Below are 140,214 nucleotides of genomic sequence, written 5' to 3'. Positions count from 1 at the left end.
CTGTTTTATACTAAAAGAATCTTAATTTGCCTTTCTTATGTAAACAAATTAATCTCAGGAGTAGCCAATACATGTAGCTCAAGACTGAACTGTTTGCTGGATTATTGGTATTCTTGAGAACTTGGCTATTTTTCTGAAGATGTTTTGTTACCAAGTTAGGTAACATGACAAAGTGAACTTCCAGGTATTGTTGATGATGGTTCCCAACCTGGTAACTAAACATATGTAGGAAAATAACCAAGGCCAGAGAATAATACCAAGAATATAATAGTAAATCAATTTCCTTAGCCTGGGCTTACAAACAATAAAATTTATTTAAGGTAAAGGTTCCCCTCACACCAGAGGTGGGTTCCTACCAGTTCGCACCTATTCGGTAGAACCGGTTCATCAAATCTACCGAACCGGTTAGAAGAAGTTCCACCAGTGGACCCGGAAAGCAGGCCACACCTACAGAAGAGGTTCCAAAAATTTTTGAAACCCACCACTGGTCCTTGGATATGATTATTCTACACTATCATGCTCATATTTATAAAACTCAGTGCCTCTGTGAAAGGTAAGGATGACTACTGTGTTTGTGGTGCAATCAGAACATTGCGTGTGTTGAAGTTGTTTTAACGCAAACCAAAGATGCCTTTTAAAAAACAAGTTTACATCCTATTCTTATGCATGCCAGTGCTGTGTGTGAGGTAATTTAAGGTGGTTCTGACAAGTGTCGTCGGCATCTTCATATCTGGTCACATGAGCGGCAAGCCACTCCCATCCGGTCACATGGGCAGCAAGCCACTCCCACAAAGGAGGCCACACCTACAGAGTAGGTTCGAACAATTTTTGAAACCCACCACTGCCTCACAGATACTGTATGTGCTAGTTGTTCCTGACTCTAGGAAGTGGTGCTAATTTCCGTTTCAAAGCCAAAGAGCCAGCGTTGTCCAAAAACGTCTCTGTGGTCATGTAGCCGGCATGATTAAATGTCGAAGGCATATGGAACACTGTTACCTTCCTACCAAAGGTGGTCCTTCTTTTTCTACTTGCATTTTTACATGCTTTTGAACTGCTACGTTGGCAGAAGCTGGGACAAATAATGGGAGCTTACTCCATTACGCAGCGCTAGGGACTCAAACCGCCAAACTGCCAACCTTTCTGATCAAGAAGTTCAGCGTCTTAGCCACTGAGCCACCGCATCCCTCTAAAATTTATTTAGGACTGCACAAATCTCAGGAAAGATGTGGGTTAAGTGATCTATTAAATGAGATCTAAATATAAATAGGAACTCGGGGAACTGTATGAAAGATGTGTTATCCTATTGTTTGCACTGAAGCGCAATTCAAGTACTCATCCAACTTCTATATAAGGATCGAAAAAGCATCATTTCCTCTTGGATTACTGAAGTATTATGTTTCTAGCCTCCTCTTCCTCATGTCTCAACCTTACTTCTTTTGTAAGCAAGTGAAAGGAGTGGGGGAAATGCCTCTACTCTTCCATCAAGTGAATGTATGGCTCTAGCCAATGTGATTGCCATGCAGAATTGGTTCTCCTTGCCTTGTACTCCTCTAACAGAACCTTAAGGACAAGTTACTGATTAAGTTACAGTTTGGCACAAAAGCATTGAACAGATGGACACAGGTAGCTCGGGGCTGCATAGAGGGGTTGAATCAGGAATATGCATGAATGTTGCATTGGGTTTGGAGGATTCATTTCCCATATGAAAATGCCAGTGCATCTGTCTGGCTGTTGTGGGCTCGAAAAAGAAATGTCACCTGTAATCTAACTCTGATTTGCTTTCAGGAAAACAACAAAAATAAAATGGCATCTGCTATAACACAGGAAAGGCTATTCATCCTCCTCCCCAAGCCAAGGACAGTGAATGGGAAGAATAGAGAGGACCAAAGTTCCTAGCAAGATTCGCAGATGGAGCTTGATTGATTATGTGTAGAATGGAACCTGGGGAGTATTTTGCAGCTATGGGGAAAGAGGCAAAAACACTAAAAAGGAAGGCGAAGGCCAAGGCTGATTATTTGCAATTATTACAATCCAGGAGTTACTTCAATATTTGGTCTTCATCACACCTTTATCTTTATTTTTATCATTCTTTGATCTATAGTCATGATGATGATGAACCGATAGCACATGTGCTGGAAGTGGCACGCAAAGCCATCTCTCCGGGCATGCAAGCCATCGCCCGTTGCTCTTCCAGTTTCTGGCTCAACTCCAGCTGGTCTTCACATGCATGGGAGCACCAGAAATCGGAAGAGCAGCCACCCGGTGCGCTGAGAAGATGATCTTCTGGTTTCCGGTGCATGCATTCATACAGGCCAGCTGGTATGTGCATGCATGCCAGAAACTGGAAAACCAGGTGGCCGGAGCACATGCACACCCCGGAAACTGGAACATCATCTTCCCAACATACACATGTGCGCCAGATGGCTGATCTTCCGGCAGAGAACCCCTTGCAAAAAATTTTGAAGCCCACCCCTGCCAGAAATCCTTGATCTTCAAGCTAAAACATGTTCTTAAAGTTCATTCAAAATTTAACCTTTGATCCCCAAGGACATTTGATCTGCAGACTTGAACTGGACATCACACATAGTTCTTGTCCCCTGTTAAAATTGTGCAACCTATTATAGTCGTATTCCCTCAGGATTTATTTATTGGCTCTAAAAGTTGCAGAAGCTGCGTATTTGGTTCTATAAATATCATGAAAGTCATACACATACTTGGTAATCTCGAGAGGGATGGTAGGCATTCTAAAAATATAAATATAAGGTTATGTCTCAAAGTACTCTAATCACTGTGGAGAAAGTATTATTTGTATATGAATTTAATGCTCAGTCATCTGCAAATGATGGTTGGATTAGAATCATCCTGCATGCAATTGGCCTACGAGCTTCTTGATCTGCTTAGTTTGTTAATATATTAATTACTATATCTAAGGTAAAAAGGAGTTGCCTTTTTAAGTCTGGTGGTCAAGTTTGCAAGTATTATGCATTTGTACCCCAGGCAATCTGAAAAAATTGTCAGTAATTTTGAAACTTATGAAAGGACATGCACAAAATGTTTTTACTTCCGGTAAGCTGACTTGCAAATCAATAAGTAGTGGGGTATAACTAAATGGTTCTCTGTAACCTGTAATCATTACTAAAGGGGTATTCTGTCATTAAGAAATTGTCAGAGAACTTTTTTTCTGAAGAAAATGTCAATTTCTCTGCCCACAAATGTGAGAACCAATATGAGATGTAATTTTGTGTCCTCTTCTGATTTGTTAGTAATCATAATTGTCCCAGGAGAGAGGTAGGTGTGCCCTTTGATTCTAAATTACATTTTCATCAATGAGGTCAAAAGTTCTAATCAAGGATGATACCTTGGCACTATTGAATTCTCTGTATTCTTTTCAAATACAGCTACAGATGAAAATTCCTTGCTGTTATTCCTTAACATGACCACACGATAGCAGCCCAGGAAAACCAATGACTTTTATCCTAAGCTGGAATGGCAGTGAATGTTTTAACTTTTTTTTTTCAGTTATACAGTAGAGGGCACCAAATGAATGGACTGGAAATAGGTACTATGCTCTCACACAGGTAGTCTTGGGCTTATGACCACAATTGAACGCAACATTTCTGTTGCTAAGTGAGACATGTGTTAAGTCCTCCGTGAGCTGCGCTGGCTACCTGTTGATCTCCGGGTGCGCTTCAAGGTGCTACTCACCATTCATAAAGCCCTCCATGGTAGTGGATCTGACTATCTGAGAGACCGCCTTCTGCCAATTACCTCCCTTCGTCCCATCAGATCGCATAGAGTAGGCCTCCTCCGAATTCCATCCGCCAGTCAGTGCCGACTGGTGACTACGCGGAGGAGAGCCTTCTCAGTTGCAGCTCCGACGCTTTGGAATGATCTCCCCGTGGAGATTCGTACCCTCACCACCGTCCAGACCTTCCGCACAGCCCTCAAGATCTGGCTATCCCGTCAGGCCTGGGGATAAGACCCGAACCTCGCCCCACCCGAATGCTGAATGAATGTTGTGTTTTACTGGGTTTTTTTTTATTCACATTTTTCTTTTTTTTTTCTTATGTTCTGTCTTGCACTCCCTCCCTATTAATTGTAAGCCGCCCTGAGTCCCCTCAGGGAAAAGGGCGGCCTATAAATGTCAAATAAATGACTAAAAAAAAAAAGTGAACTTTGTCCCCATTTTACTATCTTTCTTGCCCCAGTTGTTAAGTGAATCACTGCAGTTGTTAACTTAGCAACATAGTTATCATTCCCATTGACTTGGCTTGTCAGAAGGTTGCAAAAAGTGGTCACATGACCACAGGACATTTATGCAACCGTCATAAATATATGCCAGTTGCCAAGCCTTTGAATTTTGATCACGTGACCATGGGGATGCTGCAACAGTCATTAAGTTTGAAAACGGTCATAAGTCACTATTTTAGTGCCAGTGACTTTGAACTTTGAACGATCATATGCTTAGATATTGCTGTTTTACCTTAGCCAGCAAAGCGAAATATACAAAACTTTAGTATATAAGGATACAGATTTTATGACAGGGACATATGCAAGTTTATAGAAAAATCCGGAAGGAACAAATGCTGTTTCCTTGGATCCTTATTTTAGATGATTGTTCCACTCAATATACCTATTAATTCATTTATGAATCTCTTACAATGAGTTGCAAAAAAATTCACTCCTGTTTCAAAATCTAAGCAAGGTCTTCTCACATTATCAGCAATTTAGATGGAATTCCCTAAGAATATTAATAATTGAATCAAATTATTCCTCCAGAGAATACAACTTTACAACTGAGGTTAGGAACACTAAGCTGGCAGTCATCTATGGTCCCTCAGTGAATGGTGGACAGGGTCATAAGTAAGAAGGCATGACCATTATATTAATTTAATTTAATTACTCCCTGAAGTCTCCTATAGAATTTTCAAAAAGCTTTCTTCCTCTCTAAAGGTAAAGGTAATGGTTCTCCTTCCACATACTGTATGTGCTAGTCGTTCCCAACTCTAGGAGGCAGTGCTCACCTCCGGTTCAAAGCCGAAGAGCCAGCGCTGTCCGAAGACGTCTCCATGGTCATGTAGCTGGCATGACTAAACACCGAAGGCGCTTGAAACACTATTTCCTTCCCACCAAAGGTGGTCCCTATTTTTCTACTTGCATTGTTACATGCTTTTGAACTGCTAGTTTGGCAGAAGCTGGGACAAGTAATGGGAGTTCACTCCATTATTTATTCAGCCATTATACCAATGATATGAAAATGTCATGATTGAGGAACAGATCATTCCTGGAAACTCCAGAACGTTCTGCTTCATTCTTTGGCCTGTGCCATTTTAAGACGATCTGCAAATTCTGCAAGTAAATCAATCTGAACATGTCAAACTACTTTCAGAATAGGATGTTTCTCTCATAAACCAATCACTCCCAATGTGGCATTGGCCAGATTTGGGACACAATGTTCTATTCCTGAATTGCCAGATATTGCAAATATCCCTCCTATATCCAATAATATTAAACCACCGAACTGCTGACCTTTCTGATCAACAAGCTCAGCGTCTTAGCCACTGAGCCACCGTGTCCTCTCTACCTTTTCCTCTACCTTTTTCTCAGAGTCTTTGAAAAGTTCCTTAGTTGCCATTATTTGGCTGTTAAAGGTGATAAACAGCATTATTGGCAACTATTTTTTGTTAAATATTTTCACATCAGTCCAAAACTGTCTAGCTGCCCTCACCGAAAAATGCCGAAAGGAACTCTTTCCTAAAGTCTTTCTGTGGGATTTTAAACATGGAAAACCAAGGAGGATGGAGTCAGCTGAAAAACAGGAATACAGTGAAATGTACTTCTGCATAAGCCTGTTGAAAGTCACCACGTGAAAGAAAGAAGGAAAGAAAGAAAGAAAATAAAGTTCTCTTATCATATAAAATAATTTTCAAAATTAAATTCTCTTTTGTTAAATCAAATGAAAACCTATAGAAAAAACATGTAGGATCATTTTTCTGCGGAGCATTGATATTGGACATTGGCTTTAAAAAAAAATAAAAAGTTGCACCACTCAAAAAATACTGCTATTCTTGACCCTAAAGCTGGTGAATTAATGTGAAAAATTAAGCCATGATACTGCAGTTGATTAAGCCTCAATCTTCCTCCTCTTCCATTAAAGATGACTGAAGAGCAGTGAGCAAAGCAAGCCTTACACAGTGCTTGAAGTTCAGAAGGTAGCGGCTAAATTGTTGTTTCTAAAGCTATATACTTGGAAGCAGGAGACTTTGCCTGTCAAAGTGGATTAATGCAGGCTTGGTAGTAAAATCTTTCAAAAGAAAGAAAGAAAGAAAGAAAGAAAGAAAGAAAGAAAGAAAGAAAGAAAGAAAGAAAGAAAGAAAGAAAGAAAGAAAGAAAGAAAGAAAGAAAGAAAGAAAGAAAGAAAGAAAGAAAGAAAGAAAGAGGGGGGAATAAGAAAGAGAAAGAAAGAGAGAGAAAGAAAGAAAGAGAGAGAAAGAGAGAGAGAGAAAGAAAGAAAGAAAGAAAAGAAAGTGGTGGGAATAAGAAGGAGAAAGAAAGAGAGAGAAAGAGAGAAAGAAAAAGAGAGAAAGAAAGAAAGAAAGAAAGAAAAAGAGGGGGAATAAGAAAGAGAAAGAAAGAGAGAGAAAGAAAAAGAAAAAGAGAGAAAGAAAGAAAAAAGAAAGAAAAAGAAAGGGGGAATAAGAAGGAGAAATAAAGAGAGAGAGAGAAAGAGAGAGAAAGAAAGAAAGAAAGAAAGAAAGAAAGAAAGAAAGAAAGAAAGAAAGAAAGAAAGAAAGAAAGAAAGAAAGAAAGAAAGATGTCTCCGGAAGGAACAAGGCAAAGGAAATAAAGAGAGGAACCAAAAAAGAGAGCTCCACTATCTATTTAAAACATTTTCAGTGGAAAAATCTGGTTCTTAGGCTCAAGCGCATGGGATCATGAAAAATACTCTACTCAAGGGAAGTTGATGCCTTTGCAAGTGTATCTTGTGGGGTAAAATAGAGTGTTTGAAAAGGCTGGCACGATTCCAATCAACATTTGGTTCAGGAAATTTCAAGACAAAAAAAATCAAGAAAAGACATGTATGAAAACCAGCCTCAAGAATAACAAACTTCTTCAGCTACTCTCCAACCAAGTCAAGAAATGAGAAACGGTTACCATCTCAAAATCAGGGAAAGCAGGGTAATTAAATAATTCCCGGAGAAGGAAAATATGGGATGTTATCAAAGAGATAAGAACCTGGAATCTTAATTCTATCTTAAAAAAAAAATAGATTCATTTTAATGAGCCAAGGGTTTTGTACACAGCATTTCTATGGAGGATTGGATGTTGAGAGTTCGCAATCTTCCTTTCCTTTCCTTCTTTCCTTTCCTTTTCCCTCCTCTCACTCATCTTTTGGTTTTCCTTTTAACTTCTTTTCACCATCAGGACCATAGTCTCTTTCTTGGGCAGGTGGATGCTCAGAGAAAGAGGCAACTTGGAATAGTGATTTCAAGAAGAACTTTAATTCCTGTGGATGCCCTGTCTTTCTCTCTAACATTCATCCAAGCTCCATTTCTATTCTGCTAGTCCAAATCCTCCACTGGAGACTGGAAGAAAGAGGCCTTTATGGGCAGATCATCTCCATCAATGGCAGACTCTCTGTCTGCTGGGCTTGCAAGCTGTAGTTGACTGCCGAAGAGAAAAACAGGAAAGAAGGTGACCAAGGAATCACCATAGGAAGTGAATTCTAAACTGATCAGGACAGAACAAAGGAAGTATTTTTACACAACACATAATTAAATCTTGGAATTCATAACCACAAGATATGGAGCTAGCTACCAGTCTAGCGGGCTTTGGGGGAAGGGTTGGTCCAATTCATGAAAGCCATGGGAACCTGTGATATCGGCCTTGAGAGCATTGTGATGGCCTCTGCAATGGTCAGCTGTTCAGAGATTAATAGGCTTCTTGTAAAGGTGGTTGGCTACTGCGAAAAAGAAATGATAGACTAGATGAAAACAGGGTCAGACAGTGAGGAGGTTAGGGAGGAACAGTCCTGGAGGCTGGGGAAGGCTCAGATGAGGACTCTGTGTCAGAGGCAGAGATGGGGCCAAGGCTGCCTGGCAATTCTCAGTTGCCTTCAGAACTAGGCAGCAGTGAGGCAGAGGAACAGCTGGAGCCTATTCCCAGTGTGTGCATGCTCAGAGCTGCCAGAAGAAAAGAATGGCTAAGAAATCAGGGTTGACTTGGGAGTAAAGCCATAGGTGGATGGTGAATGGCCCCTCCCATAGGAAATAAAAGAGGAGTGAAAGGGGAGTGGGCTTTTGCAAGAAACAATTTGTTCGTTCGTTTCAGGAGTGTGAAGATCTGTCCGTGAATCTCAGAGACTCTGTTCCAAGTCTTTCCTTGCGCAGCACCTCATTTGGACAATATTTACATGGCAGCTTTCCAAGCTAGATAAGGTCTGTGGTCATACGTTCACCTTTGAAAGACTGTTTACCAGGCCTTTGCTGAATGTGAATGAGAGGAATTCACATTTGTTTAATAAAAGGGGTTTTGTCAGCACCAGGAATCTGCTTCGTGCTTTTTGGGGAAGCCTAGGGCAGAACAGAACCAGGAGTCCAATCCAGCAGAACACCACTTACGTTCTTATGACTGAGGTCTCACCCCTTCTGTTTGTCTGCCAATGCTAGATAATACTTTAGATTACAATGCTGTGACCTTGCTTGTTTTCTCACATACACAAAGAAATCTGCTGCTGCTTTTAAGGGGACTTAAGGTTTGTCTTACAAATTTCTGCCACCAGAAATGAAATGTATATTAGGCTTACATTAATATTCTATCCTCTGAATCATTTCAGGCTGGTTTATAGGATTTATTCAAAGAAGTAGATGAATAGATTGATTGGATTCACTGAACTGAATCAATTCAATCACCTTCTATATATCTGTGCATACATTTAATTATTGGAATGGGTGGAACTGGAATAGAGGTGGAGTTCTGTCCAAATCAATTCATACTTCTGGAGTCAGTTAATTGTATGAATCACCCTGAGCAGTCAAACTAGATAGAGCTTTCGTATTGATTTGAATCTTCAAACTGAATTATACTTCTGGAGATTTTCATACCTCTAGTTTCTAAAATTATATTCTTTCTCCTTCATGAAGGACAATTTAAAATTTGTTGTTGTTAGTTGCGAAGTCATGTCCAACCCATCGTGAGTCCATGGACAATGTTCCTCCAGGCCTTCCTGTCCTCTACCATCTTCTGGAGTCCATTTAAACCCATGCCGACTGCTTCAATGACTCCATCCAGCCACCTCATTCTCTGTCATCCCCTTCTTCTTTGGCCCTCCATGTTTCCCAGCATTAGGCTCTTCTCCAGTGAGTCCTCCCTTCTCATTAGGTGGCCAAAGTATTTGAGTTGCATCTACAGGATCTGGTCTTCTAAAGAGCAATCAGGGTGTCAGCGTTCCAAGTATCATGCAGGATTAAATTAGATTCCAAGGCAAAACAATCCTTAAAGTTCCAATTTAATAAGTCAGACATCTTGGCACATCTGTGGAATCCCAATTCTCGAAGTTACATCATATTCCCACCCAGTTGAAAGTTCATGATCTTGTCCCCACACCCACAAATCCATCACATGGTCCAATCTTCTTCCATGTTGGCATCTCCACCCAGCTGGTTCCGGTCAGGTGCAGAGTTGTGGAGACAAAAGATGACCTTTGGCTTCTAGAAAAGAATGACAACAACACATTCCACAATTCTACTCCTTTCTATTCCCTCCTCCCAACTACTACACTAATGAAACAGCATAATGAAATAAGAGAGAGTGTGGCCGGCCAAAGATCCTAAAAGGGGTATAATTGCAGGCCTGACACAGGGATAATCTCCTCTAGGACTGACCGGTTGGATCGCCTTGCAGTCAAAGGGACTTACAGGAGTCTTCTCCAGCACCATAGTTCAAAGGCCTCAATTCTTTGGCGCTCAGCCTTTCTTATGGTCCAAACTTTACAGCCATACATTGCAACTGGAAAAACCAGTTAAAAGTCTGTCAAATTATTATCAATATTCTGGAAGTGGAGGTATATATCAAGAGGAGTTTTTGATAATCAAGGAGATATCCAACCTAGAACTAAGGAGAAATTTCCTGACAATGAGAACAATTAACTGGTGGAACAGCTTGCCTCAAGAAGTTATGGGTACTCCATCATCATTAGTCTTGAAGAAGAGACTGGACAGTCATTTGTCTGGAACAGTATAGGGTCTCCTGTTTGAGCAGTGGGTTGGACTAGAAATCCTTCAAGGTCCCTTCCAAGTCTGCTATTCTGCATCTAGAAAAAAATGGCTGAAGAGAAATATAGATGACAAATTAAGAGAGTGACTTGGGTAGTTTTATTTACTGCATTTGTCAAAGAGGCTTGTTAAAACCTTAAAGAACTCTATGTGATGAGAGAAAAAAGACATGAAAATAAATAAATCCTACAACAATTTTGAATGAAAGATGAAACAGTTGAAGAAAAAGTAATCTAATCAAAAACATAGACCTCTGCAAATGTTAAATATAACATACCACATTGATAGATGTGTAATTTTATATATTTTTTCAGGGGAAAAAAACCTCTAGTATTTTAGGAATTGACAGGGGGGAAAGCCAGTTATAATAAAATGGGAAGAAGAACACTTTATGCACGACTATATTTAAGAAACCTGAGCTTCTAGGTGTGGTTTTGTGTATACCAGTTACACTTCCACTAAACATTGTTGGTTTTGATAATAATGGCTGTGTTTTATTTTTAAGAATAAACTTGCAGGGTTATTTGTTCTTTAAAGGACTGGTGACACTCCCTTCCATGTCTACACAGCATCAGCTGCAGAAAACAGGGCCACAAAGTAAGGTTTCACAATTTAAGGCAAGGCAGGATCCCTACTTGTGGGATATATAATTACAGTGGTGTTCTTTGAATGGTTGCCTTGAAAGTTAAATGCCAATTAATGAATGCCAAATTGGAAGGGTGTGGCAGAGATGATAGAGGGGATTGGGGTTTTGTTGTTCAAGAAGCCAGAGACACAAATGAACACATCTTGATTTAGATTTAGATAGAATTAAGAAGAAAAATTAAGCTCCCCCTCAGTACAGAATGGAAAACAGCCTATATATAGGAACAGAAGATAGGATGGAGTTAAGAGAGTTATCAGTCTGGAGTCAATATGCTCTCACAAACAATCTAAGCCCAGCCCCCCTTGAATTCCATTGACTCTTAGGTAGCATCAATTTAGTACAGGGTGTTATCTGTCTGTCTGTCTGTCTGTCTGTCTATCTATGTATCTATCTATGTATCTATCTATCTATCTATCTATCTATCTATCTATCTATCTATCTATCTATCTATCTATCTATCATCTATCTATCTATCTATCTATCATCCATCTATCTTCACAGCCACACAAAATCATTTTATCAATACTGAACAATTAACATTTTTAGTGAAAGAGACAACTATTGTCTGTCTTTAATTTCAATCTCATTTGTTGTTGTTGTTTTTAAGTTGCATCTCAGCAGCTTTGCCCTGGAGCTTTGAGAGTCCTTTGTTCTGAGAGGTTTCTTCTACCATGGTGGAAAAGGTAGGGCACTTTGGTGATTACACCGTGTCTACATAGAAGATTCAGTGGGTTTTCAGCCATGTACCAGAAAAATCAGGCAGTTACAGAGAAGGTTCATATACTTCACAAAGCTGTTATGTGGTTTCTTTGGTTTTGCCTTTCTAAAAGAAAGCAAAATGTATAAGGCAGGGCCACATGTTGTCCTCCATTTGTAGCCTTATTATTGCCATGCTCTTTTCACTCTGTGTGATCTTGTGGCTAGACTGCTCATTTCTCTGCCTAAGTTTGTGTCTTTAGGTCCACGTTGTCCCTTCACAGGATGTGGTTCTCCCCAAAAATGTTGCATTGCTTTTCTTTGGGTTTAAGGTGAAACCCCATGTTTTCCATGGGAAAAATGTAATGTCTGCATAGAATAGAATTCTTTATTGGCAAAGTGTCATTTGACACACAAGGAATTTGTCTTTGGTGCATATGTTGTAAGTGTACATAAAGAAAAATAAAATACATTCATCAAGAATCATAAGATACAACACTTAGTGATAGTCATGACATAGGTTACTAATAAGCAATCAAATGATACTAGGAAACAAATAAAACAATATACATTTTAAAGATACAAGCTACATGGTTATAGTCATAAGTGGGAAGAGGTAGCTACTAGGAAGGAAGAGAAGAAGAATAGTAATACATTCTTAGTAAATTATTGACAGTGTTGTGGTAATTAGTTGTTTACCAAACTGATGGCATTCAGGGAAAAACTGTCCTTGTGTCTAGTTGTTTCTGGTGTGCAGTGCCCTATGGTGTCGTTTTGAGGGTAGAAGTTGAAACAATTTATGTCCAGGATGTGAGGGGTCTATGGATATTTTCACAGCCCTCTTTTTGACTCATGGAGTATACATGGAGTATCCTTGATGGAAGGCAGGTTGGTAGCAATTGTTTTTTCTGCAGTTCTAATTATCCCCTGAAGTCTGTGACTGTCTTGTTGGGTTGCAGAGCCAAACCAGACAGTTATGGAGGTGCAGATGACAGACTCAATAATTCCTCTGTAGAACAGAATTAGCAGCTCTTTGGCCATATATCTGCCTTCAAAGAACAAAACTATTATCATCCAAAAGAAGACATGGTAAGCAAAAATGTATAACCACCCATTTGAGAGAAACCTCTGTTATTAGTTCCCTCGTGTTAATACAATTTATTTAGTTGAAGTTATGGATTACAGCTTCTTCAAAAACTTCAGAAGTTTCATTTATTAAGCCTGGAGCCAATGTTCTTGCTTCATCTATTATTTAAAAGGTTTGTTTAAATGTTTTGAAAATGCATGTAGATTCATTGCTTCAAAGCAGTGTGCCAGTTTCCAATCTTATCTTCCTCCCCAGTTACGCTATGGGCAGTTATCATCTAGTTCTTCCTTCAAAAGTACCATCAACTTTCCCACCCACCAAAAAGAGATAATGAGAGATAATCTGATAATGCTGGGGAGCAGTCTCAACAGTCTCATAGTAAATTTGACTGGCTACACCCAGCATTGCAGCTCTTGGGTGAAAACACCTTTGTGTCCTCTGCAGCAAATAACAATCGCACTTAGACTTATATATCACTTCACAGTGCTTTGCAGCCCTCTCTAAGCGGTTTACAGAGTCAGCATATTTTCCCCAGCAATCAGGGTCCGCATTTTACTGACCGTGGAAGGATGGAAGGCTGTCAACTTTGAGCCGCTCAGAATCGAACTCCTGGAGTGAGCAGTGAGTTAGCCTGAAGCATTGCATTCAAAACACTGTGCCATCACGACTCATACAAAACAGACCATTGGCTAATGCAGGTTTAATGCAATAGAATATGTTTCTATCAAAAATTTGTGACCTAGAGTACTTATTTGTACAATTTCATTATCTACTTTCATGAGCCATCTACTCATCCACATTTAGCTTCTGTTAATGGAACAGAGGTGCTCTTTGTGGGTCATTTAAACAAGATAAAAGTAATGTTCCTCAGTTTTGTAGTTAACACTCTCCTTTTCCACTAATTGGTAGCCTGAAGTAGGTAATTCAGAGATCAAACAGGGATACTCTCTAAACAGGATGTTTAAACCATCCCTTTTTAATGAGTTTCTTACACTGAATGTATTTATTAAAGGCATAGGTTTCCAACAAAAAATATGGCAAAGACACTCCAAAAGAACTGACTCACTGGCAGTTTGATTTATCACTAGCTTTCAAAATGATGGAGTAAGGGGCATAATCTTGAATATGCTTTCCTCACTTCCTGAGAGGTTTGATGAAGTTAATGAGTTGTTGTTGTTTTTTTAAATGAGCTGGCTTTCCTAATTGGGTAGAAAATATAGGAACATGGCTGAAACTTAAAAATGAATCGAAGAGAACATAAAATGGTGGTTTGCTATGCTTATTGGAAGTGGTATTTTTGAGTCCAGCAGTCGTCTGAAAGGAAGGTAACCCTGAATTTTCTCTCCAAAAGAAGAATAGAAAAAAAGGAAAATAAGAAACACATTTTTTTAAAGAAATCCAAAGACATATCTATTACCTATGATTTATATTCCTTGCAGAATATCCTTGCAGTTGTTGAAGTACTTGGAGGATTATCTGTGTCCTCAGGGTCACCTGAGTACTGCAGAAACCAGGAGCGTCACTCAGGTGACTCTGATGACACAGGTAAACCTCCAAATGTTTCAATGATCCTCTAAAAGGATGCAAATGACCAGCTGCCTGCAAGGAATATAAATCCTTCCATTCCCCGCCGTCCTATCAGAGCTGAAGAAGCTTCTTGGATGAGAAGCAAAACGTCTTCAAGAAATAACAAGAAAGTCGAGTTGCCTCTTGAAAACACGCCTTTGGGTTATCAGTATGTTGATACCCACAATGCATTTACTCTTAGCTTCCTTCCAGGCAAAGCAGCTAAAAATAAGAGAGGCAAATCAGGGGACAAATGGGGTAAGGTAAAGGATACCTGCCTAGAGAAGAAAGTGGGGAGATTTTAAAAGGGGGATAGAAATAAGACAAGAAAAGCAAAGAGTTAAATTTATAAGATGCATCTTATTCTATGAAAAGGCTAATCTTGAGACTCATATTCAAAGAAAGTCAGGTTTTTCAGCAGCCGTGATGTTTGCAGTCAGTTGCACTTCTAGCCAATTACTTTGTTTTTAACAAGTTATTTATTTATTCATTTTATTTTAATCATTGAGCTTGTCAAACATGTACAAGATAACAGGTATAAGTATAAACATGGACATGAACAAAGGAAATGAATGGAAGGCACGCTGGTGTGCCTATGCAGGGCCCCTTACGGACCTCTTAGGAATGGGGTGAGGTCCATGGTAGACACTTTAGGGTTGAAGCTGTGGGGATTTGAGGATGTAAGAATGGAGTCCGGTAGAGCATTCCAGGCGTTGACCACTCTGTTGCTGAAGTCGTATTTTCTGCAGTCGAGTTTGGAGTTGTTTACCTTGAGTTTGTATCTATTGTTTGCCTGTGTATTATTGAGGTTGAAGCTGAAGTAGTCATTGACAGGTAGGACGTCGTAGCAGACAAGTTTGTTTACTATGCTTAGATCAGACCATAGGCAGTGTAATTCCAGGTTGTCCAAGTCCAAAATTTTGAGCCTGGTGGCATAGGAAATTCTATTGTGAGCAGAGGAGTGGAGGATTCTTCTCGTGAAATATCTCTGGACCCACTCAATTGTATTACTGTCCGATAAACAGTGTGGATTCCAGGCAGAAGAGCTGTATTCAAGAACTGTCTGGCAAAGGTTTTGTATGCCCTAGTTTGCAGTACAATGTTACCAGAGAAGAAGCTTCATAAAATTAGGTTAACAACTCTTAATGCCTTTTTGGCAATGCTGTTATAGTGAGCTCTGGGGCTTAAATCATTTGAGATGAGTACTCCTATGTCCTTGACAGAGTGAGGGTCATCTACGAGTTCATATTTCTAAGGTAAAGGTTCCCCTCGAACATATATGCTAGTTGTTTCTGACTCTAGGGGGCAGTGCTCATCTCCGTTTCAAAGCCGAGGAGCCAGCACTGTCAGAAGATGTCTCCCTGGTCATCTGGCCAGCATGACTAAATGCCAAAGGCGCACGGAAAGCTGTTACCTTCCCACCAAAGTGGTTCCTATTTTTCTACTTGCATTTTTACATGCTTTCAAACTGCTAGGTTGGCAGAAGCTGAGACAAGTAACGGGAGCTCAGTCCAAACATGGCGCTAGGAATTTGAACTGCCAAACTGCTGACCTTTCTGATCTACAAGCTCAGCGTCTTAGCCACTGAGCCACCGCTCAGTATTTCTAAGAAGATTTAAAATTGACCCTCTCCCCAACTCCCCAATTTAAAGATAATTATTTGGGGAAACAACTCATTTATGCCCAATGATGTCTTTTTAAAGAGCTGTTTACTTGAATCTACATTGGCTAAAGATTAAACTAAACAAGACATTAACTGTGTGTATGCAATTACAACGTACTTTTTTTGTGCATGAAGCAATAGAGCCACATACTGTACAAGTCTCCCGGCCAGAGAAATAAGTTAAGGGGAATTTAATGTTTCTTTTCTTTTTCTTCATTTTAACACTCAACAAAAAGTTTCTGAAATTGCTATTTGTATTTTAAACAAAGCTTCCTTGACTCCTTTGGGAGTTTTCTGTGAAATGCCAACAGCAGTTTCAAATGAAAATTTTAATCAGGACAGTGAATGAGAAAAAAGGATGAACTTTCCATCTCCAGAGGTCTGCTAAGGTTCCACTCACAGAATAGCAGTTAACCTCCCACTGTGTTTGGCTTCAAAAATTGTAACGTCAACCCAATGTGGAATTTCATCATTACCCCCTTAAACTTTAGATAGGATCTAAGAAATCAAGAGAGTTTTGATTTGCTCTGTGTGGTGATAATTGATTAACTGCACATGGTAAGGTTGATGGCTGAAAGGAGTAGTAAGTAACTCTGATTAGTGAAACTGGTTAAGTTTGTTTAGCACACTTTTTTTTCTTAAGCTAAATTATAACCTTTTTGGTGGCAAGTAATAAATAGCTTTGTCGATAAACCAATATGGTTGGAGGCTAAATAAAGAAGGAAGGAAGGGCATGGCTTCCCCAGGGTTGTGGTTTCCTGACCATGTTCTGAGGCCAAAACAAAAATGCAACTCATGATGAATACTGGAACAACGATATCAGCAGAGAACTAAAGAAAAAACATCAATGTGTGGAAATGAACTACTCTTTGGCTAGAGATCGATGGGGAAACTATTAAAAATCTCATCAAATTTTAAAAATGTGCTCACAACAGAGCAGGCTTTAATAGAAATAGTCCTCGTCTTATATCCACAATTGAGACCAAAAATTATGTTGTTAGGTGAAACATTTGTTCAGTGAGCTTTACCCCATTTTACAAACTTTCTTGCCATGGTTGTTAAGTGAATCACTGTAGTAGTTAAGTTAGTAACACGGTTGTTAAGTGAAGCTGGCTTCCCCATCAACTTTGCTTGTCAGAAGGTCGCAAAAGGTGGATCACATTACCCCGGGACACTGCAACCGTCATAAATATGAGTCAGATGCCAGGCGTTCTGAATTCTGATCATGTGACCATGGGGATGGCTACAATGGTCATCAGTGTGAAAACTGGTCATAAGTTCCTTTTTTCGGTGCCGTTCTAAATTCGAATGGTCACTAAACAAATTGTTCTAAATCAAGGACTAGCTGCACTGAAGTAGTGGCCCCAAAATTGGTCAAAACCTGACACAGAATAGGCTGGGCAGAGTTCCAATTAGTAAAGTTGTTATTTTTTCACTGACTCACATTTTTCAACTAGACTGATGATTCGGGTTGAATTATTAAACTGGGTGCCTTCATATCCTTTGATAATTTGGTAAGGCTTTTGACCTGAGAAAAATTGAAGCAAGTTAGAATGATCAAAGCAGTGGTGAAATTCAAAAATTTTCCCTACCGGTTCTGTGGGCGTGGCTTGGTGGGTGTAGCAGTCATGTGACTAGGTGGGTGTGGCTTGGTGCAACAAGCAGGAAGCTCACAGAGTCACAGAGAGCTCAAAAGCAAACTATCACACTTTGCACAAAAATAACACAAAAGCTACACAACTGACCCGCGCACAATCTCACGCACATCAGCTGTGACAATCAGTGTGCTGCGCGATCGTGGGAACCTTTTTAAAAAAATTTAAAGCAATTTTTACTACCAGTCCAGGCGAATCGGTAGCACTTTTACTACCAGTTTGGCCGAACCGACCCAAACCGGGTAGCATTTCACTCCTGGATCAAACCAAGTGATGATCTGAATCAAACCGTTGGTCTCATCTGAAAAGGTCAGAAACCAGTTTGCAAAGACTTTAAGAGGAGCGGGTGGGAAATAAGACATGTACCTTAACTGATGGAATCGTGAAGGAATAAGATATACTACAAGGAGTTAAATCAGGGTCTGTTTAACAGAAATCTGATCCCCAGAGAACTTTGGTTGTCATTACAATAGTGAAGATGCTTGAACAAGCCATGCATTCTTCACTCACATTCATAATACATAAATGTGTTCTTGTTAACAGATTGAAATACAAAAAAAGTAGGAAAAAAGCACAATTACGGTAAAAAAAAATGACTACATTTAGATTTAGAAAAATACTAAAAAAAAATAGCTTTCTAATGATACTTCCAATTGCTCCCTTCCATTTATATCGCCAACCTCTAACCATTGTTCAAATATTTAAGCTTTGCATTAAACATTAAGTAACGATTGCTAGTTTCTATTCATGTCTTAGAAACCATATTGCAGGTGTCTAAATCTGCCTTGCTCTGTGATATATTTTACCCAAGAGAGTCAATCCTGCTTCAATTTGGTTTAAAAAAGTAATCTATTGTGGACATATACTATCAATTTTGCCATTGTAGCTTAGTCTCCAGTCTGATATAGTAGGTAAAGTATTTCTTTGACAACTGGTTTAAAATATGGGCCATTAATGGTGTGACGGGGGACTGAAAGATGAAAAAGTGCCATAATTTGATACTCCATGAAACAACCAGTAAGTCTGAAAAAAACACAAGATCACAGATATGCAAATAACATCGAGTACAGCTTCCATAGTTTATTCAAAACTTGTACAGGTACCAAAAACATAATGGAATAGAGTATTTTTATTACAACTTATAAAACAATTAAATAGTACAAATTATGCTTTAAGTTTGTTCATTTTTTTCCTTTTACATTACAATCTATACTTCTATGCAACATTTCTTTGCATTGCCATCACTTACTTGGGAAGCCTGTGATAAAATTAAAAAGAAGGGAGAGCTATGCATTAATAAATTAATATTTTTACATCAAATAATAAAATATGACAGTTGTAGAACAAAAAACATCTTGTTGTAGAGAAAGATCTATCTCATTTTAAAATGTTCAAGGAAAGTCTACTTAGAACTCAAGGTTTTTGGAATAATCATTTCTTAATGCATCACATTTCATGTTGTTCCTTGCAAAAAAGGAACTGCTAATTTTGACTGACCACTTTCTGACATTAATGTTGACGTGTCTAATTTTAGATCAGAAATGATAGTTTGGAGAGCCATAAATCTGAACTACATTCACCCAGGGATGATGTGGGATTGGCTGGAAAGAGGACAAAAATGTCCACTATAGCCATGCCCCAGAAAATTACATGAAAATATAAGCTTCTTCAGATGTATTGGTTTGAGCAAAGAGATCTCTTTGTACTCCGGTTTACCGTTTGAGCATTCAAAATCTATTCTTTCCATATGGGATTCGAGTTGTTTCTACTTATTCCACGAATGATGAATCCACTAATATCAGTTGTACTGCAAACAAGGGCTCTGACTGAATTGATGTGCCAATTGTCCTAGATCAAATGGGGAAAAATATTTTCCAGCAGAGAAACACAAGTGTACAGGACCATAATTTTGACTAACCAATACAGAGCTCTTCTTCTGACTTATCATGGTACACTTAATAGCTGTATTTGCACAACACTTAACCGGATGACTGTATGGTATGGTTAAGTTTATGGTTTAACATGTTCCATGAAGTGGTTGGGTTTGTATTATATGGCAAATCATAAAAATAACACAAGACAAGGATAAAAGTAATCAGACGTACCATGTTACTGTATCTAAATGCAGTTGGTACATCTTTAAGTAACCTGTTCAAAATGTTATACAAAAATAGCCAGTGCATTTAATCCTTGAGCCTATAAATCTGTAACCGTGTTTGCATTTAGGGCACAACTGATTATATCTGGAACATAGAAAAATGCAGGTTTGTTTTCTGGCCCTGCTCATATAAATGTATCCATAAAGAAAGAAATTTCTTTCAAGTGGTTTGCAGATGGAACGGATGAAGAAAAAATAACTATTGTCTGCATAAAAGTTCAAGTAATCGCATTTTACATTTGTGTTTGAATTTAGCAAGATCAGTCTGAAATGGTTAATGAATTTCATGCAATTCCTACTATTTCAGCCATAGTTGCAATTTTCTTCTCATTTCTTTTAATGTTTGAATAGAAAAAAAATGTCTGGTTTTTACAAGGGACACCCAAGTCCTGGAACAGTCAGCAAAAATCAACTTCAATATTTAATGTAAACAAGATGATGGTGGAATTTTCAACATGAGTGAATAATAAGGCAAAGCCCGTATGTAAGGTGTGAAATTCTCACAGAATGAAATTCTACTTTGCTCATACAACACAGAAATGCTATGTTTAAAAAAAATTCAATGGGGTTTTGTTGGATGAGTATCCCAAGGCATGCCAGCCCATTCAAGTGGCTAGTAAACAATGACTGATTTATTGCTAAACATGGAAAGAGTAACACAACAAAGCAAGGAGTTCCATTTTGATATAGCCCTTAGTTTCCCAGAAGCACCTGAAATAGAAAAGCACCTTTAGTCTTGATTGTGCAGCATAGCATTTGTCTAGATACCACACCTCTGTTGTGTATAGCTATTCACAGTCTCAGCAGCCACTGTTGTAATAAGCCTAAGGGACAGTCTCCTCCTTACGAAGGACTCTGCTGACAAACACCACATTAGCTAACATGTCTCCATAAAATGTCCTGTTTCCCTATTTTAGGCTCTCTGTATTGACTCTGTAGAGGACCACCATGCCAAATATGCCAATCCAGTGGGTTCGGGATCAAGTTTGGCCATGAAGTGGGAAGATTTCTTAGTCTTATTCCACCCTATATTCAAAATCCAGTCCATGAAGATTCATCATAAGGTTTACCACTGCGATGTTACAAAGTTGCCATTTTCCTTGACAATTCAGGTGACGTTTGGTTCTGGAAAACCCAGTCTTGACAAAATAGAATCAACCTGATGAAGCCTCAGCCCGACATGTTCAAGTCAGCTCTTCCACGTGCATGATTTGCAGCACTGTTTGCCATAAAATTTGTGATTGCAGACACCGTGTTGAGGAACCAGGTGGCACCAAGCGAAGAAGTCCACGCAAGAAGGATCGTCTGTTTTGACGAAATCACAGACAGCATATTTAGTTTACAATTGATATGAAACATAATTAACATTTCACTCCGTGTGTTGCATAGCCTTCACATCCAGTCAGATTTTTTTAAAAAAAAATGATGAGAACTGTTTGAGAATGTTTCAGAGACTTTGGATATACAACAAAGCTGCTTTCTGTGGATTTACTTGCTAGAAAGAAGGTATCAGCTAACAGTTTGTGAAATTAGTATTTTGCATTATATAGTATTTAGCAGAGTAGTGCTGAGCTAGTTGAGGAATGGAAAGAAAAGGACTTCCATATACAGTACACAAAAAGAATGCCCATAGATGGTATTTATTTTATGAATTATCCTTTCAGCTCAAATCAGTTGTTTTAAGATACTTCACGGGCAAACAATTGATTTGTGGTTCGTGTTCTCTTCTTAAAGCATGTAATCTTGTACTGTAAGTCCTATATGCATTAAAAAACAAACTACATGATCATTAATGTACTGAAATGGGTTAGGAAAAACTGCAGCAAACGTCAGCTATTTCTGAAATGAAAAAAACGTGGCACGAGAAAACCGCGCTGGTCAAAATCGTGGCGATAAAATCATGGCGCTAAAGCCACGATGTCATCACCGCACGTCATCACCGCCGTGACAACAGCACGGCAACAGAAGGGCGCTTTAAAACGGCGCCGCAGCAGAAAGCTGACTTCAATTAAGGTAAGCGTTAGGATTAGGTTTAGGGGTTTGTTTTAGGGTTTGTTTTAGGGTTTGTTTTAGGGTTAGGTTTAGGGTTAGGTTTAGGGTTAGGTTTAGGGTTAGGTTTAGGGTACTGAGTGCTTGGGAATGCGCGATTTTGCCCTCCGCGATTATGTCATCGCGGTAGGGTCGTGTTTTTCCTTAGCGCTTAGAATGGCGCGAATTAGTCTTCATGCTTATGTCTCCGCGCAGAAGGGCTTCACGGATTTGTGGTGGAACCGAAAAAAACACCTTTCATTTTACTCTTAATCGCTCAAAGCAAAAAGGCAGAGGAAAGTGCCAATATAATATCAGAACATCTAGTTTAGTATTTTCTTCTGACTGAGAAATACCCTACAGCAGGGCTGCCCAAACTGGGCAACTTTAAGACTTGTGGACTTCAACTCCCAGAATTCTCCAGTCTTAAAGTTGCCAAGTTTGGGCACCCCTACCCTACAGTTATGGGAATAAAAGAGCCTCAGAATGATGATGGGTGATGACGATGATGATGATAGTACCCTGTTTCCCCCCAAATAAGACCTCCCTGGATAATAAGCCCAATCAGGCTTTTGAGTGCATGTGCTAAAATAAGCCCTCCCCTGAAAATAAGCCCTCCCCAAAAATATTGCAACACAGCAGCAGCCATGAGGTGACCACGCTCGCCACCTCCTGCATCTCAAAAATAATAAGACCTCCCCAAAAATAAGGCCATATGCTTATTTCAGGGGGGGTCAAAAGAAAATAAGACCCTGTCTTATTATTTGGTGAAACATGGTAGTAGTAGTAGTTAGTTTACTTCTCTCCTATCCTACACAGCCTCTTTTCCTGGGCATTTAGAATAGGTTTGACCATTTTCCTTCATAACTCTGATTTCATTAACTTCCAATTCTCCAAATGGTATTGATTTTTAGCCAAATGTACCCAAAAGTGGTATGGCTCCAAAAGAAAGACTGGTGGTGTGCTTTCCTGGGGCTGCATTATGTCAATTTCTGCTCTCCAGTAACCAATTGCAGCTTCCCAGAGATGTAGATTTTTTTTTAAAAACAACCTTATCAAGACTGCCATTGACCCTGGGGATTTTTGCAGGCAAAGCAGAGGTAACATAGTTGTATAACTTTCGACAGTCTTTTGTTTAGAGAAAGAGAAGAAAAACCCCTTGGCTGATGCAGCTTCTCCAGGGGAAAAAAATAAGCCTGACGTTCTGAATTCATTGCAACTCATCTTCCAGATACGAGCATCCAGTAGGACTGGAGAATGGAACCATTTTCTCACCCAAAACTGTTTGCTAATTTGTTCAATTTTGGAGAAGCAGCGATGAAACGTGAAGCTTGGTCACCTTCGTAAATAGCTCAGCCAGCCAACAGCATGCACGGTTTTCTTCCAAGAAAACTAAATTGACTTATAGTTTTGCAGTTTACAGGACATAACAAGATATTCAAGACGACCAATGGAGCAGATCAGCTTGTCTAGGAAAGCATGTTCATTCTCTCTTAAAAACCTCTTTTTCCCCCTTCTTCTTTTTTGCCCCCATCCTCTCTCAATGTTTCTCTGAGCAATGTGTTGGGTGAATGGAAGTGTTTGGCTTCAGTGCCGTTCAAGCACAGCTGGCCGTGTTCGCTGGTGGAGAATGATTAAAACCACAGTGAAGAAATAATTGATCTCTAGAGTCCAGAGATCTAGTTGTGAGAAAGCAAAAAAAAAAAAAAAGAGGTTTCTGCAGCTGGGAAAGGAGAAAGCTAAACCAAAAATGAGTAATAGGATCCATTTAGAGGAGTTTCGTTTTCCTACTTTGCTTCCTTATATGAGATAGAAATTGTTTCTGTGTGCATAGAGCAACGCTAAAAATGGGTAAAAGGAACCACATGAATTTATTGGAATAATACTTTTTCAAAGGTCCAGGCTTCCGTGCATATTCCAGAAAAGCTATGTTCTGGAAGGAATCAGGCAGAAGCTCTAGAAAGAAATATGTTCTGGAAGGAATAAGAAAGCCATGATTTTAGATAGAGAATCTTTCCTTCTTTCCTACCTATGATGCAGAAAATATTGATAGCTCAGGACTGTGATGGAGAACCTATGGGATGAGTACCAGAGGTGGCACACAGAGCCCTCTCTGTGGGCATATGTGCCATTGCTAGCTGCTCTTCTGGTTTCCTATGCATACATACGTGCCGGCCAGCTGGTCTTTGCGGGCACCAGAGCACCAGAAAACAGCCCAAAAAACATCTTATATACCGAATACAGCCGCTTTTGGCCTCCTGAAGCCCCACCCCTGCATCCCATTTTGGCAAAAATGGGTGAAAATGGGCCATTTTTTGCAAAAAAAGGAGGGAGGTGTTTTTCCCTTCCTCCAGCCCCCAGGAGCATTCTGCAGGCTTCAGAAGGGCTAGGGAAGGGAAAAATGCCCCTGTTTTTGCGAAAAACTGTCCATTTATTGCCCATTTTTTTCCAAAACGGGGCATTTTCCCCTTCCCCCAGCTCCGCCGAAGCCTGCAGAGTACTCCTGGGGGCCAGGGAGGACAAAAACATTTATTTTTTCTTACCTATCTCTTCAAAATCTGTTGAAAAACTCTCCCAGTGTTTTTGATTTTGTAAAACCGTTTTTACCTTTCTTCTCAGGAGCAAGGCAGAAATTAGTATTGCAGGCTCGTGACATTGCAGGCTTCTGGTGAAGCAGACACCCAGTGGCTGGCTGGCCTTGAAGGAGACACTGCACACTCCGTGTTTGTACTCCCCCACCGCATGTCACTGTGCACTGTAGGTGAGATGCAGGAATAAGAAATTAAATCTTCACCCATTCCCCATTTTTTATACACAGACAGTCCTCACTTATGAGTACAAGGGAGTCCAAATTTCCATTGACAAGCAAAGAAGTTGTTAAGTGATTTGTGCTCCATTTTTACAACATTTGTTTTGTCACAGTTGTTGAACGAATCTCTGCAATTGTTAAATTAATCATGCATTTGTTAAAGCAAATCTGGCTCCCCCCCACCCAGTCATTGACTCTGCTGGTCAAAAGCCATCTGGGAAAATTACAAATGGTAATCACATGAACTCTATGGTAGTGTCATAAATGCACATTCGCCAAGTGCCTGAATATTGATCATGTGGCCACGGGGATGCTGCAACTGTCGTAACTGTGAAAAGTGGTCATAAATCACATATTTAATAGTGCTATTGAAACTTTGAATGGTCACGAAGCAAAGGCTTGCAAATTGAGGACTGCCTGTAATCGTTATGCATGAAGTTGCAGGTTTTACCTGGATCTAATCAAATACAATTTAAAGTTCCCTATACAGTAGTTGAATTCATAGGATGAATTTGTGTCATTTAGTTTCTCCATGCTCCTAAACTCCATGGATTGGCTGTTATGAAAATAAAGTGAAAGGAAGACACACTTATGTCATTTTGACCTTCTCCAAGGAAAGGTACAATTGATATATAATTAATACTTTCATGAACTCTTCTCTTTTTAATGATCTCTTTATAAAGATTATGACCATCTCCAAAACTATCAAAAAGTACAGGATCATTTCAATATTTATTTTTTAAAAACAAATAATTGCCATAAAAGTTACTCTCCATTTCTATATCTATTTGTAGTCGGTGATTTCAGTTTACATTAAAGTTAATTCCAGTTCATTAATAGTTTGTTTTAGGTTGAAGATGTTGTGCTCTATAATTGATATTTTTCAATGAACATATGTAGTTATTTAGTAAGATATGCCTACTTTGGCATTAGTACCCAATTTTTCCCCCTTTAAGGGCTTAATCATTATAACTGAGATTAACTCAATTTTTCCCTAGTTAGCATAGTTTCTAGTTAAGTAGAAATTTCAATCTAGATTTTAGTAATCCATGTCCAACACTATACTACACTTGCTCTCATTGGAACATGACTCCATCTAGAACATTCAACATAGAATAGGGTTAATAATAGGATTGCAAGAGACCTTGGAGGTCATCTATTCCAACCACCTGCTCAAGCAGGAGACTCTATATTATTCCAGACAAACAGCTGTCCAGTCTCTTCTTTAAAACTTCCAGAGATAGAGCAGCACAACTTTCGGAGTTAAGCTGTTTCATTGATTAATTGTTCTCATTGATTTCTCCTTAGTTCTAGGTTAAAGTTCTTTTTCATGATCTTCCACCCTGTTACTTCTTGCCTGCCCCTCGGGTGCTTTGTAGAATAGATTGAGCTCTTCTTCTGTGTTAAAGCCCCTCGAGCACTAGAGTTGTGTTCAGTCTGGTTCAATATGATCTTCTCTCTTGACATCAGAACTCCAAATACACAGAAGTAACTATAAGTGGCCTTTTAAAATATTTTTTTTTTACCTCTTTCATCTAGTCACTTGATAGCAGAGAATGGGCAAGCTGTCGGCTGTCCCAAAACTTCTCATCTGCTTTTGCTCACTGCCAAATCTGAAAACCCATCAACTAGGCTGAACTTGCAGAGAAGTGCTGAGAGATAAGCACACTTTAAATTATTTCTTCTTTGCTTCTTTGTTGGAATTTATATTGCCATGGGCAGTTAGGAAATTTGAGGAACTTGCTCTGCTATTCTATGCAGGAACAAATAATGAGTTATTACAAGTCTACCTAGAAGAAATTCCCTGAAGCGCTGGTGATGTATGTGAATGTGTCTACCAACGCTGTGTCCACAAGACAAATACAATCATTTCCATCAGATTATTAAACCTGAGCATCCTCTTTTGGCCTGTCAAATGAATCTTAGAGCCAGGTGACCCATGCAATGGAATAAGTTCCAAAACACAGAAATGTGTTTGCAAGGCAACACGCTACTCCAGACATCATAGTATTTAGGGAAATGCAGACAGCCTTTTGTTGGTCCTTGAAAACATGGATTGTGCCTGAAAAACTAAACGGTTCAAGTACCGTACAAGTCTTTGAAGAATGAGTTGGGGAAAAAAGCACAACATGCACAGGATCACAACTGCAGGGATTTGTTGAACTAAGGGACAAACTTCAACTGCAACAATTGACTTAGCTCCACTAGTTTAATTACAGCTATTCCACAAATTACAATTGTAATGGAGCATGCCCACCATGGTCGTAAGTTGCGATGGTCATAAAGCAGGACATTGTGAGACTGGCCTGGTTTTATTACCATTAGATGGAAGTTAAAAATGGTGGGAAAAAGTGTTGTCTCCAGATCTTATATGTTTTAATTATTACTCTCTTTCTGGGTAGGGAAGCACTCACAGGTCCTTTTCTGAAGATTTACACACAACCCAAAATTTGCAATGAAGAAGCTGGCATAATTGTAGGCGTCTATATATGTTGGCCCTTGCACAATGGTGATACATTTAGCTCTTTATTCCCCAGTGAGTTCGAGGACTTGCATATTCATAGCCTCTTAGTTAGTCTGCACTTGAACATCCTTACCTGCTGCCAAGGTGAAGAATACCACCCTGATATCCTATTGTACAGAGGATGCATAGGACATGGTCCTTGGTGGCATACTTCTTCCAAATCAATGCTTGGCTTTTTAAGATTTCGACAGCGGCGCAATGGGAAAGTGATCAATTTGCCACCAATACTTTTCTCAATGCACTGCATTTCTCGCCTCCTAATACCCGGCCCACAGGTAGAAGAACACTGCGGACAATAAGAGATGTACAGAGGTTCAAAACATACAGCCCACCACCAGACACATTGCAAGCTATAGATCCTTTCAAAATTGGGATTTTTGTGGAGCTAAGTAGTAACATGAATTCTTTCAGAAGCTGGGAGAACCAATTTTATCCTTACAATCCCTACCCATCCCTAATGAGGCTCCATTTGGGTTCTGGCCAGAGGTGGGATTCAGCAAGTTCTGACTGGTTCTGGTAGTGGAACTGGTAGCAGAAATTTTGAGTAGTTCAGAGAACCAGCAAATACCACCTCTGGCTGGCCCCGCCCCCATCTATTCTCTGCCTCCTGAGTCCCAGCTGATTGTGGGTGCGCTTCTTCTGGGGAAGCACAGGAAAATGGAGCTGGAAAGCAAGTTAGTGTGGTGGGGAGGGAATGGGGAGTTTACAGTATCCTTGCCCTGGAGTGGGGTGGAAATGGGGATTTTGCAGTATCCTTCCCCTGCCACACCCATGGTCTCATTAATTTTTGGAATGTGGCTCTTGACATGTTAAATAAAGCCCACAATGGCTCTTCAACTGCCCAATGGTGCATGTGTCTGATTCTAAAGGTTTGTCCATCTCTGATGATTAATCAATCGGGTCATACCAAGAGTGAAATCCAGCAGGTTCTGGAGAACCAGTAGCCGAAATTTTGAGTAGTTCAGAGAACCGGCAAATACCACCTCTGGCTTGCCCCAGAATGGGGTGGGAATGGAGATTTTGCAATATCCTTCCCCTGCCACGCCCACCAAGCCACAGAACCGGTAGGGAAAATTTTTGAATTTCACCACTGGGTCATACTATTGATCCAATCAGACCCATTTGGTCTACACAAACTCCATTCAAATGGCAATTTATTAAGTCAACCAGTAACACACCTCTTAACAGTTTTGCAGATACATGCAGTAATCATAGCTTCTTTGGCCAATACTTGGGTTTTTATCTTTCTCTTTCCCTAAAAAACAATGCTATGTTTGGATACTTCTGTTGCTTAGCCTTAAAAGCTTGGACAAGATGCTCATGTGTGTCAATCTTGTCTTCTGGCAATTGACTGGGCAAGTCCCTGCAAGGCATTTTGGTGACATTTTCAGAAGTGGTTTGTCATTGCCTTCCTTGTAGGACTGAGACAGTAAGAGCCGAGGTGGCGCAATGGTTAAATGCAGCACTGCAGGCTACTTCAGCTGACTGCAGTTCTGCAGTTCGGCTGTTCAAATCTCACCGGCTCAGAGTTGACTCAGCCTTCCATCCTTCCGAGGTGGGTAAAATGGGGACCTGGATTGTTGTTGGGGGCAATATGCTGACTCTGTAAACCGCTTAGAGAGGGCTGAAAGCCCTATGAAGCGGTATATAAGTCTAACTGCTATTGCTATTGCTATCACTGGTCCAAAACTATCCAGGTGACTTTGGTACCCAGGGCAGGACTAGGACTCACCAACCCAGTATTTTTAATCACTATCCCAAGTGACTCAATAACACATTCTACTTGATGTCTTTACTGATGATAATAGCAAGTTGCATTTTCCATCTTTTGCATTCATTAGCTTCAGCTCTTTATTCCCCTAAATTTAATGTCCCAAGTCTTTGTTAAATAGAGTGCTGCTTCCCTCTGCCCTTTATCTATTAGGTTGTGAGAAGCTTCTTAGTGAAAGAACAAAGAGAAATAGGAAAATAAACCCTGAGGCGTTTCTCAATAACTCCTAATATTGACAATGGACCAAGTCTTAATCCAGCAAAGTTCCAAGATTCTTAAATCTATAGAAGGGTGGGTGGGACATTTGTAACAACAGAGTATGTATCCTTGTAGATTTTTCATGTTGTGTTTTATAGACAAGCCTCATTACATGACTCAAAAGAAGCGTCGTTGCTTTACCTCACTCCATGCGGAAATCACCCATTGAAGACGCTCATTTTTAGGGCATCGTCCCAACACGCAGGTCTGTTGCGTTTCTGGCTTGGTTTGGCTGTTGCACAAACTCTCTGGCACGATTTTTAAGATAGATGTGCCTACAGTTCTGCAGGAAACCTCACGTTTCATTATGCCTCGTCCACAAGTTTTGGAACACTTTATGGGAGAAAGTCTGATGTTAGTGACCTTAAAACTGAGCCTGTTCTCCTGTCTTAGGACAATAAACCAAATAAATTTCATCCCATTCTGAGTTATATGCTACATATATAATCCCCCATCTTTCCTCCAAGAGAAAATCCAAACATATTACATTCCTAGAAATATTTCCAGTGCAGCTAGCTAGCTAGCTAGCTAGCTAGCTAGCTAGCTATTTATTTATTTATTTATTTATTTATTTATTTATTTATTTATTTATTTATTTATTTATTTATTTATTTATTTATTTATTTATTTATTTATTTATTTATTTTCCATCCTACTTTTCTGTTTCTTCAACAACTATAGTAGTTTAAAGCAAAGGCAAAGGTTCCCCTCTGACATATGTGTAAGTCATTCCTGACTCTAGGGGATGGTGCTCATCTCCATTTCAAAGCTGAACAGCCAGAGCTGTCCGAAGACATCTGACTGGTATGTCTCAATGCCAAAGGTGCATGGAGCACTGTTACCTTCCCGCCAAAGGTGGTCCCTATTTTTCTACTTGCATTTTTACATGCTTTCAGACTGCTAGGTTGGCAGAAGCTGGGATAAGTAACGGGCGCTCACTCTGTTATGCAGCACATGGGGCTTTTGAACTGAACTACAATGCCTTAAACCAGGATCCCTTAACTTCATTGTGGATCTTAAAGCTATGCTCAAATTATATATTGAGTTATCTATCAGGCCAGAACAAATTATATATTCTTATTCTTAGTCATCATTTTCTGGGCTTTTATGAAACAAGGCGAGTGTTCACCATTTCCACCCCACTCAATATACTCCAGCACTTAGACAGCTTTTGCGAGTATTTGTCAGGAATTAGCTACCAGTTAGATTCACCAACAGCCCTCTGATTCATCCACAAGCCCTCCGAAAGCTGCCTGCATTTTGCAAAAGAAAAGCCACTTCATCCTCGTCCCGCAAACTCTACTGTATCCCAAACACCAAACATTTTTTTTGCTAGCCACTTCTAGCTGTAACTCGGGCTAATGATAGATGAAGCGATGTGTTTCAGAAAAGTAAGATAATACTCTGCTGTCTTAAAGAATGTTCATTAAGAGAAAGAATTTGACAGGGGGTGCTTTCATAGCTGGGGCTCCCCCCACCTCTTTTTTTTTCCAGAAGAGGCTGAAAGATTTTTGTGCAACAGCATATTCGCTTAAATGAAATCTGGGATACGTCTGTCTTGGCAAGTGTACAAAACAGCAAGACTTTGTTTCACTCCAGTGAAAAGGCTGCTAGACATTTCATATCTTTCAGAAAAGGGGTGTGTGTGTGTGTACATATTGGAATTTGCCTGAGGCCCTATGCTCCCAACTCTGCTTTTAAGAGCAGGTCTTTACTATATTATGATATTAGGTTGCTTGAAATGATACATTATCTAAAGGGGAGGGAAAAGAAACATCCTTCATTTTGCTGTGTACTGCTGATCATAACTGAATGTTGAATGCCTACTTTGGAAAAAAGAATTTACATATGCTTAGTGAAGTAATAAATAATAGCTATCTCTACCTTATTTGTTTTTTTATTCCTTCTTAGTACTCCGCTATGGAAAGTTTAATTTTGCCCAGCTATGTGTCATTTTCCGCCTTTTCTGATCTAGGCTTCCCAAGAGCATGAAGCAAACTCCTTGTCCCGTTGGTTGAGCTCAGCATCTTAGCCAATGAGCCACTGTGTCCCGTAAATAAATGTAAATATATATAAATAGCCTGATTGTATGTTTATAATTAAAATTAACGTTTCTGTCCAAACCAAGCAAAAGAAGTGGTGCAGACGTCTATGGAGATTCTTGCAGGTCATGGTTGTCCCAAATATGTTTTTTTTCCAAGAGGCAACTGAACTTTCTGGTTCTTCTTTGAAGACGTTTCACTCATCTTCTTGAATTAAAATCCAGTTGCCCCTTGGAAAAGCACCTTTGGGACAAATTGAGGACATACATATAGAATGATGTTCATAATCAAAAATGGACAGTCCATTCTTCCTAGATTATATACTGATTGGCTCCCAATCTTCAGGCTCCCATCTCAATAGGAGATTGTGGAAAATATTTGTTTTAACAACATTACCTGTGACCAAGGCCCAGGATTCCATTCCGGTGGGCAGTCCTGGTTATTACATGCCTGTATTTGTGCTGGAGTGGTTACTGGGCAGAGAGCATGAGCCACAACCTCTTCCTTATGAAAAGCCTTTTTCTGGACACATTGGATATGACGGCTTTGCTGTCCCCCACCACAGGACTGGCTGCAAATGCTCCATTCACCTGCTGACCAACTGAAAGATATATAGACATATATGACATAACCCATTGTGATCCTTATCTCTCTCTATATATATAAATGGCTGTTTGTGTGTGTGTGTGTGTGTGTGTGTGTGTGTGTGTGTGTGTGTGTGTGTTTGTTCCAGCATAACTCTGGAATGCCTTGAGCAATTTCAACCAAGCACGATACACAGATAACCTACTCTCTGGAAAAAAAAAATTGTGGGGGTAAGACACCCCTAACACCCCTCAGGTTGTGTGTTCTGTTAAGATACAGCCTGTGGTGCCTTAAAATGGCTTCTACTGTGCTGCCGTAAAATGGCTTTTACTGTAAAGCACAGGGGAGTTGCCATGGTGATGGCTTCACAGTACTCCACAAGGGGGCTCCCTCTGGTAAGGGGGAAAATCCAACATTAGAAATTATGTTTGGTACGGACATTTTTCCCCTATAAATAAATACCTGGGCAACACTGGATTATCAGCTAGTTAGTAATATAAATCTTCCTCAATTGCAAGTCCCCCACCAGAGGCCTGAGGGTTCTGTGAAGAATCTGAGCTATTCCTAACACTGTGCTCTTCTGGATAGAGCGCTCTGAGGTTCTTGGGTCTGTTGGTGACCCTTTCCCAGCTTAGGTGTCACAGCCTCAGTTGCTCCTACCACCACTGGGAACACTTCATTTTCATCCTCCCCGGTTCTTCCTTCAGGGCCTGGTATTTCTCCAGATTCTCATATACCTTCTTCTGAAATAGCTGTCACTTGGCACTTCTAGCACCACTGCTGTTTTTTGCTCCTTGACTACCGCCACAATGTCTGGTTGAGATACATGCACACTGATTCTGAAGCAGAGGTTGAAGCTATAGATATCCTCTCCATATGGGCAATTTGTGGCTCTTGGTCTATTTTCTTGCAATTTTCTAAAGACCTGTGGGAGATGTGAAGGCAAAACTCTACAAATAATTCTTTGTCCTTTTCTTTCAGCTGATGGGGAGAATAACGAAGGTGCTAAGCACAGATTGCTTAAGACTCATTTAAAATTATTCCTGGGCTATGTTTTTAATTAACAAATTATCCAATCAAAGGGCCAAATAAAAGTACCTACATACAGTTTTGTCTAGTTTATATTCTATTTTATGTGCTCTATTCAAAAAGGAGGAAAAATCTATTGGGACAGAAAATGACAGGAAAAAATATATGCTATACCTTTAATTTAACAAGCCATTTTGGGGTGGGTGGAGGGGAATGTCCATTAAGCCCAAAATGTCTCTTCAATCTGAATGCATGTAATTAAAGCAGCGCATGACATTTGCATAATGACATGCTTGATGTTTTTATAGATTTGATGCCACTTGCATCAAATGAAATAATCTGATGAAAATTAGATAAAACCTCAATTATGTCATTACACAGATAAGATAATTGGTGCAAATGATGAAAACATCAATTAGCTCATTACAGGAATGATGTAAATAACATTGTTTGGATAGACTTCAGAAACAAAGGACTTCATTATTTTGTGGGGGTAAATTTTAAATGCAAATTTGGCCTGTTGCATTCAAAGTCCATTAAAAGGAGGTCATTGAATGGAGGTTTTACTTGAAATGCATTTTCCCCCCACTTTAAATGCGACCATTGTGATCTTCAACTTTACTGCTTTAGAATTTTGCTCTCAGGAAAACATTTACTTGAATCATATTAGATATACAAAGTAAAAAATTACCTATTTTAAAGATATGCAAACTGTTTCAAATTCAAACTACTTCTAATTGTAAATGGTTTGTACTTTTATATATAATTGTTGTAAAACACTCAATTGGTTGAGAATAGGGTGGAGAACAAAGCAAATTAGGAGAACAAATAATAAAGAATAAAGCAATTACATAAAATGGGCTGTATAGATCCCATTCAAATTCATATTTGTATTGTTTTACTTCATCCGGTTTGCATGAATTTTGATTCTTGCTAGAGATTCCATCTAGGGCTGCTAAGGTAAATAATTCAGACAGTGACATTGATTGTTGCACATTAATCTAAGGATTCTGATATGAATATTTTATGTCTGAATGCTGAAAATGTTACTTTTTTTTTGAATGCCAAGGCAAAACAAGGAAGTTAAGGCAATGAAAATTGAATCATTACATTATTAACGCTGCTTATGCAGGCCAAGCCTGCATTCTTTGGAATTAAGGGACACTACTAAAAACCCTCTTGCCTTGGCAAAACTCTTCCCAGACTTCATTTGATAGGTTCACTCTCGAAGGACTTCTTCAGTCCTAATACAAGCCATGACCTACAACCTTTCTCCTATCTACAGATATATTATATCCTTGGAGATTCTTTCTGTGTCAACTCAGAAAGCTCAAACTGCCCAAAGAGCTCTACAGAGGAATTATTGAGTCTGGTTTGGCTTTGCAATCCAACAAGACAGACACAGACTTCAGAGGATAATTAGAATTGCAGGAAAAAAAACAATTGCTACCAATCTACTTGTATTTGTATTTGCCTTCCATTGCGGACCTGTACATTGCACAAATCAAAAAGAGGGCTGTGAAAATATTTACAGACCCCTCACATCCTGGATATAAATTGTTTCAACTTCTACCCTCAAAATGACGCTATAGAGCACTGCACACCAGAACAACGAAGCACAAAGACAGTTTTTCCTGAATGCCATCACTCTGCTTAACAACTAATTTCCACAACACTGTGAAACTATTTACTAAGACTGTATTGCTATTATTATTCTCTTCCTTTGTAATATCTATCTCTTCCCACTTATGATTATAACCATGTTGCTTGTATCTTTCCATTTACATTACTCAATTTGTTTACTAGTACAGTTTGATAGCTTATTATTAACCTTGACTATCACTAAGTGTTATATGTTTTTATTCTTAATGAATGTATTTTATTCTCCTTATGTACACTGAGAGCATATATACCAAAGACAAATTTCTTGTGTGTCCAATCACACTTGGCCAATAAAGAATTCTATTTTATTGAAACTGGGAAGGGCGCCGGCCTCCATGATGTGTTAACTACATGGAAGAAAATCAAATCATGACATGTACATGGCAGAGATGCAGAACATATAGTTGATGGATTTCAAAGGATGTAAAATAATTTAGTTCTAACTAAAGCCTTCTGTTGACTTGCTTCCCTTTCGGTGGCCAACTGAGCTGGACAAGCCAGCCTTGTCACCAAAACATCACAGTTATAAAATGGTATCTTCTAATGATACACGTAAGATCCATACACAAGCTGCAAAGTACAGCTTGTATTTGGCACCATAGCCAAGGGATGCCACGATAGCTACTTGTGTGGTTCTTTCGCCAATTAAAATAAATGCTACGTTTTAGAAGCTTCCAGCCACAATTAAAAGGCAAAACACAAACATCTATAGGGAAGGCTGAAGGAAACTTAATGGAAGGCTTTTCTCTCGGAGAGAAAGCAGAGCCCAGAGTACAGGAATAAGCCTTTGGCAGAAGATTAGTCACACCCAAACAGAATCCTTGGCTAGGAAGATTATCTCAAATTAGTTGTCAGACAATGGCATGGCTCAGAGCAAGGCAATAAAATTGCTAAAACCATCACATGATATGTTACCCTAATTAAACCTTATCTCTGCCTTTTTGTGATTCTCTTATGGTTTCCCCTGCATCACCTGCAGTGTGTGTTTGTGGGTGTGGGTGTGTACGCATGCCTATGTGTCAACTCCAGACTCCTTATTACAGAGGAGCAGAAAGTAAGAATACCAATGAGCCCTGGGTTGGTGTCCCAGATACGGAAGTCATCAGGCTAACTTGTTTTAACATTAATGTTAAGCATTAACAATAATATCCACCACCCTTTGCACCTACTCTTACTTTCTTCTGATTGTTTTTGGAGGACACCCCCGCTCTGGAAAGACACTCAAAGGTCCAATATGAGTCAGAAAATGTGGATCAGGATGACAGGAAGCAGCATTGGGACCAGGAATTTGTGTGCAGTGTAGAAATGTCATCGGTGGAGATGCCCAAGTGACAATCATTGAAGGTGCACCACAGGAGCAAAACAATGACCATGTAAAGGGCGGTTCCACCACAAAACCGCGTTCGACTAAAGCGCGCTCGACGAAACCGCGTAGCTGACGTCATCACAGCACGACGAAAAAAGCACGCTGCGAACGATAAAGCTAAAATTAACCCCTAACCTAAACCTAACCCCCCTAAACCTAACCCTAAACCTAACCCTTAACCTAACCCTAAACATAACCCTTAACCTAACGCTAAACCTAACGCTAACCATTAACCTAATCCTAAACCTAACCCTTAACCTAACCCTAAACCTAACCCTAAACTTAACCCTTACCTTAACGTGAATCGGCTTGCTTTCAAAGCGCTATTTAAAGCGCCCTTTTTTCTCCGCGGTCGCTGTTGTCGCCCTGCTGATGACGTCAGCGACGCGGTTTAATCGGGCACGCTTTAGTGGAGCGCGGTTTTGTCGTGCCACGGTAAAGGGCAAATCTTCACATAATGCTTCACTCTGTTTAGTTCTTGAGCTAAAGCATTCCTTCATAGCAAAACTGTACAGTGACGCCAAATTTACAAATAGTAAAACAGAGCAGCTCCCCTGTTTCTCTTTGCTGGGTATCTTGAAGCATGGATCTTTCTGGTGGTTTCTCCAATATCACCTCAACTATAGAATGGGGATCCTAAAACTTTTTAAACAGGGGGCCAATTCACGGTCCCTCAGACTGTTGTGGGGGGCTGGACTGGCTGGGTGAGCGTGACTAGGTGTGTGTGTGGCTGGGTGGACATGGCAAATTTAGCAATCCAAACAATACACACAAATTAAACTTTAATTTGTTACGCTTCTGGGGGTGGAAAGCAGGTTAGTGAAGGGATGTGGCTGCCTTGGAGTATGTGTATGCGTGTGTGCATGTGCGTGAGAGGACTTCTGCATATGTGTGTGTGTGTGTGTGTGTGTGTCTCCCTCCATCTCTCTCTCTCTCTGGAGGCTGGGGAGACCAAAAACAGGCCCGTTTTTGGCCTCCTGAGGCCTCCAGTACCACTCTGCCACCTAAAAACAAACCCGCTTTTGGCCTCCCAGGGCCTCTCCGCATCCTGTTTTTGGCCTCCTCTGCCTCCAGAAGGTGGGTGGGGGCTGGCAGGTAGGTGGAGTGATATGGGTGGGGCAGGCCAGGTAATGGCTTTGGCGAGCCATATCCAGCTTGCAGGCCGTAGTTTGAGGACCCCTGCTATAGAAGAACCTCTTTAAGAATTCAGAGCTTTCTCAGTCTGGTCTGCAATTGTCCAAATTCACTGAAATCGATGTGCACAAGACGCTCATTATCTGGAGATGTAATCCTCAAAAAGATTTGTTCTCTCGATACAGTGGTTAACCGTATCAAGTTTCAACTGTGAATAAGACATGGCTTGATTTCTGCTGATTAGAACCTGTTTATTGCACAAGCTGAACATCTTATCAATCTCTTGCTCTTATCTAGACCAAAGATCCCCTTTCCAAATTACTATGGATTTAGGGATACTGAATTTCAAGAGAAGCACTTTAGCTCTACTCAGTTTGCCTCTTGTTTCTTCCTCTGGCAGCAATTCTCTTAAAGCATTTTAAAGAAGAGGTTTTCTGCCAATGTTGTTCCTGTGTCCCTCTTTTGGATTGTACTTCCCCAAATTGGTAACCTCTCAAGGAGGAAGGGAGGGAGGAAGGAAAGAAAGAAAGAAAGAAGGGGAAAGAAGGAAAATGAAGGTATATTGAGCAATTAGATCTCAGAGCAGATAACAATAGCCCTGTTTGCTTAGACATCATCATGAAATCACTTGTGATGCTTTCACCCAACTCATAAAATTAAAAGCGTAAGTTCCCTCCTCAGCTAAAAAAGATTTTCTGCCCTGTCTTTAAAGTATACTAAGTTATAGCCCTTTACAAAACACAGAATGCAGAGTAATGGAGTTGGAAAGGACCTTGGAGGTCTTCTAATCCAATTCCCTACTCTATCCCATTCCAAACAAATGGCTGCCCAATCTCTTCTTGAAAGCCTCCATGGATGGAGCGCCTACAACTTCTGAAGGCAAACTACTCCATTGGTTCATTGTTCTCACTGTCAAGAAGTTTCTCTTTAGTTCTAGATGGGATCTCTCCTTGATCAATTTGCATCTGTTACTTCTTGTCCTGCCCTTAGAGAATAAGTCAACCTCCTCTTCTTTGTGACAGTATCTCAGATATTGGAAGACTGCTATCATGTCACCCGTAATCATTCTCTTCATTAGACTGGAGAAACCCAGTTATTGCAACCCTTCATCAAAGTTTTACCCTTCAGATAAATTATCATCTTTGTTGTTTTTCTCTTCACTCTTTCTAGAATCTCAACATCTTACTTGTGTTGTGTTGTATTGTATTGTACATTGTATTGTACCTTCAGCATCTTCAATGCAGAGATATTGAGAATCTAGGAAAGGAAGGTACACCTACTGAGATTCAGCTGTTACAATCTGAATCAGAAATCAAACTTTTTTGCTCCACTGCTCGTCTGTGCAAGGGGCACAAGTGAAATTTTCAGAGTTACTCCATAATCAACTTTAACCTCTATCCAATTTTGGGGATTGTCAGCTAAAGTAAAAGTCTATACTTACTAGGCAGGGCAAGGATTTGCATTGCACATCATTGTTTCTGTTAAAGGTTTTGTCCTTGGGCCACAAAATGAAGAATTTACACGGGTTTGATGATCCTGTAAACACACAGCTTTGGCTATCAAATGCCCTGCAAGGAATTTTGTAAAAAAAAAAAAAAAAAAAGACAATTTAAAGGAAATACAGAAGATTCTAATAATTCTTGCAAAAATATAAAGAGTGTTGATATTTGAGTGTTAACGTGTTGATACCATTGGTCTAGTTCTTCATGTCTATTTTCCCCCACTCTCATTATTTAGATAGTGGTAGATAACATTGTCCTAATGCAGGAGTCGGCAACCTTAAACACTCAAACAGCCACAAAGGTCCTAACTGGAAGCCCCCTGCTCAATTCTGGAGCCAACAGGAAGTCCAGTTGCCCCACCATAGAGTCTCCTCCTAGCATGGCGTCCTTTTTCCTCTGCCTGTCCTAACCAAAAGCTGTATCAATTGTGGAGCCGACTAGCGACAAAGAGGCACAGCAAAGAGATGAAAGAGCCACATGCAGCTCCTGAGCCGTGGGTTGCCAACCTCTATCCTAATGAATCCCATTCTCAAGCTTGCAAAACTCTTGCTGAGTCTTTATTTTTGCTCTTCTAATGTCAAAATGTTATACCAACATAGGTCCCATGGTGCAAAGCCAAGCCAGAGTGGTAATCTTATTAACTTGTCTTCTGGTAAATGTTGTAATTGGCCATATCCATCATGGATCAATTTTATGAAGAGGCAAGCCCCCACATGATAACCATTTTTCTGAGAAGCACAACCTGACCTCACAATTGTATCCAATATCTAGCCATAAAAATGTTTCTCCCTATCACGTAGGAGGAAGAGTTGACGCATGCCTGCCTTTTCATTAAAATAATCTTTTAATAAAAGAAAGAAAGCAATAGAAAAGTTACATGGGGAACCAAGAGTGACAGAGCCAAAGATACAAAATGCCAATCTCCAAGTTAAAGACAATACTAGCAATCCCAGAAAGTTTTTTTTTAATGTGGTCTTTGGCTGTAAACCCAATGCCAACAGCTACGGGCTTTCTCACAGGGAACTGTTTTTAATATTACTAACAATGGACATTCTTGAAACTCCTGATTTTATGAGCTAACAGGAGGGGAGTTAACTGACAAAGGAAATCAGCTTTGTCAGAAGGAATTCAAAAACAGAAGACCAAGAGGCAGGAAGGGAAAAAAAGAAGCAGTCTGCAAATTCCAGGAACTAGAAATATAATTCCTCTGCTTTGATTTATTAGATGATAGATAGATAGATAGATAGATAGATAGATAGATAGATAGGTAGGTAGGTAGGTAGGTAGGTAGGTAGGTAGGTAGGTAGGTAGGTAGGTAGGTAGGTAGGTAGATAGATAGATAGATAGATAGATAGATAGATAGATAGATAGATAGATAGATAGATAGATAGATAGATAGATAGATAGATAGATAGATAGATAGATAGATAGATAGATAGATACAGAGAGACACAGACAGACAGACAGGAGTACAGAAAAAATGTGAATGCAAATAAAAAACATAAAAACAGATCAAACCAACAAAAGCTAAATCGATCTGGGAAAAAAGTACACAGAAGTTGTAAGCCACCCAAGGTTACCTTGAGGTAAGATGAATAATTTATTTATTTATTTTATAAATAAAATAATAAATAAATTAGTACCAATAAGGGAGAATATTTATACCTCAGGGTTGACATGAGGGGTCCTTGGTGCTGTCTTAACTTGCTTGTTTTCTTACAGATGTTTCATTACCCAAAGTAGGCAACATCTTCAGTGCTAGTGGAAAGTTCAGAGAGCACCATGGACCCCTCAAATTAAAAAGTACATATAAGTACAAGAAGATTTTCATTCACATAAGTCTTGCTATATCTCTGTTTGTAAATCAGAAAGTAAACCAGCAAAATATATTGCCTAATATTTCCTTTGGACTAATAAAGACACTATTCAAAGGTTGAGAGGCAATAAAAATTAATCAAACTTTGGTATACAGTATACCGAATATAAAACAGGAACGTTTGAAGTTTTTTGGGGGAAACTCTTTTTGGCAGGGCAAATCCAAAATTCTTCTTTCTATGTGAGAAGAATTTTAGATTTGCCCTGCCAAAAAGAGTTTTCATTAAACTTATTATTATTTTAAATTTGTTCAATTTAATTGCCCCCTCTCTCACTCTGGGACTATTGTAGGCGGCTTACAACAGTAAAAATGGGGAAATGAAAAGAAATAAACATAACAGTAGGAAAACAATGAAAGAAACAATGAAAACACAGCAAGATGAGATTAAAATATGGATGGGGGAATGCTGAAGGGACGAGAGGGTTTTGTTATCAATCTAGTGTAGTGACTGCATCTCAAACCAAAAACTGACAACAATCAGCCTTTATAGAATAATAGAGTTGGAAGGGAGCTTGGAGGTCTTCTAGTCCAACCCCCTGCTTAGGGAGGAAACCCTACACTACTTCAGACAAATGGTTATCCAATCTCTTCTTTAAAACTTCCAGTGTTGGAGCATTCACAACTTCTGGAGGCAAGTTGTTCCACTGATTAATTGATCTAATTGTCAGGAAATTTATGCTTAGTTCTAGGTTGCTTATCTCCTTGATTAGTTTCCACCCATTGCTTCTTGCCTATCCTCAGGTGCTTTGGAGAATAGTTTGACTCCCTTTTCTTTGTGGCAACCCTGAGATATTGGAACACTGCTATCATGTCACTCCTAGTCTTTCTTTTCATTAAACTAGACATACCCAGTTCCTGCAACTGTTCTTCATATGTTTTAGCCTCTAGTCCCCTAATCATTTTGTTGCTATATAAAATATCCTCTGAGAAATCCAATAGAATCAAATAAATAAATAAATAAATAAGTACACATTGTTTTAAGATAATAATATAAACATGTAATGTTGGTTTTATGATAGTAATAATAAATGCAGTTAGAGATCCTTAAAACCCGAGGGTGTTTCTACTCCAAATTTCTTGGATAGCCTTCATGTGTATTTTAGCCTAGTTGTTTAAATTGTCAATAAAATGTAAGCTTGGTCTCTAAAAAATACTTTCTCTAACACATTCAAACCTGTAGGGGTTTCTGAAGCAGCCAAAACATCTGCTCCTTACAAAAAAAAGTAACAAATGCTTAATATACTTCCATTCAGATCTTTTTGGCAAATCATATTCTCTGGGAAAAAAGTAAGAGATTTTCTGCCTCAATCTTAACAGATTAACAGATTAACAGAGTTGGATGGAACCTTATAGGTCATCTAGTCCAACCCACTGCTCAAGCAGGAGACCCTACACCATTTCTGACAAATGGCAGTCCAATCTCTTCTTGAAAGTCTCATGTGATAAAGTCCCCACAACTTCTGAGGGCAAGCTGTTCCATTGGTTGATTGTGCTCACTGTCAGAAAGTTCCTCCTTATTTCTAGGTTGAATCTCTCCTTGGTCAGTTTCCATCCATTATTCCTTGTCTGGCCTTCAGGTGCTTTGGAAAATAGCTTGACCCTTTCCTCTCTGTAGCAGCCCCTCAAATATTGGAACACTGTTATCCTGTCTCCCCTGGTCCTTCTATTCCCTAGACTAGCCATGCCCAGTTCCTGTAACCGTTCTTCATCTGTTTAGCCTCCAGTCCCCTCATCATTCTGGTTGTTCTTCTCTGCACTTTTTCTAGAGTCTCCACCTCTTTTTTATAGTGTGGTAACCAAATCTGGATACAGTACTCTAGGTGTGGTCTTACTAGGGCTTTATAGAGTGGCATTAGTACCTCACTTAATCTTAATTGTATCCCTCTGTTAATGCAATTTAGGATTGCATTGTGCTTTTTTGGCTGCTGCTACACACTGCTTTTTCAATCTATGAAAATTCTGAAGGTATCTTAACGAAAGACTTGCTAGAGAATTTTGTCCCTTGATCCATACTCAACGTCCTCTCATTCAGTGACCGTTATGATGGTGTTGAACAAGCGGGACTTAGAAACAGTTCTCATTTTTGCAGCCATTGCAGTGTCCCCCATGGTTATGTGATCATGGTCTGAGTACTCAGTGTACAGTTCACAATTAGGATGGTTGCACCATCTCACAGTTGCAGAGTTACAATTTGCGACCTTCACTGCTGGCTTCCAACAAGCTAAGTCAAAGAGGAAACCTGTAGGAGGTTGGAAATGGTGATGTGACATTGCCCACAACAAGAGAGGAAACTGAAATGGTTTTCCACAGGAAGAAAAATATCAAAGTAATCCATTATTAGAAAGCATAGGATTTAACTGGAAAGAAATGAATTGAGGGCCAATGATTGAGTAAGTTAAAATTAATACACAGTGGATTTCAGTGTTAGATTCTGTGGTTTGGACAGTCCTAAATAAATAGAAAACAGGAAGAAATATTTTTGGCAAATTTGACATACTCACCCCCACCACAGGTCGCTGAGCAATCTGACTGCATCATCACCCATGAGTAGCTATGCCTTTTTGTGAATATCTTGTTCTCATTATTCACCTTAGGTAAGGTATACCTCCACAAAATGCCAGGATTTTTCCCTTGTAACAGCACCTAATCATCATAAGAGGAGGGAAAAATGATGGAGCACCCATAACTTCAGAAGACAGTTTATTCCACTGATTAGTTGTTCCCACTGATGGAACATTTCTTCTAAATTCTGGTTGGATCTCTCTTTAATGAGCTTTCACCCATTGTCTCTTCTCCCGCAGTTGGGTTCCTACTGCAGGAACTTTCATCCTAGAAATTTGGTACAAATGAAAAAGGAAACACAGCCTATTGCCAGGTTTTGGGCACTCAATCCCTGCTCATAAAGGCAGTATAACCTGTTTATTTTGTGGACTACCCACATCTATTTTTTTCATAATGACAATGTAATTAGACAAGTGTCAATTATGAACATATTAGATAACTAATAGGAGGCAGGGGTCTACCCATTTTCAGCTGTGGCTTTTCCTGGAGAGAGGCTCTGGCATCTGTAAAACTGCCTTGATTGCCTTCTGATTAGATTATAGCAGTCAACTACGGCATTTTCCTGTCAATGAAAATTGTGATCCCAGTCTTGATGTGTTACTATAATTTCATTAAGTATATGGACTGTTATGCGTCCCTGTTTTGGAGTGAGATCCCTTTTTATTCATCTCAGAAGAACTGGAGAAAACAAGTTAAGATTTTGGTGATAATAAGTTTGAAATTTATGCATTAAGAGTATTTAATGATATACATTGATGCAACAGGTTTTTTTTAAAAAGAAAGCCACATAAAACATCAACATCAAAGGTTCTGCAAAATACATTTCTGATCATTTATAACACAAATACAAACAATGGAAGAGTTTGTAAACACAAACACTTTAAATTAGGGACAAATTTCTCTTTCTCATCTTTCACATATGTTAATTCATAATTCTTGTTTCCATTATTCATTCCATTAATGAATTGACCAAAAAAAATCCATTAAATCTTAGATAAAGGTTCACATGTAAGTATAATTTATTTGCATTGTATTTATCTTTTTAATTGCTTTATAAAACCATAGGATTTAGCTACTTCCTCAAGAAAAATAAAAGCTATAATATCAGTATTTTAATATTCAAGCCTCCCCATTTGATTAATCTGTGCAAGGTTAAAGTGTGAATTCCAATTATGTCTTTGTTTTGAAAATGGATTTAATGGACAGAAACGTGGTATACTGCCAATATCAACTGGGCTAAATCTATGGAGGGATGTAGAATGTAAAAGAGAACTATTAAGGAAACTTTTCATGGGAGAAAAAATATAAATCAAGATTAATTAACATTTTTAAAGTCAAGACATGTGGAGATCACATGTGGGGAAAATGATCTAAAACAAAGTCAATTATTACTCCCCAAAAGTGGGGGTGTTCATGTCCAGAGACACTGAACATATAACATCTGAGTAATTTGCTATTGACTACTTGTACAGCAAATTGCGTGGTTTGGGATGGGAAAAGGGAAAAAGGAAAATTGGAAGAATGGTATGTTTTCCAGTTCTATTAGCCAGTTTCTATTTCAGTCCATGAATTCTGGGAGAACTCCAACAGAGATATTCATGACCTAGTCCAGCAGGATACTGCATATCCATTCAGAAAAACTAATAGCTTGGCTTTCTGATTTATTGCAAGACTCAGAATTGAGAAATCAGGAAGATGTAATGTAACATACAAGGTTTTTTAAAAAAATTATTATCATTTAAAAAAGGAATGCTTCTCATCCACATCCACCTTCACAAGGGGATAGCCTGTATGGTAATGCAGATTACAAAACATTCAAAATTGATTGATTATTAATTACACTTCAAGATTGTGAAATATACATAGATGATGTAAAGATAGACATCGATGTTGATTAAATATAAATATAAATATGAAGAGGAAATTTGGTGCAGTGGTTAAGATACAATGTTAGAAACTTGGAGACAATGAGATCTAGTCCCATTTCAGGTACAAAGTCAACTGGGAAACTCTAAGCCAGTCACTTTCTCTCAGTCCTAGGAAGGAGACAATGGCAAACCACTTCTGAAATCTTGCCAACAAAATTGCAGGGACTTGTTCAAGCAGTTACCAGGAGTCCATATTGTTATCAGAAAAACATTGAGAGATGTAGATATTGCTATAGCTAATTAGCATAGCATAGCATAGCATAGCATAGCATAGCATAGCATAGCATAGCATAGCATAGCATAGCATAGCATGAATAGAATAGAATTCTATATTGGCCAAGAGTAATTGGACACACAAGGAATTTGTCTTTGGTGCATATGCTCTCAGTGTATATAAAAAGACAAGATACATTCATCAAAATCATAAGTTACAACACTTAATGATAGTCATAGGGTATGAATAAGCAATCCGGAAACAATCAATATCAATATAAATTGTAAGGATATAAGTAACAAAGTTATAGTCATGCAGTCATAAGGGGGGGGGGAGATGGATGATAAAAACGATGAGAAGATTAATAGTAATAGTAATGCAGCCTTAGTGAATAATTTGACAATAATTTAGCAGAGTGTTGGCGTTCTGGAAAGAAACTGTTCTTGTGTCTAGTTGTCTTGGTGTGCAGTGCTCTATAGCGTCGTTTTGAGGGTAGGAGTTGAAACAATTTATGTCCAGGATGCGAGGGGTCTGTAAATATTTTCACGGCCCTTTTTTTGACTCGTGCAGTGTACAGGTCCTCAATAGAAGGCAGGTTGGTAACAATTGTTTTTTTCTGCAATTCTAATTATTCTCTGAAGTCTGTGCCTGTCTTGTTGGGTTGCAGAGCCAAACCAGACAGTTATAGTGCAGATGACAGCACCTCTAAATTGATTCAATAACATAGTGCTTAATTTTTTATCAGAAGCATCCTGGATATCTCAGCACTTTTAATATAATCCATTTTTAAAGTGAAGGCTGGGGGTTCTGATTCTGTCATGGATTTACTCCTATTACTCAAATAGTAGCATACCTAAGGGCAGTAATCCTGGAGGACCACTTCAGTATCAAAGTTTGAATTGGACTAGAAGACCTCCAATTCTGTTAGTCTATTATTCTATTATTTAATGTCTTGGTATGACTGCTGGGAGCAACAGGAATTGTACAGGGCTAGGTGAAAACTTTATGTGGATGACGATCAACTAGATTTCTCTTTTCATCTTCATCCAGAGTGTCCGTTTCCCTGATTGGCACTGTCTGATCATAGATTGCAATCTCAATGAAATCTAACCAATTAAAATTTAATCCAGACATCTAAGTATTTGGTGAAGGGAGTTCAGGATCTGAGATCCTGTACTGTTCCTGAACACTCAGAATAGGAGTGATGGCCAGGAACATTTATGAACATCTGTATTCCCAACTACACCCTGTCTCTAAAGGCTAACTCTTTTCCTTCCATTGTTTACTCCCTGTTTAGATTTGTAGGAAACTCCACATTGAGGTACCTTTAATTTGCAGTGGGTTCAAAATGTGTCAAGAAAACCTCTGTCGGGGGTCTCCTGGTAGGAGTAGCTAACATTTAATTTGGCTAACAAATGCATCAGGAAATCTATAGTATTTTCTTTGGGTTCTGATGTATTTGCTGATTCTATTGTGTAAGGGCTTTCCTTCAAGTTCAGAGTGCGGGAATATAATTTAGCAAAATCAAGTCACAGCAGTTTAAAAAAAATAGAAAATTAACTTGAAGATTGCCACAGAAACACATTACCAGGCCCTTCTAAAACCCCTCCCCCCCTTTTTTAGTCTTCAAGGTTCTGCAAGAAGACGTAGGAAAGGCCAGTTGCAACTATGAAAAGTTTGCATGGCTATGAAACAAATACCCTGGCTTTATCCTAAATGACCAGGAAACTGCAAAACACATCATATTCATGTTCCTTTATTAAGACAAAACTACCATCTAGCTTGAGGGACGCGGTGGCTCAGTGAACTGAGCTTGTCGATCAGAAAGATCAGCAGTTCAGCGGTTCATATCCCTAGCGCTGCGTAACGGAGTGAGCTCCCGTTACTTGTCCCAGCTTCTGCAAACCTAGCAGTTCAAAAGGACGTAAAAATGCAAGTAGAAAAATAGGAAACACCTTTGGTGGGAAGGTAATAGCGTTACGCGTGCGTTCGGCATTTAGTCATGCTGGCCACATGATCACGTAAATGTCTCCGTACAGCACTGGCTCTTCGGGTTTGAAACAGAGATGAGCACCGCCCCCTAGAGTCTGGACCGAGTAGCACATATGTGCAAGGGGAACCTTTACCTTTACATCAAGCTGCCTTCTATACAGGAGCAAGTTCCTACAGAATGCCTCAAACTAACGCTGGGCATACATCTTGCATGTTGCCATCCGCGGTGACACAAGTACATTTGCTTTTAAAATATTTACTGAAGGAGAAGTGAATTTCAGTGAAATTTTCGGGGTTGGAACATAGTGTTCTTGTATTTATGTACTGACCAAGCGCCCAAAGGCGAGAAAGGAAAATAGCCTGCTTTTCATTATGCAAGCATCTCTCCAGGGTTCTGAATCGTCTCCATGGCTTCCCAGGAATCCATTAAACCCCAAAAGAGATGCCATCCACAGAAATCTATTTTTTTTTTCAGATTCCGAATTGTGGGTGATCTGAGATATTTCAGAGGGAAGACACGTCCCAGAAAAAAAAACAAAATTTCAAAAGCAACCCTTCACGGCAAAGCAGCTTCCAGAGAGAGAGAGAGAAAAAAAAGGGCCAAGAGAAATGCAAAAGAGAATTATTCCAAATTAGTAGAAGAAAGTTTTAGAAACAGAAGCCTCTTTCTCAGGAGGAAAAGAAGAAAAATAAGAAGAAAAAAGCTTCTGTTGATTTTCAAGGTCGATTTCATCACAGCATTAGATAAAACAGCTCCGGCTACAAAGTGTGAAGTGTTCAAGTTGCAAAACAATCCCTTTTCTGGTAATACAATATCCAAGGTTAGCAAATACCGCTGTGTGACGAAATACGACAATTTTGGAAAGGCTTCCAAACAGTTCCATCTACTTACCTGGAGAGATTCCAGGTAGAAGCATCCCAGCCAACTGGCATTAGTTCTTAAAATTACAGCTGCCAAACAACCTCCTTAAACATTTCCAGGTTTTCTCCATAACTGTTTAAGGTCTACCTTTAATACGCCAGCCACCTGACTTCAGGCACAATGCTCAACAGCTCTGACCACAGGGCTTTATAAGTTCAAAACCACAGGCTTAGCAGAATAAGAATTTGCCAAACATGTTCCTAAGAATACATCTTTTGCTCAGGGCTTCCGGAAGCTTAGACAACGGGCAAACTAAAATCTCTTACCAATAGAATATTTGTAGCTCAGAGCTGAACTGTGGGGTCCTTGATGATCTCTAAGCACTCCAAAATCTCTTAATTAAATACTTTTTTTCCCTTTTCCTGCCAATTTTGATTCGATTTAATACTTCAGGCCATAAATATCCTTGACCAAATAGGTATCTATTTCTTTCCTCTTCCTCAGTATTTTGTTGTTAGTAGCAAAGTCGTGTCTGACTCATTGCGACTCCATGGACAATGTTCTTCCAGGCCTTCCTGTCCTCTACCATCCTGGAGTCCATTTAAGCTCACGCCAACTGCTTCGGTGACTCCATCCAGCCACCTCATTCTCTGTTGTCCCCCTCTTCTTTTGCCCTCCATCGTTCCCAGCATTAGGCTCTTCTCCAGGGAGTCCTTCCTTCTCATTAGGTGGCCAAAGGATTTGAGTTTCATCTTCAGGATCTGGCCTTCTAAAGAGCAATCAGGGTTCATCTCCTCTAGGACTGACCGGTTTGATCACCTTGCAATCCAAGGAGCTCACAGGAGTATTTACCAAGTATTTACTCAGTAAATACTCAGGAGTATTTATTCAGTATTTATTCAGGTACAAATAGTTATCTACATTGTCAAGTCAGTTGAGCAATTATTTTAACACGTATGTCAACACTTCCTTAAATATGTCAACCTCTTATAGAGATTTTACTGACAATTATGCAGCTGGATCTGAGCTGCCAGTCATTTCATTGAAGATACATTCTGAATCTATGTTCTGAGATTTGCTGCACCAGCAAATACAGAATTAAACTACAGAGCAATTATAGGCATGAAGAATAATTTTTCACATCCCGCAAACAAAGCCATTGAATGAGAGAATAGGAGAGCTATTAGACAGGTTGGGACACAGTTAAGGAAGGAAGAAAAGAAGGAAGGAAGCTGAAACCACTGAACATGTTAGGAGTTTTGCCCAAACTGATTTTGGTGCTGTTTCTGAACAATTCAAAATAGGAGAATCGGTTAGCAAAGTGAGTAGAGAAAGGTATAATATGCATCCATAAGGAACTCAGGCCTCATCAAAAAGAGTGAAACATAGTTTCTCGGAGTTGCATTATGAGGCTGTTCATTTTTTTAAAAAAAACAGTTTTCCTCTAATGCAGTGTTGGCAAACCTTTTCGGCCCCAAGTGCCAAAACAGGAGCGCGTGCATGGGTGGAGGAGTGCCAAAAACTGGAAAAGCAGTTACCCGGTGTGCATTTGTGCACCAGGAAGCTGACCTTCCAGTTTCCAGCACACGAATGCGCTCCGGTCACCTGCTCTTCCGGTTTCAGGCGCTCCCGTGCAGTCGAAGACCAGCTGGCCAGTGGGCATGTGTGCACACCGGAACCTGGAAGAGCAACGGGTGATGTCTGGCATGGCCAGAGAGATGCTCTGTGTGCCACTTCTGGCACGCATGCCACAGATTCGCCATCACTGCTCTAATGCATACCTAGGTTAATCAAGGGTAAGGGAGTCACATAAAAAATATACATCGGCATGCAAAGTCGAAATTATATGTATGCACTCTTCCTTACTGATGGCTGGTGGGACAGAGGATGTTGTATCTCAATTGCAGGGTCTCAATTTTTACAAGTTAGCCACGCCCACCCGGTCACATGGCTGGCAAGTCACTCCCACCCGGTCACATGGCCAGCAAGCCACTCCCACAAAGCAGGCCACACCTACAGAAGAGGTTCTAAAAAAATTTGAAACCCACCACTGTCTAGTGCTGTTTATATTTCACAGCTGGGATGGCCGTGAAATGCTGCATTTAAAAGAGCTTCCAGTGACCTAGGCAATACAACAACAGATCCAGGTAAAAAAGTTAAAATGACAGGTCCTTCACCCCATCCCACTGTGACAGAAAAAAAGAAAACATTTTGGAGGAGGATGGTTTCCAGAAGTCAGACAGCACTATAATGAAATTTGCCAAGAACCTTTCTGAACCTGCATGTTAGGCAGCAAACAGGATGTTGGGATCAGCCCATGTTATCTTGCTTTTATTCATTGAATTTGAATCAAAGATAAAACTTGCCAGGAAAGTTGAATTGTTTCCAGGGCAGAATGGGAGATCAGGTAACCAGAAGCAAAAGAAAGAAAGAAAGAAAGAAAGAAAGAAAGAAAGAAAGAAAGAAAGAAAGAAAGAAAGAAAGAAAGAAAGAAAGAAAGAAAGAAAGAAAGAAAGAAAGAAAGAAAGAAAGAAAAGAGGAACAATATTTCCCTACAATCTTTACGGAATATTTTCTATGAAACCATATTCAGGCACTTTAAAAGGATTTTCACACAAAAAAAGATTTCTTGAAATCTCTTAACGTAAGAAGGCGTTACATGCCCCTTATTTTGTTGGGAAGACTTTTCATTGCAAACTTTAAACATAATATGAACAACTCAGAATTCACCCAACCCTGCATCAACAGATTAACAGAGTTGGAAGGGACCTTGTAGATCACCCCCGCTCAAAGAGGAGACCCCACTGCATTTCTGACAAATGGCAGCCCAATCTCTTCTTGAAAGTCTCAAGTGATGAAGCTCCCACAACTTCTGAAATCAAGCTGTTCCACTGGTTGATTGTTCTCACTGTCAGAAAGTTCCTCCTTATTTCTAGGTTGAATCTCTCCTTGGTCAGTTTCCTCCATTATTCCTTGTCTGGCCTTCAGGTGCTTTGGAAAATAGCTTGGCCCCCTCCTCTCTGTGGCAGGCCCTCAAAAATTGGAAGACTGCTATCAAGTCTCCCCTGGTCCTTCTCTTCACTAGACTAGCCAGGCCCAGTTCCTGTAACCATTCTTCATATGTTTTAGTCTCCAGTCCCCTATAATGTATTATCCCTGTACAAGGCATTAGGGAAAAAGTAACTTTTTACAAATTTCTTCCTTTTTTAAAAGTTTCTCATTTTTATTTCTCACCCTGTGTTCCTTTATAAGCACCATGCGGTAAATAGACTTGTTTAAAGCATGGAGCACATCTACCCTCCTTCACTGAATCAGAACGTTTTTATGCTTTACAATGAATTTACATCTGTGTCTCATAAATTGGCTTCTACTCTGACCAAAACACATCCTCTTTAGGGGAAATCAAAACTAATTTGTCAACCAGTAGCTAACAATAAAAGTAGAGCTTAGAAAGCCCCCATTGCAGTTTATTCAGTAATTGCTAAACTATCAAAAATGTCCTTCTACCAGATTTCCTTCTTCCCTGTTGACAAGATGAGAAGCCATCAGAATGATTTATTGATTTTAATTAGCCAAACCTTTCCCAGTTTGAAAGTACATTCTTTTTCTGTTGAATGATTGCCACTTTAAGCATTCCATCCATCTCTTACGGTTTACAGTAGAGAACACACTTATTTTACAGTGGGCTTTGTAATTTACTTGTTCAACGGTGGACAGGTTTTTGAAGCTGTGATGCACATATTAATTCTGTGAGATGTCATGATCTTTTTTTAAAAAAAACTTTAGTTGCCTCTCCATATGGTAGCAACATCCGGAAAGATAGAAACAGATGGTTTGATTAAATCAGCGTTATTCTTACCTCTACAGTGGCTGCAGAAACTGAGTATTCAGTATAAAGATATATGATATAGGACAGTAATACCATATGGCTCAAAAGGGACTCTGACATAAATTTCATTTCCATGATTCTTTTTCTCTGATTGCGTTTGTCATCTAAAGCAGGGTGTGACAGTCTGCTTCAGTGAGTTGCCTTATTATCTTTTCTTCTTTCTAAGATGTTAATTTTGAAGGCTGGATTGTAATAAAAACAGTAATAACTTCCTGTCCAGCCAGCCTCTAGCCCATAATTTTTAGAACAAGTACTAAAAATTAAAACCAAATGACCTTAAATTACCTTCACCAGAATCCTCCCCCCAACCCAGAAAAACCACTTAACTGGATTGCAATAATAATAAAAATATTTCGCATGTCTTCACTTAAGAAGACACAACTATATTACCAAAACCATATGCCAAAGACTGGTATTACTTACATGGCCAGATTATAGCTGCTCTAATTTAGCACATATCCATAACATGACTTCTATTTTCTCCTCCAGTCATAATCATGGATTTTAGAGTTTTAGAAATAAGCTATATATCAGTTTCCCATCTTTAGTAAACTCATATTGTCTGCATGTTTGCATCTTTAGAAATGATGGCCACGAAAATTGTTTCCTAGGTTTATTGATTGTATTTACATCCAAATTTTCCTCTGTGAGATTAAGGTGGCTAGGGAAGTCTCTCCTATTTTTTCTCCTTGCACAACAACCCTGGGAAGGTTTTTGCAGTGTTGGACGCTTCCCAGGTCTCCTAAACTTTGATTAACCCCACAGCAAAATATCACAGGAGAAGCTTTTCCATCAGCCTTTTTCTGATTAGCAAACTACAGCAGCCAGGGAGGTCTTAGGATGAAAAAGACAGAAAGCTACACCACTGTTCTTCAGTGTTTCACATGATAATTAACTTGATTGGTTTTATTGCATTTTATTTGCTCAACCTACAAGCCCCTCCAATTACCCAAATGGCTTTCGGTGACATGCAGCTAGGGGGTGAAATTCAGCAGGTTGTGACAGGTTCTAGAGAACCGGTAGTGGAAATTTTGAGTCATTCAGAGAACTGGCAAATGCCAGAGTGGGGTGGGAATGGAGATTTTGCAGTATCCTTCCCCTGCCACACCCACTAAGTCACGCCCACCAAGCCACACCCACAGAACTAGTAGTAAAAAAAATTGAATTTCACTACTGCATGCAGCATATGAAAATTCTCAAGACAAGTAGAAAGAAATTAATAGATTGCAACAACAATAGCAATTCATGTTTATTATTTCAACAGAAGGAGCAAGAAACAAAATCTCAGGGTCAGATCAGGTTCAGAAAGCTCCTTGACCCAAATTGTAAGACTTTTTTTCCATCGGGTAACCAAAAGATATCAACCCCCTTTTTGAAGATTAATTGATATCTCTGAAATGTCTGCAAGCCCAGAGATTTCAGATACATCAGTTAAGGAAACAGAGCTTGCCCATTGTCAATTTTTAAAAAGCTTTATGATTTTCTGTTACATCCAAAGGAGGATTATTAATTCATTCTGCAGGATCCAATCTGGGTCGGTGGTGCAGAGTGTGAGTGTAACACACTGCTAGGGAGAAGTTCGCTGAGGATGGGCTCCAGCCAGGGATAGGCTTAAAAATTACTAGCAAGAGGTTCTCTGCCCAGTTGCTGGCTGGGCGTGGGTGTGGGTGTGGTGGGTGTGGCCTAGTTGGCCTCCTGCACCACAGTGGGAGCGACATATTTTTGCCGTCCCTGGCCTCTGGAGGCTTTCCATGGGCCTCCGGGAGGGCGAAAACAGCCTTCCCAGGCTCCAAAGGCCCTCTGGAGGCCAGAAACGGGCCCATTTCCGGTCTTCTCGAACTTCCTGTAGGTCCGTTTTTTGCCCTCTCCAAGCCTCCATGCATGCCCTGCACTTACCTGCATCCAAATCAGGCCACCTAGGAACTCTTGGGAGGGGAGGGGCCGGCCAGCCAGGACTGGGATTTGCAGAGTCTCTGAACTGCATAGAATCTTAGCTAGATGTTCTCCTGAACCCCTGCAAACCCTTAGCAGCCCACCCCTGGCTCTAGCATAAGTCCAAAGGTTTTGAAAACTAAACTTCTGGTCCTGGTGACTGACCCAGATTGAATCCTGCAACATTATTCTGGGACAGGTATATTCACTTTTGTTCATGACAATTGATTCTGGTGGACAATTGCTATACCAAACTAGATTTTGTCAGGATATTTCTAAAACAAACTTCAGGAAGAAAAGAAAGAGCAGCACACCTACTTCAAAGATGAGTGTCTCATTAGTTGGGCCAGATGCGGACAGCTTCTCTGGATGGCTAAAAGGCCGCTGATAATCAAACATTGTTCCGGCAAAGTAAAATTTTCCAGGCCAGTCAACTGTCCAGTCCTTGGTTAGGTAATATTTCTTATTCAAATTGTGGACTGCAAGATAGCTGTTAGAGATTAGCAATTCTTGGATTTCAATACTGCGAGCTCCTGCAGGAATTGTTACAATGGGATAATAATCTAGAAACAGAAAAAGATCAGTTGGTTACAGCCAGTGGTGGGATTCAAATAATTTAACAACCGGTTGTCTGCCCTAATGATTTCTTCCAACAACCAGTTCACTAAACTATTCAGAAAGTTAACAACCGATTCTCTCAAAGTGGTGCGAATTGGCTGAATCCCACCACTGGTTACAGCTGTGTCTGAAACATTACCAGATTGTTGGGGACAATATGCTGACTCTGTAAACCGCTTAAAGAGGGATGTAAAGCCCCATGAAATGGTATATAAGTCTAAGTGCTATTACTAGTTCAACAGTGGAACGTCTGTAGAGATTCTCAGTCATCCAGGTCATGGTTGTCCCAAAGGTGCTTTTTTCAGGAGGCAACTGGACTTTCTTGTTTTTTTTCTTTGGAAGACATTTAGCTTCTTATCCAGAGAAACAGAGCTGAAGAAGCTTCTTGGATGCAAAACGAAATGTCTTTCAAAGAAAAAAACAAGAAACTCAACAGTGGAATCCATTTCCCAAGAACTGGTGAGTTACGCTTTGCTGGATAGTGTCTAGAAGAAGAATGGCCAAACAGCATTAGTCAGAGATGTGTTAAACTGATGCCTCCAGGGACTGCATGGTTAAACAGTTCTTCCAGCTTTAGGATTCTATCATTTTAAGACCTCCAACTGCACATGCAAAGGGGTTTTTTTCCCAGCAAGCATCTACAATATTCATTGGGGCAACAATTACTTGTTCTGCAGGATATCTGGGATGGTAGCTACTAAACCAGTCTGCCTCCCAGCTTGGGTTTTCCAAATAAATATTTAGTGGAAAGCATACAAAGACAGTAATGCAAGGGAAAAACAATTATGAAAAGCATTGACTTAATGACACAGGGATATTATTTTCTTACTGTTAGTTTTATGCTGGGTTAAATAATGGCCTGAGTAGAATGTACATGAAGAATTGTCTCCTTTGCAAACTCCACAAGCATCCAAAGCAGCTTTGGATCCAAGGCGATGATCACACCCCACTTGCTACAACAACAACAGAGAATGAGAGAAAGATCAACAGGTAGAAGAAAGCTGTTGCCTGTCTTTCTATCCATCTGTCTGTCCATCATTTATGAAAGCTCTGCTGCTCCTTTACTTGAAAAAGAAGCTAGTGGATTCATTCAACATCTAAGCAGTCTAAACAGTGGCTGTTAAAGCTTACCTGATATATACTGCCTCCAAAACACATATGATATTATGACTTGGTTCACACAACTTGGTAAGACGTTGGCTGAGGTTTATATGCTAATCCTAAAAACTACTTAACCTTGTTTTAGGTGAGTCTACTGTGCAGGGCATGCCTATTTTACTAATCCATCAGAAGCAGCTCTATAAGATGTTCAACAGAGAATTGTTTAACTTAGAGGTCAGCAACATTTGCAACAGACACAAAGTGATGCTGCAAGCAAAGTATATATGCTTTACATCTGAGCTAAAAGTTTTATACTGAACTAGCCGATAACTAGCTGTTGCCCAGGTATTTATTTATAGGGAAAAAATGTCCAGACCAAATGTAATTTCTAATGTTGGATTTCCCCCCTTAACAGAAGGAGCCCCCTTGTAGAGTACTCTGAAGCCATTACCATGGAAACTCCACTGTGTTGTACAGTAGAAGCCATTTTAAGGCACAACAGGCTGTATCTTAACAGAACACACACCCCAAGGGGTTTTAGGGGTGTCTTACGCCCACAGTATTTGTTTCCAGAGAGTAAGTCATCTGTGTACCAAGTTTGGTTGAAATTGCTCAAGGTGTTCCAGAGTTATGCTGGAACAAACACACACAAACACACACACACACACACAAACACACAGTTGTTTTTATATAGATAGCTAGAATGCTGAGTTTCATCTTACTTCACAAACCCCATCAATGCACACATCTTCTTTATACAGTGAGCAGGGGGTGCCATCCTTTACTCGGTTCGACATGGCGAAGAAAAAGTCAAAATCTTCTGCTGTACAGTAGAGTTTGCAGCGATCTTCCTCTGAAAAGAGACCAAAATGTCCAATACAATATTCTGGCCTGAAGATTTGCTGACCAGACAGCAATACAACGGAAGAACCAAAACACCTATGCTGTATTCATACTCCTTTGAACTACTTGGTAGTCTCCAATATCTTTTAACATGGGTTGAAGCAGCTTTTCTGATTTCCACTTCCACCAAATCTGCAAATTTGATTTACTAATCCCTAGATTGTAACTGAATAGCTGGGATCATCTTTTTCAAGGTAAGTTCTTAGATGAAGATCACTTGTGCAAGGCTGCCATCTTACAAAGTTGGGCGGTAAGCATGCAATTATCAAGGACAGATTATTTTCTGTCAAGTTATTCATTGTACAAAATTATCAATGAGTGTCAGCCTTAATTTTTAAACATCTTTTTGAAGTGGTGCATATTTTCAAGGTGGTGCGTTGGTTTGAAGGCTCGGGTTCCAACACCTGAAATGCTGCTTCATAAAGAAATACAAAGAAAATGTCAAGCTGGACTAGAAAACCTCCAAGCTCCCACGATGGCGAATCTATGGCACACGTGCCAGAGGTGGCACATAGAGCCCTCTCTGCTGGCACGTATGCCATTGCCCTAGGTCAGATCTCTGTGGCATTTCTTTCATGAGCTTCTGTTTCCCTGCAAACAACGAGACAGAAGCTCACAAAAGAAAAAGATCTTACTTCTTGTTGCACTGCCAGTGTTGGGATGCCCCACCTCCCACCAACCAGCTGGTCTTTGGGTCTCTGGTGCGCATGTGTGCATGTCCACGCATGTGTACATTCACGCACGGACATACCTTTCCGTTTGGGCATGCACATGTGCGCAGTTTGGGCACTCAGTGTCTAAAAGGTTCGCCATTACTGGTCTATTCTATTCTATTCCATTCCACTCCACTCTATTCTCCAAAATATTTTATTTTAACTGGTTCACCTTCTACTTTGGTGTAGGGTTTCCATTTATAGTACCATCCACGGAAAGGTTTGCTATTATACTCAGCACACTGCTGGGCTCGGAAGTCTGGACTGTTTGATGCACAGAGCTGAGTGTTGCAAAGCTGATAAATGCGACTTGAGCCTTGGCAAAATTTGCCACCATGCTGAGGTCTGTAAAAGAAAAAGAAAATCCATTTGCAATAACAAATATGGAATAAATAATTAACTGCTGGATGCATTAGCATCATACCAGCTTCTATTATTTAATATAAATTTAAAAAGTAAAAAAAAACACCAAATAATTTAAATCTATGGTGACCTGCATGAAATTGCGGGTTTTGTTTCATTTGTCTAAACAATAAATCTAGTATAGTTTAAGTTCAGAAAAAAACAACCCAAGAACAATCTGCTATTCAATACCTGATTGCTTGCTGAATAACATTGCTGATCAACCAGAAAAATTCTCATGTATTAGGCATGTATACATAGGGCTAATTTATCTTATCTTCTGTGTCTGCGATACAAAGGGACCATTGAATGCATGCAAGCATATGAATCAAATCAAAATTTGCTAAACCAGTCTCAGATCTTTCAATCACTCTCTTCTTTCCTTTCCTTTCCTTTCCTTCCCTTCCCTTTTAACTTAAAAGTATCACTGGGTGGGAGGTCTCCTTTTGACCTGGGCTTAAATTGAGGTCCTGGCCTATCATGTCTTCCATCAAAAATTCCCCAAAGCTGCCTTGCTAGGCAGAACCTCCTATCTTTGACCTGTTGTGGAAAAACTATGCTTTTTAAAACTGGGATATAATTTAGTTCAGCCGGAGAAACGGTTCCTAGCATATTTCACAATTCCAGAGTCATCCTGTAGCAATATCTGGAATATGGCTGTTGTGGCTCACCAGCGGCCGGCAGAGCTAGTAGCAGATTCAGACAGTGAGGAAGTTGGGGAGGATGGGCCAGTCCTGGAGTCTGGGGAAGGCTCTGATGAGGGCTCTGCGTTGAAGGCAGAGAGGGGGCCAGGGCCATCCAACAGTTATCAGCTGCCTTCAGAGTGAGACATCAGTGAGGCAGACAAACAACGGGAGTCTGTTCCCAGTGTGTGCATGCGCAGAGTTGCCAGATGAAGGGAACAGATAAAGAACAGGGGTCGACTTGGGTGTAAGGCCACAGGTGGATGGTGAATGGCCCCTCCCATAGGGAATAAAAGAGGAGTGAAAAGGGAGGGGTGTTTGCAGGAGACAATTACTTCATTTCTGCATTCTTGCCAAGTATTGAGGCGTTTGAAAGATATTGGCCTGGCCACTCTCCAAGCCTGATAAAGGTCGGTAATTGTGAGCTATCTTGAAAGACTGTGGGAGAGGAAAGACTTTGCTGGAGAGGAATCCACTGTAAATTAAATAAAAGGGGTTTATCGGGACGAGGACTCGGCTTTGCTGCCTATATCAGAACAATGATTGTGCCAGAACTGTTTTAGATTCCTTCCCCCAAACACACACAAACATATTTTTTCTCCCCTGGGATGTTTTTCTACTTATTGTCAGGGTGCTTCTGAATTTATCTTGTTGCTGTTTTTCTTAATGGAGATGATGGAAGCTGCTATTACAGGTATAGTCTTGCCATGCTGAAACCTTCTTGTGCTTAGATTTCCAAATCAGAAAAGGCCCTATGGGGGAAATCTCCTTCCTGATATCATCTCTTGAGTTGTTGTTGTTGTTGAATCAAGGAGAATGTAGACTAATAGCGATATGACTAATATAATGCTGCACAGGATGGTCCCCCATGCCTCTTGGCTACCTACTGGTGAAAATACATGGAAAAAACAGCACACTCTACCCATAAGCATTTCAGTGGATTTCTTTTCATCTTTGAAAGAAATTTCAGAAGTGGTTTCTCTTCCACCACAATAAACTTTTAAAATGGGGGAGCATTTTTTGATGCAAAAAAAATGACACTAGCCTGGAAAATCTCCAGGGTTGGACTCCTAATTTAAACCAAAAAATCAGCTGGGGACACATTTTGCTTACATACATACACACACACACACACACACACACACACACACACACACACACACACACACACACCATCTTGCTGCATATATTTACAACGTCCAGCAGCTCTTTTAGGAAAGGGGGCTATAAAACCATGTTGAGCCATGGTGGCGCAGTGGTTAGAGTGCAGTACTGCAGGCTACTCCTGCTGACTGCCGGCTGACTGCAGTTTGGCAGTTCAAATCTCACCAGGCTCCAGATTGACTCAGCCTTCCATCCTCTCAAGGTGGGTAAAATGAGGACCCAGATTGTTGGGGGCAAGAGGCTGACTCTGTAAACCACTTAGAGAGGGATGTAAAGCACTATAAAGCGGTATATACGTGATAGTGCTATCTTGTATGAGTTTTTGTTTTTTACGAAGCATTGTAAAATCTGATGTTTTGCTGCAATTTTGAGATATATATTGGCTTAACTAGTTACACTAGTTACCTCAACTTGCAATTGTAATGGGACCAGAATTTTGATGGTTAAGTAAGGTAGTTGGGTGAGTTACACACAATTTTATGACCTTTTTTTATTATGGCTGTTAAACAGATCGCTACACTTGTTAAGTGAATCGCACAGGTCGTTAAAGGAATCCTGCTCCCACCTCATTGACTTTGCTTGTTGGAAACCAGCTGGATGACTCGACCATTGGAAATACATGCCGATTGACAAGCATTCAAATTTTGATCCTATGAGGATGCTATGATGATCATAAGCGTGAGGATCAGTCTTAAGTCACCTTTTTTATTTCAAACATTCACTAAACAAATGTGTCATCCCTGTAGCCATTTTTGGAGCATCTTCAGGGCTGCCACAGTAAGGCCAGTTGGAGCTGTGGGAATGGGAGGTAAAGTTAGCTGGGGGGGGGGGAGAGATGTGTAGCCAAAATAACTTTCTTTCCCATGGGAGTCAAGGACGCTCCATCAGGTGTTGAAGAGGCGTGGACCAAAGCTCCCTGAAGATGGGACTGCGACCTGATTGGACCCACATGATGGACGTGTGACATGGGGGCAAGAACTTTGAGTTTTTATTTGGGTGGGGAAAACCTCGGGCCCTTCGGAGTTGTGTTTCCCCAGCTGTGCCAATATGACAGTCCTAATACTTTGATGAACTACCAGCACTCAAGAGTCTTGATTGCCTTGGGTCTGTTACTTGGAACCCTGACAAAATGATAAGAAGGCAAGGGCTACATACAGTATATTGAATTTCTACTTGTGACATAAGCAGTGATGGGATGCTGCTAGTTCAGACCCAAACCAGTAGTTCCAAGCACTGGTTGCCCCCCCCCCCCACTGCCCCGACACTATCTGGTCATAGATATATCACCTTCTGGCTCACTCGCCCCGCCCTGCACTCAAGCCTCTCTTTTGTGTGTCTCTCCCACTCTGCTAACTGTGACTCTAACAGGTGCACAGGAAGCCGCCTCTATCGAAAAAGCCTTGTTTTGGGAGTTGCACACAAGTGCAGAAAGCGTGCGCTCACGTTTTCGGTGAACCAGTTGTTAAAGTATGTGCAGCCCACCTCTGGACATAAATGGTTCTAGACTGACCAAAACTGAGTTAAGGTTAATGGCTCCATATCACTGATCACACTGTTGGTTTTCCCAGTTGCAATGTATGGCTGTGAAAGTTGGACCATAAGAAAGGCTGAACACCAAAGAACTGAGGCCTTTGAACTTTGGTGTTGGAGAAGACTCCTGTGAGTCCCTTGGACTGCAAGGCAGTCAGTCCTAGAGGATATCATTCCGGATTGCTCTTTAGAAGGCCAGATCCTGAAGAGAAAACTCAAATACTTTGGCCACCCAACAAGAAAGAAGGACTCAATGGAGAAGAGCCTAATGCTGGGAAAGATGGAGGGCAAAAGAAGAAGGGGATTACAGAGAATGAGAGGGTGGATGGAGTCACCGAAGCAGTAGATGTGAGCTTAAATGGACTCCAGGGGATGCTAGAGGACAAGAAGGCCTGGAGGAATGTTGTCCATAGGGCCATGATGGGTTGGACACGACTTCGCAACTAACAACAAAAAATAACTGTTCATTTATTCAGTAAATAAACATCGTCCAGTTTTTAGAGCTATGCCATTTTTCACCTGCACACAATTCCTAAATATACAGGCCATGAAGTTACCCCTGGGCTAGATTTGGTTGAGTTGATCCAGGTTTTCTTTCCTTGTATAAAATTGCACAGATACATTAGGAAGAAATGTTCAGATCAACACATAATATTTATCTGAGAAATGATGCCTAAATCCTTATATTGTTAGTCATCACTAGAAGCTAAGCCTATTACAAACCACTTGCCATCATCTCACAATATGCTATTCAGTTAAATCCATCATGGAAAGAACTTGCTAACATATGCAAGATAGGAGCCCAGGTGCCATTTGCACAATCTAAGACTCATCTATTTGCAAAACAAGATGGAACTTGTTGCCCGGGTTTCCAGGAGTTTAATGCTATAACACCGATTTGTTGAAGAGGAAAGAAACTTTCTTCCTTTTGCTAAGGAATTTGAGAAAATATGCGCTCCCCTAAACAAGTGATCTGAAACAATGAATTTCCTTTTGGATAAAAATTGTGAACTCTTTTGGAACACAGCAACCTTCAACTGAATAGTCCAGTCTTAAACTGTGTGGTGGCTAAGACACTGAGCTTGTTGATCAGAAAGATCGGCAGTTCTGCAGTTTGAATCTCTAGCGCCGCATAATGGAGTGAGCTCCCGTTACTTGTCCCAGCTTCTGCCAGTTCGAAAGCAAGTAGAAAATGCAAGTAGAAAAAGAGGAACCACCTTTGGTGGGAAGGTAACAGTCTTCTGTGCACCTTCAGCATTTAGTCATGCTGGCCACGTGACCACAGAGACGTCTTCAGACAGTGCTGGCTCTTTGGCTTTGAAACGGAGATGAGCACCGTCTCCTAGAGTCAGGAACGAGTAGCACATATGTGCAAGGGGAACCTTTACTTTTAGACAAGTGATATGAAACAATGAATTTCCTTTTTGGATAGAAATTGTGAATTCTTTGGGAGCACAGAAACCTTCAACTGAATAGTCCAGTCTTAAAACTTCTTGGACAAGTTAATTGTAGCTAGTATTCCAAAAGTTTTACTCTACTTTTCCCAAAAATATCTTTCTGCAATAAATCTACTATATGTCCTAAAAGACACAGTATAGATGAGAAATGTACAAGAAGGGACAGAATATAAGGCTGTTTAAGTTACAGTGAAGTAAAGTGAAGATTTAGAAGTATTTTTATACAGTTACAAAAATATTAGAAATAGGGCATTCTCTGATTTCTAATGCACTCAATGAAGAAAGATTCAGGACTGATAAAAGGAAACACCTCTTAAAATAAGATTAAGATTAAGCTGTGAATTCAATGCCTTTAAATGTGGTGTCAGCTACCCATTGGAGAAGAAGGAGAACACACAAGAAGAAGGAGAAAGAGAATCAGAATTGGCTACAAATCTTAATTAGCTTTTGAGGTCCGTCAACTGCTTCCTGAATCATGGCCAGCATATTTTACATATCAACCATAGGAGAAGAGGAGAGAAATAAAAACAGCTGTGAATTTTGCAAATGCACCTGGCTGACCACAGTGCATGAAAATGATAAATGTGACCTGATGTAGCCTCAGGACCCTTTTTGTAGGGCACACTATCTTTTTCATCAGTGGATGACAGAGTTATTTTTCAGATAATTTATGGAGGGCAGATTTGCTCCATGATTATTATCCAGATTACAGGATGCTACTGAACAAAGTTTTGCAAGTAATATCAGTGAAAGCCACATGTTTTCTGCATTGCTTGTGGATTTCTAAGAACATTTAACTGCTGCATGAAACAGGTGGTTGAACTAAACCGAGCTGAAGTAAAACATAAGCATACTATAAGCAAGAAATTTAAATCAAAGCCAATTGTAGAAACGTAGAAACATAAATTTATACAAGATTGCGTTAATATTACTTTTAACGTGATACCACTAATGAGTTTATTAAAAATGAGGTTTAAAAATGCAATGCTTAGATGAACGTAGCTATTAAAAGGGATGATTAATTTTTAATAAAATTCTTTGTATTCAGTGTATGTCTGTGTATATGTTGTGTGTGTATAAAACACTCTGATGGAGCGCAGGAGTTCATGGCTTCCATGACAGCCATGGGCTTGACCCAAGTAATTTGGGGCCCGACTCACTCGGCGGGTCACATGCTCGACCTCGTATTCCTCTCGGAGCAGTGGAGTTGTGATCTTGGTTTGAGGGGTAGTGAGATCTTACCCCTGTCATGGTCGGACCACTACCTACTGAGACTTGACTTTCGGAGACCAAACCCCCACTGTAGGGAGGAGGAACCGATTAGGTGGTTCCACCCCAGGCGACTTATGGACCCTTCGGGCTTTCAGACGGAGCTTGGCGTTGTTCCTGATACCCTCGCCCGCAGTCCGGCGGAGACTCTGGTTGCTGCTTGGAATTCAGCAGCGGCAGGGGCTCTTCATTTCATTTTTTTTTCATTTTATTTGACATTTATAGGCCGCCCTTTTCCCTGAGGGGACTCAGGGCGGCTTACAATTTGTAGGAAGGGAGTGCAAGACAAAACATGAAAAGAAAACGTGAAATATAATAAAATAAAACAATAAAACACAACATTCATTCAGCATTCGGGTGGGGCGAGATTAGGGTCTTATCCCCAGGCCTGACGGGATAGCCAGATCTTAAGGGCTGTGCGGAAGGTCTGGACGGTGGTTAGGGTACGAATCTCCACGGGGAGATCATTCCAAAGCATCGGAGCTGCTACTGAGAAGGCTCTCCTCCACGTAGTCACCAGTCGGCACTGACTGGCGGATGGAATTCGAAGGAGGCCTACTCTATGTGATCTGATGGGATGGAGGGAGGTAATCGGCAGAAGGCGGTCTCTCAAATAGTCAGATCCACTACCATGGAGGGCTTTATGAATGGTAAGTAGCACCTTGAAGCGCACCCGGAGATCAACAGGTAGCCAGCGCAGCTCACGGAGGATCGGTGTTATGTGGGCGAACCGTGGTGCGCCCACGATCACTCGCGCGGCTGCATTCTGGACTAGCTGAAGTCGCCGGATGCTCTTCAAGGGCAGCCCCATGTAGAGCACATTGCAGTATTCCAGCCTAGAGATCACAAGGGCTCGAGTGACTGTTGTGAGGGCCTCCCGATTCAGGTAGGGCTGCAACTGGCGTACCAGGCAAACCTGGGCAAATGCCCCCCTGGTCACAGCTGACAAATGATGGTCAAAAGTCAGCTGTGGGTCCAGGAGGACTCCCAAGTTGCGGACCCTGTCTGAGGGGTGTAAATTTTGACCCCCCCAGCCTGAGTGATGGAACGCTGGCCAAATTGTTGGGAGGGAAACACAACAGCCACTCGGTCTTGTCTGGGTTGAGTACCAGTTTGTTAGCTCTCATCCAGTTCTTAACGGCCTCAAGACCCCGGTTCATCACATCCACCGCTTCATTGAGTTGGCACGGGGCGGACAGATACAACTGTGTGTCGTCCGCGTATTGATGGTATTTTATCCCGTGCCTCCGAATGATCTCGCCCAGCGGTTTCATGTATATGTTAAATAGTAGGGGGGATAACAAGGGCGCGAGTGACTGTTGTGAGGGCCTCCTGGTTCAGGTAGGGACGCAACTGGTGCACCAGGCGAACCCAGGTGGATGGACGGACGGACGGACGGACGGACAGACGGATGGAAGAAGGAAGGAAGAAGGGAGGGAGGGAAGGAGAATGGATGGATAGATAGATAGATAGATAGATAGATAGATAGATAGATAGATAGATAGATGATAGATATTTAAAAAAAGAATGCTATTGTCACCTACAAGAATTACAGACAAAGAACAGAAATAGGGCCTTACTTGGGATTGTTGCAATGTCTCTCTTGGTATGTGACTCCTCCCCCACAAGTCCGAGAACAGTCTGACCACCTAGACCATGCTGACCACTGGCCATTCACAGGTTTGGGACCATGGTCTCCAAATAGTACACATTGGCCCCTTCGACACCACTGAAGGAAAGAGGAATAGAGCAAACATGTTTTGTTAGGATGATTGATTATCAATGAATCAAAGTATGAGTTAGAAGCAAACATACCTTTCAGGGGAAGGGAAGGTGAGGGTTGGAATGAGAGATGGTATTCAGCAGGTTCTGACCAGTTCTGGAGAACCGGTAGCGGAAATTTTGAGTAGTTACAAAAACCGGCAAATACCACCGCTGACTGGCCCCGCCTCCATCTATTCTCTGCCTCCCAAGTCCCAGGGAGGGAATGGGGATTTTGTGGTAACCTTCCCCTGGAGTGGGGTGGGAATGGAGATTTTACAGTATCCTTCCCCTGCCATGCCCACCAAGACACACGCACCAAGCCATGCCACGCCCACCAAGCCACAGAACCGGTAAAAAAAGTTGAATTCCAACACTGGTTGGAATAGGTGGAAAAGACAAGTGATGTGTGAAAAAAATAGGTAATGGAAATTAAGGATGAGGAGAAAAGTGGCACAGTAGTAAATTGCAGAGTTTAATTATCTCTACTCATTCTCCCTATGATGAATGAGGAGGAGGAGGAGGAGGAGGATCTGCTTATCAGCTCTGATTTTAAACATAAATACTTAAGTATGAACACTTTCACATTACAGATATACATAAATCATAACATCACAAAGGAGTTCACTACTTCTGTCAGCGAATGGCGGAGTTTGTCTATAAGCATAACTATGAACATACTAACTATGAGACTGATGCTGGGACTGCTTGTTCTGGCCCATCTGATGTGTCTCCCACATCCACCAAGAAGGACCTGGAACCTGGATTTTGATCCCGAGATGCAAATGCATTCTTTAAAAGTATCCAAGACAAATCTAGGGCATAGCATTCTATTAGATTCCATGTTCAAAACAAGTAACTACCTACTACCCAAAAAAAACCTCCATTCCAGCCCTGAAGAGGTGTGCATTCTATTGCAGTTTCTGTAACTTACCATGTTTATTCCACACAGTGTCCCTTCTGCAGCAGGCATAAACTTTGTCTCACATCGATGGCCAACTTTATGGCACCAGAGTGATTTGCATATATCCTGAGTATATTTTTGTAAGGACGGAGGGAGGGAAAGAGAGAGAGAGAGAGATGTTATCACTTTTAGTTCTCATATTCAAAGTAAACCAGAATTTTCACTCCAAGTTTTGTTCTTTTAGAAACAGTATGATCTATGCAATGTATATTGTCAAGCATTTTACTGTTTCTACAGTTTTATTCTTCAGTTTTTACTAGGTTGTAAGGTTATAACGTTTCCCAATGGCTCAGCAGGTGGAAGCACCTAGCTGACCTTGGCTGATTTCGGAACAGGATCAAAACTCATTAAGAGCCAAGGTGGCGCAGTGCAGTACTGCAGGCCACTTCAGCTGACTGTTATCTGCAGTTCAGTGGTTCTAATCTCACCGGCTCAAGGTTGACTCAGCCTTCCATCCTTCCGAGGTGGGTGAAATGAGGACCCAGACTGTGGGGGCGATATGCTGACTCTGTAAACCACTTAGAGAGGGCTGAAAGCCCTATGAAGCGGTATATAAGTCTAACTGCTATTGCTATATTAGCCCTTGGATAAGAAACTTCCTGAGAAACAGTTTGTTGGCTAGACCAAGAGTTGAGACAAACGTTTGAAATTTTGTTAAGAAAGCTACCCAAATGCCCTGACCAGGAGTCCAGCTGGACTGAATAGATTTTTATCTTGACCTCCCTCCAATTTGTATCTGCATATCCTAAAAATTGAGCTTAATTCCCATGATTGATAGATGCCAGGAATGAGTTGGGAAACTGAGGCATTCCTATTCCCTGACTCTCATCATCCTCCACAACATGAGGACACACAGTCAATGTATACTCTCTGTTGTGACCCACCAGAGCTGGCAGACAATTCAAACAGTGAGGAGGTTGGGTTAGAGTCCTAGAGTCTGGGGAAGGCTCTGATGAGGGCTCTGCATCGGAGGCAGAAGGGGGGCAGAGCCATATGCCAATTATCTGCTGCCTTCAGAGTCAGACATCAATGAGACAAACAGTTGGAGCCTGTTCCCAGTGGGTGCATGCACAGAGTTGCCAGACGAAGGGAGCAGCTAAAGAACAGGGGTCAACTTGGGAGTCAGGCCACAGGTGGATGATGAATGGCTCCTCTAAGAGGAAATAAAAGAGGAGCGAAAGGGGAGTGGAGTTTGCAGGAGACAATTAGTTTGCTTAATTGGTTTGTGACTCTCCAAGACTCCTTGCCAAGTTTTGCAGATATCGGCCTGGCAGCTCTCCAAACCAGATAAGGTCTGTGACTGTAAATCCTCTCTTGAAAGACTTTGCTGGATGTGAATGAGCAGAATTCACAGTGAATCGATAAAAGGGGTTTTTGTTGGGACAAGGAACATGCTCTTGGGTAGCCTAGGTCAGAACACTCCCTACAATTACAATTTTCTTCCTTCCAATCCTTTTCCTGCAGTTCTGTGGGCCCCTTTGACTTCCAACCAAAGCATTACCTTCAAAGCAAGCCATGGCTTTTCCCAACCATTTGAAGATTTAGAAACCATGGAGACCCTGGAGCTGCTTGGAACCCCTCCATTCATTCATTCATAAACCTCATTGTTCTTCTGCAGTGCAAGTTCTAACACTGTCAGGAAATTGCAATTAAAAAAAAAAAACCACATTGAAAAGTACCTTCACGAAACTCAAGTTGCAGAGTTTTGCTTTTGCTCCAAACTGCCACTTGCATTGTGTATCAGCATCATAGATCTGCCCTGGGAGTTTATCGGGATACTTGTATTGTCCAGCTTGTTTGGGCTCATCTATCAGACAAGCTGCCTGAGCAGTGCTGTGGGAGGGAAAAAGCAGCAACCACCTAAAAGCTTTGTTCTTCCACAAAAACCGGTTCCAGATTTGGAAAAAAAATGTAATTCTCTAGCCTTGAACTTACTTGAGAAACTTGTTAAGGTACTGCCGGCTACACACCGACCATGAAAACACTCCATTGTTGCCTATGAGAGTGGGAGACATGATGTTACCTTCAGCTTTTCGACAAGGGTTTCCTTCTCCGTCGTGAATCATGCCAAAACTGGGCACCCCAGCAGGGGGAAAAAAAGAAAAGAAATCAATTTATTACAGCACCAAGGCCAGATACAATAGAATATTTCATAGTAGAATTGCTGCCTACTTGTAGTATATGTGTAATAGAAAGGCAGGTGAACAAATTAACAGGGTTGGAAGGGACCTTATAGGTCATCTAGTCCAACACACACACCCCACTCAAGCAGGAGACCCTACACCATTTCTGACGAATGGCAGTCTAATCTCTTCTTGAAAGGCTCAAGTGATGGAGCCCCCACAACTTCCGAAGGCAACTTCTGTTCCATGGGTTGATTGTTCTCACTGTCAGAAAGTTCCTCCTTATTTCTAGGTTGAATCTCTCCTGGGTCAGTTTCCATCCATTATTCCTTGTCCGGCCTTTAGGTGCCTTGGAAAATAGCTTGACCCACTCCTCTGGAATAAAAACTTAATATACTTATGATACTAAGTCATCATCATTACTGAGAATTCTGCAAACTGAACTCTGACATATCTGGAGGACGCCGCCTTATGGAAGCTTCTCTGGGTTATCTAAGATCACAATGTTTTAAGACCAGAATTCTGCCTTGTGAACTAACTTATTGACTTAAAACACCAGACTGATCTATTAGTTATGCCTTTGAAATGGTTGTGGGAAACTGAAGTTCAACCCAACCATACTTGATATTTCAAAAATAGCGGTGGGGGTAGTGCAGGCCATAGTGAAATTCCTTGGAAGAAGAGTGATGTGTGAAACTAAATAAATGCTTAGTTGAAGACTATAAGCATACATTTCTCTTGAAATGCCCCCATATTATTTTGCAAAGCTGGTGGTGATTATTGACACAAAACAGCCATCTCGGTGATGGAATCTGGACTTTAGCATTTCTCTTCAGAGAAGATTTGCTTGCCCCATTAATCATTTGGCATCTAAAGCCATTAACAGGGCAAGACCTTATTGTTGTAAAAGGTATTTGGGACAGAGATCAATTGGCTTATGCTCATGTACAGCATTAGATTCCTACTGTTGTTAGTGCAATACTCACATTCATTTAGTGCTATTCTATATATTCTCCTTTCTCCCAAACAGCCTTGTCAAAGTTTTAGAGATGGAAAAGTTGGAAAGAGGGGAGTAAATGAATGGACTTTGAATTTTTTTTAAAAAAAAATCATGTGCCTTCTTCTGTTGCTACATCTATTGATCCCAGTAAATGCTAAATATGATGACACAAAAATTGTACTCAGATGACACACTGTTTGATTGATGATGCAAGATTTTTTATGGAGAAAAAATAAATAAATTTTTTTTATATAAAAAATGGTTGAGGTTGAGAATCACTGATCTAAGGGAAGGGATGGTGGCCTTGTTTGTACAAATAGCACAACCGTTTCTTCCATTTCCTAAGAGAATAAATCATTTAAATTATGGAATCTCCATCAATATTATCCACCCCCACAAGTTGGATAGAGAATTTGGGGATATTACCGATGCTCCCCTCCAGTTTTTTAAGCCTCTGGCTTCCATACAAATATGTTTTATACATTTTCTTTACTATAATTTTTCTGGTAAAATCCCCAACAAAAATATTTTAGGTTTTAAGGCAATATGTTGTTGTATCATTTTTTCCAGCCACATATGTATTTTAGTCCAATTTTTTTTTTTGCTTCTGTGCAGGTCCACCACATGTGAAAGTATGAGCCCGGTGTCTGGTGGCATTTCCAACATTTAGCTGATTCATCTTTAAACATCTTCCCCAGTCTTGCCTATTTCCAAATATGGATGTTCTATTAAAACTTATAAGATTTATTTTAAAAAAAACTACCTATCATTGTTTCAAAGGTTCTCTCCCCTTCATAATTACTATCTGACTGCTAATAGGCTCATTAGGCAGCACTTCTAAAGGATTGTATGCCTCTAGGCATGTGCAGACCATTGCTGCCAATTTCCCATATTATTCAGCTGGAAAGGTGCATGCTTGGACAAACGACAGTGGGGGAATTTCCTAGCAGTTATTGGCAAATGAATGAACCTCAGTCTTTCCAAGATCCTTTTTTTTTTTTTTGGAAGGCATTTCTTAAATCCTTCCTGTCCGGATATCAACAGTGATATGAAAGAGAAAGTTAGGAAAAGGAGCAAAAGGAGAAGAAAAAACTCAGAAGGAATGTCATCTGTCTCTCAAACTCTCATTAATTTTAATAAGGGTATTGGAGGGTGATAACAGAATATTCTTATGTCAAAATGTCACTTCCTGGATGGTTTTGGACCAGTGATTCTCTCTCAGCCCAGGGAAAAATGGAGAAGGGTATACGATGTACATTTGACTTGATCTTCTGGAGAAAAGCTAGAGAAAGCTTTTAAATCTTTTAAATAGAATAGAATAGAAGTGTGATTGGACACACAAGGAATTTGTCTTTGGTCCATAAGCTCTCAGTGTACATAAAAAGACAAGATACATTCATCAAGAATCATGAAGTATACTTAATGATAATCATAGGATACAAATCATACTAGGAAACAATCAATATAAATCATAAGGATTCAAGCAACAAAGTTATAGTCATACAGTCATAAGTGGGAGGGGATGGTGATAGGAATGATGAGAAGATTAGTTGTAATGCAGATTTAGTGAATACTTTGCCAGTGTTGAGGGAATTATTTGTTTAGCAGAGTGATGTAACTGAAATAAGCCAGCATACTTCAATGTTGGGGACAAAATAACGCACCATTCTGTACACAGAACTGAATGATGTGAGAAATAGGCAATCATTAACATTTTTGTCTTTAAAAAAAAAAGATCTCCGAGAAGCAAAGAGATATAATCCTTCCATTCCCCCACCCCCATCCAGTCAGAACTGATGAAACTTCTTGGATGAGAAGTGAAACATTTTCTTCCTCAAGGAAAAAAAAACATAGTCTAGTTGCCTTTTGAAAAAGAATCTTTGAGACAACCATGACCTGGATGACTGAGCATCTCCATAGACATCTTCTAACAAGGTATATAACTTCATCTGACCATTCAATCCACTATTAACATAAGCCATGAAAATGTTAATATCGCCCTACAGCAAAACCATCTTAAAAACAACCAACAATTATTATGATCATATCACCAAAGCATACAAACCAACCCAGGCCCTCAAAAACACCTTAAGCAAAACAAAAGAGCCAGTAGCTGCAGAAGAAAAAAGCAGGAATCATCGAAAACATCTAGCATAAAGACTATAAAAACATCAATAGGCAGAAGACTAGAGCACATCCATGAACACCAGCTAACAGTCAGAAGACAACTTCTTAATTTCACAGCACATGGACAGATTTAAGCATAGTTTCAAACTGAGAGCATCCTACTAAATTTAAAAAAACAACACTAGGAAAGTCCTGGAAGCCTGGTACAGAGAAATCAACCATCTACAGGCACATAGAAATGTAGGAAGTTAAAACCCACCCCTCTCCTAGAAAATGAAATATTTTAGGAAACATTAAAAAGGCAGAATATTTCCCCTAAAAGAGAAGTAGAAACTCAGGAAAGCAGAAACTCAGCCCCCACTTTGTCAATGGGCCATTAAGGCCTGAGCCAGAGAAACATGCTTTTAGCCAGGAAACAGACTCACTCTTAATAGCTCTCCCCACCTTTGCCAATGGGCCATTAAGGCCTGAGCCAGCCTATTCTACATAACCAAGATCTACCCCATCTCATTGCACTTCATTGCACCTCCAACCAAGTTTCAACCAAACTTAGCACACAATCTACAAGGCTAGCTATGACATCTGACAACAACCAATCAGAATATATTTCTTACAAAGGAACAGGAAACAAAGGTGGGGCTACAGAGAGGGCATAAAACCAGGGGCTCTCAGCATTTCTGCTCAGGAACTCAAGCCATGTGATCCTGTCCACCATTAAACCATCTTTCCAAACAGCCTCCATGTTTCCAGTGTCCCAGAAGGACATTTCTTCCAACAGAAATAAACAACATTTACATAACATTCAAAATAGATAACAGATAATCTAAAAAGAAAACAAAAAGACCAGAACACTGCCTCTCCAGCAATTCACACCTGAATAAGCAGTGATTAACATCAGACAAACAATGAAAGAGTAAACAATAGCCTAATCAAGGAACCACTAAGGAGAAAACAACATTCCCACCAGTTCTGTTAGAGCAGGATACTGTATATAAATAAGCCATGTTATGTTCACAGGCATTCAATTGCTAACCTTTCTGGTATGTACTACAAGTGTGTAAAAACTGTATCTCAATCAAACTATAAAAAAGGGAATATGTGTTAAAGAAAACTACATATAAAAATGTCCTGGCCTCATTGCTAAGTAGGTCATTCCTTTAACAGCATACAAATTGGATACATAAAGAAATACATGGCTGAATCTCTGGATAATCCCTGTTTTTTCTGACCTGGCCTCTGGATTAACATCTCTCTTCACTTTCCCTCACCCTGTGATTGTGTCTCATGGTTGTGGCCTATCAGTTTGTTTTGCCACTTATCTACCGATGATCTGATCCAGAGACCATGAAGGGACCAACCAATCACTGTTATCATAACATGACTCTTGAGAAAAAGAAGGGTAGAATTATATCACAATAGGATTAACCAATCTGTGCTGATTAAGCAGACTTTTGAAAGGGAAAAAAATTGATTCTGAGAAGAAGGCTGTGGGCATGTCTCAATTGTAATGAGTGTGTGTCCCCCATAGTTCTTTCCCTACCCTCCCCCAAGTCACAAAACCGTGCACAACTCAATTCAAAAGGTGCAAGGACTGAATTCCGACACTCATTTTTTATGGTTCGCCTCCCACCCGCCCACCGAAACAACGCCTGGCAAAAATTAGCACTGGGTTAGGATTAGTCTTTTAATTCCTCATTTCCTTTCAGATGAAGAGGAATCAGTCAAAGGGCCACTCATGCAGACATGAGGTCAGAGCTGTGTGTTTACAGAGTCAGGACTGAATAGTTTGGAACAGCTCATGCAGAATTGGGGATTCACCTAGCATGTGAAGACTGCAGCTTGGCTGTTGATAAATTTTTTAAAAAAGGATGAGCTGAATGGAGCTGTCAACCAACAAAGGAGCGCTTCTGTGTGGGAGACATTTCCATAGAGCCTCCTCACAAAGGGACATTTGGGTTTAATCTTGATACCATGCTCAAAGCCATGGTTAGATGCTAGAGAACCCATGGGAATGCAGGGGTATGAAGGACCTTCTCTCTTGTCTCAATATGTCCCTTGCTGGTCCTTATTATAAATGATAAGTGGAAAACAATAGATGTTAAAAATCTCAAATGTGTAATAAAATGCAATCTAAATAGCTGTGTGAATGAAAGGACTACAACACAACTCTTCCAATGTAGGAAGATAAATGAACTTAATGAAACAAGAAAGTACCTATTTAACCCAGCATCTTTGTTAAATCTTCATTAAATAAATTTTAATCAACTCCAGCCATCAAGGGATATTTTAAAAAGTAGCCTAGGTCTATGGAGACAAGCCTTTTAGAAAAACAAACAAACTAACATTCCAATATTCTGAATAATATAACAAATCTTTCAAGAAACATGTATGTTGCAGTGGTGGGTTTCCATTATTTTTACTACTGGTTTGCCTGTGCACACACCTGCGCTTGTGCGTGATGTTTCTGTGCATGCGCAGAAGCTTCCAGACAGGTAGGTGGAGCCTCCCGACAACGACACTACCAGTTCACCCGATCCAAGCCGAACCAGCAAAAACCCATGTCTTGGTATGTTTTAAACCAAATGTATCTGATAATCAAGTCTATAATTCACAGTTTTATTCTTGGCAAAATTAAGAGAATGCATATCAAATGCATTCTCTACATTGCTAGAGAATCAAGTTCATAATGCAAATACCAAGCCATTGCATTTGTGAGAAAGGAGTCCCAACTGATTTTTCTTTCAAATTGGGGGACCAGTGCCCATATTTTTTCAAATGTTGATGCTTCCCCCAAAGTCATATCAATATTTGGAGGCAAATTGTCTCTTTGGGGCGGCTCCCACTTAAATATTAAGCTAGACTTTCATACATCAATTTTGAATTTTAACTATCCTCTCAAGTTTCTCTGTAACCTTTGGTGATTAAAGATATTGCATTCTCCTTCTCTTATAATGCCACTATAAAGATAAAGGTTCCCCTCGCACATATGTGCTAGTTGTTCCCAACTCTAGGGGGAAGTGCTCATCTTCATTTCAAAGCTGAAGAGCCAGTGCTGTCCAAAGACGTCTCTGTAGTCATGTAGCCGGCATGACTAAATGCCAAAGGTGCATGGAATGCTGTTACCTTCTCACCAAAGGTGGCTCCTATTTTTCTACTTGCATTTTTACATGCTTTCGAACTGGTAGGTTGGCAGAAGCTGGGACAAGTAACAGAAGCTCACTCTGTTACGTGGCGCTAGGGATTCAAACTGCCGAACTGCCGACCTTTCTGATCAACAAACTCAGTGTCTTAGCCACTGAGCCACCACATCCCTTTGTGGTTATATTGCTACTATAAAAGGCAATAAAACCCTATGACCAGATCTCCAAAACCAAAATTTATATCAAACTGGGCATTAATAGCCCAGAGCACCATGTTAAGATTACAATGAATTAAAAGCATTTATCTTTGCTGCATTTGGTAAGGATAAAAATGCATGAGAAATTGCTTACTTGTGTCCGGATTCATGGGCAATAGTAAATGCCAAACCAAGGCCGGTATCTTCATTGATGGTGCAACTACGGTATTTGCTGCACATTCCACTGATTGGAGCAAAGCCTGCCAGGAAATTATAAGAAATAGGAAACACCGTGGAGGCAAAGAATGAAACTATGAAAAGAATTGCATTCTGCTGCCTAGCTTTGTGGAAATTGAGGCCACGTTTTAGAGGCCTTAACATTCATAGCATATTTTGTTTCCTTGTGTAAAAGGAACAGACAGACACATGGAAATAATGGGGTCAATCCAAGATAAATGCATCTTGTCTGCAACAGCTGGCCTGCAAAACTAACAGAGCTCATTTTCTCTGCTGACTCAACATCAGTCTAGGTCAGCTGGGAAAATGGTTTTAAAAAGAGATGCCAATTCTTTTCTGAAAGTCAGCCAGCAGGAATTAAGAACGGTTGGTTAGCGATATTTCCAAAATCTAAAACAACAGAACTGGGAAGCTTCCTGAAGCACAGTGGCCATTAAAAAGGGATGTTTCTCTCGCCCAGATAATCCTTCTTTGGGGTGTGCCATTTACATTGTACCAAAGTCTGCTGTTAATATTGAAGGAATAAGTAAAAGATAGAGATCAATATGATTTTTCATAACCTGCATTTTCCTATTGGTCTGCCTTGGAGTTACAATTACACATGCATAGAGAGGTTTAATGTTTCCTCCAGCTACTCTGTGAATGTGTGTGTATGTATTTCTATCTCATGTAGTCCTGAGCCTAATACTCTTCTTCTCTCTATATTCAGAATATTTAAAAATATTGAAACAATAGATGAACTTTAATATTAAGGCTAATAATAATAAAATAAACATTAACATTAATAAAACAGTAACATTACTATCATATACAGCTTTGAACATGATCTTGGGACTTTTTATAGGAGCATAGATGTAAAGGATTGTCCAGAATAGATGGAGAGAAAGTTATCCAGAACAACAATCCTTAGTACCAACTAAATCAATCATATTTCTCCTCCTTCAAACTATCTGCATGCTTGATATTGATTGGCTAATAGCAACAGCAACCCCTGTTAATCTACCAATTACACTTCAGTGTTCAGTAAAACAAGGTTTAGCTGATGAATTCTGTAGACAATTGATTACATTATTTATAACACATCATATTGAGATCCTTGGTGTTTTCTGAGCTTGGTGGCTTTCTTGCAGACATTTCATTGCCAAACTAGATAATATCATCAATGTAGTAGTTCAGTAATAAAATGTCTTCAGGAAAACCACCAAGCTCAGGGAGCACTAAGGATCCCACAGCTAAAAATATTCCCTTCTGCCAATAGACCATTTGACATCCGTGTTCCCACGTTTTTCTGTCTTACCTAAAGTGTCACAAGGCTCATTCTTCCAGGAGCAAATATCAAATCCAGTAAGCAAGATAGCATGATCGTGCCTTTTCCCATTCTTCCCAACCAGAGCTGATTGCCATTGGCAAAAGCTGTTCAGTGACTGGTCTGCATGGTGGTTGATCACTAGTCCCCCCTATTGAAAAATTACAGATGATCATACAGCTCAATCGCCAGTAACAAAAAGAATAAAGATCTAGGGAGGCAATAAAAAGTAGATGGAGAACAACTTGAAATTTGCATTTGCTTTTCGTTGTTAAGAACAATGCTATTTAGGATTCCGCATACTGAAGGCCACCTTTTAGAACAGCAGTCACTAACTGATGGTCTACAAGAAAATTTTGGTGGTCTGCAGAAAAATTATTTGCATTTTTTATATTGCACTAAATCAGGGGTCCTCAAACTACGACCCCTAGGTCGGATATGTGCAATGAACACGTGTATTGGCCCAGAGAGTCTTCCCCTTTGGGGTCTTTTTGTGTGAGTCAGAGGGGGGGGGGAGAAATCCTGATGCGGGGTTTCTTCCTGATGCGGGGCTTTGGGCAAAGGCTGGAGGGAAGCGCCGCGGACGGCAAAGAGCCACTGGGACTGCATCATGATCTGGAACTGGCTGACCATCTCAGCCTGCTGAGCGTCCAGGCACCGGTACCTGGCCTTGCACTCCAGCAGGTCTTCCCTCTGCTTGGAAAGCCTCTGCTCGTAGTCCTCAGTGAGGTGCTTCTGCTGAGCCTCCTTCTCGGTCAGATCCGATTTGAACTGAGTCAGCTGTTTTGCCAACTCTTTCTCACGGTGGCTGCTTAGCTCCAACATAACCAATTTCGTTGTATTTAAGTACAAAGATTATTCTTATACTTATTTGCTTCCTATTGGGGCCCTAAGGAGCCAAGGTGGGCAGGCAAGGAGTGGCTAGGAGAGGAGGGGTGGGTAAAGGCCAGTGAGGTGTTCCTCGACGTGAGTGACATCAAGTTGCCCACCCAGTCACATGATCACCTAGCCACGCCCACCGAGACAGTCATTGGGCAGATCATATTAGTGGCCCGCGGGGTTTAAAATTATGAATTTATTTATGAATTTATGCCCTTCCCTGAGGTCCAAAAGGTTGGGGACTCCTGTTTTAGAATATAGAATCAGAAGGCTGGAAGGGATCGCAAGTCTTCTAGTCCAACTCCTTGCTCATGGCAGGATACCTTACATCATGCCAGACCCCTTGTCCAATCTCTTCTTGAAAACCTCCAGCGATGGAGCACCCACAAATCCAGGAGGCAAATTGTTCCATTGATTAATTGTTCTCAATCCCAGGAAACTTCTCCTTTCTTCTTGGTTGGATTTCTCTTTAACATGCTTCTACCCATTATTCCGTATCCTGCCCTCTGGTGCTTTGGAGAATACCATAAGTCTGTCACGTTTTCTCTTTCCATTTGTTTTTATTTAGCTTATACCTTGCCTTAGTTCCTTATCTAACAAAAACTATTTTGAAATATACTTGAAAGGCTGCCAAATTAATTATCAACTGTTATCTCTGTTACCTATTATGATAGTCAAATGCAATTATATGTATATAATACCAAGGCATGCAGCCAGAACATACATGCATCTCTCTAGTATAAAATTAAACAGAAAAAGAGCTTGCTACTTTAGCATTCTGATGAAAAATGTTTTCTGTCTAGTATTTTTAGTATGAGTTTAAGAACCTTATGAAAATATAGCAGAAACCAGTAGCAATTCTTAGACAATAGAGCAAGCTTTTTAAAAAAAAAGCCATGCAAGGAAAATCATTGAATAAACTAAGTGAAATATGATCTCCAACCACTGCAGATTATATATATATATAACTTAAATAAGGAACAACATCAAACAAAGAAGTTTTTTTCTTTCTCTCTCACTTTTCAAGACACCATATGTGTTAAACTGAGTCCCAATACTTTTCTGGAGCCCTTTATTGATTTGATTTTGAGGAAGACTGGAAGACCATTAGTCTATCATCCTCAGCACAATATAACGCCACTCACCCTTTTCATATTCCATTAGAGGAATAAAACCAAGGGAAATGGAAAATAAGGAAAAGGAGGGACAAGAACACATGGGAACAACAACAAGAAGGAAAAAGGACATTTGCAAACATCACAGAAGAAAGACATATAACTATTCCCTTCCATTTCTACATAGGGAAACAATTTCCCCCTTAAAGCAAGGTAGCATTAGAAAGAGAATTAAGAAGGCCCGACTTTAGTGTACTCCTGATAAAGGTTGAATTAAAATATGTACAATCCAGTTTCCCTAGATTCTATAACTTTATCCTTGCAATTTTTTCCCTTGTAATAATTCTGGTTAAATAAAACTCTGAGAAACTACTTTTCTGGGTTACTGTTATGGATTTGACACTCATTGTGTTATTGCATATGGTTCATAAACACAAGAGAATCACTACAAAAATAAGTTATTCAGAGCAACTTCTTATGTAACAAGCTAGTGTGAGAACCTCAATGCCCCAACCCATAGCTCTATTTAAAACCCATACTGAGCAAAAATGATGGCAAATCAACTCACAGGTTCTTGCTCCAAAAGAAGAAGGCTCACAACGACGATATTGATATCACTTCCAATTGTACCATCCTTGAAAAGACTTGAGACCTGCAAAAAGATTACCAGGGCAAAGAAGATAAGGAAGATAGAACAACTGGTTGGCAAGTAAAACCAATAGGAAGATGAAATTCACTCCTGACACAACTATAAAATTAAAACAGAAATGGACAACTAAATGCTTGAGGGACACATGGAGCACATCTTCTCTTGGTTTTGAGCCTCACCAAAAATTGTGCAGGAAAAATTGTGGGGTAAACCAATATATTTCAAAGATACTTTGGTAAACATGGGGTAGGGTGGGGCCATTAGTAAAAAAAAATAATGTGAAAATGTCTCAACAATATTAATCTAATCAAGTAGAATCAAGATTGACATATTAGCATTCCTAATTCTTGATGGAAATTCTAACAGAACATGCAAATATGGGCAATTGGAGGACAACTATTATGGGAGTAAAAGGGCCTGGAATCACACACAAAATATTTCCTCTCTAGTTTTGCAAAGTAGAGTGGACAGGTATTAGAATAACTGTCTTAGCCATGTTCATATTACACTTTTGGTTTTGATTTAACATGTTTAACATGATTCCCCAACTATTGCATTTGTCTATCCAGCTTTAGAATTTCAGTTTTCATATACCGTATTTTTCATACTATAAGACACACCTAGGTTTAGAGGAGGAAAACAAGAAAAAAATATCAGGCAGAGCCTGAGAGGACCACAGATAGGTGTCCTATCATGTGCCAGCTCTGCCTATTGACTCCCGCACTGCAGAAAAGAGACAGAAGAGGCAGGGAATGAGAAAGACAGAAGAGACGGGGTTCAGCACTGTAAAAGGACCCAGCCGCCACTGCTATTCACCAAAGGACCAGCACCGGTCAACCGTTGGGGCCCCCTGAGGTAATACACTTCACGGTCTGTGATGCAATATTTGCTCCATAAAACGTACAGACATTTCCATGCACTTTGGGGGGGGGGGGGGGAGAGAGTGTCTTATGGAGTGAACAATACAGTAAATTATCTAACCAATTGTAGTTGACAATTAAACAAAGGATGCAGTGGTGAAATCTAAAAAAAATTCTTACTGGCTCTGTGGGCATGGCTTGGTGGGGGTTATGTGACTGGGTGGGTGTGGCTATGTAGTCATGTGACTGGGGGGATCAAAAGACAGAAACTCACTTTAGCAATGTCCTGCTGGAGCAGGGGGTTGGACTAGATGACCTCCAGGTCTCTTCTAGCCCTGGATTGCTGTGCTCTTTCAAGGTATCCTCTGAAGCTACATCTAGTGCCAGGTTTGTGGTCCTTCCTCCCTCTCCTTTTCCCTCCCTCCCTCCCTGTTTCTTTCTTTCTTTCTTTCTTTCTTCCTTTCTTTCTTCCTTCCTTCCTTTCTTAGCCCCCCCCCCCATTTTTGGCCCAGCAGACCTCAGGGAAGCCTCCGGGGAACAAAAAAAGAGCCCAAATGCTAAAAAGTTTCTAAAAGTTCCTACCATCACGCAGCACAGCTGATTGTTGGAACTTTTTTTTTACTTTCTTAAGCATTTTTTTACTACCCGTTCAGGCGAATGGTAGCATTTTTTACTACCGGTTCAGGTGAACCGGCCCAAACTGGTAGCATTTCACCCCTGAAATGATGGCTTAACAGAGCAGTATGGCAAAACACCATTTCTGAATCTTAGAAAGCCACTGCAAAAGGAGGAATCAAGTGCAGAAAATGTTCAGAAGACGGTCTTGAATAGGTAAGCAAGACAGTCATCCTTCAGAAGTCAGCAAGAGTATTTTAGCCTGAGACCAAATCTTTAAATTCCTTCTGCAGGGAAATAATATATCTTGCTATCTCCTGTGTCCTGAACTTCAGGCTCTGTGCACCTCCTCATTAATGAAGGGTTCAAGTAGCTGTGTCTACTGCCAAAGAAGAAGCAAAAATGTACTCCCACTCCTGCTAACACAAGCGAGAAAGGTCAGGAGGGGAAAGAGGGAGCAAGTTCATAACCTCATTTCCTTCCTCACTTTGAAGCAAAGCGTAAACACTCAAGCAAGGCCACAGCGCTGATGGCATTGTGCTACTTAATCTAACGTGACAATGTGGCTTGTTTGTTATCAGTGCTGGGCATGGGCCCAGTCGAATCCTGTGGCAGAAAGAAATGGCTCATGAAAACGCTCCCTGAAGTATCTTTTATCTGCCTTTGTCGCTGCAAGACCATCAGGCAAATACTAAACCGAGCCTCTTTCAAAGGATCTTCCCTGCTTGAATAGTAGCACATTGGGAACAGAATACGTAGATGAATAAATGTTCTTACTAATAATAATAATATTCATGGGCGCCTTGTGTCCTAGGCACCTTCCAGATTGTCCACTGTAACACCGTTGGCTGAATACTCATTCAGAAGCTTCAGCTGCTACAAAACGTGGTAGCAGGAGCAAGTTATGTATGCTTCAAGATTGGCGTGCATTACACCTCTGCTTCACAAGTTGCGTTGTTTCCCAGGTTGCTTCTGGATCCAATTCAATGACTTTTAAAGATCTATATGGCATGGGAAGTTTCTTGAGGGACCACCTCTCCCCAGTGACATCTACCTATCCCATCAGGTCCAGCAGAAGAGGTGTCACCCTGGGAGTTTCATTGGGAGAATTCTAAGAGCAAAACCTTCCTGCTGTAACCTCTGGAATATCATTGTTCCAGAGGTGAAGCTGGCCCAACCCTGTTAGCCTTCCAGAAATGAGCTTCAGGATAGAGTGGAGCATGTTGGATGGTTATATGATCATTCACTGATGCATTCTCTGTATGCTTACTACCACTTTATTATGTTGTATATATTTTGTTTTAGGTCTACCACCTATAGTCACTATGTGGGTGGGTGGGTGGGTGGATGGATAGCCAGACAACATTATCAAACTATTATCATTCACAGCATCCCTTTGTTGAGTGTTCTGAAGTTATTTGTGCATAGTTTCTTGAGTCCCATCATCAGTTTTATCCTCATTTGCCATTTATATATGCATAAATATATAAAACCTACGATGAACAGTTGCAGGAACTGGGCATGGCTAATCCAGTGAAGAGAAAGACCAGGGGAGACATGATAGTGTTCCAATATTTGAGGGGCTGCTACAGAGAGGAATGGGTCAAGCTAATTTCCAATGTACCTGAAGGCCAGACAAGGAATAATGGAAGGAAACTGATCAAGGAGAGATTCAACCTAGAAATAAGGAGAAATTTTCTGACAGTGATAATAATCAACCAATGGAACAGAAGTTGCCTTTGGAACTTGTGATAGCTTCATCACTGGAGGCTTTCAAGAAGGGACTGGACTGCCATTTGACAGAAATGGTGTAGGGTGGGCTTGGACTAGATGACCTACAAGGTCCCTTCCAACACTGTTAATCTAATCTAAATATACATCTCCTTGTGAGCTTCGATTAGGAAATACTTGATCACCATAATGCTAGACCAGATAAGTCTTGGCCCAAGCCAGATTGGCTCTAACCTGTTCAAATGGACAGATTTCTGTTGATTCTCTTGATCAATAATGCAAGTTGCAAACCATTTTTTCTGGCTGCACATCTCAAACTGCAAGTACATTGTGATGTGCAAAGCAGCTGAGGTTCCTCTCAGCAGGATGCTTTGTGCCATAAAATGACATCATTCTCCTGATTGAGGCACAGAGGCAACCCAATTTGCTTCACTGAAGTGATTGGCTTCAAAGTAATGGTACTTTCATTAGCTGGAAGAGATTTTAAGCATGAAATATTCAGCAACAGAAATCTCTTCCAGTTCCTGAAAGTGTTGAATGGTTGAATCTATGGATTATATCTTGGAAAAGCTTACTTTCATGCTATTCTCTTTTTTATATTTTGCCATCAGTTGTATGGAGGGCCGATTCCAGAAAATTTACAGAGAAAGAAATTGCCCTTGTCAGTCTGGGAATAGTGAATCATTGACCCACATAGAGATACTCATAGTAAGCTGCTAACGCCCCTCATTAGGCCATTCTGTCAAAGACCAGATTAATTTTACATGAAGCTTCTCTTGGCAGACAAAGAGTCTAAAACAACACTAGCTAAGGCTGAATTTGCATTTGTATCTTACAGAATTCTGGCTTTGTTAACCATAAATTAGCGTGGGACCGATTACTACTTCCATCAAGTGGGGTACCAAGTTTTCATATTGTTCTTATATCACTTTACTATATTTCATTGGACTTTACATTGATATGCATGGTAGTCTGGAACTGGTTATAAAATAAGAAAGAAATACTGGACGAAGCATTTAAGCCTGAGCAACCAGAAGCAACCTAAGACAGACATTCCACTTTGTTTCTAGAAGCAGAAGGGTCCATTCAGATGTGGACTGGCATTTCCTATCAAACTTTCCCCAAAGCAAATAATTCTCTTGAAATGCTGAACATCTTAGTGTGTGAATTTTTAAACTCGCATAGCCATAATTCAAATACATTGCATTTCGAAATGTACACTGCATTTCCCTGCGATCCAGATGCTAAACTGAACTTCACCACTGCTCTGTTTACAGAGTCAGCATCTTGCCCCCAGCAATCTGGGTCCTCATTTTACCCACTTGGGAAGGATGGAAGTCTGAGTCAACCATGAGCCTGGTGAGATTCGATCTGCCAAACCGCTGGCAGCCGGTGATCAGTAGAAGTAGCCTGCAGTACTACACTCTAACCACTGCACCAGCTTGAACCCACTCCAAGAGCCACGGTTTATTTGTCAAACATCTTGCCTTACCATGTTCATCACCGTTAAGATATAGGTGGTAACGTTCTCCTTGCTGTGCTTCTCCAGCATTTTCTTATCTGCCACCACCAGCGTTTCAACATTCAAACTTCCACCCTTCTGATTTTTAATGGGGGATCTTTTCAACCTCGCTTGGCTCCCATATTCATCGGATAAGATGAATGTATCTTCAGTGGGTGGCTTAGGACTATCTGAAATGAAACCGAGCAGAGATTTGGAAAAGACTCATAACTGAATTTGTTGTAGTTGTTATTGTTGTTGTTCTGTCCTACAGGGTCAAGGGGCTGGAAACCTGAATAAATCTAGGAGATTACAAAAAAGGCTAAATTCCAATCAAAAGTTATCTTCAGAGTTCTTTTCAAGATATGTTTGCTCAGTTTTTGGAAGTGGATGTGTTATGATTTTTTTTATTTGCCTACAGGAAACACACATTCATCAATCTCCAATAATTTCCTTCCCTTTTGTTTACAGCAGTACTTTTCAATGTCAGGAAGCTGAAGATGTGTGGACTTCAACTTCCAAAATTCCCTAGCTGGGATGCTGGGAATTGAAGTCCACATAACTTAAATATTCCTGAGGTTGAGAAACACTGTTCTACTGTATCTAACAACCAGTTCAAATGTTGGCGCTGTGTACTCGTCCAGTCCTTTTCTTCTCAGTTGGTTTTCAGGCCAACCTGAGAAGCAAAAACTCCAAAATAGAGATTCGGTACTGAGCAACAGTAGAGAATTGCGATAAGAAATAACACTGCAAGAAAATAAAGGTTTAGGGGGTTTAGGAGAATAAGGCTGGAAACATATTTGCTACAAAATAAAACCCATCTGGGCCAAATGAATAGAAACGCAAAGCATTCATGGAAATAGAACTTGTGTTCTAGAGGCAGGTTGTGCAATGCTTCATCCAACATAATATTTAAAAATTAGCATCAAAACCACCCACAATGCAGGACAAAACTCCAATAAACTGTGTATTTTTCTAAAAAGAATTGATAAGGTTCCAGAGCTGGACCAACAAGACTTTTATTTCCATTGAATATTGGGTCTTTACCATTACCCCTATAAGTGCTTTTGGGAAACAGATTTTTGATTTATTTATTTTTTTTGTTTAGTCCGGGGTGCCTAAAGATTCTGACATCTGTTGAATTTGTATTAACAGTTGTATGCCTAAACATAATTACAAAAATAGAATAAATGAAACTTATACACATACACTGTTAGCCCTGGACACCATCTTTTTCTTTGGATCTTCACGGCTGCCACACTTAAGTTCTGTGGGAAACTGGGAGGGGGGATTGCATGAAGTGGCAAAAATATCTAGCTATAACAACATTCTTTTCTCTGGGAGTCAAGGATGTTCAGCCTGCACTTGGTGTGGCGTGACTAGGAGGCATCTCCAGTTGGGACGGTGGATTGATTGGACCATGTGATGGACATGAGGGTGCAGGGGAAGGGACTTGGGCTTTCTTTTGGGTGGGGAAAACCTGGAAGCTTTCAGATTCGGGTTTTCCCAGATGCGCCAATATGACATCTCTAATAAAGTGGAACTCAGAGGAACTTCTAGGCTCAGAGTCTTCTTTCGTTTACACACACTTACACACACTTTTTCCAAGGTTTCTAGAGAGGCACCAGAAGAAAGCAGAAAGCCTAAGGATGGAGAAACAGCTTAGAGATGACCTTCTACTCTCATAGCTTTTAAAACCAGACCCTAATATTGAAGTTAGGGTCAATATTTAGTCATAGACACTAAAAGTACTACAGCTTATTTTCAAGGCATAGGCTTTAAACTCTCTTCAGCTGGAAATAAAAGATCAGGGAAAAGGTATCCATTTATGTTACTATTTTATTAATAATTTATTAACAAATTTTCCAGGCCACCATCTCTTGAGATTAGACTTGCATTTGCTATTAAGAAGCAAAAAAGAAATAATTAAAAAGAGAAAATAGTAAAATCAAAGCATATACTGTATTACTTAACATATCCATTTATACCTGCCTGTTTTATAAGAAAGAAAGAAAGAAAGAAAGAAAGAAAGAAAGAAAGAAAGAAAGAAAGAAAAGAAAAGAAGAAAGCTTTTATTAGTTTTACACTGAGAATCTTAACATCTAGGAAAAGCCATCTTTACTACATGGTTGGGGAAATTCATTTCTCATTTGACAACCTAGTTTTCATAATCACATTTTCGAAGCATCCATCTGTGGAATTCATAGCAGCAATAAAAACATTCTCTATCCTAAAGCAAGCACTGAAATTCCATTTATGGATTCAACTGGGGGGAAATGTTAGGTGTCCTATTTCATATCTCTGTCCCTTCCCCTGGCTTCCATGTACATGCCCAAAACCCATATTTTGATCTGATATTCTTGATCTATACCTGTGATTTGTCCAGAATTCTAGACTATACATATAAAAGATCATCCATATAATTTTATCCAATAGCAGAAGTAGAACCAACTGATATGACCCTGAATCATGATTTCATTTCTATACAGGAATATATTAATAAATCAGGAATTATAGTATTTTAAGGGGGAAATCCTAGGCTGTAATCTACATTAATCATATACTTTTTCCATGTCACTGTAAATCTCATCAAGAAAAGATTTAATAGAATACATGATAAGCATCTGCTGCTGTATAAAAGCATCTCTACAGGGAAAATGTCTTCCTTCTGTAGTTGCAGATTGCCTGTATGAAAACATCTGATTATTTGCAGTCAGATCATGCTTTAGCACAACTAAAATTACACAACTTGCAAGTTACCGCTGAAGGGCATGGGGGGAGAACTAGAAACATTTGTGTGTTATAGGGAATTTAGCACAATCTTACAAGAATGAAACAGAAAAGATGCTACTTCAAAAATATTTAAATTAAGTGTTATGATATTGGTTGTGATAACACCATCAACATTTGGAGTGTTCTTCAGCACACATATCTCCATATGTCTAGAATTAGCTTTTGTAACTTGAAACCTTCTATAGGAGCTGGACTATAACTTTCACCTCTGACCATTCTGGATGAAACATGGTGGAAGTTGTAATCCAACATGTGCAAAGAATATCAGTTGGGAAGTCTGATATAGTACCTATTATGATTGTATGGAGTCATTAGCATCCTAAAAAACAAAGACTAAATTGTTTCATTCTTCATATGCTCATTAGATGCTTGCATGTATCTGTTGTAGCACTTTATCCTATTTAAAGATATTCTGACATTTCTGTCAAGATGGCCATACTGCATATAACAGAAATGACTGGCTCCCAAAACAGACCATTTCAGATGGCCCCTGTTGGTTTTGGAGTGCTTCAGGTTTAAACCATTTCTGAAGTTCTTGGAATGGTCAATTCCAAGCAGGGGTGAGCTGTTAAGGGTTTGGCCGGGTTTGAGAGAACCCATAGCTAACATTATGGCTGGTTCAGAGAACCTCCAAATCTCATCCCTGGCTGGCCCCACCCCGGCCCACACCTCCCAGGAGTCTCCATGTGGCCCGTTTTGGATGTGAGGTAAGCGAAGTGGCCCATGCGGAGTTTCGGGGAGGAGGAAACACCTACCCAGCAACCATGCAGAGAACCCATTGCTGAAATTTTTGAAGCCCACCCCTGATTCCAAAACAGAAAATTCTGTGACAGACTCTTTGGACACTTCCACATCTGAATAAAGCCTGCAAACACTTGAGCACAACAATAAGAAGCTAAATATTCTTAGGTCTATTGTGTCAAAGAGAGAGAGAAACAAGAGACAGAAAGAAAGAGAAAGTTTCCTTACATACATTTCTTGCGCCGTCCACAAAAATGCTGCTTTTGAAACCTTCCATGGTGGTAATCGTTAGCTGGAATGTGATACTTGTGGGCAGTGAGATTGCTGTGATGGTCAGGGGGAAAGTGGTAAAGATTTGGATCTACTTTGTGCCGGTGGACTTTCTCTTCAGCTGTCCGTTTATACAATACATGAGGGTGGTGTCCAGCAGGTGGCATATAGTGAAGTTCCTGTGCTAGATGTTGAGGTAATGGTGATATAAGGAAGTCATTCTCCTGTGTCCTTATCAAACCTGACTAAAGACAGAAATATAAAGGAAAGTCATGGTTATAAACAGATTCACTAAAAAAAAAAAGGTTTCTCAAATGCAGTCACAAATGATCAGCTTAGGTCCTTCTTTGAGGCATCTATCCATGTGGATGATCCAGCCATCCTCTAATATTGCTAAACACCCCTACTAGTGTCAGTGTATGGTCTGCAACTTTGTAGTGCTGGGTTTTTCCAATAGCTACCCAAACTTACTCTGGATAAGAACACTTCCCCATACATGGACCTATCAGTCCAATGACAGATGCATCTTCAAAATCAAAACCAGTGGGTATCATTCAAGACTTTCCTTGAAGGAAGATCTGAAAAGGCTCCAACATTTTTCAGAAGAAAACTCTAAAAGAATGCCAAAAGAAGCAAATAAGTTTAAAGATAAACTTATTTCCTCCTTCTCCTCCTCTTCAGATCCCAATCTAGAAAAGTTTCATCCATCGAAAGTACTTTTAAAAGTTCATGAAATAAAAATCTTTTTGCACAAGGAATTCTGTCTTTATTCTCCTAATCTATCACTGCTTCATTCAAGCTAACTCACCGTCAATCCGCTTTTGTTCTAGAGAGGTGCAAATACTTCATTACGATGAAGCTTCAAACAAAGCAGCCTTTCAAACAATGAAAGCTAGGATTCCAACAATGGAATCCTAGCTTCTGAGCCTGAAGATGGCATCTATGTTGTTTTACTTCAATCTTCATAATGCTTTATCCTGCAGAGCCTGTGCTATCACACAAGGCTGAGAGACCTGCCCTGCAATCTTGGCTGAAAAGTATTATATCCATGTGGCTCCATACAGATCTTCAGGAAACCATTGAAATATTTGCTGGAGGGACTTCTTGGAGAAATACTATAAAATACTGTAAAAACCATACTAAAAAGACTTCCAAGTTAGGGTGGCCACAGGGAATTTCAAAGCACTCCTGGGAGGCATTCTAAAATCTAGAACAACCTTAATGTAGGTTGTGGATGACACTGAAGGTTCCAACTTAGAGTTATAGGTACCAACTTACAGAATGACTCCCAAGCTGACTACCTTCATTACAGACTGTAAGTTTATTTCAAGCCACATTACTAAAAAGCTTTTCACCCAGCAGCACAGAACGTTAGTAGAAACCTTCCATCACAATGTTGGCCAGAAGCAATAAGCTTGAACAAACTGAAGCATATCTATGTTACTATGTCCTTCGTGGATGGTAGTTTAACCTCTGTTTCAGAACCTAGAGAACAAGAGATCTAGATTCTTCAATCTGGGGCCATCTAGTATCTCCCAGATCAATAGATCTGATTAAGACCCTGTTCCTGTATCTGCCAAACCACAGCTAAAGGCCAGTTTGGGAGACACTGCAACCACCAACATAAATGTTTAATTATACGTAAGAAATGCTTCAGTTATGTTCAGCATCTGCATTTAAACTAAACTGCCTGGAATAGAAAATGAATGGAACCATTTTTGAACCTCTGCCCAAACTAAGGCAGGCTAAAATAATTTAGTGCATGCTAGTACATCTAAGCGTGCAGCCACTAGTAGAGTCTACATTTTTAAAAAATGTTGCACGCATGCAACGATACGTATTCCTCCTTTCATTTCAAGGAGACCCGAAGTCTTTGCTTTTGTTTTTTTATTTAAGTAGGAAAACCCACTTTTGTGCATTCAATTACAAGACCTTAGAGGAAAAGAAAGTCAATTGCATAAAACCATAAATGAAGGCAGCTGTCAGCCGAAGTGGCCTTTTCAAACTCCTCTCCATTCTTTCCATATAGCATGGCAAGGAAGTCTTATCAGATATCTTCAACCAATAGTCTGTCTTTTCTTGGGGTAAAACTGAGGAGACTCTTACTGGCTGGGGAATTCTTGGAGTTGAAGTTAAAGTTGCCAAGGTTGAGAAATACTGGTCTAGTTTCTAAAGATCGACTTTTAGACCATAAATCAAAGACATAAGGGAAGATCAGAAGAGAGACAAAGCTAACAGGTTTAGCCTCTCTGCCAATAAATCCAAAATAATGAACATAATCAGTCCCACTTTTGGTAAATGGGCATGCCAAAGTCTGACCCACAAATTTTCAATGCTAATAATTTGATTTCTGCTTTATAGTTGGTTCTGTTTTTCTCACAGCTAAACAAATATTCTGCTGGACCTGTTTATTTTACAAGAAGAATACTGATCTTGTGCAGTTCCATGTATTCAACTCATGCTACAGCCATCATGACTAACGTGGTGCCATGCAATTCCCCCCACCCCCCATACAGGCATTTACTGATTTTCGAATTTATTCTCAGAATGATGGACAACTGTTTTCATCTTTCTCTTAGCGTTTGTTTATTAGTCAATTTGAGATATTTGCTGATAATTGCTGCATGAGATGTGTAATTTTACTACTGAGCTGTGATTGAAACTACTTTCTAGTAGGCATTTTCCATCGTTCTGAAGCCTCACTGGTTAGAATAAAATAGAATAGAATTCTTTATTGGCCAAGTATGATCAGACACCCAAATAATTTGTCTTTGGTGCATATCAGAGGTGGCATTCAGCAGGTTCTGACGAGTTCTGGAGAAATGGCAGCAGAAATTTTGAGTATTTCAGAGAACCAGTAAATACCATCTCTGACTGGCCCTACCCTCATCTATTCTCTGCGTCCCAAGGCCCAGCTGATTCAGAGGAAATTGGGATTTTGCAGTATCCTTCCCCTGCCATGCCCACCAAGCCACGCCTACCAAGCCATGCCATGTCCACCAAGCCACGCCCACAGAACCAGTAGTAAAAAATAATTGAATCCCACTCTTGGTTCATATGCTCTCAATGTACATAAAAGAAAAGATACATTCATCATGAATCATAAGGTACAACACTTAATGTCATAGGTTACAAATAAGCAATCAAGTGGTTGTCTCACTTTCCAATTTTAAAGAACTCAAATGATAGCTCTGTGAGGTTTAATCAAAGCTATAAATATTTATTGACTATGTTTATAAAGATTTGCACATCTTAGTTAAATCTTACAAGATGATTCTTGGCAGGAACAAAAGAAGCAAAGGAACATATTCTCCGTGCTGGAAAATCTGGACATCTTGAAGAGATAGTATGTTCTCCGAGTTTGTTTTAAATAACCCAACTCAAAAACTGTGGAAAGTGGAATTAGCTCTGCCACTTTCCTATAGCTAACAATACAAGAAAGTTTGACAGTCACAGATGTCATCAATAGATCTGCCTGCAGGAAAAAAAACCTGGCCCTCTAAAGCCCCATTCCAAGCAAAAGAGGTGAAATTCCTCTCTGCCAATGGAGGGGACCACTGCTCCATCCAACTCTGGTTTGAAAAAATACATTCTCTTAAATATAGAGTTTGGGGGTTCCAGAAGAACTGTTTAGGATCTAATTTCACAAAATACAAAAATGCATTATGCAGCTGTAAAAATTCTCTGGTATGAACCCCCCCCCCTCTCTCTTTCTCTTCCTCCCTCTCTTGTGTGCAGGTACACACACAACACATGCACACAAACACACAGAGCTATATCCTTATTGGTATTCGTATATCCAGCTTCCTCAACTTCAAAGAGCTGACATGATCTTTATCAAGGTCAGCACCAGCACAATTTCTGTTCATCACTTATCAGCTTCTGTGGTTTGCAATTCTGCTGTTTCATTCAAACCAGATGTGTGAAGGTCCAGGTTTTGTGCTAAACATCTCCAATAGGGAGAGAGGGAGAGAGGGAGGAAGAAAGGGAGGGAGGGAGGAAGGAAGGAAGGAAGGAAGAAAGAAAGAAAGAAAGAAAGAAAGAAAGAAAGAAAGAAAGAAAGAAAGAAAGAAAGAAAGAAAGAGTGAAAAGGATGGAGAGAGGGTGTCAAACTGTACAATACTGGCCTCTATAAACTACTGATCAGATTCAACAAAAAGTAGCATGGTGTGTTTATATAGATATTATGCAGATGTAGATTCTTGGCCAACAACAACACCCTTCTTGTGGGCTTTCCTGCAGCATCAAGCAGCGCTATTTGGAATAGGATAAAGGATTAAATGGCATCCCAATCTCATCCAAAGGGCTATCTTTACATTTTTAAATGAGCAATGATGTGATAGCTATAGTCAGAATTTGCATCAGCATCCAGTGTTCTTGGGCAACGGTCCAGACCGCAGTGCTCTGAAAGAACCTACTGTTGATGCTTAACCTGAATCCTCCTTCATTTATTTTTGCTAGCTTGTATTTCAAGGGGACTCTGCTGTTATCTAGCAACCTTCCAATTAAACACCATCCCTCTGAAGCAGATGGCTGTGGAATTGTGTGGGGGAAAAAATTAGACAGATACATTCCCTCTGTGGCTGAGTCAGGCAAGCTTAACAGGGATCCCTGACAATAAAGTCTTGGGCATTGTGGGTATGCAGTGTGTGTGTGTGTGCGTGTTCATGTATGTTATTATTATAGCTGCATTGATTAGCCTATAGATCATATCAAAGCACAAGGTTCAAACACATATCACCAATACAATCCTATACAAACAATTTAAAATAAAAGTATGGTAAAATACAATATTTATAGGATGAGATGCAATATAATTTATTACATAAATACATAAAACAATAAAATGACATAAAAGTATATTGCGGTGTCACCTTTACAATCTACCCCAATCAGTCCCACATATACAGATCTCAACCGAATCATTTTGTTTAAGTACTGTGCTATGTTGAATGTTGTTTTCAGGCTCTGGCTGCACATAAAGTAAGTTGTTTTGATATGGGGAGCATTTCAAGGGGCTAAGAGACAGGTACCTTGGTCTATATACTAAATGAATGACCCATTGGGATCCCCATATCAAAACAACTTAACTTTATGTGTGGCCAGAACCTGAAAAATAACACTTAATGCAGCACAGTACTTAAATTAAATGGTTCAGTTGAGATCTGCATACATGGGATTGATTTGGGTAGATTGAAATATAATTTTATGTCATTTAATTCTATTTTATATATTTATGTATTACATTATAATGTATCTTATCCTATAACTACCATACTCTTATTTTAAATTGTTTGTATAGGATCTTATTGGTGATATGTGTTTGAATCTTGTGCTTTGATATGGCCTATAGGCTACTCAATAAAGTTATCATATGTCTTTAATGAAATCCAAACAAATAAATTTTCTTTTTTTAGATGAACTCAAACAAACCTCGCAACCACATTTTATTTTTATCCCATATTAATTATGTTATCTCAAGTGACATAGTCAACAACTTTCTTGCTCAAATGAACAATTAGCTCACCTTCCCGGTAACTATTGAATATACCAATAACCTTTGAACCACCAGTATTTTACAGTAGATATCTCCATAGATGGAGGGAAAAATACATTAGTATTTATGATTTAAGTCATCAGGAAAAGATGACACCATCATAAGCAGTTACGGGGAATCTTACCTTGGTATCCAGTATTTTGCAATAACAGATCATTTACTGATTTGCCTATCACTTAATGAAGGAAAGGAGAAAAAGAGAGAGAAAGAAACAAGAAAACAGTAAATCTGTTTTAGATTTTGCCATTTAAAGGATTTCCAACATCTGAAATTATTCCTACAGGATTCATTTCATAACTGATTTGAACCATATGGAAAAGAACGGCCTGTGTCTGCTTTTTTTTAAAAAAACAAAACCAATCCATAGTGGACCCTAAACCATAATTTTGCTATTGCAAAGTAATATTGGCAGGCAAACATTTTCAGAAATGTATTACAAAAATTGTCCTGGGCTGACTAGCAATTTAAAAAAAAAACATTTAGGTGATTTATAGTAAAGGTTAAGATTCCCCTCGCACATATGTGCTACTTGTTCCCGACTCTAGGGGGCGGTGCTCATCTCCATTTCAAAGCCAAAGAGCCAATGTTGTATGAAGATGTCTCCGTGGTCATGTGGCTGGCATGACTAAATGCTGAAGGCGCACGGAACGCTGTTACCTTACCACCAAAGGTGGTTCCTATTTTTCTACTTGCATTTTTACTTGCTTTTGAACTGCTAGGTTGGCAGAAGCTGGGACAAAAAAACGGGAGCTCACTCCATTACGTGGCGCATAAGATTCAAACTGCCGAACAGCCAACCTTTCCGATTGACAAGCTCAACGTCTTAGCTACTGAGCCACTGCGTCCCTTGGATGATTTATATTTACCTATTATTAATAATCTACCTATTACCAATAGCTTAGTTTAAGCACATATTTGAGCTGTGGAAAAGGAGAAGCACGTTAACATACAGAGTAGGTTATTGCAATTTTCAAGTATTTGGCTTTGTCCACATGGGTTAGGATAAAGTGAGTGTGAAGTTCTGTGTGTTTTATTGTTTTCAAATGATTGTTCTTCCTCCAGATGTTTAGGGTTTTAATTGCATATTTAAATTAGTTTTACTGCACACTGACCAGAGTCTTTAGTTTGGAGGTGTCAGGGAAGACATACATGTAATATAAATAAATGAACCTCCTACACGAATCTTACCACCATTGCATCAACTTGACAAAATTACAGTCCTGAGAAAGCCAGAAACATGCTTCTAATTTTCCACCTAATTTAAATTTGTCCTTGCTGAAAGAAATTTATCTTTGTTGATTCCTTAAGAAGTACAGGTAGTCCTCGATTTATGACCACACTACGTGAGATATTAGTTGAGTGAGTTTTGCCCCATTTTACAACTTTTCTGGCCACATTTGTTAAGTGAATAACTGCCGTTGTTAAAAGAGTAACATGGTTGTTAAGTGAATCTGGTTTCTCCGTTGACTTTGCTTGTCAGAAGGTCACAAAAGGGGATCACGTCACCCCGGGACACTGCAACCATCATAAATATGAATCAGTTGCCAAGTGTCTCAATTTTGATCACCTGACTCTGGCGTTGGGGCAATGGTCATAAGAAGGACAAATGATCCTAGGTCTGCCACCCTGCCCCACCCCACCCCCCAGCAGCTGAATCAGAGGAGAAAAAGGAGGCGTGAGAGTCAGCATCAAGGCAACCTGAGAGCTCCAAGGGGGAAGAGGGAATGGAACTGTCAGAGAGGGATGGAGGGAGGGAGAGGGGGTGGCAAAGCCTGGGCTGTTTGTCAGCCCTCAGATGGAGAGTCAACAGTCCCCAGGTCTGGAGGTGGCTAATGAGGAAGAGGAGAAACAGCTGGATCCAGTGCCTGACGCACGGATGCACAGAAGGCAGAGGAGAGGAGAGCAGTGGAAATCTATGGGCTGATCCTTAGGATGGAAGAGCCACTGATGCTGGAGAAGCAGCACCCTAGTTCTGGGGATAAAAGGCAGGGGGCGGAGATGAATAGATGTGGCAGACAACTATTCATCTCCCCTGCCAAACAGATTCATTAGCCTGCATTGAAATAGAGACTTTTTGCAGGGCTGCTGGCACTCCTAATAAAGGAATCATTGAGTTATCTCCAGAGGATTTGTCGTGTTTGGGAAGCTGAGTCAGAACACTAACAGAAAGAAGACTTTTGAAGGCAGTATCCATCCACTTTGGAAAGGTGGTCAAGAGAACTTTATGGATGTATACATTAAGTCATCAGCAGTTGAATTGTACTTGGAAGAGACTTTGCACTTGAGTACATCTGGAAGACTGCAAACATCTAGAGGACTGTATTATGGAAGGGAAAAAAACCATTCACACATGCACAGCCGCATTGCACTCACTTCTTAGCCATCTGGTCACATGCTAATTATAAGCACAGTGTACCCGTGAGAGTTTTGCTGGCATTCCCTTGTCTTTTGGAAAGATACTAAATTTTCTTTCCATCAGATTGAACAACTTGGCCCAATGTTCTCTACAATGTTAAACATTCGTGTTGTAACTGCCTACATGAGCATATAATAGGGGTGTGTCTATTATTGGAGTATGTAATATTCGAAGGCAGCTGAGGAATTCACATCTCAATTACTTAAAAATAACTTGCCCATGTTGCATTGAAAAAAGAAATATTTTCTCCTCTCCCTATTAGCAATAGCAATAGCAGTTAGACTTATATACCGCTTCATAGGGCTTTCAGCTCTCTCTAAGCGGTTTACAGAGTCAGCATATTGCCCCCAACAACAATCCGGGTCCTCAATTTACCCACCTCGGAAGGATGGAAGGCTGGGATGGAAGGCTGAGTCAACCCTGAGCTGGTGAGATTTGAACAGCCGAAGTGCAGAACTGCAGTCAGCTGAAGTAGCCTGCAGTGCTGCATTTAACCACTGCGCCACCTCGGCTCTTACACCATGTACACATGAATTTCATTCCCGTGAACCTTAGTTTCGTGATACATTCATGAAATTACGAGGAACAGCTCATCAAAATACACTTAGGACTGAGAACAGAAACGGTCAATCCAGATGCAAATCCTGAATTACAATTTGGAGCAAGATGAAATTCCATACTCAGTATAGAAGAAGACAATCAGACCAATGGTGTGGACTCTAGACTAAACAAATCAAGATAATTAGCTTTGAATTCTAGCAAGGAATCTATCCTAAACTGCATTAAATGCCAACTTAAGAGAAGCCAATAACGAAACCAACAAAAATGAGGGAAGATAATTAGAATTGCAGAAATAATTAGAACTGCAGAAGAAACAATTGCAACCAACCTGCCTTCCATTGAGGACCTGTACACTGCATGAGTCAAAAAGAGGGCTGTGAAAATATCTACAGACCCCTCACATCCTGGACATAAATTGTTTCAACTCCTATCCTCAAAATGACCTTATAGGGCTTTGCACACCAGAACAACTAGACACAAAGACTTTTTTCCCAAATGCCATCATTATGCTAAACAACTAATCCCCACAACACTGTCAATAATTTACTAAGACTGTATTACTATTATTCTTCTCTTCCTTCCTGATACCTATTTCTCCATACTTATGACTATAACTATGTTGCTTGCACCTTTCAATTTATATTGTTTTTATTTGTTTCCTAGTACGATTTGATAGCTTATTAGTAACCTTGACTATCACTAAGCGTTGTATCTTTTTATTTTTGATGAATGTATTTTATTCTCTTATGTATACTGAGAGCATATGCACCAAAGACAAATTCCTTGTGTGCCTTATCACACTTGGCCAATGAAGAATTCTATTCTATTCTATTCTGCATCGGGCCATCAAATCTTCGTTCCAAGTCAAGCAAGATTTCTGCAAGTTCAGGATAACAGCCTAAATACTTTATTCACAGTGACAGTTCCACCCAGCATTGCAAAGCAAACGGGAAGCCACAGGATTAGGAGAGGAATTCCCTAATGCTCCGCTTGTTTTACCATGAAAGAAGGCAGCACTGTTTGAACTGCAACTCATGCGCCAACAAGTAGCTGATGAAAGGTTAAAATATAGGTGAGTGATAGGAAAATTTTGTCAGGAGTGGAAGAGGGATAGTCACACATAGGAAAATCAAATGGCTAATCAAGTCATTTGCGAAATAAATGTGAAGTTAGTGCAAATAGCAGGAAATCTCTTTAATCAGTAATATTATTTCCTCAAACAATGAAGACAGATGGTAAGGCTGATAGACATAGACCTACTTTGTTGAGTAATAGGACGAATTGCTTGGGGAAATTACCATTTGCAGAAACCTCCTCTTCCTCCTTTCTCTCTCTCTCTCTTTTCTTTTCTTTTCCTTTTTCTTCTCTCTCTCTTTCTCTCTCTCATACAGAGAGAGAGAGCGAGAGAGAGAAGTAAACAGAAAACAGAAAGGGTAGTAGTGCTCAAGAAAATTAACCTCAACAGCAAAAGAAACAATAAACACTTCCATAAGAGTATTATGCTTTTTGTTTTGCTACTAGTTCAGAGCATTCAAGGAACTTCATTTCCCACATGTGAAGAATGGCATTAGTCATGAGTTACCAAGTTCTGAGAACCTACCAAGAGGGCTATCAAATCAGGCACTAAAGTCTTATACAAGACGGGCAGAATGACATAATGCTATCCTGTCTCCATAGAGCCATTTCTCATCTCTTCTTGCCTTGCAAATGATGAAAATGGTGAACTCCGTGGTCACCATTGTTTAATCCACCTTTGATCTCTACCCAGATCTTCAGATCAACAGCAGCAGATCAGAAGCAAAGGGCATTCCTAGTCTGAAATCTGCTGCCCCATGGTTTCCATAGACAAATGGTGATCTCTATTGTTCCTTATAACATTATAAAAGTAAAGGTTGCACGCTAGTTGTTCCCAATGTTAGGGGTAGGTGCTCATCTCCATTTCAAAGCCAAAAAGCCAGCACTGTCCAAAGATGCCTCCATGTTCATGTGGCTGGCATGACTAAATGCCAAAGGCACATGGAGTGCTGTTACCGTCCCACCAAAGGTAGTCCCTATTTTTTTACTTACATTTTTACATGCTTTTGAACTGCTAGGGTGGCAGAAGCTGGGACAAGTAACAGGAACTCACTCCGTTACATAGTGCTATGGATTCGAACTGCCGACCTTCTGATCGACAAGCTCAGCATCTTAGCCGCTGAGCCACCATGTCCCCTTATAACATCATAATTCCCCCTAAGGTATTTATTGCAATTTTTTTAAAGTGGAGATATTTATAGCATCTCTTCTTCACCTTCACCCAATTCTTTTAAAATAAATATGTTAGGCATGTTTGTGGGAGTGAGCACAGGAAGAGATAGAAATGTCATCCTTTTATCACCAACTACCCATTTAGGAAATTCTTGGGCCCATCTGAATCCCATTCTAATATAAAAGGTGATAAAGTGTTCAATTTAATTCTTCCTTGGCTACAATTCAAGTTCTGTTAACTTTGAATTCCAGAAGAGCTGTAAACATTCAGGTTTCCCTTTTATCACAAACTTTTGTCCCCTCACTACATTGAGAAGTCTATGGTATTAATAAAATGATGCCTGTGTCAACAAATCAAGGAGAATCCCAAGCCTATGGAGAAGTGGCTGGTCAGCAGAAATACTAACTAGGCTATTCTAGACAAACAAAATTACTTCTTCTGACCTCATGAATGATCTCAAGTTGTAAACAACAAAATGTGAGAGATTTGGGAGAAGAGGTAGAACCTAGGGATAGAGTCAAGAGAGGACCCAGTCTAGAATCATTACTGTCCAGAAATGCTCCACGTTCAGCCTCCCTTGTATTCCGTTGTCTCTTATTTAGCATCAATTTTATGCTGGTCAATTTAATGGTGGCCGCTAGTTGACTAGATTCTTGTCTGTAGGCTTGAGCAATAAATCTTCTTAACTGCAACTTAATGCATGGTCTTGATTCTTCATGATTGACATAGCATCTGTGGTTCTACCACATGTAGATGCTTTCTCTCAATTCCATATGGGGGAAAATCTCTTGTGAGCACCCAGTGTTGGAAAAAAATACATTCTCCACCTATTCCTGGGCATTTCTATCTAGTGCTGACAATATATGAGGTTCCTTTGAATGTGCTTTTCCATTATTTGAGTGCACATTCTTTAAGCATCGCAGCCTTTTTTTTTTCCAAAAGAAAAATGCTCCCCTCAGCACCGCATGTGATGTGCTTCCAATTCCAGCATCCCTATAAAATCAGCTACATGCTGTGACTTTTCAGGCACATGCATCTGGTTGAGGAAGGCTGTCCTGCAAACTGCTCACTGCGTGGAGATCATTTGTCATCTGCAAAACAGATCCAACATTGGCTGCCTGGCAGAAACTTAAAGACTGCAATCATAGAGGAAATTAAAAGAGTTACATGGGAACTAGGAAGCACTCCCATCTCTAACTCCCCCTCCCAAATACTTTTTTTTCATATGTTTATAAACAAGTCTGAACTGGGAAGTCAAAGAAAAGGCAAAGAGAACAAAGATCATTCACATTTTCGTGCCATATGACAGGCATGTATTCGATTTTACTTGTTTGGTTTCAAGCTTATGAATATCATTTCTTGATGAAAACCTTCACAGAATGGAAGATGTCCAAAGTTTGCTGCCTGGAACATCATGTTCCTCCCAAAAAATGGTCTCAAGGACCACCAATAAACTGGCATGTTCTTTGATTAGCCAGAGAAGATCATAGCACCAAGAAGAGTCACTTAAGGATGATCTGAGCATTTTTCCAATTTATCAATTTAAATTCATGACAGATTTAAGCTATAAATTACAGCTCTAAATTGTAAGGAGTGGGACTGCCTTGGCTCCAATGGCAAACTGCTTCTTAGCTTTGGTCACTGGAGAAGCAGAATTCCATCTTAACCAGACCTTCAACTATGATGAGGATGTGCAAAGATGCCTAAGAATATGGGATATACGCAGGGATGAGATTCAGCTGGTTCGGACTGGTTTAGGGGAACCAGTAGCTCCAGCGATCAGCTGGGGAGCGAACCGGTTCACTCAGATGATCAGATGGGCCAGCTTGGCCACCCCTGTGCTTTATCTACCTATAACCTCTTAGCTGATTCACGCGCAGAGTGGATTGCCGTGCCTCAGCTGTGTTACTCCCCAGAAGTAACATGGAAGATAAATTTTATTAAAACTGCTCCCATGCGCAAAGCACACGATCGCCCAACTGGTTGTTAAACCGGAAGGATCCCACCACTGGATGTACTGTAACTTAGTCCAGTGTCCTGGGACAAAGAGTGGCCAGCCAGATGTATCTGAGACCCACGCTACTGTTATTTTGTGCAATTCAGACATATAGTAAAACACAAATACTATAAATCAGAAATAGAAACAAAGGAATCCATCCCAAATTTACATTTAGATAAATGTATGGACTTGAATGTAATCTGGAAGAAATATTTGTATACCACCAATAAAGTGCACAATAAGAGAAGACAGATCTGTATGAAATGCCCATTTGCTTATTTATATGCATTAGATGTAGATTTGGAAAGAATTCACTAATTTACAGACCCCTCACATCCTGGACACAAATTGTTTCAACTCCTACCCTCAAAATGACACTATAGGACACTGCACACCAGAACAACTAGAGACAGGACAGTTTTTTTCCCTAAACACCATCACTCTGCTAAACAAATATTTCCCTCAACATTGTCAAACCATTCACTAAGTCTGCATTGCTATTAATTTTCTCATTGTTCGTATCACCCATCTCCTCCCATTTATGACTGTATAACTATAACTTTGCTGCTTATATCCTTACAAGCAACAAAATCCCACCCCTCGGAGGAAAAGTCTACAAAGATTTTAATCAATAAGATGTTAAAACACCTAGAGAAGGTACCAAAGAATTTCACTGCCTAGAGCATCCTTTTTGTCAAATGCTACACTGTTTTCTTATCTAACAATTCAGCAATAAGAATGTCCTAGCTGTTTCTTTTATGTTATATTATTATTTTATATTATTATAAATCAGTAAATTCCTGCAAGAAAATAATTGACTGAAGATACCAGATGGATGTGCCATGTGTGCCACATCTGGTTGTTTGGGTATGTTGGTTCTGAGCTTCCACCTATATTCTATATTTGATGAAAATGATTTTATTGAAAAATGGTCGTGAAATTATTTTGTCTACCTAGCGTCTTCAAGCTGCTTCCTATTGGTAATTGAATCCATGACTTAATACAGACCTCAACTGATGCACGAAGGTGCATTAGAAATCTATGTTCAGTAAGATTCGTATTATTATTACATAAGAATGACTTCACTGGATCAAACTAGCAGCTGATATGATCCAGCCTTATGTTCCTCCACAGCAGATAATTAATTCCAGGATAAACCTGTGGCATCTTTTTAATAGCAACCATGTTCTTGAGCCCACAAAGTCTCATAGCAATGCTAAAAAGAGTCATATCTTATGGAAGAACCATCATTTGACAAAAGGTCATGTCCCCCACCATAACTAATCAAGGGAATAGTCCCAGAATATTTCTTTAATAAAATATTGTGGGAAGTTTGAAATCCATACTTCTATTTGCTTAGACCTGATGACACTTATTCTTCAGCAGGATTTACTCCACCTGAATACAAGAATTTCCTAATTCTCTTTCTAGTAGTAATATGGGTAAAGTGACCAGATTTTAAGATGGGTAAAGCGGGACACCATTGACGGGGGGGGGGGCTCGGAGCACCTGAGCTGTAAAAAAAAAGCCTTCCCGCGATTGCCTTCCCCCAACGCCCCCCAACCCTTTCAAAAGCCACCCCCATCGCCAGCCTCTCCCAACCGGATCCCCGATTGCCTCCCCTCGGCTCACCGGACCAGGTTGCTGATGGCAGCTTGCATGGCATGGCTGCAGAGAGAGCAGTGCCCGAGAGAAGCGGGCAAAAATAAAAAAACTTCCTACAGTTGAGCCGCTTGGCCTGGGACTGAGCCTCCTCCTCGCCGCACTGCCACCGTTGGAAAGCCCCCCCCACTGCACACGCGCAGGAGGGGAGGGAGCCTTGCCCCTCTTTGGGCGCTTCGAGAGAGCCGATAGGAGGGAGGGAAACCACTGCCCTCTAAAGGTCACATCGGGGACGACACTTCAGAGAAATAAAAACTTTTTTTTAATGGCGTCCTTTTTAAAAGTGATGATTCGGCGTCTTTTCTTTCTTTTGGAAAATCGGGACTTTTTGAACATACCGCGGGACATGGGACAAATTTTGAAAAATTGTGACTGTCCCGCCAAAAGCGGGACATCTGGTCACCTTAAATATGAGACATTCACAGTGGTACAAAGGTCATTTCATCAGGTCAGATAAAGAGTTAATGGCTACATTTATACAGGAGGGACTCTAGTAAGGCTCCATTCATAGGCTAAGAACCATCTTCTAAAAACCATTGGTGAAAAGTGCCAGCACTTATCCCAGACATATAAGCTGCTGTAATGATATATCAAAAAGAATTATTTCAAACACAAACAAACCAGCAACTTGACCTTCCAAGATTGTTCCCGTTGTTTGGATCTTGTGGTAGTTTAGACGGTTTTCATATTCACACTTCCTTAATTATGATTTATTTTTGGCAGTATAAAATATGGCTTTTAAGGGTGTCTGAAATTATATCATTTCACCAGTTTGGAGATGATAGATGATAGAGAGATGGAGGAAGGAAGGAGAGAGACAGAGAATAGCAACTTTTACTCACATTGGACATATTGTAACAAGTAAGTAAACACATCTACATCTTGATGAAAACATCAAAACTTTGCAATATAACAGTCAATGGCAACAAAATATAATGCAACTTTTAGAAACTTCATTTAAAGATTCCACAGTCAACACCTTGAAGTGTTACACAAGGTTGAGCAGCTCTGCTGCAGATGCAGTATTTCTGACCTCTGCGAGATGATATACAAACATTTAGGCTTCAGCTGGGAGATTCACACCATAAATCGCAGGATCTGTTTTATAAGCCATAGTTCAATTTTAAATAGTTCCAACACAGCAGGGTTGAAAAGGCAAGATATTAAATTGTCCAACTTCCTAACACAGCAGCCCAGGAAAATATCTCTTTACATTTTCAATTCTCTGTAAAAATAATAATAATAATACTTATACTTCGCCAACTATTTTGTGACCTGTTTTGCCCTGTCATCTTCAACTTTCCACCAAAAGAAATGCATTCATTTAGTTATTTATTGTATGGCATAGAGTACATGGATAATAGTAGTAAAAATGCATAAAAGGAACATATAATACAATGGTACTTGTATGATGAAATATGTAGTCAATTTTGTAAGGTATGATGAATTCAAGAAGTTATAGATATTCTATATATCTACATGTATCTCTGTCCCTCTCTCCCTCTTTCTCTCTATCTTTCATATGGATCTATGTATGTATATATATCTTTGGTATATAAGTTACAGGTTATATTGTGAAATATGTTGGTTCATGAAAATGGAATAAGTGTTCTATGTATTAATATCATGGTAATTTATTAAGCACAGTATTAGTTAGTTGGAGAAAATCTGCTTTTCTTCCTGTAAAAGATAAAAGTAAAGGTTCCCCTCGTACATATGTGCTAGTCATTCCCAACTCTAGGGGATGATGCTCATCTCCATTTCAAAGCCAAAGAGCCAGCGCTATCCAAAGACATCTCTGTGGTCAAGTGGCCGGCATGACTAAATGCCGAAGGTGCACTGTTACCTTTCCACCAAAGGTGGTCCTTATTTTTTCTACTTGCATTTTTATGTGCTTTCGAACTTCTAGGTTGGCAGAAGCTGGGACAAGTAAAGGGAGCTCAGTGCGTTATGCAGCGCTAGGGATTCGAACTATCGAACTGCCGACCTTTCTGATCGACAAGCTCAGCATCATATTATTAACTTTAAACAGTTCCTGCTATTTGGACTAGGCTAATTGAAAGCATATGCCATGGGAAATAACATTCCATACAGCTGCCTCCTTTGAAAGTAGGGAAAAGTGCATGGCCGCACAGTCCATGTGGGGGATTAAGGATGAAAGCTCTACTGTTTCAAACATGTGTTCAAAGATGTACAACAAACTTTTCACCATCCCCTATATCATTATCTAATAAGCCACACATCTTACATCATGATGTTGTGCAGTGACTCTGAAGAAGCTACTTGGATGAGAAGTGAAATGATTTTTTTGGGGGGGGGACCTCAAGAAAATCCAGTTGCCTTTTGGAAAAGCACCTTTGGGACAATTGATATTTTAGAACGCAGGTGGATTTCAAGGAAATCATACTCCGCTCCAAGAATTCACAGCATTTTTGAGCCCTCAACAAAACCTTTCTCAAGATGATGATGTCAGATCCCTAAAAGTGATACTGCCATTCAATTGGAAGGAGGGGAGCCTCGGAGTTAAATCATTAGCTACATCTGAAACAACTGAGATTTACAACTTTACAACTGGTTTCCTGTCACCGGGAGACTGGAGGTCCCAACATCTCTGGAGGGATGTTTATGGTAGCCATGTGGGATATATAACTTTGATGTCTAATGAGAGATAGCCATGGGAACCTTTATTGACTCCCAGGGCAGAAGAGTTAAGGAAGCATCTTCACACTTGTGCATTGGTCAGAATCTGCATTTGGAGAAAGGGGAGGGGTCATTATCAGTTTAATCCCATTTGCATGGCCTAAAGGTTTTCAGATGCTGTTTTGCTTCTAATGGTTTCCATCCTGCTTGATAAAAGGTTCCTTTTGAAATAATCCATTTCAAGAGTCTTTACTTTCTCAAGTTAGGAGAGGAGCCATTACATAAAGCAGCATCTCTCTGCAAAGTGGTCAACTAGGAGAGAAACATTTTTATTCTACTGAGGAGACCCAGCAAACCATGTCTGAGCATAACAATGAACAAGGGGAAACTGACTACTGGAGAGAGATGGAAACCCTTCCACAACCAGAGACCTGCTCCTTGTATCCTGGTGGAGAGAACGGAGTGAGCTTGGAGGACCCCAAAAAGCCCCATTGGTCAATCGGAATCGGGACGAAAGACGGCTGGGAAGGGAAGACCAGGGGAGTCACTCTTACCCGAGGTAGCCAAAAACCAGGGTGGAAATTGGAGTTAGAAGCCCCCTCTGACCAGGAGGAGCTAAATGAAGTCCGCTGAGAGCGGATCCTCTGAAGAGGCATGTAACCCAGATGGTGATGGAAATTTTGGAAAATCTCAACATCTGGGGGGAGCCAGACTGGCAACCAAGAAGCGTTGGAAGGGCGGCAAACAGGGGTGATGCCAGGGGAACTAACCCCCTCTGGTCCCTGCTGATCAAGCTGACAGCACAGCAGCAACAGCTAGGAACCCAGAAAACCTTCCCCCCAGTTGGCGCATGGGTTGGAGACCACTCTGAACCAACCCCGAAACCTACAGTTAGAAAGGAAAACTCCTTCCCTGGGGGTAAAATTTGATGGGAACCCGAAAAAATCAGGATTCTTTGTGGCACACGTGCTCACATGCAAGAATATAGGTGTGATTTTCGAACCCAAGGAGCCCGAGTACGAGTGGTCACCCTAGCCCTGGAAGGAGCCACTGCCAGATGGATGGTGACTTTACATGATGCCGATGCACCAGAACTGCGGGACTTTGATCGGTTCATGATGGCCCTGCGATGACAGTTCGAGGACCCCCTCGCAGACCGCAAAGCACGCGACCGCATTAAAATTGTGAAGCAGGGACGCCGGCCAGTGGCAGAGTATACTGAAGAATTCCGAGACCTGGCATGTCATGTGAACTGGCCAGACGATATCCTGGTAAGCTGGTTCAAGGCTGGGCTGAGTGATTAACTCTACAATGCTTGTGTGGCCCGAGGTGCCCCAACCACATGAGTGGTATCTTATTGCTGAAGAGGCAGAGATCGACATGGCCAGAAATCAGTATTGGGCAGGACGAATGTGGAAGAAATCCCCACCCCAATGGAAACAAGAACCTTTTAAACTGCAAACGACACCTTCTCCAAAATCCTTAGTCTGTTTCAAGTGTGGAAAAGAGGGGCACTGAGCTGCAGAATGCCGTTCTCAGGCACTAGCTAAAAAACCAGATTGCCCATTGAGGGGAAAACCTACGAAACCTGGCCAGCATGGAAAGAAGATGGCCCTGAGGAGCAGGGAGACCGTAGAATTTCTACCCCCTCCCTTCTTTGAAGAGGAAACCCCTTGGCTGAGGTTTTTAGCGAAAAAGCATCTGATGAGCTTCCACCTCACCACTCCACTGACTGTGCAATAGAAATCCTATCCAGAGCCAAACTCCCTAAACCCAAGAATTATAGTATGTCTCCAAGGGAGTTGGAAGAACTGAGGGCATTCAGTTAACCTAGCAAGGGGTTTCATTGAACCAGCCCGACCAAAAGTTGCAGCCCCAGTGTTGTTTAGAGAGAAAAAAGATGGCTCCAAACACTTATGTGTTGATTTTAGAAATTTAAATTCAATCAGTAGGGCAAATGTATATCCTCTCCCACTCATGAAGGATATGCTAGCACACCTAGCCAAAGGGAGAATTTTTTCAAAGCTGGATTTAAGGGAGGCTTAGTAGCGTATCACGATTAAGGAGGGAGATGAATGCAAAACGGCATTTAACACCCCTCTTGGATGCTATCAATTCAAAGTACTACCATTTGGGCTACAAGGGGCCCCTGCAGTATTTATGCAATTAATAAACAAAGTGTTGCGGGAGCATCTATTTAAGGGCTGCATAGTCTATATTGATGACATTTTATTATATTCGGAGACTGAGGCAGAACATGTAAAACTAGTCTGGGCGGTTCTGAACAAACTTTGCTCTGCAAAACTTTATGCTAAATTCTCCAAATGCGAATTCCACCCCAAAAAAAATATTGATTACTTAAGATAGCGTCATTTCACACCAGGGCATAGAAATGGATCCTTCGAAAGTGCAATCGGTACTTGACTGGGAATCACCCAGAACATGCAAACAGTTGCAAAGCTTCCTGGGATTTGCAAACTTTTACCGGCAGTTTATTCCCGCTTTCGCCCAAATTGCTCTTCCCATCACCAAGCTCTTAAAAACGAAGGGGGAGGGAAACCCAAAACTGAAGTAGCCTTTTGGCAGAATTGATCCTAAAGCACCTGGACACAGAGAAGCCATTCATCTTACAAGCAGATGCTAGCGATGTGGTGATAGGAGCCGTCTTACTTCAGAAAAATGAGGAAGACCAATTACAACCATGTGCTTACACATCCAAAAAATTGAATGAATCTGAGCAAAGGTGGGCCATTTGGGAGAAAGAGGCTTATGCAGTTTGATGGCCTCTTTTAACCTGGAGACATTTTCTAAAATGGAGTAAGATCCCTTTTGAAGTCTGGACAGATCATAAAAATTTAGAAGCCCTAAAGACCCCAAGAAAACTCTCTACAAAACAAGTACGATGGGCTCAGTACTTTAAAAGGTTTGAATTTACCCTCAGATACCTCCCGGGGGGAAAGATTTCCTGGCAGATGCACTATCCGGGAAACCGCAATACAATAGTATGAAGCCAAACGTAATCAAACCCATGATACAAGACAATCAACTAGCTACTAGAGTAACCACCAGATCCCAGGGAAAAGGAGACACTCTGGAGGACAATGACACCACCCAAACATTTAAACAAGCTTTAACCACTGACAAATGGTTTTTGAGCCACAAAGACAGCTGTCTGATGAAAGATAACCTAGCTTGGGTGGGAGGGAAGTTGTATGTTCCAGCCAGGCAAAGACTGTACTTAATGGAAAGGTGCCACGACTCCAAACTAGCAGGACACTTTGGTTTTGTAAAAACTTTACATCTAATTAAAAGGCAATTTTGGTGGCCATCACTAAAAAAGGACATCGAGAGCTATGTAGCCAGGTGTCCAATTTGTGCAGCAGCCAAAAGACGCCAAGGCAAAATGCCAGGACTGTTACAGAAGGTAGCCGAGCCCTCAGCACCCTGGAAGGAGATAGCTATGGATTTTATTGTCGAACTACCAGAAAGCGCAGGGAATACTGTCATTTGGGTCGTAACAGACTTGTTTTCAAAACAGACACATTTTATACACATGCCAAAAGATCCCAACTGCCAAAACTCTAACCAAGTTATTCCTGATACACATTTATCGCCTTCATGGAGCCCCGCAGAGAAGCATCTCCGACAGAGGGGTCCAATTCACCTCAAAATTTTGGGAGGCATTCTTAAACCTACTGGGCACCACCCAAGGACTGAGCTCCAGTGACTATCCGTGCACCAATGGTCAAACTGAAAATTGGAACATGGTTCTAGAACAATACCTACGATGTTTTATTAATTTTCAACAGGCCAACTGGGTTGGTCTTTTACCTTTTGCAGAAGTGGCCTTCAATAACGCTGTGCACTCAAGCACTGGGTTCACCCCTTTTAGAGTAGCAACAGGCCAGGATTTCAACCCCTTGCCTGAACTACCCATAGAGGAACCCACCATCCCCTAAAAGAATGGATAGACAACCTACGAAACACATGGCCAGTGGTTAGATTAGCATTATAGGAAGCTAGAGAGGCTTTCAAAACTCAAGCTGACAAAAAAAGAGTAGATCCCAAACCCTTCCATGTTGGAGATAGAGTATACCTATCGACAAAATTCCTGAAGTCGTTGCAACCATCAAAGAAATTAGGACCACATTTCATCGGACCTTTCCCAATAACCAAAGTTATCAAGCCAGTATCCCAGAATTACTCCTGCCAAAGACAATCAGGAAAGTCCATCCAGTGTTCACATTAGTTTACTCAAACGAGAAGTAATCTCACAACTCAGACCACATGCACCTACACCTCCTGTTCCTATCATGATAGAAGGTGAACAACATTTTTAAATTAAGGAAATCCTGGACTCTAGGACCCACAGGGGGAAAACCCAATACTTAGTTGCTTGGAAGCATTTACTTTCAGCCCAAAATGAATGGGTAGAGAAACAACATGTTAGGGCCCCTGCCCTATTGAAAAAATTTCCTTCCCAATACCATGACAAACCTTGTTAAAATACTATGATGCAATTTCTTTTCCTATTTTTTCACAGGTGAATCTCTCCTTTTTCTAAAGAACGGCAGCATGTCACAGCCCTAAATACTGCCATTCAATTGGGAGGAGGAGAGCCTCGGAGTTAAATCATTAGCTACATCTGAAACTACTGAGTTTTACAACTTTACAACTGGTTTCCTGTCCCCAGGAGACTGAAGATCCCAACAACTTTGGAGGGATGTTTATGGTAGTCATGTGGGATACATAACTTTGATGTCTAACTAGAGATAGCCATGGGAACGTGTGCTTTACTGACTCCCAGGGCAGAAGAGTTAAGGAAGCATCTTCACACTTAAGCATCTTCACACTTGTGTATTGGTCAGAATCTGCATTCAGACAAAGGGGAGGGGTCACTATCAGCTTAATCCCATTAGCATGGCCTAAAGGTTTCCATCCTGCTTGATTAAAGGTTCCTTTTGAAATAATCCATTTCAAGAGTCTTTACTTTCTTAAGTTAGGAGAGGAGCCATTACAGATGAAGTTAAGACAGGCAAATGCTGTCTAACGGCATTGATTTTTAGCACTGATAGCCTACTGAGCTCCAAATATTCATAGCAGTTTTGAGCACTTGTCAAAATCCTCGGCAACATAATAAACATAAGACAGGTTAGTGCTATCAAACGGTACTGATATTTAGCACTGATATCACCTAGACAAGTCACATAAGGGCAGAAAATGTATTCCCCCCCCCCCACATGTCCTAAAAGATCTAATGAACAGTTGCAAGTACTCAGCATGGCTAATCTAATGAAGAGATGGACTAGGGGTGACAGGATAGCAGTGTTCCAATAGTTATGGGGCTGCCACAAAGAGGAGGGGGTTGAGCACCCAAAGGCCAGACAAAGAATAATGGATGGAAACTGATCAAGGACAGCTTCAACCTATGAATAAGGAGCAATTATCTTACAGTGAGAACAATCAACCTATGGAATAGAAGTTGACTTCAGAAGTTGTGGGAACTTCATCACTGGAAGCTTTCAAGAAGAGGCTGGACTGTCATTTGTCAGAAATAGTGTAGGATCTCCTGCTTGGGTGGAGGGTTGGACTAGAAGACCTACAAGATCCCTTCCAACTCTGTAATCAGTGAAAGTCTACGATTTGTTGTTATCAGCTGAAACCCCAAATGCAATTCCCACTTGACTAGTTCTACATCCATATGACTTCCACATATGGCACATGCAGCATATCTATGACTTAAATGACATACCCTACTGCTTAAAACCCAAACTAATTTTGCTTTCAGCAGTCCTGGTCAAACCAAGGTCAGGATTATCTGCACACTTTGTCTGCCCTGCACTTCAAACCTACAGTAGGCCTGCCAAAAAAAGAATTTGGCAAGAAAGAAGCAAGACCCCCTTTTCCACACTGAAAGGCAGACAGTAATATAATCAGTAAATTTCTTATCCAAGAATTCTCTAACTAGGTCATATCTATACAATTGTTACTTCATTTGCACCCATACCACGCTGCTAGTTAGCCAAGGGCTTTCATTATGTTGACACAGCAGCCTTGGACTAGATCTGTAGCAGGGGAGTAATGAGGCACCAAAACTCCCTAAATGGAAGGCTAAGATATTGCTGACCAATTAAATAATGCAGGTTTCTAAGTTTAAATTCTTGAAGTCTTCCAAGACCATATTTTCATCTTTATTATGAGGTCTTTCTTGATGGCAATAGAAATTTCCTTTTGAAGGGATCACCAATGGCGCTCATAACATTTGCTTTTAGGTAATAACTGAAGATACCCCTATTCACTCAGGCAGCTAATAGATAACGATCCAAGGACAGACAAATATCTTTGATTGGCAAATAAAAGTGTGTGTGTATGTACGGTATATATGAACATGCATAAAGCAAATGAGTATACATTTTATTTTTGTATGTATTATTTAAAATACATGCAAAAATAAATACCTCAGTCCTAGAGGAGATCAACCCTAACTGCTCTTTAGAAGGCTAGATGAAACTCAAATACTTTGGCCACCTAATGAGAAGGAAGGACTCACTGGAGAAGAGCCTGATGCTAAGAACGATTGAGGGCAAAAGAAGAATGGGATGATAGAGAATGAGGTCATTTTATTAATTTATTAATTTACTATGAGTTCTACTTGTTCATATCCAGCAAAGTCTTTCAAGGGAGGATTTACAGTCACAGACCTTATCTGGCTTGGAGAGCTGACAGGCCGATATCTGCAAAACTTGGCAAGGAGTCTCAGAGAATCAGGAACCAATTAAGCAAACTAATTGTCTACTGCAAACTCCACTCCCCTTTTGCTCCTCTTTTAATTCCTCTGGGAGGGGCCATTCATCATTCACCTGTGGCCATACTCCCAAGTCAACCCCTGTTCTTTAGCTGTTCCTTTCGCTTGGCAACTCTGCTCATGCGCACACTGGGATCAGGCTCCAGCTGACTCTGAAGGCAGCTGATAACTGGCATACGGCTCTGGCCCCCTCTCTGCCTCCAACACAGAGCCCTCATCAGAGCCTTCCCCAGACTCCAGGACTGGCCCATGTTCCTCCCCAACCTCCTCACTGTCCAAATCTACTGCCAGCTCTGCACAACAAAAAGCAGCAGCTGAGGGAAAAGGTTTTTCTGAATTGCTCACACATAGACTCCAGAGCAAGCAAGATCAAAGGATCCCTGCCGTCTATTAAAACACAATTGCTTCCAAATCCCAACGTGATGCTTTGGGCTTGAAAGAATAGGCCACTGCACTTGCATTGTGGGGAAGCTACTGCTAATGAAATGAACAACAGGTTGATTAGGGCCGCCAACCATGTAAAGCAATGCAACTGTTCGTTTAATTGCCAGGACTAAAATGAATAGGGCAAACTAATTGTGGAAAAGGGAGGAGGAGGTATGGATGGTGGCAGTTACAAGCACCACATTGATACCAGAGGTTGGCTTCACACATCACATCAAGATACAGTTCATTTGGTTACTAAGCAATGACTGACTGGATATATACAATTCAAAACCGTTGCACATAAGGTAAAGGTAAAGGCTCCCCTCGCACATATGTGCTAGTCGTTCCCGACTCTAGGGGGCAGTGCTCATCTCCGTTTCAAAGCTGAAGAGCCAGCGCTATCCAAAGACATCTCTGTAGTCATGTGACCAGCATGACTAAAGACCAAAGGCGCACAGAAGGCTGCTATCTTCCCACCAAAGGTGGTCCCTATTTTTCTACTTGCATTTTCTACTTGCTTTCGAACTGCTAGGTTGGCAGAAGCTGGGTCAAGTAACAGGAGCTCACTCTGTTATGTGGAACTAGGAATTCAAACTGCTGAACTGCCAACCTTTCTGATTGACAAACTCAGCGTCTTAGCCACTGAGCCACCACGTCCACCAACCTTGCACATGTTGTTGTTAGTTGTGAAGTCATGTCTCGCCCATTGCAACCCCATGGACAACGTTCCTCCAGGCCTTCCTGTCCTTGAACATACAGATGTTCAAAAATTGAACCCTAAGACCTAAGCGCAAAGATGTAGCTACCACAAAACTGCTGGTTTCCTCATCCAAAAATCATTGACAATATCTTGCAGCAACGATCACCAGTTATGCACCGGGGGAGGACGGGGAATCCAAACCACCATATATATTTTTTCTTTCCACTCAATTGTGTCCAATTTAGAGACTGCCTAGACAAACCCATAAGATTTCTTGGCAGGTTTTAAAGAAGTGGTTTACTATTACCTCCTTCCTAGGGCTGAGAGAAAGTGACTGGCTCAAGGTCACCCAGTTGGCTTTGTACGTAAAGGAGAACTAGAACTCATAGGTTTCTGGTTTCTACTCTGGTACCTTAATTACTATACCAATCTGCTCTCCAATGCCAATAGAGGGCAGCAAAGTGGGATTTACATTCTTTGTTGCTACCTAGTGGTCATCTGAATTTTTAGCCCATATTGGAAGCATTCAATATGGGCTAAAGCCCATATTAGAGCATTCATAGGTACTCCTGCGTACTTTATTACATTGTTTTACCTTGCCACTTATATTTATGCTGTTTTCACTAGTAATGATATCCTCTTTTCTTCACTACCGATTCAGTAGCGGGAATGCAATGGGCTTTTCTATAGAACAGAGGCCCAGTCCTCTGAATCTGAGGTTAGCCTTTGGAAGTCTCCTTTTTTTAATTACAATATTTGGAATTCACTCCATAAGTGTCCATTTAGGTATAGGCAAATGAGTAGTAAAACTGAGAAGTTGATATCTGAGAAGTACCAAAGCCTGAAATTTTAGTAAAGTGTTGCCCATCGCTGTGTCAAACATATATCTGATATATTTGATGCAGAAAAGAAATTCCCTTAGATGAACATCTGTCCTCCAAGTGTTCCCACTGCTCAAGAATCAATTTGGAGAACCACTGTTTATCATGCAGTGATACCATCTCTATCTAAACCTCTTGCTGTGAATGCTGAGAAATTAAGGGTGAGGTGGGGTGGAGGCAAATGTTGCGAGATTTTGATTAACATATGCATCTGTCATTCACGGACAGTTACCTAGAATCCATTTTCTGCATCCATATGTCTGCGAATCTTAAAGTTCTGACTAGGGGACACTTAAACAGCAAAGCACAGAAGTCAGATCAATCAATCATCATACAGGATGCACACTCCACACAATGTGCAGATGGGATCTAGAAGGTGTTTGTGTCAGCCCATCTTCCACATTTACCCATCAACCCCTCTCTCTATGGAGAGTGTCAATTATCCAGGTCATGGTTGTCCCAAAAGTGCTTTCCCAAAGTCCTTGGACTTTCTCGTCATTGTTGTTTTTTCTTTCAGTTAGAACTGAAGAAGCTTCTTGGATGAGTTGCGAAACATTTTCAAGGGGGAAAAAAATCAAGAAAGCCCAGTTGCCTTTTGAGAAAGCACCTTGGAGACTTAGCAGCATAGGTAGGAAGCAACAGCTGTGGGCAGTGGCAGGCAACTTTAAATCAACCTTAAGCTAACAGGAGAGAACAAGCGTAGTACAAGTCTGAAAACCGAGCAACAACACATAACACTTACCAAACCTGTGCACGTGGATATGGCAACGGAAGAAGAACTGTAGTTCCTTATAAATCCCTGATAGAAACACTGCTCAATGTCACGAACCTGAGAATCTTCAATGCCATCTTTCCCAAGCACCTGGACAGTCACATTATGGCTCAGAAAGTCCGAGGGCTTCAGCTCGAGATGCAGTTCCTCTCCAAAGGCTGAAAATCTATAGTGCAAGGAAGCTTTTGAGCTCACGGTGGATCTCTTCCTCCTGGCGCTGTGCCAAATGTCATGCGAGAGATAGGATCCGCTGGAGTCCACCTCGACAGGAATGACAAAGATGTAATCTGGAAGAAGGTTGAGAACGGGGTTAGCCACCAGGCTTCACCTCCCATAGGCATTTTGGGGGGGGGGGTCTTTCTCGGTCTTATGGATTCTTGGTTGGAAGAAATATCCATCTGGTTCAGTTCCAAGCTGGGAGAAAGACACTGGAAACATGGAGCCTGATGGGAAAGATGGTTTAGTGGTGAACAGAATCACCAGCAGCCCTGGCTCGGCTGCTGACCAATTGGTTTGACGAGTGCATGGATTTTTATACAGTTCGTTCTACAGCATTTTGTAATTTAGAGACTTGTTTTGTGCATTTTCTTATTTGATTTTAATTAGTGTGTCTCACGAAGGCTGGCAATGAGTCTAAAGGGCTGGCTTCCTTGGATTTTAAATCTTGTTTAACAAATATACCATATTTTTGGGACTATAAGACGCATAGGAGTGTAAGATGCACCTTAGATTTTGGGGAGGAAAATAAGAAATGAATCTGCCTCTGCCTACCAGCATCCATGGTATTCATCTGGCTAGCATCCTGTCAGTGTGTGAGAGAGTTGATAGCTGTTAGGAAACAAACAGTATTTGCTGTGTGAGCAACAAGGAAGAAGACAGCAAGGAGCCTGGGTATGGCTTGTTCTGTACTAAAGCTGCTTGCTGTGCTGATATCTGAAACTAAAACTGAAAGTGAAATTTCTCTGCTAAACTACCACATTGGAAAACCTGCTTAATGAGTTATATATAAGGAGAAGTTATTGAATCCTGCTGAAGCTGTGTGTGCTTTCTGAATGTGATTGCTGCTGCGAACTCTGACATGTCCTTGCAGCAAATAGCAAACAGTCAGGTCAGCTTCAGCACATTATTGCACCCTGATTCAGCATGAGCAGCTGATTGGCGGGTGGATCGGCCTCCCAGAATACCCCAAATCAGCTGTTCCAGGCTGCAAGGATTGCCACAGACCATCGGCTCCTCTGTGCCTCACATTTTTGGCTACATTCAGTGTATAAGTTGCACCCAAATTTTCACCCTCTTTTGGGAGGGAAAAGTGTGTCTTATACCCTGGAAAAAACAGTAATTAATCCTAGATGCTGATTTCTTTGGGGTTTTAATCCTGTCTTGAATGGATTACCAAATCAGCATTTTTAAAAGATGGCCTCAGTTTCTTGGGGGGAGGGAAACCGAGTCTATTTTTCTGGCTTTTAAGAGCTTATCTATTTCTCATTAAGGGCAATAGAATATTCTGCCTTTTTAATATTTCACCAAAATATTTCATTCTTCTAGGAGGGGTGCTTCCCACACTCTGGAAGTTAACTTTCCTGAGATGCATCAATGGAGACAAACAATTAGAGGAACAAGGATGCCACTACCATTCCTTGGGTTCAAAAGGGTAGTCTTTCATTTATCAATGCAGCCACGGATGCCCAAATTCTTTTGAAACATGAGCTTGGAGGCTGATGGCTGTTCCTGGGACCACAGTCCTTTTAGGTTGCAATTGGTTTTAATATGGCACTACATTTGTATTACCTTATAAGCCACTGTCATGTTTGAATTAGAGCAGCTTATAATTGAAGCCAGTAAAATAAATTGTTTGGGGCTCCCTAACTCTTCCCAGGGCAATTGCAAAAAAATATAAAATCTGGTTGGAACAATTCTGCCATGAAAGGCAGAATACTGCAACTGGAAACTTTCCTGATCATTCTTGAATCATTCATTTGTCATTTATTTGATGGCAAAGAATCACCCTTATTGGAAACCAATGATATAACTATGCTAGACAATCTTCTTAGCTTAGCCCTTCCCACACCCAATGGGGTCTAGTGGGAAATTCTTGAGTACATCAACAGTATGCCCTGTTGAGCTCCTGCAGGAACTCATAATACAATTACCCCTAGGTAGAGGCAGATATTTTTCTCTCTCTGGGCACACTGGGAATATATCTGCTGAACAAAGCTCTGCATTGGCGACAGAAAGGGCATCCGGCCATTAAAGCACTCTGCTAGCTCCATTTAGGTGCCCAGACTCCACCCTGCAAGAGATTATGGGGTCAATTACCCTTCACACTTTGGGTTTCAAGATTTTCAGTTGCAGAGTCCTTTGCTGGCCCTTCTGTTCAGTATCATATAAATAAGCAACAGAAAGCAACAGAAAGTTGCTCCTCTCTTCCCCTTCATTTCCCCAAATCCCCCACATTATTATCCAATCAAGGGCATTGTGGGAAGTTACCAACATGGCAGATCCATCGGTATTGCATTAGGTCAGGGGTCAGCAACCTGCAGCTCTGGAGCTTCATGTGGCTCTTTCATCCCTCTGCTGCGGCTCCCTATCGCCAGTTGGCACCACAATTTTGAGAGGAGCTTCCGGTTTGGGGGGGGGGTGTAGCATGGTGTGCCTGGAGGAGATTTTATGGCAAGGGGTGGGTTTTCCGTTCAGTTCCAGAATTGAACAGAGGGCTTCCGGTTAGGACCTTTGTGCCTCTTTGAGTGTTTAAGGTTGCCAACCCCTCTGCTAGGTAGAATAAAGAAAGGGCAGGATAGGGTTGCCCTGAGTAAATAGCCGAGGATACCAAGAGTTGTTTCTGGTTCTGGATTCATTGCAGAAGAAATCCTATTGAAAATCATTGGTGTGGAAGAATCTCAAAGATGGTCAAATTATGCAGATTATAGGATAGAAAGTGCCAAGTACACCTAAGGAGCAGGGTGAGGTTGTATGGGTTTTTATGTTGTAAAGTTTTAATGTTGTAAACCACCCAGAGTCACTGATGTATGAGCTGGGCAGCCATAAAAATTTGTTCAATAGATTTATTCTGACTACAGAACTCAAAAGGCCTTAGAAAGTGCCATAGCTACATTGGTTGTGTGTCATCAACGACAGCATTTGAGAAGCAGTGTCCAAAGCAAAAAAGATAACAGAATAACAGAGTTGGAAGGGATCTTGGAAGTCTTCTAGTCCACCCCCCTGCTCACAAAGGAGATAAGCAGGGTGTCACATCTTTTAAATTCTAGATTCCAGCTTCAAAGCACAGTAGGTCTGACTGAAGCACTCAGCTGAACTGCTACAGTTTTCTGATCTCTGATAACAGCTTGTATTTTAAGTTTGTAAGCTTCTTATAGGGGTTTAAGTCGGCTATTTTTAGAGGATCGTTATCAGATTCTTTTGGGTTTTCATTGTTTTTTTTTTCATTCGATATGGTCATAAGGCTAATAAACTATCCACCTATTCTTCATTGGCATTTATTAATAATGGATCTTAAATTCCTCCTCGCATGGGACTCTTTTTTTTTTTTTTTTTTTTGTTAACTCTGGAAAAGAAATCGAAGGAACCAATGCAAGCAAACAAACTATGCTGCTTTTCTCCATTTCCGTAAGCTTGGGAAGAAAATCTTTCCTTCCACCCCATCCCACCCCCCTTTGCGTGGAGAAACAAAGATATTTTTCAATGGAGTTTTTACTATCTCCTCATCTTCACAAGCTTGCAAATGGAGGCATCTTTGCTTGCTTTTCCCCGTCGAGAGAGGGGAAATGTTCTGTCGAGAGCATCTCACTTTTCACCAGCAATGCTAAATCAGAATTTCAGGATGCTAAGCAAGGCCGGTAGCCAAAAATACAAGCAGCTGCATGAGGAGGGAATTCCCCTCGGTGAGCAAAGGCTCTAACGCTCCAGAGGAAATACTCCGCACAACAGCATGCTTTTTTTTTTGCCACGAAACAGGGCTCATTAGCATGCCTAGTGAAGATATCCTACTTTTTCCTGAGCTGACTGGGTATCCGCAGCCCTGCAAGGATCTCTTCAAGCAGCGTATAATGCTACCGGTTTAAAAATTTTCCTTGCAGCCTGCACTGGAATGCAACAAGCACTCGGTGGAAGTGCTTGGAAGTCTCTTGTCTGTTTTTCTTTCTTTTTTCTTTAATGTGAGATGAACTTTCAATCAAGGATGCCTCTCCGTCTCCAGCTCTCTTTGAAATCTAGGAATCCTTCTTTGCCTGTTCACACATGTTTTCCTAGAGTGCGACTTCTCACTAGCTTCCCATCCCCCTCGCCATTCTCGCCCTGCGCAAAGGGTTGGAAATGCTGGATTTTCAAGTAATTCTTTCTGGTGGCTATGCTTTTAACTTTTTTTTTAAGTGAGATTAACCTTTTTCTTTCTCCCTCTTTTTTTAAAGTATTCCTCTGTAAATTTTTTATGAGGCTGGATTGAGAAAGAATTTGACCTAGTATTGATCTAGAATTATTTTCCCCTGCCTCTTCTTTCTATGGGGGTACATTTGTCTGAATAAGTCTTGCAATAAGAGCAGTTGCAATCTTGGATGACGATTTGGGAAGCCTGGGTTCAAATCTACTCTTAAGAGAAGTAGCCCAATGTCTTCTCTTAGCCCAATCTACCTCGCAAGCTTGTTGTTGAGGAAACACCAGAAAAGGGAGTGTTAAGCTCCAAGAAGAAAGTTTAATCAAGAATTAAGTACACTTGTTTCAAACTGATCTTTGAAACTCATGGGGGAAACAAATGGACCTGTTCAAGGTGGTCCAGATAGGAAGCACAGCTATGAGTGCTAACTCTATGTTTATTGTAAAGATTCATTAACACAATCTTGCAAGCCTAAAAGTATTTCTCCCTTCTTTTCCTTGTACTCTTTGGAAAACTAGCTGCTTCCCAGTCTCTTCTCTTCTGTGGGCTCAGCTATATTTTACCTGATGTTTGTCTGGTCTGAGGCTCTTCCTCCTGTCTACCAAGGGCTTTCTCACATGTCATTTCACCTGACTTTCGTTCACAGCTACATACAGTAAGTCTGCAGTGCGAGTGCAAGTTTGCAGTTCTTGTGGCCTTTTCCCCATTAAAATTAAGAGTAAAACATTTGCGTTTCCAAAAACCTCAAACTATTCACTAAGGCTGCATTACTATTACTAGTAGTCTTCTCATTGTTCCTATCATCCATCTCCTCCCAATTATGACTGTAACTTTGTTGCTTGTATCCTTATGATTTATATTGCTATTGATTGTTTCCTGATTGCTTATTTGTACCCTATGACTATCATTAAGTGCTGTACCTTATGATTCTTGACGAATGCATCTTGTCTTTTTATGTACACTGAGAGCATATGCACCAAAAACAAATTCCTTCACACTTGGCCAATAAAGAATTCTACTCTATTGTATTCTATTCTAACATCCTGAGTCAAACTAGAGAGCCAGACCAAAGACCTTCTAAGCAGCTCTCTGTCAAAAGTTCCCAGGAATCACACAAGTAGAATAATGCTCATTACTCAAAGCATCTATAGAGATTCTCAATCATCCAGATTATTGTTGTCCCAAATGTGCTTTTTTTCTCTCCCCTCCTCCCCCCAAAAAAGGAAACTAGACTTTCCAAGACAAAAAGCACCTTCGGGGCATTACTCAAAGGGTATCATCAGTGTTCTTCCAATTGACAGAATAAAAAGAAGCATTTACATCCCAGGGAGCTTACAACAGAGGAAGGAAACACAAGCAGAGGGCAAAACTTGAGGACATTGTCCTTTCATTTACATGTCTTTAGATTTTGTTCCAGGAAGGAAAGGCAGGGGGATTAAGGGATTGTGCCAGCAGACCAGACCAGCCTCCCAACCCTGGCTAAACCTCAGCATCTGATATAACCTGAGGTAGGGACAAGCCATAAGCCAATAATACACCAAAAATCTACCCATGCACTGCAACATTTTTAACACACCTGGTCTGCAAAGTTTAGCCAGGGCACTTTTAGAAGTGGATCTTCTCCATTTCAGCACTTCAAGGCTGGGGGAAAAAACCCATTTTGCTTTTTAGATGAGCTATACTGGGAAACTTAGCCAGGGCACACATGTTAGACTAGAAGACCTCCAAGCTCCCTTCCAATCACTGTCATTCTGTATTCTGTCGATTTCCAGCAAAACAACTTTTGCATGTAAAAAACGAAAGGCTTCCAAGCCAAATTTGACTCTCCTGCTGTTCCCCCTTTGCCCCCCACCCCACCCCTCAGCAAGACCAAAAGGAGGATTCCTTTGGGGTGCCCGCTTCGAAATGTGGAGAGCTCAAGGAAAATACCAACCCTGGTTGAAGGCACTGAGGCCACCGCTGTCACCGGGTAACACTGCCACCACGACACCGCAACCGAGGCAGCACAACTGGAGAATCTGCAGAGAGAAAGAGAGAGAGAGAAAGAAAGAAGGAGAAAAGCATGCCTAAGGTCCCTGTCCCCATTTTCTGCATTCTTATTCGTGTTTATTCTTATTCGTGTTATCCTGTACATGAGTGACAAACTAACTAACTAACTAGATAAAAAAATAGAAAGAAAGAAAGAAAGAAAGAAAGAAAGAAAGAAAGAAAGAAAGAAAAGCACAAAAAAAGAAGAAAAATCAGGCAGAAATTTTAAAAGAAAGAAAGAAAGAAATAAAGAAAGAAAGAAAAGCACAAAAAAGAAAAAAAATCAGGCAGAAATTTTAAAAGAAAGAAAGAAAGAAAGAAAGAAAGAAAGAAAGAAAGAAAGAAAGAAAGAAAGAAAGAAAGAAAAGAGAAAATTTCGAGGAGGGTTTGCTCTATTCGCCAGGGACAACGGGGAGAGCCCGGCCGGTCTCCCACCCATCCCACCTCCCCATCCTGACAAGCGGAAGCGCCCCGCTTACCTTCGCAACGCTGCCCAGCCAGAGGAGGGTGAGCGCGTGCATGGAGGGGCTCTAGCCAACCGCCACGGGCAAAAGCCGACGGGGAGAGCTGGAAGCAACGCCTGGGTGTCTCCGCGGGACATCGGGGTGGAGTGTGGGGGGAGGGGGGGAAGGACGGCTCTACCTGCCGCCGCCGCCGCCTCCGTCACCGCCACCGGCAGCAACAGCAGCAGCAGCAGCAGCCGAGCCGTGCGGCGGCAGCTCCCCTCCCCACCACATGTTTTACAGCGCCGGGGGCAGCCCGCCTTGGCATTCCCCCCGCTGCACCGCCCCCAGCGGCGGGCACCGGCGCGGGGCAGCCCATCCCGAGAGACGCGGCGCGGGGGGCAAGCCCTCTTCCCCACGCCTCCGCCCCGCGTGCCCCGAGGAAAAAGGCGCAGAAGGGAAGCGCCAGGCGCAGCTCCGGATGGCTGCGCGGCGAGAGCGGGGGGCTCCCCCCGTGGGGGGGGGCGACACGGGTGGGGCGGGGGGGAAGAGGGGGGGAGAGCCGCGGAGTCGCCAATCAGGAAGCGCGCGCGCGCGCGCCAGCAAGAGATGGACACTTTTCCCTCAGGTCGGGCGAAAGGGCGCAATTCGAGCGCTTCCGCCCAGCCAGTAAAGCCGCCTTTTTTCTCCCCTCCCCTCCAGCCCGTCCGGAGCTGTCAGCAGAGCTCCTTCTCCCCCCCCCCCCTCAGGCAATCCAAGAGTCACCCCAGCCAATCTACGGGGGGCGGCAGGTGCGATGGACAGGAAGCGGCCCTTCCTAGTACCTATCTCTCTTTCCTATCTCTTTCTAACCCATCTCTTCTCTTCCCCCTCAGGATTATAATCATGTTGCTTGGCTCTTTACAATTTATATTGTTTCATTTGTTTCCTAGTATGATTTGATTGCTTATTAGTAACCTATGACTATCACTTAGTGTTGTATGTTATGATTCTTGATAAATGTATTCTATTTTTCTTTCACACAGAGAGCATCTGCACCAAAGACAAATTCCTTGTGTGTCCAATCACACTTGGCCAATAAATAATTCTATTCTATTCTATTCTATTCTATCCTTTTTTTCTATTCTATTCTATCCTTTTTTTCTATTCTATTCTATCCTATCCTTTTTTCTATTCTATTCTATTCTTTTTTCTATTCTATCCTTTATTCTATTCTATCCTTTATTCTATTCTATCCTTTATTCTATTTTATTCTTTTTTCTATTCTATTCTATCCTTTATTCTATTCTATTCTATCCTTTATTCTATTGTATTCTTTTTTTCTATTCTATTCTATCCTTTTTTTCTATTCTATCATTCTATTCCAAAGAGCGCAAGCTCCCAGGTGGGCAATCAGGGATGTAGACGAAGTCAGCAACTCCAAGAGCACCTCTCAGGCTTTTTTTTTTTTGGGGGGGGGGGCTGAGGCTTTTTCATTCAAGGGAGACAGAGAATAAAAAGAAAAGAGCAGAAATCCCATTTCACTTTTACTGTTTCCCTTGTTACCTTCTGGGGAGGAGGAGGAGGAGGAGGAGGAGGAGGAGGAGGAGGAGGAGGAGGAGGAGGAGGAGGAGGAGGAGGGTATCCAGTGCAGAACATCTAGATTCCCTGGCAGTTTTGTTCCATAGACCATCAACCTTGTGAACTCTCCAATTTCCTCTTTCCACTACGTATTCCAAATGGGCAGTCATTCATAAAGTGCCGGTATATATTTATGTATGTATATATAGCACATGTATATGGGTGTTATGTATGTGTTTGGGTAAATATCCACTTTGTCTTGAGAGCAGGCAAAAGAATTTCATTTTTAATGTGGGCTCACAGTAGAAAAAAAAAGGACAATAAATGTTATCTCATCCCTTCACTTCCCATCCCATTCCACCCCACCCCAACTCAATCCTTTCCCATCCCAATCCCTTCCCATTCCATCCCTTCCCTTCCCTGCCCACCCCACCCCATCCCAATCCCGTCCCAATCCCTTCCCATCCCTTCAATTCCCTTCCCTGCCAACTCCCCCCATCCCATCCCTTCCCTGCCCATCCCATCCCATCCTACTCTAACCTACCCTATTCCATCTTATCTTACTGGAAGGATGGCAGAAGGAAATCCAAGTTCTAATTGTAGCCTGCTTACATTTTAGGTTTGCATATAGGCAATCAGTTTTTGTAGACTGCTGCCTAAAACAAAATGCAGAATAACACAGGTAGTCCTCCGTTCGTTTTGTGACTGACTGAATTTACAGTGGCACTGAGAAAAGTGACTTATGACTGTTTTTCATGCTGCAACATCTCCATGGTCAGGTGATTACAATTCAGATGCTTGGTAACTGGCTCATATTTATGACAGTTGCAGTGTGCCAAGACCATATGATCACCTTTTCTGACCTGAACCAAGAACATTCTCCAGTTATTTTATTCTCCCACCCACCCCCACATGCAAACAGTCCTGTGTCCTTTCCCACTATTTTGTATCTCTGCTGAATTTCACCAGTGCTTGTTCAAAGGAGAAAAAGTTAGAAATATGGTCTCAGAGGTGTTTGCATCAGACTTCTAAATGGAGTGATGCCCATGCGAAGAAGTGGAGGTGCACACTAGTTTTTACCCTGTGGGCATCTTTGCATTAACCTGTGAACCACAGATCCAGTTTACCTGAAATACAATTCCTTGACCAGCATGCCTATTGCTTCCAAACAGAGTTGTCGATTTGGAACAATGCCTTCTAAGATTCGTCCTCCTTGCTTAGAAAATGTCTCTTTGATCATTCTGTCAAAAAGTGTTTTGTGCTTCTCATAAATATGAGAAGTCCTTGTCAGCATTACCACTGAGGTGAGCCTAATTCTCACTGAGGTGCTAAACAATGTATCTCAGCCGTCATGCTTGGACAACTTGCAGATGCTGTACTCCTAGAGTCAATAAAGAAAGAACATTTTCAATCCATGTTTGTTTACCATAAAAGATCCCCTTGATAAATAAAACATTTTTTAAAAAAAATCAGATACAGGTAAATTGATTGTTTTTTTAAAACTTAAATGTTCCTCACACAAAAAAATGAGCAGCCTCACACAAACAGCTACAAAAACTTTAGATTAGTTTAGTTTAGTTTACTTTATTGCCATTGCACATTATACGAAATTAAATGCCATCTTCAGGGTACATTATAACTCTAAAAACACAATCATATGCTATATAATTGAAATTGAAAACCTGATATTGCAATAATATTACACTATACAGTAGAATTCAGTATTGTTACTGCCCTGGGATAGAAGCTCTTTTTCAGCCTATTTGTCCTTGTTTTAATTGTCCTGTACCGTCTGCCAGATGGTACTAGTTCAAAAAAAGGGTGCCCAGGATGAGATGGATCTTTAAGAATGTTTTGAACTTTCTCAAGGCATCAGGAGCTATAAAGCTCTTCCAAAGATGGGAGAGGGCAACCAATGATCCTCTGGGCAATGGCGTTGACCCTCTGGAGCAGGTTATTTCCTGACAATCAGTAATTATCAGAAATAAAGAAAAAGGTCATCCTATAATATCCCCTTAAATTCGCAGGTATTTATGCTGGTACAAATCTAGAAATGATTACTGAGATTTAAAATGAAGTCCAAACACGAATGAATTTACACAGTTATAGCTGCCCACTGTATGCTAAGTCATAAATGATGGTTTAAATGATGGTGGATCTACCCACAATGGGTAGATTCACATGGCATAACAAATCTCAGGATGGCTTAGGATGATGTTTGTATTCAACAACAACTTCCCATAATGGGGAAAGAATATAGGGAGGTGCTCTGTCCATAAGCATCACAAACAATTATTTCTATAGCTTTTGCTGAAACACTGCTGGCTTCCTTCCTCCCACCCACCCCCACCCCAGATCTTGCTTTTAAACTGTTCCTATTGTGTATCCTAAATTTCCTCCTTAGGAGAGCACACATCATTTACTGGAAATGAATGAGTACTGCCAAAATCATGGATGGATGGATGGATGGATGGATGGATGGATGGATGGATGGATGGATGGATGGATGGATGGATGGACGGACAGATCGATCTGTGAAATGCATCTGATAGCGTTTGACTGAAAGTAGTCCAAACCTTTGTTGAGTCTCCTTTTTGGGTTGACTTTAGGAAAGATCTGATATCCTTTATTGTGGTGTATAGCTTGAATTTGAAATTTTTCAAGGGTAACGTCCTTCATCTAATCATTTTGGCATAGAGAAAAGTTGGGAACTTTGGCAACGGTGGCAGAGGGTGGAGGTGAGCAAATTTTGCCAGCAACTCTGTGTAGATGTAGATGGAGAAAAACCTCATGGAGTCAAAATCTATGCCCATTTGCAGTTGATCTGAAATTGGTTTACAGTGGGAAATTACAGAGACAAATCAAGCAAATTTAGTCAGTCTAGCCTGTTTCCTGACCATAAACATTTAGTAAATTCTTGTTGGGGGAAAGGTCATTTCTCTTTGTAGATTCTTCAGAAAAGATCTATTTGAGACAAGATGGCCAGGTAGGGGATGTTTTTGTGTGTGTGTGTGTGTGTGTGTGTGTGTATGAATGTATGAATGTATGTATGTATGTATGTGTGTGTGTTTGTGTGTTTGTGTGTTTGTGTGTGAGGGGAGAGTTAGAGGGAAGCAAATATATCAGCAAAACAGGATACAAATTTACAGTTTTTGCAAACTCCCAACAGGTTTGGTCTCTTGTTCTGTTTGTGATTTAATTTAGGGATTCTGAACCTAAGCATCAAATAAATAGGTACTTAGGCAAAGAAGAAATGAAGTAACCTCCATCAATATCTCCTAGGCATCCTTGTCAATCTTTACCTGTTATCTGGTAAGACTTGATGCTTAAAGTTGGACAACTAGCATCTAGATTTGATCATATTATTAACTTTTATTTAGGTGTAAACCAAACAGGGCAGATTCCAGCCTTGTGGGATTGAATTGCCTTTTAAGACAACTCCAATATCCTTCAATCGGGGCCTGATTCAAAGGATGGTATATTTAGAACTGATAATTCTGAATTCAGGAAAGTACTTAGTATCTTCATTCGTTTAATGGACTATTTTAAATGAAAGGAATCATAGCCTGCTTTGTTTTAGCAATATAATTTAGGGTATTAGGAAGCTACTACTGTTATTACAAAAAAGGAGACAGAAATTCTTCCATTTTTATCATAGGTTGTTGAGAGATCTGCCATAAAATTATATCTATTCTCTGTTTGTGTCTAATATACAACTTTGGCAGATACTGTTTTTGTTAGCCTATATAAAGTGAATCAAAGGCTGAGTTTACACATGTATGTTTATTGTTCAGGAGCCGCAGCTTCATCTGATGACATGCCAGTGAGAAATAGCAGACTAAGACCAAATACTGTGGGAGAAGCAACTACCGAAACAAACCAGGATGGAGGAGACAAATGATAGGTAAGTTTGATCTTTTTCTTGGTTTATGTTATAATTTTAACCCACCCACCACCCCAAGGGGCCTACAGCAGTGTTATCATCAGCACTGATAAGAATGAATCATTCAGCTTCTAGGTGTATTGCCTGTTCATTGCGCTTAATGCACCAAAGATGCATTCAGAATGTATCTAATTTAAGATTAATTAGGGAATCAGTTTGTTGTAGTGGTTAAGGTACTGGGAGACCTTGAGTCCTACTTTCATCTTAGGCCAAAAAAAAAGCCTGATGGGGAACTTTGGCCTTCTCTGTCAGTGAAGAAAACTGCAGGGACTAGTCTAGGCAGGTGCTAGGACTCAAGATAGGAAAGAAGGGAGAGAGGAAGGAAGGGAGGGAGGGGAAAAGGGAAGGGGAAGGAAGGAAGGAGGGGAAAGGGAAGGGAAGGAAGATAAAAAGAGAGGGAAAGGAAGGAAGGAAAGGAAAAGGAGAAGGGAATGGAAGGAAAGGAAGATAAAAAGGAAAGGGAAGGGAAGGAAGGAAAGAAAAGGGGAAGTAAAGGAGAGGAGAGGAAAGGAAAGGAAGAATGTTAAAAGATGATCATCAAACTATTCCCATTTTACCACTGGATTTTAGTGGCATGGGCAGAAACTTTAGCTTAGAAGAGATGGTGCTTATTAAAATTAAGAGTGCTAGGAAATAACTCATGGATCTGTTTTTCGCTCACTTATTGGAGATGCTGAAGGTGGTAGTTCCTGGTCTACCTCTAGGCTACATTAGAAAGGAAAAATGTGATGCAGAGCACAGCAACAGCAGTACAATCCCAGGAAAAGACAACTTTGATTTAAGGAGCTGCTGATGGGCAAAATTTGCACACACAGGCAAGTTCCAAATCAGCATTTTCCTCTTGAATCCAGACGGCTGCAGAATCCTGGTTATTTTTTTTTCTCCCTTTATATATTTTCCAATGATTCTGAAGCCTCCCAAGTTGCTTGTATTTTAAAAAAAGGCCCTTGGGAGGAGTTTCCTCTTCATATCTTACTTTGGGATTTAATGGAAATGTGTTACAGACCCCTGGAAAGAATATTGTGTTTTAAAAGATAAGGAGGGTTTTTTTTAAAAAAAAAAAATTACTTGAGACCACTTAGGAACTACAGAAATGTAAGAAGACCATGGTTGTCGTGTGAGAATTTCACTATTCTCTTCTTTGAAAGAAATGAACTGGAATTTATAGAGCAAGAGTTTGCAAATGCTGGATTCATGCCTTCAGATCAGGGGTGAGGAGTGAACTGCTACGGGTTCGGGAGAACCCATAGCTAACGTTATGGCTGGTTCGAAGAACCTCCAAATCTCACCCTTGGCTGGCCCCACCCCTCCCCTCCCCGGAATCTCTACATGGCCCATTTTGGATGCAAGGAGCTGAGGTGGCGCAGTGGTTAGGGTGCAGTACTGCAGGCCACTTCAGCTGACTGTTATCTGCAGTTCAGCGGTTCAAATCTCACCGGCTCAAAGTTGACTCAGCCTTCCATCCTTCCGAGGTGGGTGAAATGAGGACCCAGACTGTGGGGGCAATTTGCTGACTCAATTTGCTAAAAATCTGTAAACCACTTAGAGAGGGCTGAAAGATCTATGAAGCGGTATACAAGTCTAATAAATAAATAAATAAGGTAACTGCGGGACCTGTGCAGAGGCTCAGGGAGGGGGGGGGAAATGGGCCTCCCAGAAGCTCCGGAAGGCTGGAAACATGCCTGCTTTTCTTCCGGAGCCTGGGGGAGACAGTTTTCACCCTCCCAGAGGCTTGAGGAAAGCCTCCAGAGCCTGGGCATCAACACCCCCACCCCCACCCATGCCATGGTGTAGGAGGCTGACTAGGCCATACCCACCATGGCCACACCCAACCAGCAGAGAGAACCCATTGCTGAAATTTTTGAAGCCCATCCCTTCTTCAGATCTATATAGAAGAATATATTATTTGGTCAAGTGTGAGTAGACACACAAGGAATTTGTCTCCTGTACAGAAACTCTCAACGTACTTGCAAAGCCACAAAGTAATGATAATAAGATACAAGGTGATTCTTCCTAACCCTGGAGACTTCTAAAGGATAAATTGATGCAGAGAATTAGGACGATGAATAGTAATAGCACTTAAACTTGTATACCGCTTCGTGGTGCTTTACAGCCCTCTCCGCGTCCCTGCTTTTGATTACTGGTATTTAAATAGCAATGTTCTGTTTATATGATTTTTACAATGCCATTCTAATTTGATTAGACTTACTCTCTAGATATTATTGAATATCCCTCTCTCTGGGGTACCACAAAATGAAGTTCCTCCTGACATTCCTGTCCACCACAAGCAGCGACAATCACCTGGGAGTAATCTCAAGTAGAAGTTTTATTGCTAGACACTTGTGTTACAAGAATCGCACCAGATTGACTGCATCCCCTGGGGAATGGTCAGATAAGGCGTCAGGAATTCTGGGAGTGGAGAGGCCTGTGCTGCTTTCCCCCGCTTAACAACTTCCTTCAATCTAACTAGAGATTCCACCACTTCAGTATATTTTACTATGTTATGTTGTGTTGTAGAATAGAATGGAATAGAATAGAATAGAATAGAATAGAATAGAATAGAATTCTTTATTGGCCAAGTGTGATTGGACACACAAGGAATTTGTCTTTGCGTCATATGCTTTCAGTGTACAGAAAGAAAAATAAAATACATTCATCAAGAATCATAAGATACAACACTTAGTGATAGTTATAGGTTACTAATAAGCAATCAAATTATACTAGGAAACAAATAAAACAATTTAAATTTTAAAGATACAAGCCACATGGTTATACTCATAAGAGGAAAGAGATAGGTACTAAGAAGGAAGAGAAGAATAATAGTAATACAGTCTTAGTAGATAATGTGACAGTGTTGAGGGAATTATTTGTTTAGCAGAGTGATGGCATTCGGGGAAAAACTGTTCTTGTGTCTAGTTGTTAGGGTGTGCAGTGCCCTATAGCATCGTACTGAGGGTAGGAGTTGAAACAATTTATGTCCAGGATGTGAGGGGTCTGTAGATATTTTCACAGTCCTCTTTTTGACTCATGCAGTATACAGGTCCTCAATGAAGGCAGCGTGGTAGCCATTGTTTTTTCTGCAGTTCTGATTATCCTCTGAAATCTGTTGGGTTGCAGAGCCAAACCTGACAGTTATGGAGGTGCAGATGTCAGACTCAATAATTCCTCTGTAGAACAGAATCAGCAGCTCTTTTGGCAGTTTGAACTACTTGCATTGTATTGCATTCTATCCAATTGTACTTTTATTTCATTCTCCTTGGCTGCCTAATCTAGATTTCAAGACAGAAACAAATGCTGCATTTCCATGCCGAGTGCTTTAGAACCCATATTCTGTGTCTTGAAAACATTTTCAATCTGTCTTTGTTTAAAAAAAAAAACCCTTAATGCTTGGATTTGGAAAAAAAAAGATTAACAGACCTTTTTTCCCCCCTAGCGTCACCAATAAGGCATTAAAGAAATTGAAAAAGAAAACGACTAGAAAGGGGAATTCCAAGTACGGAAACCAAAGCAGAATACCTTTAACATGCACAAATACATACAATTTTTCTGGACCGCTTCCAAATGTCATGATCTTCTGTTATCATGCACCAGAAAAATGAGAAGCTGTGACAGACTTCTGCCTTCTGTCCACAACAGAAAAATTAATAATGATGAGTATCATGATAAAATTCCCATTATTTAGAAGATAAATATGGGGAAGGGAGTTTGACAGTGGGTGGTCAAATTTATATTTTTAAAGGGTTATATTTTATAAGTGTTTCCTGGAAGCTTGCCAATTTTTTTTTAAAATAGATAACTCTGAATTGGTAAAAGCCATCTCTATTTCATTCCCTCTTTTTTTAAAAAAAATGTTGTTAGAATCACACACCTTGAATTGTGTTCAGAGATCAGAATTTTACTTCTAGACAGAAATGCCCATAGTTTTCCAATTAAGACTTCTGGAATCAACAAACAAATAAATACAAGGTGTTGTTGAATCTTTTTTTAATTTTTTTAATCCTCTTTTTAAGTTGAAAAAGTATTTAGAGTAGCTAAGATATACTGTAGGCAGCCATTTCTGACATGCAAATATCTTTTTTTTCGTGACCCGTCAAAACCGCACTCGACTAAGCCGCACCCAATTAAACCGTGTCACTGACGTCATCAACAGGTGACAACAGCCAGCGCGGAGAAAGAAGGGCGCTTTAAATAGCGCTTTGAAAGCAAGCCGATTCAACTTAAGGTAAGGGTTAGCTTTAGGGTTAGGTTAAGGGTTAGGGTTAGGGTTAGGGTTAGGGTTAGGTTAAGGGTTAGGGTTAGGTTTAGGGTTAGGTTAAGGGTTAGGATTAGATTTAGGGTTAGGTTAAGGGCTAGGTGTAGGGTTAGGTTTAGGGTTAGGTTAAGAGTTAGGTTTAGGGTTAGGTTTAGGGTTAGGTTTAGGGGGGTTAGGTTTAGGTTTAGGGGTTAATTTTAGGTTTAGCATTTACAGTGTGCTTCTGTCTCCGTGCTGTTGTCGCCCTCTTGATGACGTCAGCTACGCGGTTTCGTCGAGCGCAGTTTAGTCAAACACGGTTTTGTGGGGGAACCCTTTTTTTCCCCCAAATGGGAGTAAACAGCCCCCATGTATGATGTTCTTTGATGCATGCGGTTATATAGCAATAGCCCTTAGACTTATATACCGCTTTACAGTGCTTTACAGCCCTCTCTAAGCAGTTTACAGAGTTACATATTGCCTCCAACAATCTAGATCCTCATTTTACCCTCCTCGGAAGACTGGAAGGCTGAGTCAACCTTGAGCCTGGTGAGATTCAATCTGCCAAACTGCTGGCAGCTGGTGATCAGCAGAAATACTCTGTAATACTGCTCTCTACCCACCGCACCACCGTGGCTCTTCTTGATGTCTTCCAGATGATTTCAAATATAACTCCCTCTATGACAACCAATAAGGCTTTAAATCCACGTAAATTTAAAATGTTTAAAAACCATTCTAGCAGACTTTCATCATTACAGCTGTTGGGATCGAATTGCGCATTTCCTACATGGAAAAAGTATTTCCTTCCTTCAGCTGGTCCTGAATCTTTCTGCATTGAGATCCAGTGACTGACTTTCAATTTTGAGGACTTGTGAGACGGGGAGAACACCTTTCTGTAACATGCTATCTATGCCACTATGTAGGGGTGCATCGGTTCGGGCAAACCAAATGTTAATTTTACATCCGGTTAATCAAACTGGTAATTGCAAGCACTGGCTGGCCCTGCCCACCCCACCCCTCCCAGGAGTCTCCACGTAGCCCGTTCATCATGTCAGGTAAGTGCAGGGCCCACATGGAGGCACTGGGAGGGCGAAAAACGGGCCTCCCGGAATGGAAGTCTGGAAACAGGCCCATTTCCAGCCTCTGGAGCCAGAGGGAGGCTGTTTTTGCCCTCCCAGAGGCTTCAGGAAAGTCTCTGGAGGGCAAAACACAGGCCTACCAGAAGTACCGAAAGTCCAAAAATGGGCTAGTTTCCGGCCTCCGGTGAGCTTCCAGAGCCCAGGGACGCCGTTTTCGCCCTCCTGGATGCTCAAGGAGAGCCTCCAGAGCCTAGGGAGGGTGAAAATTCCCCCCACTGCCATGATGCAAGAGGGCAAGTAGGCCACCCCCCTCCATGGTCACACTCCCCCCCCCCCAGCAACCACGCAGAGAACCTGTTGCTAACATTTTACAATCCCACCCCCGGCCATGTGTGATGTAATGGCTTGATTGTGTCTCTCCTTAGCCTCCTTCATTCCACACAAAATGATTACTATAGACTTTCTTTGTTGATGATAATCAAGGGAGTAGAGAGTCAGATGGCAATAGTGCATCACAATGTACTGATGACATTCCTTCTGCAAGCAAACAACCGAGCTTATAGAGCACCAAGGACTCCACCATTCAACCCTGAACTACAGATGTTCTCCTCTGTTAGAGGATCAACTCTGCTAGTCATTTCTCCCATGATTGCAAGTTGGAAATGCTGTCAGTAAATGACAGTTGAGGGAGAGGAGTAACCATATGAAACCTTCCTCTGCTTTACAATAATATACATATTATTCCATAGAGGATAACATAACTATTTACAAATGCATTTTAAATCCTATTTGCAAATCTTGGTTGCAGTACCATTGAATGTAGTTGGAAAACTGATGTTGAATCCCTGCTTTGGAAGAATCAGCCAATTTCAGAACAAGAACATAATTTCATTTCCTGATTGAATTTTGGCTCTTGTGAAATTTCAAATCTCCCAGTTGTTGAGGTATGCAAACCCAAACACATTCCACTGAATGCAGACACAATAAGAAATTAAGTAAGTGCTGTTGCAGCAGCCTCTAAAAACAATGGTTTATAAAATAACTAGAGCATCTTCTGCATGGCAAAAGTTTTCACTCTGTAATTGTATACAGTAGGCTCAATTGCCAGTTTTGTGGCAAACCAAGAATTTTATTTCGAAACAGGGAAAACAATGTGGTTATTTGACAAATCAAGAATTGAAAATTAGAAACAGATACTATGCATTACAAGGTAAGATTATATATTTCACCGCAGTTTAGTTTGGATACCTAAAGGATAACACTACTGAAGGTGCAGCTAGCTTATATTATGCAAGTTATAGAACTTAATTGCTCCTTCATTTCCTTTACACATCTGATTTAAAACAATACTTAACATGATGTCACTGCCACTGTGGTATGGGTAGAGCTAAATTCAAAATAGTGACATAGCAGCGAGATGAGCAGCAAATATATTTAATAAATAAACAAATAGTTCTAATATGAAAAATTGGAAATAGTGCAGAGAAATGAGCAAGATATAAATTTGGCAATTAGTTTCCTGCAGCCAACGTCTTATACTACCAAAGTCTTTTCAACAGGAAAAAATACATACAAAAAGGAATTGTATCAAGATTTTTCATAAATTTCATAAGATGCACCTTTTTCCCCAAAAAAAGAGGGTGAAAATCTGAGTGCGTATTATACAGCATTTTGGCCTACTGAAACTCCGCCCCCTTTGCAAAAATGGACATCCAGAGGTTTTGGAAGGCTTGAAAAGTGCTCCTGGGAGCTAGGGAGGGCAAAAATGAGCAAGAAATGGGCCATGTTTGCTTGTTTTTGCCACACAGCCCCCAGGAGCACTCCACAAGCCTCCCAAAGCCTCTCCATGCCCCCCCCCCTTTTTTGCAAAAAAACAAAACATGCAGAGGGTTTGGGAGGCCTGCAGAGTGCAAAAACTTTTTTTAAATTTACTTCAAAATCATGGTGCATCTTATGCTCTAGTGCGTCTTATATTCCAAAAAATAATGCATGTTATATTTACTTTAGACCCCTTGCCTGGGTTGAAAATGTGATTGAATTATGTGAAGTAGATAGTTGTGGCAGCAGATCCACCCACCCACCCACCCACCCAATCTCATCATGTTATAAGTCATCTATAATGCACAATAATTCCATATTTTCCTTTCTTACCCCCAGATCTCAGCATCCAACTCTAGGAGACATCAACGTTACTAATTGTGTGAATTCTACCATTCTATAGACTCAGAAAAGGTAATTGAGTGGTATGAAAAGTATTTTTTTTCCTACATACATTTTTTCCTTGCATGAAGATGATGCGATGTGAAAGCATCTTAGTTTGGATAGGAGCCAGCCATCTGGGAACCTTTTGCACGTACCTGAAATAGAACCAGAGGAGGGCATATTGAGGTGAGTTGCTTCCTGGTTTTACCTGAAAGCTTTGTTGGTGGCTGGAGGCCACTTGAAATGCTGCCAAATGAAACACCTGCCTCAATTTGGATGCCTGCCAGTTTTATATCAGATTCTATTACTTGAGTTATGGTGTCTGGAGACCTCTTTCATGCCATATTGTTGTACATCTTTCTCAAGCTAAATCTTCACTGAAAGATGTTCAAAATCTGAAGGCTTGTCTACCCACCTGATTCCGTCCACTCGATCCAGTATCCTACCACATTTATTGCTCCAACATTGCCACATTAGATCCCAGAAATAATTTATCTGAATAATTTCACAACATGGGCTGGAAAGATAAATGAGTAAATAAATACAACTTCTTGCTAATTGTTCCATAAGAATCTATTGATGCAGGTATAACTTTCATGGAAGTTATTCCCAGATTTCTTTTTTCAGAATATAGTACCAGATCAAATCTATGTGTTGTGGCCAGCCAGTGGCCAGCAGAGCTGGCAGCAGATTCAGACAGCGAGGAAGTTGGGGAGGAACATGGGCCAGTCCTGGAGTCTGGAGAAGACTCTGAAGAGGGCTCTGTGTCAGAGGTAGAGAGAGGGCCAGAGCCCTTATCAGCTGCCTTCAGGGTCAGACATCAGTGAGGCAGATGAACGGCTGAAGCCAGTTCCCAGTGTGTGCCTGCACAGAATTGCCAGACGAAGGGAACAGCTAAAGAACGGGTTGACTTGGGAGTAAGCCACAGATGGATGGTGAATGGACCCTCCCAGAGGAAATAAAAGAGGAGCGAAAGGAGAGTGGAGTTTGCAGGAGACAATTAGTTCGCTTAATTTGTTCATGACTCCGAGACTCATTGCCAAGTTTTGTAGATATCGGCCCGTCAGCTTTCCAAGCCAGATAAGGTCTGTGACTGTAAATCCTCCCTTGAAAGACTTTGCTGGATGTGAATGAGTAGAATTCATAGTATATTATTAAAAGGGTTTTTTGTCAGGACAAGGAGTTTCTTTCATGCTCTTGGGAAGCCTGGGTCAGACCAGTATGTCTGAGATTTTCATGAGGACAACTAAGGCAAAATCAGCCTTTATAAAACAATGCTTAGCTCCCACAGGTACATTTTGCATTTATCATTTACTTTCTGACAAGAATTAGATAATAGCTTAGTTATAATTTTTTTCACTGTCTTGCAACAAAAATCTGCTGTATGTCTGTATCCCCATGGATCAGATACCTAATAATAACGTCTAAGGATACAGGAGCTGACAGGTAACAGCATTTCCATTCTATTCTACAACCCCTATAAAATTATTGTTACTGCTGTGGTGGCCATGAAATCCTGAACTTCACTCAGTATTACAGTACAGACTTTGGTGTGAAGACTTGACTCCTCCAGGGCAATACGTTTTAAACATTTAAGAAGGTGGCATCCAGCATAGGTTTTATTTTTTATTTTTTTGTCACATAAAATTAATAAATAAATAAATAACTTCATTTTGCTCATAAACTTCACCATCACCCATAATAGCAATAGCACCTAGACTTATATAGACTTATATACCACTTTACAGCACTTTACAGCCCCCTCTAAGTGGTTTACAGAGTCAGCCTCTTGCCCACAACAGTCTAGCTCCTCCTTTTACCCACCTCAGAAAGATGGAAGGCTAAGTCAACCTTCAGACTGGTGAGATTCGAACTGCCAAATTGCAGGCAGCCGGCAGGTGTGTAGCCTGCAGTACTGCATTCTAACCACTGCACCACCATGGCTCATAATATGCTGAGGACTACAAAATAATTTGAGAAATGAGGATTCCAGGGGTACAGACACCCATACAGAGACACACATCCCTAACATTTTTTTAAGAACAGTGCAATCATAGATTCATTGCTTTTCAACTAAGATATATGTAGGAGCCCTAGGTATTGTGTTACAAAGGCATCTGGAACTTAGATTTCTCTCAGCCTTTTTTTTTTTTTTTTTTTGCCTGGAGCAATGAAGTCCATATCCTCTGCTGTTGTGAATTGACAAAATACTGGGGAAATAGAATTTCAGTTTGGTTCAGGAACGCAACCATTTCAAGTAGCTATAACATTTGTCTACCTGATTGGTAGTTGGACTATAAAGGAGAACCAGGCCAAAACTATATGCATTTAGAACTAGATTCATTTTTCCTCCAGATGAACAATGAAATTGTTTAAGCAATGGTCCTCGAATCAGGAAGGAAGGCTGATTTTTTTCTATAAATGGTAGAGGACAGGAAGGCATGGAGCAACGTTGTCCATGGGATCGTGATGGGTCGGACACGACTTCGCAACTAACAACAGCAACAAAGGATATCTAGCAACCAATGTTTAACTCTACACATTAAAAAGAGAAGACTACTGGAAAAAACTAACAATATTCCACTTAAATTAACAACCAAATGAACTGGAAAAATTATAGAAAAGATGAAAATAAAACAAGAAACAGTGAAAACTGGGTGACTGGCAGGAAAAATCTGCAGTTTTTCCAATGCGGGACAATCAATAATTGCCAAAATAATTCAATCTAAAAAAAGAATAATCAGTGACATCCTTTCACATCAGATTTGTTCAGCAATCTATCCTAAACCTCAGAAACCCACTTTTTATTTTTATTTATTTAATTTTTGTCCTTACGCAATAGTGATTTGCAATAGGTTGCTACAGTTTGGGATGCTAAGCTTGCAATTTAAGATTAAGAGAATCTCAAACTGTCTGGGCAAATGAGAGATGTACTTTACGAATCTTGGCAAATCTCCAAGACAAAGAAAGACTCTTATTATCGTTTGTGGCCTCCAGTTGCCAGAATAATGAAGAAACTCTGAGAATCAGCATGACAAATTAAGAATTAAGAAAGAAAAACAAGAAGAAAGACAGTTTAGCACTTCTTCATGAAACCTTCCTGCTTAGATTTATTTTCCCAAACATGCAATTGATATAATTAACTACTGGACTATCAGAGAGCTTAATAAGTTTTTGTTTTTAAAAAGATGCTTTAACAGCTTTTAATCATTTTTTTTTTAAAAAAAATTGAGCTAATAAGATTTAAAACTTAAAAAGGTAAATACATTCTCAAACTGAGCTTGACTGCTAGTGATTTCATGGACTTGGAAATGATTTGTTGCTCCTTCCTTCCTTCCTTCCTTCCTTCCTTCCTTCTTCTTCTCTCTCTCTCTCTCTCTTTCTTTCTTTCCTTCCTTCTTTCTTTCTTTCCTTCCTTCTTTCTATCCACTCAGGTTGGTGAATTTTCCCAGTGGCCTCTCATTTCAGATACTAATCAGATTCAAATCCCACTAATCTTTTTCAAAATCAACTTACCTGTATTTATTCTAGAGTGTTGAGAAATAATTGTTTGAACTCTGTTTGCTTTTCCCTTGAAACACAAAGCCTTTTCTTTTAATCTTATGTTCCAAGATAAAGTTTGAGAAAACCTCTTAACAATGGGCTTTCAGAACTTGGATGCTCCTTCTATATAAGGAAGAGGGGGAGATCACCAACAGTTTTAAACTGGCAGGTGCAAGTGAGTGATGGAAGCACTCCATCACTTTATTACATGCACCATATGCATGCAAATAAAAAGGGTGGGGAATTATTTCACTCCTTGGATTCACCATTTTGACAATGTTAATGCCTTCTGTAGATGCTTGTCACAGCAGGTAACATCTTTTTCAGAGGTTGTCTGATGTCATTGTTGAGGAGTTTATTCTGTGATTTAGACAAATAGTTTGCCTGGAATGTTAATTTTGCTTCTGAGAACATCAGTTTTGATATCTGATGTACCAATTAAACAATGGAAGAAAAACGTATCTAAATTTATGTGGCAGGGGAGAAGAAATCACAAGTCAAAAGTGTCACATGCACAAAGTGCCAAAGAAAGAGGAGGCTTGAATTTACTTGAAGTTATATTTTGCTGCTTGCTGTTCAGTTTGGATGAAGGAGTGGGTGGTACTGAGAAATAGAAGTTTATTGTGGTTAGAAGAACACAATTTGAGGCTTAGATGGTGTGATTATCTATGGTATGATAAAGCCAAGGCTAATGGAGATGGCAAAATGGTTTTGTCAGATGTGACAGGTAAATCAGAGCTGGGTCTAAAAATATGCCTGTGATTTCCTCAAAAGAAGCATATTATAAAAGACATTTTTGATCATCTAATCTAGGCAACACTCGTAATATTTTCTGAAAACCATCCTATAAGCAAAGCCCAATTCTGCATGGTTTCCAAGCTGTTTCTCACAATCCCGAAGCCCTCGTATTTCATGGCAGCCTTCTACACCTATACTAAGTGAGATCCTCTTAACTTCTGAGCTCAGACAAGGTCATCCAGTGAGAAAAGTGAAGAAGATCATGGAGGTGAATAACAGTGGTGAGGTAGATAATGACATCATTTTGTCCTCCCCCTATATAAAATGAAGACTAGGGTCTCATGTAGCCAACTAAAGCCAGGGGTGTGAACCTTAGAGACCCTCTAAAACTTGCTGTTATAGGGATGCTGTGGCTCAGTGGCTAAGACACTGAGCTTGTCGTCAGACAGGTCGGCAGTTTCGCGGTTCATAAGCCCTAGCGCCATGTAACTGAATGCTACCATTACTTGTCCCAGCTTCTGCCAACCTAGCAGTTCGAAAGCATGTAAAAATGCAAGTAGAAAAATAGGGGCCACCTTTGGTGGGAAGGTAACAGCATTCCGTGCACCTTTGGCATTTAGTCATGCCAGCTACATGACCATGGAGACGTCTTCGGTCAGTCCTGGCTCTTCGTCTTTGAAATGGAGATGAGAACCACCCCCTAGAGTCGGGAATGACTAGCACATATGTGCAAGGGGAACCTTTGCCTTTAAAACTTGCTGTTAAAAATAATTGTTCATATCAGAAATAAAACAATGAAATATATGGAAAATTAAAAAAAAATATGGGCTTATGTACAGCACTTAAGTTTTGAAGGGGGGAAATGTGTTTTAGACAGTATAAGGGCACTTGCGTAGCATCTGTCAGCCCATATTATTATCGCAACTGGATTTAATTTATTTATCTTCAGTGAAATGCAGTTTTGATCTTCTGTTACTTAGCTTTGCCCACTTTGGGGAGTGTGGCCTCTGGTCCATTACTCAAAGTTCAAATCCAGTCTTTAATCCCAAAAGATTGTGAATCACGGGTTCCCCCTCTGGCCCGCTGGAGGAGACGGTTGAAGTCAAATTCAATTGCCGTCTCAATTGGCACCTATACATACAGAGAGAGGGAGGAGAAACACCTCCGTCTCCTTCACCTCTGCACCATCCCTCGTATCCTGGATCCCTTTGAAAAGAAGTGATGATTTAAAAATATAGGTTAATGAAAAGAAAATCCTAACCAAGAAAGTTAATCAGAACCACATTGGAGTCTACCTCCCTTTAGCATGTATTTTTTTAAAAAAATCAAAGCCCATGAAAATGTAATCTTTTGTGCTCACATAGAAGAATGTGGCCGTCTTAAAGAGCATGTTTATTTTTCAAACAAAAGAGAGACAAGCCACCGGTGCAGCTCTACTCCTTTCCAATGTCTTCACTGCGGTCTAATTAATCAAGTCAAAATGAATTTTAGAAAACAGTAACCTTTTGCCAAATACATAAAAGAGATGTCTACTGTTGACATTTAAATAAACAATGCATTTAGGGCAAGGTTTATTTGGGAAGGGGGGAGGAACAGCTTTTGCTGATTCAGAGCTTTTTTGCAATTTTTTCCCACCCATCATTTTCTTACAGAGACTAAATAGAAATATATCAAATACTTCATCATCCATACTTCAATCTAAGAGGCTGGTGAGATGCTTTTGACCAACAGCTCTTGTCCCGTTTTGAGTTAATTGTGTTTCAGTCCCATGGGTTTCAGTGGGTGCAACAAACACTTGGAAAGATATCTTAAGAGACATCCACTCTTCTGCTCA

The 140,214-nt window shown here is 40.6% G+C and overlaps 1 protein-coding gene across 1 annotated transcript; it reads right to left on the bottom strand.

Annotated features, from left to right (window-relative positions):
• Window positions 1-18,768: 18,768 nt before the first annotated feature.
• ADAMTS18 (ADAM metallopeptidase with thrombospondin type 1 motif 18) lies at window positions 18,769-121,303 on the bottom strand. The gene is made up of 23 exons (XM_087728725.1): window positions 121,121-121,303; window positions 120,547-120,631; window positions 114,197-114,513; window positions 87,522-87,804; window positions 83,747-83,946; window positions 78,968-79,051; window positions 76,397-76,556; window positions 75,017-75,122; window positions 68,211-68,348; window positions 67,955-68,108; window positions 66,246-66,341; window positions 65,131-65,279; window positions 57,218-57,390; window positions 56,152-56,282; window positions 55,158-55,281; window positions 54,029-54,273; window positions 42,833-42,974; window positions 38,395-38,521; window positions 31,574-31,778; window positions 29,277-29,468; window positions 27,180-27,392; window positions 24,381-24,528; window positions 18,769-21,050 (listed from the first exon to the last, which is right to left on the bottom strand). The coding sequence occupies exons 1-23, from the start codon at window positions 121,160-121,162 to the stop codon at window positions 20,935-20,937; spliced, it is 3,630 nt and encodes a 1,209-aa protein (XP_087584851.1). The 5' UTR covers window positions 121,163-121,303; the 3' UTR covers window positions 18,769-20,934.
• Window positions 121,304-140,214: the final 18,911 nt, after the last annotated feature.

This window comes from Thamnophis sirtalis, unplaced genomic scaffold, assembly GCF_051295495.1.
Source record: "Thamnophis sirtalis isolate CommonGarterSnake01/CBP01778 unplaced genomic scaffold, rThaSir2_p1.2 scaffold_14, whole genome shotgun sequence".
Taxonomy (NCBI): domain Eukaryota; kingdom Metazoa; phylum Chordata; class Lepidosauria; order Squamata; family Natricidae; genus Thamnophis; species Thamnophis sirtalis.
The sequence above is the reverse complement of the archived record's forward strand: the minus strand, read 5'-3'. Positions and strand labels throughout refer to the sequence as shown.

Bases quoted from the DNA above. Each gene is read 5' to 3' on its own strand.
- ADAMTS18 (XM_087728725.1), bottom strand. From the start codon at position 121,162: ATGCACGCGCTCACCCTCCTCTGGCTGGGCAGCGTTGCGAAG. The intron at 87,805-114,196 runs GTAAGTGTTATG...TTCTGTCTTTAG, and splicing joins TATCCACGTGCACAGGTTTG to TCAGGTTTGATAAGGACACA. The intron at 79,052-83,746 runs GTAAGGCAAGAT...ATCTTTTTGCAG, and splicing joins TCTTAACGGTGATGAACATG to GTCTCAAGTCTTTTCAAGGA.